At 39.4% G+C, this 138,361-nt stretch overlaps 4 protein-coding genes across 7 annotated transcripts; 3 read left to right on the forward strand and 1 right to left on the reverse strand.

Moving 5' to 3' along the window:
* Positions 1-14,010: 14,010 nt before the first annotated feature.
* STX7 (syntaxin 7) lies at positions 14,011-55,729 on the reverse strand. Its single transcript, XM_042939851.1, has 10 exons — positions 55,612-55,729; positions 48,576-48,710; positions 28,375-28,444; positions 26,120-26,213; positions 25,288-25,425; positions 24,456-24,508; positions 23,570-23,666; positions 22,335-22,407; positions 17,856-17,938; positions 14,011-15,392 (listed from the first exon to the last, which is right to left on the reverse strand). The coding sequence occupies exons 2-10, from the start codon at positions 48,658-48,660 to the stop codon at positions 15,300-15,302; spliced, it is 786 nt and encodes a 261-aa protein (XP_042795785.1). The 5' UTR covers positions 48,661-48,710; positions 55,612-55,729; the 3' UTR covers positions 14,011-15,299.
* A 1,292-nt stretch (positions 55,730-57,021) lies between these two features.
* On the forward strand, positions 57,022-109,160 carry LOC122220390 (trace amine-associated receptor 8-like). Of its 4 annotated transcripts, XM_042939854.1 has the most exons (3): positions 57,022-57,197; positions 107,149-107,503; positions 107,618-109,160. In XM_042939854.1, exons 1-3 carry the CDS (start codon positions 57,068-57,070, stop codon positions 108,264-108,266), a joined length of 1,134 nt encoding a protein of 377 aa, XP_042795788.1. In that variant the 5' UTR covers positions 57,022-57,067; the 3' UTR covers positions 108,267-109,160. The 4 variants fall into 4 exon arrangements, with proteins under 4 accessions (XP_042795788.1, XP_042795786.1, XP_042795787.1 ...); XM_042939852.1 differs by having other exon boundaries at positions 107,149-109,160; XM_042939853.1 differs by lacking the exons at positions 107,149-107,503; positions 107,618-109,160 and adding an exon at positions 96,953-98,052.
* TAAR9 (trace amine associated receptor 9) lies at positions 88,618-89,761 on the forward strand. Its single transcript, XM_042939857.1, has one exon. The coding sequence runs from the start codon at positions 88,618-88,620 to the stop codon at positions 89,662-89,664; it is 1,047 nt and encodes a 348-aa protein (XP_042795791.1). The 3' UTR covers positions 89,665-89,761.
* Positions 109,161-118,044: 8,884 nt separating the features above from the next.
* Positions 118,045-119,136, forward strand: LOC122219172 (trace amine-associated receptor 6). The gene has a single exon (XM_042937408.1). It carries the CDS (start codon positions 118,045-118,047, stop codon positions 119,080-119,082), a length of 1,038 nt encoding a protein of 345 aa, XP_042793342.1. The 3' UTR covers positions 119,083-119,136.
* The last annotated feature ends 19,225 nt before the right edge of the window (positions 119,137-138,361 follow it).

Raw genomic sequence — 138,361 nt, forward strand, 5'->3', positions numbered from 1 at the left:
TGCTTTTTTTCTTTTTTTCCATTATTGTAATGGCTAGAAACACCAGCATAATGTGAAATAGAAGTGGTGAGAATGGGCATCTTTGTCTTATCCTCATTCGTAGGCAAAGCATCTAGTCTTTCATCGTTGTGGGTGGTGTTAACGTTGAGTTTTTTAAAGATGCCTTTATCAGGTTGAAGAAGTATTATCATGAATGGGTGTTGGATGTTTTCAAGTGCATTTTATGAATCTATTAGACTGATCATGGGTTTCTTGCTTCGTTCTATTAATATGGTGTGTTACATCATTTGCCTTGTACCTCAAGGTTACATTTTTAATGCCCATCTCATGAACACCTAGTCTTTCCTCATCTTTGCCTATTCGGATTACTCTTTCTGAGCAAGTATAGAACTAGAACAACTGGGGTTCCTCCAAAGTTGAGACTAAGAAGCTGGTGATATAGCTTGTAGGCATACCTCACGGTCCAGATAGGTAAATATTGTGTTGCTATAGTGATACATGACAGTCATTCTTCCCAAGAAGACTTGACAATAGCAAATATTTTATAAGCAGCTCCTCTGGATGTATTTATCAAGGATCTTACAGCCCCCCCCAGCCTGAAAATTTAATAGCAACACAGACGAAGTGGGAATGGTCTAGTGATGCACGGTCTCTTGGAGGCAGGCTCCCTAGTTTCAAATTCTGGCCATAGCGCCTACTTGCTGTGTGACTATGGGTAAATTACTCAAAGAAATCTTAGATTCCTCATCTCTAAAAGTCTTCATCTGTAAAACAGGGCAGTGACACCACTTACTCCGAAGGGTTGTTGGGAAGATTAACAGTAAGTGTAAGTAAAACATGTAGCCCCATACCTGGCACACAGAAGGCAACAAATGGTAGCAATTATTGACTAAGGTGTTTTATAGTTTTCAGCCTTAGACAGGTATCTTCTTGACTGTGGGCCTCTGACCTTCCTTTTCATAGAGCATTTACTTTAGAAAAGTTGTAATTATGGAGCACCGAGTAATGTATGTGGAATCATTATACTGTCCACCTGAAACTGATATAACACTGTATATTAATACTTCAATCAAAAAATGATAAGAAATGAAGTTCATATTTGGAAAGCACAAAATAGGAAGAAGAGAAAGAAAGGAAAAGAAAGAAAGATTAAGAAAGAAAGCTTGCAATTCCGAATTCTTTCTCTGTCCCTTTGAGATGTACGTCTTTTACAGCCCAAGAATATCTTTCTCAAGGATCTGTGACTCACCTCTTTGAAATGTAATCATCAAGAAGGTTCTTTCGGTTGATGGAGGATTTAGTCTCTTTCCATAATTTAATCTCTGTGGGAAGAGAGGAGCCTAACTTCAATAAGTACAAGCAGCAAACACAGATGGCCTAACGATAGTGACCAACCTCTCCACTGATGCCCTCCAGTGCTTTTCCACTAGCTCACCTCAGTGCTTAAGAACTCTCCTGCCTTTTGTTTCAGCAGAGTTGAGTTCAATCTGTCTTACCTATTGCAATAGTCTTGAATAAAGTCCTCCTTGCCTGTTTAACCTGGCCAGTGCAATTTTTCTTACCTTATGATGGTTATTATAAGAAAGGAGCATGGGTTCTCCCTCTGATGGCTTCTGCTGTGGCACTGGAGTCAATACCACTGAAGGGAGTCATAGTCACAGGAAACAATGTCTTGACAGGTTAAGAGGAAGCAGTCTAGTGGACAGGTGATAGAACGTTGATAGAAACGAAGAATTGTGGCTCCATTATAGTGCTCTCATTCCTTTTGAGATCTTCCAGCTGCATATTGTAATTTAAGTGGAGACAACTTAGCTTTACCCCCTTAAAATATTGCTGTTGAAAGGCTATTTGTCCTCTCCCTGTTAAATGTTTTCCCAACAGCCCTCGATAGATTTAAAGGAATTACAAGGGCAAAGAAGGTGAAAGTCTGAGACAATATAATTGATGACCCCAAATAAAGTACCACATGCTCAACAGTGATTTAAATGCTATTTAACAGATAAAATTGTGCCACTGTAGTATGTTTGCCTGTGTGTGTCTCTCTTTGTGTATTTGTTTCTCTTCAATAATTAGTTAGGTTCTTTTCTTTTCTTCTTTTCTTTTCTTTTCTTTTCTTACCTTTTCTTTTCTTTTCTCTTTTCTTTTATTATTTTGAGAGAGAGAGAGAGAGCAGGGGAGGGGCAGAGAGAGGGAAAGAGAGAGAATCTTAAGCTGGCTCCGCACTCTCAGCATAGATCCCAACACGGGGCTGGAACCCACAAACCATGAGAAATCGAGCAGAAATCAAGAATTGAGGCTTAACCAACTGAGCCACTCAGGTGCCCCCAGTTAGGACTATTCCAATAAGAAATAATAGTGTCTTCTAAGTAGTATTGTCATTTTGGAAAAGACAATAACACCATCAAATTGATATAATTTGGAAACAGTCAATCAGAGAAATAGAAATTAAATAAAAGTATTGAAAGAAAAGGTGAGGCAGTAAATATTAGGTAAGTATTGAAAGAGTTCTTATTTCCTTCAGTAAGGGTAATATTTACTTTTGCCTTAAGATCTTGATATGACAAATATTTTCCAGTTAATGATTCGCCCAAAAAAAGGAGAGTCAATTTCTCTTTGCTCTGTTCCAGAGATTGAGGAGGTTCTTAGATTAAAAAAAAACAAAAAAAAAAACAAAAAAAAAACCGAATGTCATATTGGAACCATTAAGTGGGAGCTGTTGGCTTTTTAATTTGCCCTTAATACAATGATTAAGACAAAGGGTTAAATCATCCTACTTTACAAATCATCAGTAGCTTTGGAAATTAGGAAAGAGTAGACCTTTAAGCATCCTTCATTATTCAGTCAAAAATGAATGGCTAGACTTTATAGGTGTCTGAGGCACATTACTACCCAGTCTTAGAAAAGCAAGTCAGAAAACGCCTGACCCATGAATCTCAGTGACCCATATACATGTAACTGTCTTTCCTAATCATGTTTAATATAAGCCAAACGTTGTGTGGTACCAAGCTAAGATCTGCTTTGTTTTTCTGAAACCCACGTTACCTTGTCATTATGTAATATATAGTTGGGATTAAATGTTCCTTATTAGAACTATTCACGAAGAAAATATGTCTGAAGGATCCATATCAAAGAATACCCTTTGCTGTGAATGACCAAATCCCTCTCTGATATAACATTCCTCCCTTCCATCTATATTTTAGAAATGACAGAAAGATTAATAGAGTTGTAATGTAATCAATGCTGAATTATTGCCCAACAGGTTAAGGTAAGTGCTTAGGATACGAGCAAAGCAGACAGGTCAGAAATGCGTAAGAAAAGCTTAACTGTGATGAATTTATACAGCCCTTCAAAGTAAGAAAATCTAGAAGAAAATAACTTTAATTTCAGTATTTCTGTGAGTTTTTATGACCTTATGAAAAAATTAATTTTCTTTCCGATTACCTATGGGGTTGTCGTCACAAATTTTTCAGTGTTTGGACTTCTAAAATTCTCTATCCAGCTCTGGATACAAAAACTCTAAACACAGAGGGTTAAGGCATCAAAGATGAAAGCTAGCACACTTACAACTATTTATATTGCAAAAGCTTTGCCCTTCTTCAAGAACATGCAGTTTCCCAAACACTAACCTCTCTTTACAAGGTTATGCTTATTAGCTGGGATTTGTAGCTCAATGGCAACACTGTTCATCCTTGGTTCAATTCAGATTGTAATTTCTTTTTAAACTACCTGACCCTTATAATCATATGGTGAGTAGGTCTGATCATTCATCTTCCCGAGGCCAAGTTTTTGGTCTGAACACAGAGTCACTTGTGTTTCTGAAGCCTCTCAGCATTATGATGATTGGGGTAAAAACTGTCAATTGAGAAAAGTATGAAAGAAACCTTTCATACAATGTTTTCATTGTCTTGTTCTTTTTCTGGAACTAAAATTCCTGATCAAAAAAACAAAAGTCTTCCTAGATACAAGGATGAAGTTTTAAGAGACCATCTTTGTTTCTAATTAAGTGTGGAAGTTATCAACTATTTCATCATCCCCAGTGCCAGAATGTGCTGAATAAGATTTTGCTTTTTCTCAGGGCCCAGCATTTATTAAGCACTCAGCAAATTGTTATTGAATGAATGAATGTACTAAACGCATGTCTTTATCCCGACATCCCTCATAGTATTAAAGCTGAATCATCCCTCAAAGTATTAAAATATTGCATGAGTGTCTGGCTTCCCATCCAGAGTACCACATTCCTGGTGTTGCTTAAATTGGATTATAGGCTGAAGGAGATTTAGTCCTGAGCTAAGTGCTTAGACTGGGTTTTTGCCCATCCCTGAACCATTCACTGAAAACAAAAGGAATGGAATCAGGCTGACTGATTTATGTAAAGTAGAGCACACCATCTCTGGAGTCAGGATGGAGTCAATTCCACCCAAAGCACATGGCTGTTACCCAACAGAGGAGGAGAGAATATTCCAGAGTATGGGGCCATTAAGAACTGACAAGGGAAGCATGGATGCTGGAATGGTGACCAAGAAATACTGAACATGTCATTTGTATTTTTAATGTGACTCAATGAAAAACTGATGAGAATAACTTGTTAGAAATAATTGCTTATCTTTCAAGATTTAAAGAAAATCTCCTTTAAATTGGTTTAAAAAATGAAAAGATTTTTAGTTACTCTGCACACCATGCTCTTGTAGGAAGAGACTGCTTAGATAGGATGCCACCTATTGTGCCGTGGAGTCTGAGTCTGACTAGACATTGATTAGCTGATTGGCTTTGAGTGTTTCTTAAGTAGTTAATAATGCTATTTCCAGAGAGGTTTTAAATTAAAAGTGCTTGACTTTATGTAGATTATGGCTAATATCTCTTGCATATTTTCCAAGAAATATTTCACTAGAGGTCATACAAACATTCTTTTAACGTTTTTCCTCTAAATCTTGTATGCATGCTTGAGGAAAGTGTGCATTCTCTAGTTTTGGGGTGCATGATTTTTTATGTATTAATGAAACAATTTTGTTTAATGTGTTGTTCTAAACATTTATTTTTTTGCTGCTCAAACTAAAAAATTGAAAGAGGTATATTAAATATAATAGGTTTCTCTATTTTTTCTCTATAGTTCCATTAATTTTGGATTTTCCTACTTTGTTTAGAACTACCCCATTAATTAAAGCTTTTATTATTTTTAGAGACTTTTTATCCCTATTAGGGCTTTTCACCTTAGTATTTATAAGGGCTGATATTGATACAGCTACTCTAATGTGGTATATTTGCTTGTTATATAATTTTTCTTAATCCTACTTTTTGTCTTTATCTTGTGTTTTCTGTCTTTTGTAAACTGCATATATTGGGCAATGTAGCCTATTTTTATCTGACGGAGTAGGCCATTAATATTTATTGCGACTATTGAACTACTATGCTTTCCATTTCTTTGCTTTTTTGAATATTTATCCTTTCTTTAAAGTTTATTATTTATTTTGAGAGAGAGAGAAAGAGAGAAGGGGAGGCTCAGAGAGAGAGAGAGGGAGAGAGATAATCCCAAGCAGGGTCTGCACCATCCAAGCAGAGCCTGACACAGGCATCGAACCCACAAACCATGAGATTATGACCTAAGCTGAAATCAAGAGTCAGATGTTTAACGGACTGAGTCACCCAGGTGCCCTGTATATGTTATCCTATTCTCTCCTGGCCTGAAAAGTTTCTGTGGAGAAATCCACCAACAGTCTTATGGGAGTTCCCTTGTATGTGACTTCTTTCTTTTCTCTTGGTGCCCTTAAAATTATTTTTCTGTCTTTGAACTTTGACAACTTAATTATAAGGTGTAGCCGTACTCAGGCTCAAGCTGTTGGGGTTCTTTGGGCCTTATGGATCTAGATGTCCATTACTTTCCATAGGTTTGGGAAGTTTTCAGCCATATTGCTTTAAATATATTTTTTGTCCCTTTCTTTTTTTTTTCCTTCTGGAATTCCCATAATGAGAATATTTCTTTTTTTTTTTTTTATGTTTATTTTTGAGAAAGAGAGAGAGAGAGAGAGAGAGAGAGAGAGACCATGAGCAGGGGAGGGGCAGAGAGAGAGGGAGACGCAGAGTCTAAAGCAGGCTCCAGGATCTGGGCTGTCAGCACAGAGCCCAACGCGGGGCCCAAACTCAGGAACCGTGAGATCATGACCTGAGCCAAAGTCAGCTGCTTAACCTGAGCCACCCAAGAACCCCGAGAATATTATTTCTATTCATTATATTCCCTAATTCCCATAGGCTTTCTTCATGCTTTTTCACTGTTATTCTTTTTGCTCCTCTGGGTAATTTCCAATATCCTATCCTCCAGTGTGTTGATTCCTTCTCCTGCATAGTCGAGTCCACTTTGGAAACTCTCTATTGAATTCTTCAGTTCAGTTATTGTATTCTCAACTCTAGGATTTGTTTGGGTTTTTTTGCTCTTTGAGACTCCAGTTAGACATATGTCAGATATCTCAGTCTTTCAGTTTTCATAATCTATCGTTTTTATTTTGTCTCTCCTCATCTGTCTTTGGTACGATATGTGTTATTTCCTCAGTTAGTTAGTGATTCCTTTAGCTATAACTAATATGTTACTAAACTATTCATTGAGTTATGTATTTCAATAATGATATTTCATTATCTGTTTGGCTCTTTTTATTGTCTGCCTTTTCTTTTTACATATTTCTTATTACATATCACTTCAATTCACAGTTATTTAAGTATTTCATGGCATCCCATTCCTGCTAATTCTCATATCTAAATTGCTTTAGTATATAAATCTGTTTCTCAATCAAAATGGCTTATTTCCCTGTGTGCTTAATTAATCCAGAAGCATTAATTAGAAAGGCTTTTCTTCAGAGATGATTTTCATTCACTTCTTAGAGTAACCATCAGAATTTACTGACCTGGAACTACTTTCATACATTAAAAGATTTCTGGTTTTATGTAGGAGTCTTCAGCTTCTTTACTTTATTTACCTGTAATCCATAACTTAGTCTCAGAATCATAGTCTTTTCCTGTTTCCCAACCACTCTGGGTTTAACTCACTTTCATTTGTATTATGATTACCTTGCTTCCTAATGAGCCAAAAAATGAACTACCTAGTATGTGTTCTATTTTATCCAATAACTTATTTTAACAGAGGGATCATTGAGCGTATCTCACCAACCATACTGCCAGAAGCAGAAATCATCTACTTCTGTTAGAAGTAGTCAATTTTGGTAATTTGCATTTTTCATATAAATTATTCATTTTATCTTTTTTGTAGCATATTGGTATAAAGTTGTTTATGGTACCCTCTTATTTTTGAATCTCCTGTGTTTATTTCTTGATCTCTATTTTCATTCCTAACACATATATATTTTAAAGTTTATTTATTTTGAGAGAGTGCATGAGCAGAAGGACAGAGAGAGCGAAGGAGAGAGAATCCCAAGCAGGCTCCACACTGTCAGTGCAGAGCCTGATGTGAGGCTCAAACTCAGGAACTGTGAGATCATAACTTGAGCTAGAGTCGGACGCTTAACCAAGTAAGCCACCCAAGTGGCCCTCATTCCTAATATTTTTATGTCTCTGTTTTTTCTTCATCAGTTTCACCAGTTAATATATGTGTGTGTGTGTATATATATGCTGAAAACTACACAATACTGACTAAAGAAATCAAAGAAGATCTAAATAAATGAAGAGACATCTTGTGATCATGGACTGGAAGCCTCAGCATAGTAAAATGTCAAATTTCCCCAAATTGATATACAAATTTAACATAATTCTTATCAAAATCCCAGTAAGATATTGTGTGTGTATGTATTTTTAAGAAACTAACTTTTAGCTAAGTTTCACTGGACCCTCTCTATTATATCACAGTTTTATTTTCCAGAGGTCAGCATGCGTTTTTTCTGGCAAAGGCCAGAAATTCTAGAACCATGACCAAGTGGGGTTTACTTCAGGGATGCAAGGCTAGTTCAACATTCAAAACTCAATGTATCTACCATATTTACAGGCTAAAGGGAAAAAATCACTTTATCATATCAACTGATGCAGAAAAAAAAATCTGACAAAATTTAACACTAATTCATGAAAAGAAAAACTCTCAGAAAAACAGGAATAAAAGGGCACTTCCTCAACTTGATTAAGAGCACCTACAAGAAACGTACAGCTAACGTTATATTTAATAGTGAAACACTAAATCCTTTCCCGAGATTGGGAATAGGGCAACGATATCTCTCTTATTCAAAAATAGTGCTGGAAGTTCTAGGCACTGCATTAGGCAAAGAAAGGAAATAAAAGGCATACAGTTCAGAAAGAAGGAAATGAAACTATCGCTATTTGCAGATGACATGACTGTCTATGTAAAATATCCCAAAGAATCCACAAAATCCTCCTCAAACTAATAAGTGAATTCAGCACGGTCTCGGGATACAAGATAAACATACAAAAATCAATTGTATATATACTTGCAATAAACATGTTAATATGGGGATCAAAAACACAGTATCACTTACAATCTCTCAAACAAATAAAATGCTTAGGTATAAACCTAATAAAAGCATATATAGAATTGAATATGCTGAAAACTACACAATACTGACTAAAGAAACCAAAGAAGATCTAAATAAATGGAGAGACATCTTGCGATCATGGATTGGAAAACAGCATAGTGAAATGTCAAATTTCCTAAATTGATACACAGGTTTAACTTAATTCTTATCAAAATCCCAGTAAGATATTGTGGAGACATAGATAAGGTTATCCTACATTTTTATGGAAAGACAATAAAGTATCTAGACCAATTTTGAAAAAGAAAACTAAAGTAGAAGCAAGCTGTCTATTTGGTTTCAAGCCTTTTTAAGTAGAATAATCAATCCTGTCTGGCATTGGAGGTATAGACACATAGATTGATAGAATATAATAGACAACCCAGATATAGACCCACACAAAATATGCCCATCTGATTTCTGTCCAGTTTGGTTTTGATAGAGCAAAAGCCGTTCAGTGGAGGAAACACAGCCTTTACAACAAATATGGTGTTGGAATAACTGAATATCCAAAGGCAAAAAAAAAAAAAAAAAGTCCTAAATGTTTCACATTTCATGCAAAATTAATTCTACATGGATCATGGACTTAAAAGTAAAATGTAAGACTACAGAACTTTTAGAGAAGAACACAAAAGAGAAAATCTTTGGGATCTAGGGCTAGAGTTCGTGATAACAAAAACATGATCCATAAAGAAAAAACTGATAAACTAGACTTCATCAAAATTAAAAACCTTTGCTCTGTGAAAGACCCCATTAAGAGGAAGACAAGCTGTAGAGTGAGAGGAAATATTTGCAAACCAATTTAGGTATTGGACAAAGGACTAGTATCTAGAATATATCTAAAAAAATTTTTTTAATGTTTATTTATTTTTGAGACAGAGAGAGACAGAGCGTGAACGGGGGAAGGTCAACGAGAGAGGGAGACACAGAATCTGAAACAGGCTCTCAGCTGTCAGCACAGAGCCCGACGCGGGGCTCGAACTCACAGACCGCGAGATCATGACCTGAGCCGAAGTCGGACGTCCAACCGACTGAGCCACCCAGGCGCCCCTAGAATATATTTTTAAAGAAAAACAGGGGCCCAGGGTGGCTTAGCTGGTTGAGTGCCCAACTCTTGATTTCGGCTCAAGTCATGATCCCAGGGTTGTGGGATCCAGCCCTACGCTGGGCTCTGTGCTAAGCATGGAGCCTGCTTAAAATTCTCTCTCCCTCTCTCTCCGCCCCTCTCCGCTCACTCTCTCTCAAAATAAATAAATAAACTTAAAAAAAAAGTATTAAAAAAACACTCAAAACTCAACAGTAAAAACAAAAAAATAACCCAATTAGAAAAAGAGTGAAGAAACACATCACTAAAGAAGAAATATAGGCACCAAGAAGCACATGAAAAGATGTTCAATATGATCAGCCTTTGGTGAAGTATAAAATAAAACCACCAGATCACCACACACCTATCAGAATAGCTAAAATAAAAATTAGTGACATCACCAAATGCCCATGAGGAAGTGAGGAAACTGGGTCATTCAAACATTGCTGGTGGGAATGTAAACTGGTTACAGCCACTCTGGCAAACAGTTTGATAATTTCTTAAATACTAAACATTCAATTACCATATATGACTCAGCGATTTCACTGCTGGGCATTTATCCTAGGAAAATGAAGACTATGTTTATACAAAAACCTGTATACAAATGAACATAGCAACTTTATTTGTAACAGCTCAAACTGACCAGAGATCCTTCAGCTGGTAAACGGCTAAACACACCGTGATACATCCATACCATGGAACACTACTCAATACCAAAATAGGAAGGAACTATCAGATGCACTCGACCCACAAAATAAGCAGTGTGAATCTCCAAGAGAATTACGCTGAGTGAAAAAAGCTAATCCCAAAGTGTTACATACTGTAATATTCCAATTATATAATATTATTGAAATAACAGAATTATAAAGGTAGAGAACAGATTATGGTTGGAAGGAGCGGGTGGGGGCGGGAGCAAAGTAGGTGTGGCTGTAAAAGGGCAACAGGAGGCGTCTTTGTGTTTGAATGTTGTAAATGGAAATTTTCTACACATTGACTTTATCGATGCCATTATCCTGGGTGTGATAGTATAGTTTTGCACAGTTACCACGGGGTAAACTGGGTGGAGGGTACATGAGAGGGATCTCTGTACTGTTTTTTTTTCTTTTTTTTACAACTAGTTATCTCAAAACGAAAGCATGCTAATAAAATAGTAACATTAAACATGTTTTACATTGTATAGAATGGCCTCTTCATTTTCAACGTCCATGCCATTCCAAAGCAACGTATTGGTCAGTTGCCTCCATTCCAGGCTTGAGGAGTTTAATGGAACATAGAAAACTTCTCAATTACTAAGAGCTATATTTGATCATAGATCAGGAAAAGACACAACTGGGAAGTCCAAATTTAGAATAAATGCTATCTTACTGCATCCAAGATAGAACGAATTTAAATGATATATGATGGTTACCTTATTGAATTGTGGCATCCTTCCCACCACAAAGTAGTAATTAAATCTTAAAAGGTTATGGTAACCTTTGGGGAGCTTATAACATTAAGTCTGGCACTGAAAATAGGTCAGATGTGGTCTGGTACACTGAGAACGCCTTTAAATGAATTTAAAATGACCACAGCACCTGGGTTTGGAAGAATGAAATAAAATACAATATTCTCCACTACATTAGACTTTGGCTGTTTATTTCTGGAATCTGCTTTGATTCGAAAGCTTTTCATGATCAGTGGTCTTCGGCTATGCAAGTTACTAGAAGCTTGTATCTTGGTCTTGGGTTAAATCTCTCATTTCTAGAGATGTAAACTTGGTTCTCTTTACCTGCTCTGGCTTCGGTCTGTCAGACCTGCCATTACACAGTGGTATGCAACTTTCAGAAGGTGTCAGAAACTGAAGCTCGTACCAGTAAATCCTCACTGAGGATAACCAGCTGCATTTCTAAGTTTTCCACTGATGCTAACAGGTTTTGGAGTTAGCAACTACTGTTTAGCAGTACTTACCGTAAACACTTAAAAATCTGTACTTTGGGTTTGCCAGAGTGGGAATTAGTGCCCTTTCAAGTTTATTTAAAGACTCAGTTCAGTTCTAGCAGACTCCCTCTCAAACAAGTAGGGGTGTTATGCACGTAACGACTGCACAGGAAATCTGGTTTTGCCCTCCACCACTTACATTTGAAGGAGAAATGCCATCGCTACACAAAACCTACAGGAATCCCACTCTGAGTAATTAAGTGACCAACCTCTTAAAAATCTGCCAGAAGCAGCGGTGTCTATAAAAATCTATCTAGTGGGTCAGTTATTTAGTTCTATTTCTGCACTTAAAATGAGGATTATTTGGAGAAAAAGATATCATGTAATTTTCTGTTAACTAAGTAAGTGCCAAAACGTAGGATTAAAATGGCCATTTTGATGCATTTGAATTATGAGAAAATGGGTTAACAGGAGAAAATATCATTGCATTCTGTCAAAGAAGTGGTAGTGTAGCTCTTTTCGGGCTCCTGCTGGTGAAAATTTTGCTAAGTGTTTCCTTGCTTGAGACATCAGGCTGTTCAAACCTTATGGTGGACGGAAGAGGTCTGGGATCCACAGGGCAGGGTTTCATTTTCTTAAGTGAATCATGAAAATACACAAACGATCTTTTTTTTTTTTTCTGGGAAAGGAGGCTGCCTGATAATGTTCTTTACTGGTAATGAGAATTTTTCATTATCTTTAAACGAACCAAAAATGTCATTTAACTCATAACTTGCCCAAACAACTAAATCCCATTTTAATTTATTTTTTATTTTTTTGCAGCAACCTGGTAATGTATAAACAGTAGTCGTTTCTGACTTAAAAAAAAAAAAAAAGTAAATCCTGAATACATTGCCCTTGTAAATTGTTCTTTACTATTAAGGTGGACAAGAACTTTTTTCTTTATACAGGTTTTATCTTTTATTGTGTTCTTTTTTCTACATGAAGAAACAAAACATTACAGCAACTAGAAATATTATTCCACACTTTTCTTGCTAAACCACAGACTGATTTTGTGGAACAAAAGGTCTTCAAAAATCACGTTTCATTATAAATTTGTCCAAAAAGGTTGATATTCAAAATGCTGCTTTTGTGTGTACAAAATTCTACATTAAAAAAAAAAAAAAAAAGCAGCAAAGACCGTGAAGGATCCAGGGGCAGCCTTCTTCCAAGTGCAGCGTTCTGTCGACGACGCAGATGCCGTTGCTGGGCCCGCGGGGGGGCTCCGGGGGCCTGACTCCAGACGCTGCCTTCGTGGTTTGCTGTCTTCAGCCAAGCCCCATCTGTGCCCACATGTATACTTTTCTAGAGTTGATCCCATGCCTACTAAAGACAAGCTGCTTTACGCTGCGATGGCACCCGTTATTCCTTTGCCAGCAATCACTGTGTAAAACCCAAACACGTTCCTACTTAACGGCCGGTACAACAAACACTTTATGCCACACTGTCGCTCAATGTAAGCACAGAGGCTGGTTAATCTCAATCTGCGTTGCTCGACAAGGTCTTTGGAGGACGTTAAAATGAACAGTATGTGTCACCTGATGAGGAAGCTTCTTCAGTTTCAGACTCAGTTGGACTCAGATTCAAATAAGTAGACAGTCCTACCAACTACTCCCATTTTATTGTCCACAGTGTAAGCTTCACCTTCCAAAGCGATTCTAAAACTAACCTAAAGGAAACCTCAAGAACCTGAAAACCTTTGCTATTATTGTACTATGTTTTTCGTTTTATATTTTCAAATCGAGACTATTCTTTGTGTTACAAGCATTCCGGGGTAAAATTTTCCCTCAAAGTCAATATTTCTCAAAAGAATGCAAGCCACTACAGTTCCTGTTTTTAATCACTGATCTGTGTCCCAGTTAAAATAATTTATAAAATATTACTTTAAATGAAGGTGCTAAAACCAGTCAAAAAATATTAAGTACTTTTGCTATCACTGGGAACTCACCATGAAGTGAACAGAATAAGTGAATGTGCTTATATGAGAATAAACATTTTATCAAGTACAACCCTGGCAAAAAATTGAGCTGACTTATGGGAGCCATTGGGAGTTTTATGTAGCTGTAAGATACTGGCTTCTCACACGAAACAGCACACTTCTTTCATGTTCAAGCAGGTCTGGTGGGCTTGCACTGACCTCAGATCAGGTAGTATTTGTACAAATTCCCCTGCATAGCCCATCTTGTTCACTAAAGCAAGCTGATTTGGGAAACAGAGTCTCAAAGCTTCCAATCACTCACTCACAAGAACGTTTTCTACAGTCTCCTGTAGGAAAACAATGGGAGTTTTGCTGACATGCAAGGCAGCTCCTACTAGTAGCAAAACTTTTAAAGGTTGCCAAAATAAAACACTTTGAGTAAACTGGTACTCCAGAAAGACAGAAGGGCTGCTGTGTGGTTATGTCAAGTGCTGGTCCCACCAAAGCAGAGTCCTCACAAAGTAGAACTATCCAGACACTTTTAAAATCATCTTTATTCTGGTTGCAAAGACACGCTTTTTACTTAATTATTTTATTTGTTCCCATTTGGAGTCTCATAGCTTGCCATGTAAAACACTGACTTCACTATCAAACTGCTATATAAGAACATTGTTATAAAATACAAACTATAAACTAAGACAAACTTCTTTACAGTATTCAGATTAGTGCATCAAAACAACATTGATTTAAAAAGGCAAGTGGTTAATTGGTAAACATCCAAATTGTTTTCTAATGGAGGATGGTACAAAATGGTATGCAAGGTAAACATTAAATTTTAAGTGTTAGTGCTCAAAAACAACAATTCTGGGAAAGTTGCTCCCCCAAAGTAATTCTGACCCAAGGATATACATGTAGCCATAATTCTGAAGGATTTCAGGGAAGGTAATTAATTTTCCATCCTAATAGCTGTGGAAGTACACAGCAGAATAACAAGTTGTGTCTCCAGATTTCTAACATAGTATGAACTGATTTTTCATACTCTTCCTCCAAATTACATTTAACATTTATAGTGACTACACAGACCCCAGCAAACATCAGACTTAAACAGGTCCTATGCAAAAACAATTATCCTTAGTATTTTACTAGGCAATCTACAGCAAATGTTTAATATATACACATCAGGAGGATGAGATATTCTAGGAAATTAACTCACTGATTTCATTTAGAGTAAACGAAGGTCTTAAGAGAAAACCAACAATAAAAGTTAAATAGATAATTTGTGCTGTTATGAACCAGAAAACGAAAGAAAACAAACCACCACAAACAGGTGGGTTAATTTTCCCTACGTTACTGGGAATATTTCCTCTGCTGGCCCATATCAAAATTAAATTTGACATTTTTAATTGAAGTCACACAAATCTGGGCGCATGTCACTCTGTGACAGAGACAGATGCACACAGAACACGAACACGAACACACACACACACACACACACACACCTTTAAATTTACTGATTCCAAAAGCTAAGTCATCAGGGCAAATAAATTATAAATGAAAAGCATATACATCGTGGACAAAACCTCAGAGTTACTAGATTGAAAAGCACAGAAGTTACGCCAGCAGTGATACCAAGAAAACTTTCAGTATTAGAAAATATCAGAGTGAATCTAAAAGAAACTTCCCCCTGCCAAATAAAAATAACAAAGTATGGGAGCCATCCTTTATGCAGTAGCTTTAGAATAATAATAATAATAAAAAAAAATGATTACAGGAATCTTCGTACATAATTTAGAGAATGTAGTGCAACAGTGTGCTCCTTTATAATTCAGCCTTTCACTCTCCATATGATGAGACCGAGAATTACAAGTCCGATGACAATGATAAAAATGATGATGCACAGGGTTTTTCTGGATTTGCGCTACAGATGCAAAAACAAAAAAACATGTTTATATGTGTAGGGGAGCATCTCTATAGCAACTGAAAAATCATTTGGTTCATTTCTAGAGTAAAACCAATAGTAATTAACTGCCCTCAGATTTTTGGCTATACTTTTTTGCTTCTCCAAAATCTCTTCAAATACAAATGGCACTATTCTTTCAAAAAATAGTCTTCTTAAATTAGTGGTTTAATTCAGGGGCTAATCATTCAACCTTTATCGGTCATTTTTCTGGGCTTAAAAAAGAGACGCAAATAGGTTACTGACTTAAAAAGACTGAGGTTACCTATGCGTAAAAACTAAGAACAGCTTAAAAGCTTACACATTTTAAAATTTTTATCAAAGAGTTGCTCTTCAAAATGAGTTCTCTGAAAATATCAACAAACATGAATGTTTGGCAATTTTTCCTGAAGTATTAGTTTCCAAAATTCCCATTCTTCAATATCAACAGAAACTGCATGAAAAATCTCAACATACAAATAAAAACCAAACAGCTAAAAAGTTATAATACAGTCATTTAAAATACAAAGGTTAAAAGTTTTGTTCCGTTCTTCATTTCTGGCCCAGCTGTAGATTTCCAGATTTCTTTAATGGCTTGCGTATCTCACAGCAACATGCAGGAATCCTTTTTCTTACAAAGTAAAAAAATCTGTAAATTTTCTTTGTGTCGACTAGGAGTACCATAAAATTTCCAGAAAGATAGGTTTCTGTGAAATTCTCCTGAAAACTATAATGACTTTCTGTATACCACATAGTCAGCAACTTTTTCAACTGAATATTCCTCATAAATGAAGCACGATTTCTCTGAAGTTTCAGCAGCATCCTGCCTACGTATTTTCCCCAGACTCCATGTGAGTACCACAGACACAAGTATAATACACCTTTAAGAACAATCACAGGCTCCCCACTACAGGACATCTGCGCCCAGGGCACCCTCGCTAGCGTGGGGTGGGGGGTAGGGTACTGCAGCGATAAGAGCCTCTATCAGCTGCCCTTCCACTCAGGGTTCACCCACACTATTGAGAAGTGCCGTATTTTGCAGAGACATGACTTTAATACCAAGGCCTCCAAGGAGAACTGGAGGGAAGCTGCTTTTCTCCCCAGTGCTTGTGCTGTTTTGCTCCAAAAGCAAAACAACATGGCAGGTAAGCCTAGTTACTGATACATCCTGCTAACCGCTATGTTTTGAGCAGTTGTAACCTAGCATCTGTGGCTATGTGGGTGTGTTCAACTATTTATGAATGATACCTCCTGTCTGTGATATTAATTCTGCTGAGCCACACACCTGAATCACTGGCCCACAGAAGGTAAAGGTGAGTGACAGTTACTGCATCACTGAATACAACGGGCTGTAACTCAGCAATTTCTACAGAGCTTCATTGTTCTCAATGTATCACCAAGGATGCAGTGGTTTGTCTAGTGAAAAACGGCACTGCAACGAAAGGAAACTTCTGGGGTTAGTAACAAAAGTGAAAAGCAACTGAAAATACCTAAGATGGTAACAATATCTTAGATATTTTATAAGAAGGCAATAAGGTCTGAGAAAATAATTATAAACAATGACAAAAAGGGGAGTTTTAAAAGGGCCTTATCCTTATTGTCTTCATATCATAAGCTATATGAATAGCTCATGGTCCTAATGTTGGTGGAGTACTTTCACATACTTTCTGTTTGTCACATATAGAGGGACTCCCTGTATTAACCTGATTCACATAAGAGATCAATTCATTCCTGAAGGGTCTGCTGAATGTGGACAGAATACCTAGTGATCAGGGGCACTCCAAGTGAATATATTGCCATAGGAATTAAGAGAACTCTCTAGAACAAAGATCTTTGCCTCCTTGGTGCAGAAAGTCATGGACCAAAAAAAAAAAAAAAAAAAAAAAAAAAAAAGGCTGAAAGGAAAGAGTGAGAGAAACAAAGGGTGAGGGCTGGCATCAGAGATCACCAGCTGTGAGAAATGCCTAGAGGTATCTCCTGTTCCCCTCAGGACTCTAAACACTGAATTTCCTATCCCTGTGGGCCACAATTCTGGTTCAACCCTGGGAACAGACAGGCTATTTTTTTTTTTTTTTAATGTTTATTTTTTTTTGAGACAGAGAGAGACAGAGCATGAATGGGGGAGGGGCAGAGAGAGGGAGACACAGAATCTGAAACAGGCTCCAGGCTCTGAGCTGTCAGCACAGAGCCCGACGCGGGGCTCGAACTCATGGACCGTGAGATCATGACCTGAGCCGAAGTCGGCCGCTTAACCGACTGAGCCACCCAGGCGCCCCAAGACAGGCTATTTTTTATACTGACCAGGTATCTGACCTGTCTTCCATGGGATTTTAAACTTGAACATCTCCAGCTACTTTACACCCGACTGATCTCTCGATCTCTCTCTCTCTCACACACAGAGCTGAAACTCAAAGTTATGAGGTAATTTACTGCAGTAAATATTACCTGATATTCTGCTGCTCTTGACAGCTGCTGGTTTGCTTGCTGAACGTGCACCTCCGCGTTTTCCACGTTGGCTTCTATGCTATCTTTAAAAGAAAAGAGACATACAGACATGCAAAACTGCTAGACGGGTGCTGATGCCCCAGTAAGAGAGCTGCACACGTCACAAGATTTCATTCAACGTAAGATCAACCATGTTCACTATTCAAATGTTAACATTAGTAGTATGTGGGTGAAGTCAAAATTTTTGTTAAATTGGCTGTGACTCTTCCCTGCACTATTTCTCAAATGATCCAAATGACACACAAATATTTGAAAAGAAACTGGATCATCTTCACTACAACACAGCCCCAGGTCTACCTGGTTACCCCCGAAGTGTACTATTTAGTCTGCAGGCTCCAATGGCCAATGCGGTACTAAACATCTAACAACTGTTCCTGAGGGTAAACAGAGTATCGAAAACCAGCACTTGCTCTGTGGTCATCATCAAGCTACTTCTGTGCTGAAACCCAGCCCCCCTGGGGAACCCATGAGCCTTCGTAAGTTCTGCTTCCCTAGCTGCTCTGGCCTACAGGTGGAAATGGGGTCACCCTGCAGCACGAGATCACTGCCTCCCCCTCCTCCCTACCAACTCTCAAAAGGAGAGCTCATGCTTGCAAATGCATCCAACCCCCTTGTAGCAAACATGGTCTTTCCTTCATTCTTGGAATATTTTAGCTCTAGATTCACTTTGACGCTTCTCCTGTTATACAACTGGAGATTTCACCAGCCAATTGTTGACCTGCTAATACTCAGCCTTCTCAGTGCCCTGACCACACATTTTCAATGACTTTGCCTATTCTCCTTTTCCGGGCACCGACCTCCATGATTGTATCCCAAACCTTATCACGACCAATAACTGCAGTTTCTCTATAAACTCAGTTCCACACCTCAGTCTCTGAGCATCACGTGACCTTTACAGCACACTCTTTTGAAAACCATGACTTCACTGACCCTAGCACTATGTCACTGTCCCTCAACACACTGCCTGTCCTCACTTTCCTCCTTACCCAGCTGAGATCCCCAGGGCTACCACTTGCCCACACTTTCTTACATTCACCCTTGGCTCCCTTGCCACCTACTTTAGTCAGATTTATGTGACAAAACCCCAACCTGAACCCTTGCAGCTGACCATGGGTGCAAAAAACCGAACTGACATTAATTTATTTCACCTCAAATTCCTGCCTGCCAAGCAAACCTACCTCATTTCAACATATCCAAAAATTGTTGATTCCTAGCCCTCTATACTAGCTGGAGTTACAGATTCCTACATCTTAGAAAATGGCAACATCATTGTTTTCCTGGGCTTGGCTAAAACCTTAAAGAAAGAGTTGTCCTTGAATTAATTCTGCCTCATATCCACATCCAGCCAGTCAGTAAATCCTTTTGGTTTTACATTTTAAAACTATCCAGAATTCCACTACCTCTCACCACTTTGCTACTTCCATCTTTTTTATTTTATTTTATTTTATTTTATTTTATTTTATTTTATTTTATTTTATGAGGAGAACATTAGCAGGGGAGAGGGACAGAAGGAGAGAGAAAGAGGGAGAACGAGAGGGAGGGAAGGAGGGGGAAGGGGGGTGGAGAACCTTCAGACTCCATGCTCAGTGCGTGTATCATGCTCAATTTGTATCAAGTTGCTTGATTTGCGAATATTGAACCACCCTTGCAAACCGGGAATAAATCCCACTTAATCATGGTGAATGGCTTTTTTTTTTTTTTTTAAATTTACATCCAAATCAGTTAGCATATAGTGCAACGATTTCAGCAGTAGATTCCTTAGTGCCCCTTACCCATTTAGCCCATCCCCCTCCCACAATCCCTCCAGTAACCGTCAGTTTGTTCTCCATATTTATGAGTCTCTTCTGTTTCGTCCCTTCCTGTTTTTATATTGTTTTTGTTTCCCTTCCCTTGTGTTCATCTGTTTCATCTCTTAAAGTCCTCATATGAGTGAAGTCATTTGATTTTTGTCTTTCTCTGACTAATTTCACTTAGCATAATACCCTCCAGTTCCATCCACGTAGTTGCAAATGGCAAGATTTTATTCTTTTTGATTGCTGAGTAATACTCCAATGTATATATAAACCACATCTTCTTTATCCATCCATCCATCGATGGACATTTGGGCTCTTTACATACTTTGGCTATTGTCGATGGTGCTGCTATAAACATGGGGGTGCATGTGTCCCTTTGAAACAGCATGCCTGCATCCCTTGGATAAATGCCTAGTAGTGCAATTGCTGGGTTGTAGGGTAGTTCTATTTTTAGTTTTTGAGGAACCTCCATACTGTTTTCCAGACTGGCCGCACCAGCTTGCATTCCCATGCTGCTTCCATCTTGATCCAAGGCAACACACTGCCCACCCAGATTGCAGCGATCACCTTTTAAGTGGTCTCTTTGCTTTTAGTCTTGCCCTTTGATAGTCTGCTCTCAAACTAGTAGCCAGTGTGAGTGTTTTAAAACCTAAGTCAGGGCAGGTGCCTGGGTGGCTTGGTTGGTTGAGCATCCAATTCTTGATTTCAGCTCAGGTCACAATCCTAGGATTGTGGGATAGAGCCCCACATCGGGCTCCACACTGAGTATTGATCTGCTTAAGATTCTGCTTCTCCTTCTCTCTCCTTCTGCCCCTCTCCTCCATGTGCACTCACTCTTTCTCAAAATACAATACAATACAATAAAAAAAAAAAAAAAAAAGTCAGATGATAACACTCTGCTCAAATCCTCCTGTGGCTTTCCATCCATTAGTAATAATAAAAGTCCTCATAATGGCTCAGGATCTTATATGATGCTGAACTTTATGATTCCTGACATCATCTCCCACTCCCTCTTACTCATTTCACTCACCAAAAGCATCAGACATGCTTCTACCTGAAGGCCTTTGCAACTGTCCTTTGCTCTGCCTAGAAGATTTTCTTTCACTTACTCCCTTATTTTCATGAAGTCTTCACTAAAATGTCACTTACCAGTAAGGTCTTACCTGACTACCCTAGAAGAGCCGTAACATTCTCTACTGCAAGCAGCCCCATCCTCCTACTTTTGCTATTTTCCCCGATAGCACTAATCAGCATTTACTTACTTTTCTTTCCTTTTATAAAAATTCTCTCTCTCCTCCAATTAGATTATAAGATTCATGAAAGCAGGGTCTTATACCATTTGTCTAATTTTAGCTAAATCCCCAATGCCTAGATTTGTGCTTGCATATACTAGGCACTCAATAAATATTGACTGGATGAATGAAAGAACTGGTTTTTGAAATTTTATCCTGTGATCTACTGTAACTACAGAGAAGGGTAAGAATGGACACAAAACACTTATTTGTAGCAAAGTATAGGTCCAAGTATTTAAACTGAACCAAATTCAGAAAATATACTGAATGTATCTTTAGATACATCCACTGGTATCTTCATATTTCCAAATGATAAAAATGATCAGGATTTTGATCAGTCCAGATAGTTATACCTTAACTGAAAAGCTATCACATTTAAAACTTATAGGGAGTCTTAGTCACTGATTATTTTTTAAAAGAATCTATAAAAGAATGCTTACCATCTAATACAACTAAATTAATCTACCAAAAAGATAGCAGAATAAATGATTAGGCAAATAGCTACCTATTCCTTCCAATCTAAAAGATAAGATAGCATGCACAATTATAAATAGCACAAGTTTTGCAGAAAGTGCTTGGTGGGATGAGAATTAACGGGGGTTGAGATGGAAACCAGGGGTCCTGCAAATAAGTGGCAATGAGGCTATGTGGTGCCTTCCATGGTCTCTGCAGCAGCAGGTTCTTATTAGATTTAGAGACTCAAATAAATGAAGCTGGTTGATTTGATCAGTAGGAGCCAAAAAGAAGATCTGTTTTAGATAATGCCAAGGGTAATGCTTTGTCTGTTGCAGAGGCTGTGCTTTTAATACTAGGGGGTCTGAAAGAGAGAGGGGTTACTCTCGGTTGAGAAGTAACCACAGGTAGAGGCACCTGGGTGGCTCAGTCTGTTAAGCATCTGACTTTGGCTCAGCTCATGATTTTGGGGTTCACTGAGTTCGAGCCTGGTCGGACTCTGTGCTGACAGCTCAGAGCCTGGAGCCTGCTTCAGATTCCGTGCCTCCCTTTCCCTCTCGCCCCCCAGCTCATGCTCTGTCTCTTTCTTTCAAAAATAAATTTTTTTTTTAAAAAGGTGGGGGGGCACTTGGGTGGCTCTGTCGGTTAAGCATCCGACTTCAGCTCAGGTCATGATCTTGTGGTTTGTGAGTTCGAGCCCTGCATTGGGCTCTGTGCTGACAGCTCAGAACCTGGAGCCTGCTTTGGATTCTTTGTCTCCCTCTCTCTCGGGCCCTCCCCTGCTCACACACTTTCTCTCTCTCTCAAAAATAAAAACAAAACAAAAAAGAAGTTATCACAGGTAAATTGCTATAGACTGTTCCTACTTCAGCAGGGCTTACCTATTACATCTCCTTGCTCGTGAATCATCATTCCCAAATCTTTAAATATTTCATTAATATCCATAATATCAGCCTGAGAGAAAAAAGCACATATTATTACAATCAGAAATTCAGCCCCCAACCCACAAAAGGCAAAAATTAAGTGAGAATGCATGTAGACTTAAACCATAAATTTTGGAAATATCAGGAAACTACTTTACTATAATTAATCCTAAGTAACATGACCTTGAACAACTGTAACCAGTTCTTTAAAAGTAAGTTTGTGACGTTAAAAATACCAAACGAGGCAGCATAGAAACCAGGAATCTATGAGAGAAGGGCCCTGGGTTACTGAGTTTATGTTCATGTAATCTGATAGTTTTGTTATCACTAGCAGTATTTCCTCACAAGAGTAAAACAAATTATTGTTAGGCTATATTTCTAGTAAAAACTTACACATCAATTTGACACTGTAAAAGTACAAAACATTAGGTATAATTTTAAAGTCTCACATTAATAAATTTGATTATGCAATGGAACAGTGATGAAGAAGTTATAAATTTACTTTTCTTTAATATCCAATAACTTTTATTTTGCCCTATTAAAGAATAAAGTTAAAATATTTTATGGGGGGGGGGCAATTTACATATTCATTCTGTGCCTTATTTCCCTGCCTATAAAATGGTGATGATGACAACATAGTTAACTACTTCAAGTTTTTAGGGGAACTAAATGAGATCATGCAAAAAATTGATCACATGGGGCTTGAAAACCCTTAATAAACTGTAGCTACTGTTAGCTATTATCAGCCCACCTTCTAGAGAATAGGTGGGTTCCACAAGAACTGAGGCTTACTAATCCCTTTAGAGCTCTTTGAGGTCAAGAACATGTAACAGAGAAATAAGATACGTGTCAAGCCCCTGTCCAGTCTCACTCAGGCGGGTCTGAGGTGTACCATGTGCTACAGAAGCCATCCAGGCTCCCTGAACACACATCTCTGAACTGAGATTTCCTCCATGTGAAGGACCTGCGGTGGTGACCTGACAGGATAAAAAACAAATCTGGAGACGAGGGAGGTCGGGTCTCTCATTTTAGCACAAATTCTAAAGGGATTTATTTTTTAAAAGGGAATTATTCTCATTGGTAAGAAATACCCCCACACTGATACATTTAGTTTTCTTTCCCAGCCCCTCCCCCAGAATTGTCACAAACACACTGAGAACACAGCTGCCACCCAATGGCCACACAAAGCTCACCTCAAGTTGCCTAATAGAAGATTCTCTCTCATGAATAAGGCGGAGGTCATCTTCTGTAATTTCTTCATCCTGCACCTGCACCTGAGGTTGAGCTTGGCTAACAGGCAGAATATGGAAAAAAGCAAAAAAAAAGACTGGTATTAAAATAGTAGGAATTCTTTTCCTATTTCAGAAATACGAAATAGAGTATCTTTTCTTCAAAGTCAGAGAACTGCTTAAATTTCTTAAATTTTAAGACTATAACAGAAGTATTAATCACATTTTCTCATGTTTCATTTCATTTACATTACTTTTCAGAGTTAATATTTAATTACTGGAAGCTATATTTAGCAACTGGGTATTTCTTCTTGGTTGACTTCAACCTCACATGAGGAAATAATCTACATCAAATAATAAGTCAATAACATTTATTTGGATATATCATTATTTACAAATTATTACTGCTATATTGAAATATTATATACATTATACATATATATATATATATTTAATCTTTATTTTATTTATTTTGAGAGAGACAGAGCAAGTGAGCAGGGGAGGGGCAGAGAGAGAGGAGGAGAGAGAGGATGTGAAGCAGGCTCTTGCACTGTCAGTGCAGAGCCTGAGGTGGGACTCGAACTCACGAACCATGAGATCATGACCTGAGTTGAAATCAAGAGTCGGACACTTAACCGACTGAGCCACCAGGCACCCCAGCATATTTTATATATTTATATATTTTATAAATAACTATTTTGAAAAAAAGTTCAAATTTATTGCTATTTATAAATAACTGAGGATATTTAAGATATAAGAAACTGAAAGCTTTCATTCTGTTCTAGAGACCATAATATATAGAGTGAATTTGGAAAATTATCTTTTGATCAGTATGTTTTGTATTTCTTACCTTTCCCAGGATACAAGATTCCTTTCCTTTGAGGTGTCCTCAGGAAAACCACCCTGAATAATTTAGTAATAGGACAGATTGAGAAAGGGCAAAGAAAAAACACACAACACTCACACTTTCTCTTATAATAATCTAAACTGATTTATGTACGCATGTGCACACATGGGTAGAGAAAAGAGAAATGTTCTTGTTCTAATTTTTTAGGTCAAGTGCTTCAAGTAATATTAAAATTGTATCCTAAGCTGACAAGAAAGGAATTTATTAAATATTCCAAACGGCCAAATAATAAATATTATTTGATTAAAATATAATATAGTCCTGGAACCTCTACATTAAGGAACAAGGAAACATCTTGCAATAGTTTCTAAGGGAATATAAAATTAGATTAACTAAAAATTCCACTTTAACTTATCCTTACATTTATTTTCTCTTATATTTATTTTCAATATTCACACAATAATTCACTCTGTTCATTTTCATCATTTTCATATAACCCGGGAGTAAAGTGTTCCCTGCATTAGTCCAGACAGAAAATGACAACTTCTAGTACGAATCAATGTGGGACTGTCACTCAGGATCTGACCTCTCATCTTTTCTGACAAAATGTTCCCATATTCTTATACAGTCATCTGTAATTTTGGTTCTATATCATGGACAAAATAACTACAACATTACAGAACTACCATCCTTCTTAAAATTGAAAAACCTGAAAATAAATATTCAAATATTAATGTCCAGAATAGTCACAGATTGTTCTGACTTAAAAAAAATGCCAGTGTAGTCTTTCAAGGGAACGACATGGTCACTTTATAACGCCCCATTAAATACTTACAGATACTCTGGAACTGGCTCTTACTCGAGCAACAAACTCTTTCTCTTTCTCAGCAGCTTCCCTCTGGACCTTTTGAAAGTTTGTCAGTGATGTCGTGAATTGAGCCACTAAGCGATCCTTCTGTATTTTCCTCTGACGCTAGATGAAAGGGGAGAAACGTACTAGAATCAAACTGTGAAGTTCTAGAGAATTCGTAGAAGTTGTTTCACCACTACTTGGCTCTTTATTTTATTCTGAAATTTTCACTCACTCCCCAATTATGGGGCCTCACTGATTAACCTTCAATTACATTTCGACAGTGTGTCCAAATACTATGTATATTTACCACCTTGAGACAAAAGGTCCAAAATGCTGGATTTCTCACCTCATATTTCCATCCTAAAGACTGGGCCATGATTTTGAGATTATTTTGAAGTAGCTCCTTTTGTTTTTTTTTTAGGAAAATAAAACCTTGTACTCTTACCTAAGTAGTCACTTCCACTAAGTAATAAGCAAGGAACCAAATATGTGCCCCTAGGAAACCTCACATCTTGAATGAGTGTGCACGTCGCAAGGAGTCAGCCCTGGAAAGCCAGGAAACAATTACTCAGGAAGCATTTTCTGAGCACTTGCTTAATTATGGGTCAGGGCAACTTCATGGAAATAATTCTTGCTTTATTGAACCACAGGATACTACCTGGGCAATTAAATATAGTTTTGTGTTCTGTGAACTAATCTCAAATACAATTTTTCCCCCTTGATTTCCTTTCTAGCATAACAGTTCAAAGACTCTACAATGCATGTGATTTTTTTCACATTCAATACATCAACAATGTGTCTTAAGGCTTGATACCTGTTCGCTGGGGGTGGTGGGCAGGGATCCAAACTCTTTAATGTACTTATCTGTCTCTTTGGCAAGTTGGTTAGTATACTGCTGCTTCTGTTGCCTACAGTGAGAAAACACACATTATTGCCAAAGAGCGAAGAGATTTAAGTTACAATGCTGCCAGTTGAATCAATCCTGATGAATACTTTGATAAAAATCCCCCCCCCTTTTTTTTATAGGCTGGCTCTAAATCTTCTCTATGAAAACAAAAATGTCCAGGTTCTATTTTTTGATAGATATTGAGCAAATATTACATGGAAAGTTCTTTACTCACACATGGCAACCAAGCTTTGAGAAATCAGTAGTCATTTAGAAAGGAAGATGACTGGAGCCAAAGGCAGACTGTGGGATGTGTGATGTTGCAGATAATTTGGGGGGTGGGGGGGAGCCTTTTGTCTGCATCCTGCAACTGGGAGGTTAGCTGAATAAATGACGAAGGTCTGTCGCCTGAGACTCTGTCCAGTTCTCAGGGCTGGAGGTACCTGTATCCTCTCCTCTTTCTCTATCTGGACATTTGTATCCTTCTACAGACTTTTAAAAAATGAGGGGAGGAGGTAATAAATAATAATATACATTTACTATTTTTTAAGTTTGCTGTGGAAAAAATAATAGCATTTCTCTGTAAAGAGAAAGCACCGTAAGAAATAAGTTATATCAGTATCTGTAGGTATCTTGCTAGCTAGCTTATCAAGTAAAAAAGTCAGATTTTTTAACTAAAGAACTTGACTAAAAACAAAATAAGCTTATACTAATGTGATGCTTTACAAATTACAACATTAGTACTTCTCATTTACATTATCTCTCATTTTAAATACCTATATGAGTCATACTTAGGATCCCGTAAAATAATGATACTATATAAGAGTATTTTAGAGCACAGATAACTGTATTTGATTGATAAGGAAGAATTACAAACTACTGTTATCTATTTACCAAGTCCACTGCCTTTAACAAACCTTTCAAAATCTTTAGGAAATGAAATACAGCTACATTTCTGAAAAGAAGACCTTACTGATATCTACTTATTCACAGTCTCCACTACCAACCTTAGCAAATATTATAACTATTAAGAATTATGTGTTCCTATTCCCTTTTAGTTTAACAAATGATGGGTTATTATTTAAACTTGGGGCATTTTTACTACCCCAACATCTCTCCACTGCAGAAAACATCAGTATAAATTAGACCTAACTATAAATTCTTCAAATTGTACTTCATAAAAAACATGATTTCCTACCATCTATCTTTGAATTTCTTGCTCTTTGCAATTTTTTCTTTTTTTTTTTTTTAAGTTTATTTATTTTGAGAGAGAGAAGAAGCACAAGATGGGGAGGGCAGAGAGAGAGTGGTGACAGCGAGAATCCCAAGCAGGCTCTACACCACCAGTGCCGAGTCCGATATGGGGCCCAGACTCCCATGAGCCACCCAGGTGTCCCTGCAATTTTTTCCTTCTATAGCTAATGTTGTTTGGGTCTCATTTACTGCATATTTATCACTTGCAATTGGGCTGTAACAACACTGAATTAAGATTTAAGATTCACGTTCAGAATAATGTTAGGCAAATCATCAAACCCGCCGAGACATATTTTCCTTACAAGCGAAACGAAAATAATTATTTTGATCTATGTATTTCACTCTAATTTTGTAAGATTCAGGTGAGAAACTGTGTAAAAATACTATAAAATCTGTAACACCACAAAATATCATTGCTGTTCTTCTAGCAGCATATTAATTTACTGAAACATGTACTGCATAACTTCATCAGAACTTTTTATTTTTTTTAAACAGAGGCTAATGCTTTCTGAAATTCAAAGATGTAGGTATAAGTGTTTAGAGGGCTAACAATTCATATTGAGTAAGTACTGGATCTAAACCAAATAAAAATCTAATCACTGAAGGAACTGTCAGCTATGGGAAGAAAATCACATAGAGAAGCTTAGAGTATCATTTTCCAAAAGCCATCAGAACAACCTATTCAGGAAGTGTAAGAAAGGCAACTAAGGAAGTTCTGCTTTGCTGGAGTAAGCTAGCTCTTCAATGAAAAACATCTGCTTACCCGGAACAAGGAAAAACCAACACAAAAGCTTGGTTCAAATAAGGTAGCTGAAAAATTTTATTAATTTTCCATTATTTCTCTGGTGAACATAACATGACATACCATCAAAGCAACCTAACAGTGTTTTTTTTTTTTTCTTTCTTTCTTTTTTGTATTAAATACTTACAGTTGTTGCCTAAGTTCAGGTGAATCTTGAGGCGTTCCAAGTTGATTCAGGGTCCTCTGTATTTCCACAGCTATTATGATGGAAAATAAATGTACAATTGTTACAAATGTTAGGGCAATAGAAATTACATTAGAAATTAATACAGGCAACTGGGCACTTAGAAAAAGAAAAATAAAGAGATGAATATAGAAAACATTGAGAAAAAATTAAAAATGAGTGGTTTATTTAAATCTAATTAGAATAATGCATTAATTTTCAAGAGGAAATTGTGTGGGGCCATTAACATGTAAAACTGCACTTATGATCCAGAAGTATTTTCTTCCCTGCCCCTCAGAACATTTAGAACAATGGCACACTTAGCTCTAACAGGCATAAAAACTGTAAGGAAAATAATTGTCAAGTTAGTAGAATATAAAATGAATGAATTATTGTTAATAAACAAGGGAGGAATAATAGAATTGAAATAATTAATTTGGAATTTTCTATGTAATAATGGAGGCAGGCAAGCATCATAAAGAATGCTGAAACCACAAAATAGTCACAGAGTCTCAAATTATCCCCACACAGATGACATTAGTTATAAAAGAGTTAACTTCATCTTAGATAAATTTGTTGCTTAAAACAAAATGATCAAATTTAGCAGCACCAATGAGACAACCCGGCAGGATAAGCTTCCTGATGGGATGCAATGAGAAGGTCATAATATGATCCATGCAATGTTTAACCTGAAACTAATCATGAGGAGAAAAAAATCGGACCAATCTAGATTGCAAGATAATCTACAAAAAAACTGGTCTAGGCTTTTAAAAATGTCATTGTCACGAAAGGGAAAAAAAAAGACAAGGCAGATGGGCTTTCCAAATTAAAGAACTAAAGCACCCATAAGGCAATGTTGGATTTTGGAGTGGAATCTAAATCGGGATAAAAAACATGCTATAAAAAAAAAAAAAAATGTGGGGCAACTGAAGAATCTTGGGTTTCGATTTTGAAATTTGAATTTGGAGAGAGAGATACTAAACAAAAGTGTAAAAACGTCAACAACTGGTGAACCCAGGTAAAAGGTATAGTTCGCTGCCCTATACTTTTCTGTAGGTTTCAAACATTCAAAATTAGAAGTCAAGAGTTAAAATTCATGCTAAGCTCACAAAGTCTATAAACGCGCCAACTTTTTTTTTTTAAAGGTTATTTCTCACAAAAGGGGAGGTCCTATAGCTTTATGCATGTGTGCAGGCAAATAAAATGTCAAGTAGAAGCTGAAAATCCATCTGAAAGTAAAGAATTTACACATTTCCAAAAACAGAAAAGAAAAGAAAAGAAAAGAAAAGAAAAGAAAAGAAAGTATGTTCACCATAGCAAACAAAAGAGACGAGCTATAATGCATATTTATTTTTGGTCACCTAATACCTAGAATTCTTAATTATATCCAGATCTTCTTGGTTATAATATCATGATCACTGAGAAGTATATCATCGCAGATCCAGTCTTAGGGAGAAAAGAACCCTGATTGTTAAAGCAATAAAACTGTTCTCAGAGTCTCTGCATTTTGCTTACCTCCACCAAGAGTAATATGGGTAATTAATAATAAGAGACCTCGTAGCAGTCATAAAAAGAAAGGCAGACTCTTAAACGAGGTATTTGTAAACAAAAGCCAGATTTAGTCAGTGCTATTTAGATTTTATAGATACTGAAATTCCTTACAAGTCAAATGTTCTAGCTGATGACCTTCCTCTCACTCTGAAACAATTCTTTTAATAACACAGTATCTTATAAAATGAAGTTAATTAGGAATGCTACCATGATGTTACTGCCTAACAGAATGCATTGAATTGAGTGCTAGATGCTTTTCATGAATGCTTTTTCATGAAGATATAAGTAAAATAAGGCCTCCTACTCTCTTGTCCAAAAAAGGGAAAGAAAGCACATCACGTAAACCCTGAGGGGAAGCAGGAGAGTAAATGCTTCAAATAAAGAGCTACAAAATTGGTCTGCTATGGGAGGGTAATCAAAAAAGCCTAAATGGAGGTGGTACTGGTAACAGTTTCAAAGTGTAAGAAATGGGACACTTCAGTCCTGGAGACTGAAACCTCCGATGCCATACCTGCATATAAATTGAAATAATTACATTACTTACTGTCTCCCTGACTTGAAAGTAAACTAGTCTTATTAGTTTTTGTATATCTAACACCCACCACATTGTTGACACTCAAGGAATATTTTATTTATTCATTCATTTTTTAAAAAGTTTACTTATTTATTTTTGAAAGAGAAAAAGATCATGAGCAGGGGAGGGGCAGAGAGAGAGAGAGAGAGACAGAGAATCCCAAGCAGACTCCATGCTGTCAGTGCAGAGCCTGAAGTGGGGCTTGAACTCAAAAACCATGAGATGGTGGCCTGAGCCAAAATCAAGAGATGGACACTTAACCAACTGAGCCACAGAGGCACCCCAACACTCAATGAGTATTTTAAAAGCTGACCACAAAAGGGCATTAGAAAGAACAAATCTTATGTAAGAAAGGGGATGTATTTCTAACATAAAGCATCTGTAAGAAGGGAGTTAAGAAAAGGAAGGGTGCTCAACTAGTCATTTATTCAACATTTACTGAGTATTCACTATGTATCAGGCACAGTGGGAGGGGTTTAGTATGTCAACACTGATTCAAGGTGATCCTTTAATTTGTAGAGCTCTACACTTAAGGCTCAAAGGTATCATGTGATCTGACAAAAGGCCGATGGAAACATAGCTGAAATTACTGAATCAAGCTTACGAGAAGTATTATGTGGCATTAGTTTAATCCTATTTTATAAACAAAAATGCTGAGAATCAGACGGAATAACTGACCTGTCCAAGAAATCAGTTATTTAGAAGAGCTAAGATTAAAAATGTAGATTTGGGGGTTTTCAAAACAATATTTTCAGTGTGCTACAAGGGCTAGAAGTAAAAGACTTTTTAAAAAAGATTACTGCATAATCTAGGTGTATGTATGCCAAAGCCAACAAGCAAGCAAACACAAAAATAAGTGTATGCTAACTTGGAATAAAGAATTGAGCTGTAAGTTTCATGGCCCTTTGGTGGATCACAAAGGCCGGTCAGCCTGGCTACAACTGATCAGGAAATAAATGCCTGTCCTTTCTTCAGATCTTATGAACTGGCAAGATTCCAGAGACCTCATTTTCAATGACTGGTGTTACCCTTTTACATCAGTGTCAGCAAATTATGGCCTGTTTTGTACTGCCTTCCAGCTCGGACTAGTTGTTACATTTTTAAAGAATTAAAAAAAAAAAAGCAAAAACAAACAACAACAACAAAGAAGAATATGCAGGAGACCAGACATGGCCACAAAGCTGAAAATATTTACTCTCTGGCCCTTTAGAGAAAAGTTGGCCAATCCCTGTCCTAAATTAGTAAAAATTGCTAAAACTTTGTATTCACAAACTCTGAGTCAGTGTGTTACTTGAATGTACTAAGTACTCACTATGTTACTAAGCCTATGTGGTATAATATTTAACAATGTTGCAAATTTTTCACCAAGCAGGCATGTAAAGGCAGAGTTGAATTTCTGCAATTTTCAGAAAGAATAAGTAATCAGTACATCACAGGTGCTGGTTTGACAGATTATTTCAAGGGCTGCTCTTTTCTCATTAATTTAGAAAGAATTACAGTTACTTTGTTGCATACTGGAGGAAAATTTTTGCAGAGTACCCGCCAGAGTTTCATGAAACATGAAAATTAAGGAACAAATTCTTTACATAACCATAAACAGGGTCTCAAAGAAAAATTCACCTAATACACAGAGGTACGATTAAATCAAGATGCACCTCTATAAGAATGCAATGAACACATTATTTTTGCATTACCTGCACCATTACACTTCTAGAGAGGTGACTTTAAAGAATACTTCCCACTTTTCTATAACATAAAGAGAATACTACTACCTACACATCCAGAAAAGGTACATTATTATTTCCTCAAAAACAAAGCAGTCCCCTTTCTGGGTCTTACTTCAGTACAGAAGACCTATTCTATTCCACACGGGTCTGCTGCCATCTAGTGGAGTGCTTAAGAAAAATGCTCCATTGCAAAGAATAAAAATCTTTGCCATCGTAGGCAGCAGTTGGTATGAGGGGCTATGTAATGTCCCAACCTGTCAGAGGTCACTGGGGTGCGGGAGGATGCTGTCTGACCAGTGAGAGTGGCCGGCGTGAGGGAGCACCTAGGCCAGCCCTAACAGGCACATAGTGCATTCAAAGAACTATCTCCAAAAAACAGAATACGGCTATCTTCTCTTCTAAGAGTAAATATTCCCATTGCTCAACCCAAAAAACAACTCAGAATTGTAACAGCCAATCACAGAAAAAACAAAAACAAAAACAAAAAACCGTGGCTAGGAAAACCCTTGAGCAGGTGATGTTGAGACTGACTCAGTGTCAGCCACACCACACTCAGAAGTATAATGCTGACCAGCCAGCAGCCTCGGAGCCAGACAGCCTGATTTGGAAACCTGACCTCACTTCTTCCTAGCTGCTGACCTTCAGCCGTTTACCTAATCTCTCCAAGCTATCATTGCCTCAACGGTCAAACGGAGAGAAAATTACCTCTTTCTTAATTGCCATGAACTTCAACAGAAAACAATGCATGTAAGCACTTTGTACTGGATATTGTAAGAATGAACTCAATACATGGAGAACTAATGGTATGAAGGGGTTTATGTCTTTCTCCTGAAAGTCAGAAGTGAACAATAAGAAAATTCTCTTTTTTTAATGTTTATTTATTTATTCTGAGAGAGAGAGAGAGAGGAGAGAGAGAGAGAGAGAGAGAGAATATACAAGTGGGAGGGGGTGCAGGGTGGGGGGGGTGGGGGGGGAGAGAAAATCCCAAGCAGGCACCATGCTGATCAACTGAATCCATGATCAACGCAGGGCTTGATCTCACAACTGTGTGACCTTAGCCAAAATCAAGAGTCAGACACTCAGCCGCCCGAGCCACGCAGGCGCCCCAACAATAAGAATATTAACATATGTTAGCTAACTCATGTGAACCATGCCTTAGGAGGGTACTGAGACTTCATCATTTCTGATATAGTTACGAGAACTGCAGAGACGATGTATCAATGGACACAGAATAGTTATATCCTATAATTACAAGGGAAGAGTTGCCTGACAGTGAGAAGTACCTAGCAGTTATGTACAAATGATGTAATTGAAACTGAACTAGAAAACAACTAAATGTTGAAAGAAATAAACTGTTTTCCTCCTCCACTCTTTTCTCATCTATCAATCAATCCCTCTACCTGTTTCAAAGGGTACTTTCGAGTACTACAGAAGATGATACATATGAAAACATTTTGGAACGGCACAGACCTCTGTAAGAACGAAAGATGCTATCCTGGTAAATTTACTATAATTCAAGTTAGAACCATTAGGTTAGGTTCATTACAGAGTACAAGGTGCACAGGGTAATATATCATAAAAAATCTTATCGGCTAGTTGGAAGAAGTATCAACACAAAAAGGCTTTAAGAAATAAAAATGGAGTGACATGGGACTATTTCATATATCAAGAAAAACTAAGAAACGTGTACAGTATTATACTTCTAAAAAGTGTATCACAAGTGGGAAATCCCCCCCAGAGAATCTGAAAGACAGCTACTAAAATAATTATGGGCTTTTTTCCAATATCCTCTCTATCTCATGCTCTGTCTTGTGACCTGGATAGGCAGCTTATCTTCTTTGTCGGTGAAAGAATTGAAGCAAACTGTGGAGACAAAAAGGGGTAAGAGGAAGATAAGGATGAGTCTTGAGCTGAGAAGCCCGCTATGGAGTCTGCGCCTCCAGAGGCCAAGCCCACTGGTTTGCTGTGCTCTCCTTCCTGAAACTAACTAGCACACCTGCAAGCTATCTCAAATTCAGAACACTCCAAATACATTTAATTTTAAATCTCTCATTGGTTTTCTTCCCAGATATTTCAAACGTAGAAAGGCATGTAGATTGACAAAATGGAAATGTAGGGTATTTTAAAGCTACTATAGATTAATAAAGAGTTAAATCTGAGGGCACAGTGCCTGGTTTGTTTTTTTTTTATGTTTATTTTTTGAGAGAGAGAGAGTGCATGAGCGGGGGACAGAAGAGAGAGAGAGAGAGGGAGAGAAGAGAATCCTACGCATGTGGGGCTCTCTAACTCACCAACTGTGAGATCATGACCCGAGCGGAAATCAAGAGTCGAAAGCTCAACCAACTGAGCCACTCAGGTGCCCCTGAGGCATGGTTCTTAAAAATAAATTACAAAATCAAGCCACTTGAAAACTGTATGTAAACAAGACTCTGGATTTCTAAGATGGCTGGAACATTACAAACTCTTCTTAGCAAAGATATTCAGTGCTAACATTTTATCACATGGATCTGCTCAGCTTACCTACTCTGAGGGAGCCTAGAATCAGAAGGAAGGAAAGCCCGGAGGCGGGTGTGGTCCCTTGAGAAGGTGATTTGTGTAAGCAGCAAACCCAGGCAAGGACTCGCCAGTGGCCAAGCCCTACTCCTCCAGCTCTCCAGCCTTCCTGACCCTCCTTTTTGACAAGCTGCCTTTCTGTCATCCACCAAATGGCCCATTAATTCTCCTTCTGCTCCAAAAGCAGCCGAGTGTTGTTAGCCATGTCATGAATTCACCTCCAGTTTGTATGGCAGTGATTTCTGAACTGTTACCTCACTCCTAATTTCTGATCCATTTGCCAAGACATTGCTACTCAGATGTTGCTAAGATGGATTGAAAATGGGACATGGTATAAGTCTGTTCCTGAATCTTCCCTCTTCTTCCCTTCCGAAGCTACAGAGAACAAAAGTGGGGGGGGGGGGGGAGGAAACCCACAAAAGTTTTGTTTTCAGAGAAATGAGGACAACAAAAACTTCTCAAAAATATATCCATGTGGCCCAAAGCAACAGAAAAGAGCAGATCCTGAGTGGGAAGCCACATGAGTGGGATCCCTAAGGAATAAAGGAGGCAGAGCTCCAAGATGTCACCAACAAGTACCCACTTCCAGAAAAGTACGCTCACATTCTGAGTGGGACCAGGAACAGGGCTGAGAAGGAACCAGACACCCTCCTGGCGGAGGAGGAAGGAGGAGCCTGGGCCCTGCTAGAGGCTGCAGGCTGCTGACCTCTGAAAGTTCTTTCCCAAAGAGCAGGCAGATGCTTTACAAAAAGGTAGCTGTGTGTTGTGGGGCCACCATGGTGATGGGGGGGGGGGGGGGGGCATCAGAACTGGAGGGGGAGGACCTGTCACACAAGAGGAGGTTTCAAGAGGCAGAGGGGGAAAGAAACGGTGCCTCAGGGCATGGCAGACAGTAATGAGCCCTTGAGCAGAGGGTCTCAGGTCCCCTCTCCCTTCACAGGACCCCCCCTTGGAAAACCAAATTCATTCTGTTGAGTAGGAGGAAAAGAACAGATACAGCAATCACACAAAAAGACCATAACAACTGCGGAAAAGAACAGCAAAACTCCCTTTAAAGAAAACACAGCAGGAAAAAAGGCTGCCACAACCTAGCTGGGGTGAAAATTATAGCCCAAAATAACTCAATGAGGCCACTGCAATTTTAAAGTTAGATCCCAACTAGATGAAGTAGATGAAATGGCTAGGTACCAGGCACTGGTAAAACAGAAACTTGAGGAACTCAAAGAGAAAGGCAAGTTCAGAAGGCAAGACTAAATGAGAAGGAGCCTGAGACAGAATGGACACACAGACCCTGTCCCCACTCCCCATTACAGCTGTAATAACTGTTCTTCGGCCGTGCCACCTCACTGGCCCATGGTTTTAGCTCCTGGCTCATGGTCACTCTAGACTCCTGCCTCAGTTCTCCATGATTTCAGCATACACGTTGATGATCCTTCCGCCACCCTGGCTCAGTGCTTTGCATGCCCCATCCCAAGACCTTGTCCCCCATTCTACCTTAGGCACACACTCCAAGATCACATGGAATGCTGGCTCACTACCAGTAACTGTAACGCTTCTGTAATCCTACTGTCATGCACACTATTTACAAACCACCACCTCCTGTACATCCTGCTCACTCCCACTGGTACCCTGGCTCTAACAACAAGCCTCTGCCCCACCAGGACCTTCCATCCTTTGGTCCTACCACTTTGCCAGTGTCCTCCCCATCCTCCCACGTCTTCACTCGCCTCCTGGCCCAACTTCAACCCCATGGTCAGTCATCTTATTCACTCTCTTGCATATATCCTCCTCCAGCCCCTCTCTCCATCTATCTTAACCGCTTGACAAATCCAGAACTCTAGTAGAGCCCGAAACCGTGTCTCCCCTATTATACAAATGTGTCGTGCAGCATTAAAGCAAACCTCTGTTAACAGACATTTTATCCTAAGACTGTGTGTTTAAATGTTGGGGAACTTGGGGTGCCTGGGTGGCTCAGCTGGTTAAGCACCAGACTTTGGCTCAGGTCATGACCTTATGGTTCGTGGGTTTGAGCCCCACATCAGTCTCTGCGCTGGTGCTGTGGAGCCTGCTAGGGATTCTCTCTCTCCCTCTCTCTGCTAATTCCCCACTTGAGTTCTCTCTCAAAATAAATAAACTTAAAAAAAAAAAAAAAGGTGGGGAACTTAAAATTTAGGCTGCATGAATCCTTTTGAGTTTTATCTAGATCAAATAAAGTGTGATGCTGACTATATGATAAAATTCTCCTATCTATGTTTCCGCATTCCATTCATTCAAATGCTAAAAATGTTGTTCTACCTGAAATAAAAGCCTGAGTCTTTACAATGGCCTGCAAGGCCTCACCCAACCCCACCCCAGCTCCTATTCTTCCCTCTGAGCTCTGTGCACACTGGCCTCCTTTCCACTCCCCTAACACCCCAGTTCTGCTCCCACCTCAGGGCCCTTGTACTTGTTATCCCCTACAACAACATCCTTTCTCCAGATCCAGATCTACCTAAGATAGTTAATGAAGGTGGCTAAACTAAACAACAGATTTTTCATGTAAGATGAAACAGTCTTATATTGGAAGAAGATGCCATCTAGGACTTTCAGAGCTAGAGAGAAGTCCCTGCCTGGCTTCAAAGCTCCAAAGGACAGGCTGCCTCTCTTGTTAGAGGCTAAGGTAGCTGGTGACTTTCAGTTGAAGCCAGTGCTCATTCACCATTCCAAGAATCCTAGTGCCCTTAAGAATTATGCTAAATCTACTCTTCCTGTGTTCTATAGATGAACAACAAAACCTAGATGACAGCACATTTGTTTACAACAAGGTTTACTGAATATTTTAAGCCCACTGTTGAGACCTACTGTTCAGAAAAAAGATTCCTTCCAAAATATTACTGCTCATTGACAAATGTGCCTGGTCACCCAAGAGCTCTGATGGAGATTACAATGAGATTACTGTTGTTTTCGTTGCTGCTAACACAACATCCATTCTGTAGCCCATGGATCAAGGAGTCATGTCAACTTTCAAGTCTTATTATTTAAGAAACACATTTCATAAGGCTATGGCTGCCACAGATAGCGATTTCTCTGATGGATATGGGCAAAGTAAATTGAAAACCTCTGGAAAGGATTCACCATTCTAGATGCCATGAAGAATATTTTTGATTCATGGGAAGAGGTCAAAACATCAGTATTCACAGGGGTTTGGAAGAAGTCAATTCCAACCCTTGTGGGTGACTGTGAAAGATTCAAGACCAGTGGAGGAAGTAACTGAAGGTGTGGCAAGAGAACTAGAATTAGAAGTGGAGCCTGAAGATGGGACCGAGTTGCTGCAATCTTATGGTCAAACTTGAATATAAAAGGAGTTGCTTCTTATGGATGAGCAAAGAAGGTGGTTTCTTGAGATGGAATCTACTCCTGGTGAAGATGCTGTGAAGACGGTTGAAATGACAGCAGAGGATCTAGAATATTACATACACTTAGTTGATAAAGTAGCAGCAGGGTTGGAGAGTGCTGACTCCCAATTTTAAAGAAGGTCTACTATAGGTAAATGCCACGAAACAGCATTGCACGCTACAGACAAACCGTTCGTGAAGGGGAGGGTCGAGTGACGCACTAAACTTCACTGTCATCTTATTTTAAGAAATTGCCACTGGCACCCCAACCTCCAGCAACCACCACTGCTCAGTCAGCAGCCATCAACTTTGAGGCAAGTCCCTCTTCCAGCAAAAAGATTCTGACTCCCTGAAAGCTCAGGTGATGGTCAGTATGGTTAACAATAAAGCATTTTTTTAGTCAAAGCATGTACATCGTTTCTTTAGATATTGTACATTTAATAGGCTATAGGATAGTATAAATATAACTTGATATGCACTGGGATATGGAAATTTAACTTACTTTATTGGTCTGCAACCAAATCCCCAGTATCTCCACAGGTATGCCCGTGGTTAAAAGATATTAACCTACATACCTTCTAGAGATTTTTGAACAAAGCAGGGTGTACAGGCAATAGCATACAACTAAAATCACTTGGGCCATCCTGCCCAGCTCTCCTCCCAAGCTTCAACAGCACAACAGCTCTGTGTATTCACAAATAAGCAGGGCTCAGTTGGATTTTTTAGCTAAAAGCTTTCACAGTCCTCAATGAGAAAATAATAGTCCACAGGCTAGGAGGGAATCTTATTGTCTGTGGGCATTCTCTTGGACTTTAAATGGGATAAAGACCAAACTACCCCAGAGAAGTAGATGGCCATACTCGGTATCAGTAACACGCTCCTGCAACAATGGTTTCTTCAAATAATGACTAAGATAATGAATGACACTCCCACAAGAAGAAAGACTGGGAAAAATAAATGTACCAAGACTTACAGAACACTGTTTTGTAAGACTTTTAGGTTCTTCCAAATAAATGAATAGGCAAATCGATTAATAACAGCTTTGGAAAAAAGTCTAGAAGAGTATAAAAGGCAATTACTCTTTAATGGAAAATACTGCTCAGTAATTGGTAGAGAAATGACAAAAAAGAGTCCAAGAGATGAGGACAAGAAGTGTCAAAGCTATTGCAGGAAACCAAAACTAAACCACCTGGCCTACATCTGCTATCCAGCTCCCACACCAACACTGAGCTAACTAAATGCACAGACGGCTGTACCACAAGGCAGTTGAGAGGTTGCTACACAACCCATCACAAACTTGAATTTTAATAAAACAGAGGCTACTCTGTAATAAACAATTACTAGGCATATTGACTATATTTAGAGTTAAAAAAAAAGAATATTATAATGTTTTTAATAAGATGGGTGTGGAAAGATACATGAGAATTTAATCAGCATCACACTTTATCTATATAGACCTCAGAAGGATTCACGTGTGGAAGAAGCATATATGGTTAAGTTCTCCAATATTTAAATATGTAATCTTAGGATAAAATGTCCATTAACACAGGTTTGGTTAAATGATGCGTGGCACACTCATATAATGGAAAATTATTTGGCCATAATAGACAAAAACGTAAGCAGCAAATAAAATAAGCATACAGTGACCTCATTTTCATTAAAAAAAAAAAAAAAAGAAAAGAAAGAATCTATGTGTAAATACTTCTGTAGCCATTAGATTCACATTCAGTCATAAACAGCACTCATGTTCAGTCATGTAGGAAAAGCCACCAGAGAAAAGAAAAGTTGTCACTCTCTGAAAGTTCTCTTGGATAAGACATTAATTTCCACACCTAGTTCTCTATTCTGTGTCAACACCTTAGGCATGAAGAAAATTACAACAATGAAATCAAAGCTACTAAAGTTTTTCTCCTCAAGGGGAAAAAAAAAAATCCAACCAAACATTTTCAGATGTATGATGTTAAAAGTAGATATGTCAAGTAGCAAGTTAGGAGAGGGTCGGAGGGAGGGAAAAGGGAGGAGAGAGAGGGAGAGAGAGTGAGGTTTCAACTCCTCCTCTATAAACTACCTTCCCATCCACCAATAGCCACCAACAGACCACCCCAGAAAAAAAAAAGAAAAAAAAAAGGAACATCCCCAATTCCTGGGTAAATCCACAGTTCCAGTAAATTTGTTAACTCCTCAGGACTGAGGTCTTTTGTAAAGACAAGTGTGCCCAGGCACCAAAAAAGAGAAGTTGATGATACTAGTTTTCCTTCTGTGCAGTCATGTGTTAGATGCAAAAACAAGTGCCTCTTTCACTAGACTCGAATCAAAATAGCTGTGTTCGCTCTCAAAAGTAACCAAAGGACTCACGCATTTATACAGACTTTATATGTCATCTCAAATCCTAAGAACCTTATGAGGACAAGAGCCAAGCACTGATTCTTTTTAATAAATAAGCAAAGTACCCACAGAGAATGAGAGCTAAGTACAACACAAAGAAAACCAATAATATTTTTGCAACTCTACACAGTCTGTGTAGAACTAATCAATAGGAGATAAATGATAAAAAATGAAACAATGAAGATTCAACATAAACATTTCCAGTCATCTTCCCTTAACCTTCACGACATGGGTTTAAGGTCACACATTTTACACCTCCCTAGAAGTTTCTGCTTTCCCAAATCTTCTGGAATGAACACACATGTACATATGACATATTATGCATATTTTAGCAGAAAACTCCTGTACTCATAAAATTCGACTCGGTATATTTTATGTTACCAATAGATCCAATTTGTTCATTTTCCACAGGCTTAACTTTTAGACTCTCTTTCAGATTATTCTTTTTTAAAAATACTCAAATGTCAGAATTCTCATTACCGCTGGTGAAAATTTTATTTCAATGGCTATGTTTCATGGTCAGCTGCCGATATATTCTATTTATCAATTTCTTTGAATTCATACCTTAATTAATATAGACACGATTCATACCAGAATCCCTTGTGACTACAACTCTCCCATCTTCTAATTCTTACAAGTAATATGTAAGTCTTAGTGGAACTCTAGCTAGTCTTGGCAAGGCTATTTCAATTATGGAATTTTATTTATTTTTTTTTAAATTTTTTAATGTTTATTAATTTTTGACACACACAGAGAGAGAGAGAGAGAGATAGAGACAGAGCATGAGTGGGGGAGGGTCAGAGAGAGAGGGAGACACAGAATCCGAAGCAGGCTCCAGGCTCTGAGCTGTCAGCACAGAGCCCGACGCGGGACTTGAACTCACAGACCGCGAGATCATGACCTGAGCTGAAGACGGACGCTCAACCGACTGAGCCACCCAGGTGCCCCTATGGAATTTTAAAAGTATGTGTTATGGATCCAGATATGGCAATGTGTCTCTTAATAACAAAGAGAATAATCCTGCATATGTTAGAAGAGCTTTCAAGATTCTTTAAAGCGTTGGTTAGAGTTGTAGCCTATTAAATGTCAAGAGAGGCCATAAGCCAGCCCACAGAAAATATATATAAGAAAATCATGTCCTGGAAAGTGAAAGAGCTTACTCAAGGTCACACTGGCATTGGGATCCAATTTCAGGAAATGTGCATGCACTCACATAGAGCTTACTCAATTAGAAACCTTTCCTACTGTCGCCTTCATTTTCCTAACTCAGTGACATTCTGAAAAGTCTGATTCTTATCAGGGAATTGCAATATAAATCACAATGAGACAGAACTACGGCTAGAATGGGTAAAAGTTAAGACTGTAAATGTCAAATGTTGGCAAGGATTTGGAGCAAAATGAACTCTGATACACTACCTGGTGGGAGTATTACCTGGTACAACTACTTTACGTAACTACCATAGGTAAACACATACATACCCTATAACTCAGCAACCCAACTCTTAGGTACACACATGAGACAAAAGAACACGTAAGAATGTTCAGCATTGTTCATAATAGCAAAAAATAAAGACAAATAAAAAATCCAGACACTCCAAATGTCCATGAACAGTAGAAAGAATAGACTATGGTCTGTTTGGATATGGAATGCTATATAACAATGAAAACAAATGACCTATAGCTACATGTAATACCATGGATGAACTGCTTAAACAGAATGGGAGAAAGAAGTCCAACATAAGACATAACACTTGACTCCATTAAAGTGAAGAAACTGGCAATATTAATCAGTGATGTTAGAAGTTATCTTCTTAGAGTATGGAGTGGGTGACACGTGAGAAGGGCTTCAGGGGGCTGGTAATGTTGTACTTGCATGTGTGGTATTGTAACAGATGATTCATGGAGCTATACCCTAATAGTTGGTGCACTACTCTATGCATTATAGTTCTATTTTTTAAAGATAAAAAAAAGTAATTATGTGAAGGTTTTCAATATATTTATTCTGCTTCTTTCAAAAACATGAGTTATTTCTGTGTGTTCTGAATACACTTGTCTATATTGTTTGTTTGTGCAAGGATTAATGGCCCCAGGGAAACTATCCTACTCTGGTTTACCTTATATAAGAGACTCAGCCATTGCAACCCACAAAGGCTTGCTTATCCTTGTACTATGCATCGCTGGTAGGAGTTTGCTTCAAAAAAAAAAAAAAAAATACACAGGTGATAAAGGGTACATGGGTGTATACCTCATTTCCAGATACTACTAATAAAAATGTTACTTGTCAACGTCTCAATCCAAAGCTGAGAGTTTAATCTAAGCATTTCTTTGAGGCACGATGATCTTCTAGACCTGGGATAACAAACTGTTTATTTACATGCCAACTCCAGTCTACTGGGAATGGTTGCCTGGAGCGCTGGGTTGAGAAAGACTGGATGTCATGGTAGGGCCATCGAAGGAGCATTGTCTATGCCACAGGCAAAGGATGGAGCAGCTGGGGCACAAATACCTAGCTGACTCTGTGACAGAGTCAACAGAACACCTTCTCTCATAGGATAAAAATATTTTCTTAATCAAGATCACATTGGGATCCAAATAACTTTCCTCACTGCTTCTACCTTCCCCCCAAACCCGTTGTCTTACATATGATCTATCAATAAAATTCCATATTCAGGAAGATTTTCAAATAGTTTCATTAAGACAAAAAGAATTTTTTTTTCTTATTTTAAACACTCCACAGACAAATCCCTAATAAAATTCTAGTTTGTTATACCTATTACTCATTCTCAAAAAATTGTTATTTTAATGTAATCTATTTCTAATATATTTTATATTTAAGTATTTACAATATTTATATATGTTGTTTAATATAAATTAAATTATGGTAATACGGTTTAAATACTTTACTAGCCAAGCAAATTGATAAGACTACAGATTATTTTGAACAAAAACTACCTTAAGGCAAAAAAAAAAAAAAAAAAAAAAGCTTAAAAACATCGTATTTCATCTATTCTACTCTTTGCAAAAGAGACCTGTCAGAATACACTAGTTAAAAAAAATTCTAATCTTAATATATGTTATTCTTAGATCCCTCCAAGAATCAAAAATTTTTGACTGCTGTTTTTTATGTTATAAACTCAACTATACAAGTTCATATTTTATAATTTTTCACTGATCTTAATCAAAATTAATATGAAAATAAACTTTCCCCACTGAAGTGTTTATGAAGACTTTAGCTCTGGTTGAACAGATGCACATATTCCAACGACAAGGGTATTACCCTTCTTACAGTATATTCTCCAGAGATTTCTTTTTTACAAGTAGATAATTTGTACTGACACAAATTTACAAGACACAGATGTAAAGAGAAACACCTAAATGTGGTGCAAAGTACCATCTTATTCGATCACGGTATTATTAGCATTGCCAGATGGGAAAAAAATGAACTGAAATTTCACACTTCTGCCTTTCACTTCCACGTGATTTCTTCATAGTCCTTATCGGTGATGTGCACTGGCTGGTAGGTTAGATCTTTACCAATAACTAACTCTACCTAATCTAAATTTCCCTTCATTCAGACAGTGAATCTCAGAATTAGAAACAATACATAGTGATGATTGTTTTCGCTAAATTCAAGACCCCAAGTCTCAAATGAGTACTCAACCTGCCCAACAACCCTTCGTTACCTCTGTGGTATGTCAATCCTCTCAACTGTCAAAACTACAACTCATCACTTTCTCTTCTTTCCATAAAGGTCCAACAGCCTTCCATCCCACCCCCTGTCTGATACCTCTGCCTCCTATTTCATTTAAGAACAGCTCACTCAGACAGGAACTCTCCCTTCTTTGCCCACCACACTTACCGTCCACCCCACACTCTGCCTGGACTTGTACAGTGGACGACAGGCAAACTGAACACTGGCGATCTGTTTCCCTCTCCCTCTCGCCTTCAGAGACCTTTCTTTTGCAATTATACTCTCACTGGATTCTCTCTTTCGTGGTGGAAAAATGCAACCACTTCTTTGGCCCTCTTTCTACTTCCATGGTGGAATCTGCCAGTTGCCCACTAAATACTGGTTTTTCCCTTCTTAAATGGAACAAGACCTAATTTTAGTGAGCACACTGTAATCCAGCTTCCTAGCAGCTAGGTGTAGCTATGTGACTGTATCTAAACTCTGATCAATAACACAAGCTGAGGTGAGTAGGATTCTAGGAAGTCTCTTTAATTGAAAAAGGGTCAGTCCTTCTCCCTCTTTTTTTTTTTTCATTTACATTCAGAACACGAACAGAGGACCATTCTGTTCAAAGTCACCAGTTTGCCTCATCAAATTCAGTGCTAAAATTTTTAGTCTCTTGGCAGCATTAGACACAGATGATGCCTCTCTCAGTCTTGAAACTTTTTTTTTTTTTTTTTTTTTTTTTGATTTCTGGAAATCCACCATATCCTGATTTTCTTCTTACCTCACTGGTCACTCTGATTCTTCACACTTTCTCCCTGCCTTCCAGGCTTCTACATTTTTTAATGCTCCAGCTCTCTTCTCTTACTCCTTTGTGATTATTTTAGACCTACAGTTTCAAATACCATTTGTACTCCGATATCATTCTGATCTCCAAATTCATGTATCTAAACTAGATGTCTGGCATCTCCCCTTAGATGTTTAAAAGACATCTCGAACTTCACTTAGCTAAAACAAAATTCTCCCCATTTCCGAACTATAGTCCTTCTCACCTCAGTATATACTCACCACTATCCACTTGGTTGCTTAACACAAAAGCCATGCAGTCACCCTGGACTACCCTCTTTTACTCTTATCCACCCACACTCAGCAGCAAATCTTGCTGGCTCTGCCTCCAAAGAATATCCATCAGTTCTCTGTCCCCACTGCCACCACCCTGGTACAAGCCAACACCTCCCTCATCAGACCCAGAGATGGCCATCGTGTCCCCACCCCCAATTCTCCAAAGTCTATTTTCTAAGAGGCAGCAGCCAAAGCAATATGACTGTGTGTCTTCCTTCTTAGAATGAAAGCTAAACTCCCCAGACGGCCTCTGAGGCTCTGGGTGGCCTGCTCAGTCTCCTCTCTGATCTCCTCTCTAGCCACTCCTGCCTCAGGTGCTGTGTTCCAGCCACACTGGACTTCTCTTTCCTATTTTCTGAACAGCCCAAGCTGTGGACTGCTTCAGGAGTTTACTGCCAGCTCCCTGGCTCCATCTAAATGCTCTTGTCCTGTATCTTCTCACTACCAGCGCCTTCTCATTCTCACTCCCTCAGAGGACAAGCTCAGCTATGGCAGCTTCCCCACAGTCACCTGCTCTCACAGCATGCTCATTTTCATCACAGGAAACCATATTGTTCATTAATGTTTTTTTTAACCCTCTGCTTTTTCTTACACTATGACCCATATGAGAAAAGGGCCTTGTGGACTTTGCTTACTGCTGGATTCCCAAGGGTCTGGTACAATGACTGGCCAGTAGTAGGTGCTCAATAAATTATTTGCTGAATGAAGGCAGAATATCATAATTACAAGTCACTCAGTTGGAACCATTACTCCAGTGTTTAAACCTCTCAACACCAGACCTGAGAAATAGTATCTGACCACTATGTGCTGGTCGCTCCTCCTGAGGGTAGCCATTCCATCCCTGAATAACCAGGATTATTCAAAAGCCCTATTCCTCCTAGAGCTGACGTCTGGCTACTGTTGCTTTGTTCCTTTGCAAAGGCCTTCATGATCACGCAGCATGCATTTCTTGTATTTTACACAAGACCGTGCCTCAGTAGCTGAAGGTGGGGACTGTGGCTTCTCACGGCCAAACGGTCCCAGGCTTCTTGGCCCCTCTCCACAAGGCAGAGTTGTGGGTCTCACCACCACCCTCCCCCACACTCCAAAGCTGCCCTGAATCACAGTGCAGTCACATACTTAGCTATCAATTATGCCAAGAGTATGCAACTCTTGTTCAATTTATCACTTCCCATCTAGCACATCAATCGATCTCTTTCTCGGGAACATGACTTAAATGAACTCTTACCTCCTACCAGTTCAAGCTCACAAATAATCTCCAATCCGTGTATCTTTCATACCACTAGGTGCTTACTGCCTCTATAATCTCAGAGCCTACAGTCACTCTTCCTCCTCTTCCTAGAATTCCTAATGCATTTATCTTTCCCAGCACAGAAGACCTGCACTGTCCTCTGGAGTAAGGCCTCCTGGCCTCCTTTCTTGCATAAAGGTCCTGACTTTTCCACACATGTAAATTAAAATGACAATCTCTCTTAATTTTCACACATTAGCCTGAGGCAAACCAGCAATATATATTTTTTTCTAACGTCATTTATTTATTTTGAGCGAGAGAGAAAGAAAGGAGGGGAGGGGCACAGAGAGAGAGAGACAGAGACAGAGAGAGAATCCCAAGCAGGCTCCATGCTTAGCTTAGAGCCCGACATGGGGCTTGATCTCACAGCCACGAGATCATGACCTGAGCCACAATCAAAAGTCGGACGCTTAACTGAATGAGCCACCCAGGTGCTGCAGACCAGCACTATTTCTAACAAAGAGAAAAATTCTTATTTTCTTTGGCTTTTATATCATATCGCTGTGCACAACAGCACTTTTCTAGTGCCATAATCTAATCCTTTTAATCCTTTGGCCTCCAAAACATGCTGACATTTCACTGAAATCACTTGGGTAGAGTAGTAACTTCTGGGAAGTTAATGATTAGATAAGAACACATGGTTTGGTCATCTGAAAACATTCTGTATTTTCACAGTGTGTTAACACATTCTGGTAAAGAGAGCAGTAAACTTTAAGCTAAAGAATAACACTGTATTAACACACTCCAAAAGAGAGTTCAGTTAATGCCCAAAGGGCCAGAATACTGACCACTACAAGGTGACTAGAATAGTCCTCATGTGATTAGCTATGATTCAGAAACAAATGTGAAACAACAAAAAAAAAAAACCTATAGGCTCAAATCTGCTACAGTGATCTTTCAAGGAGTAATAATTTCCAATAAAATGCTACATGGGCTTAGTCTGGTAGCATTGTGTTTGGTAGGTGTAGCACAGTTGTTTATGGGAACCCTGAGTTATCTTCTAGATCTGCCTCAATGGATTAAAACGTCCCCTCATCAGTTAATCCCTGCTCCTTAAGGGCACGGTCCTTTAGACTATGTATATTCCCTTTCCCTTTCCCTGTTTTAAGTAAACGTAAACTCTTTGTAGGGCTCCCCAGTTCCAAACCTAGGGAATTTAGTCAACAAGTGTCTTTAGTCTCATCTAGAACCAGATGGTTTTAAAGCAAATGTAAGTCTCTATCCTTTTTTTTTTTTTAAGTTTATTTTTATTTATTTTGAGAGGGAGAGAGAGACAGAGAATTCCAAGCAGGCTCCGCACTGTCAGCACAGAGCCCAACAAGGGGCTTGATCCCACAAACCATGAGATTATGATCTAAGCTGCAATCAAGAGTAGGACGGGGGTACCTGGATGGCTCGATCAGTTGGGCATCCAACTTCAGCTCAGGTCACGATCTCATGGCTTGTGGGTTCGAGCCCTGTGTCAGGCTCTGTGCTGACAGCTCAGAGCCTGGAGTCTGCTTTGGATTCTGTCTTTGTTTCTCTCTGCCCCTCCCCCATTCATTCATTCATTCTCTCTCTCTCTCTCTCTCTCTCTCTCTTTTCAAAAATAAACATAAAAAAAAAAGGAGACTTAACCAACTGAGCCATCCAGGTCCCCCAAATATCTATCCTTTTAAAGTTTTATTTCATTAATGAAATAGTGTATTATGTGCCTGGCACTCTACAGAAAAATGCAATTAAGTGTTATCTCTTCTAATATAATTGTCTTTTGTATTCACTCTAAAGAGTTCTGGCCTTTTTCTTTTTTCTTTTTTTCATTTTAAGAGTTCTAACCTTCTAAAATCTGTTCCTGCTCTCAGTCACTGGAGTTGTCCTGTTATGAACCCAATTTTAAGAATTAAAAACAGTGACGTCAACTTAAATTTCTACTTACAACATTGTGTGATCTTCTGGATGTTGGAAGAGATACGCTGGGCCAGTAGGGCAGGGTCACCACCAACACCCGGAGTGTAAGACATAGCTGATTTACTTATTCACTAATTTCATCAGATGTCACCTAAGCAGTCACCTAAAAAACAGAAATCACATAATTGTATTTTTAAAGCATTGGCCTAAGTTTCAAAATTATCAATCTGGGAGGTTGATTAACCTAACAGGGTTGAAATATAGCAAAGGGACACATCAAATAGAAAAATTCTCATGGCTTTCAAAAATACTGGCTTTCAAAGGACACAGTCATGTTAAACAATTAAAATAAGGTTCAAACTGTACATTCCCTTTGAAAACTTTTAAGTAAAAGTAACCAAATCCCTTTTACGTGTATATTCTTAATTGTTTATATATTTTCTCCTTAACTGAACTGCAAGCAACTATAAAGCGGGGCCCACATGCTATTTATCTTTCTTTCTCCAACATTTAAAACAACTCCCGGCACAGAACAGCTATTTACATATCTATTAAATGGTACACAAACTGCAGGGTGTCCCCAGAAATGTCACCATATCTAATTTAACACACACAGGAAGAGCTTAGGAATATATGACTAGCGGGTGTCCAATTTTAATAGGAAAGGTCCACTTTGAGAGAGGCACAGCTGACAAGTGAGGAGAAAAAAAAAAAAAAAAAAAAGGAATGTTCCATAAAATGCTCATCACACCTTCCAACAGAGCAAAGAGAACAGCTCTCCTCTTCCCGAGGCTGGCGTCAGGACAGGAAGCAAAGCTGGGGCACCGCGACAGGAAGGAGGCAAGAAGGAATTTTCTTCTTCAGTCCACACACCACACACCTCTTGGGGTTTGGAAAAAAAGGATGGAAAGGGTGTCCCTGCATACAGGACTGTGTCCAGCACAGACTCAACGCCACGCCCATCTTTCCACCGAGCACGCTGCAGGCTGCAAAGTTGCAGGCAGGCAATTTGTCCGGCAGCTCTCTGCTGAGAGTCAGCTACATGCCTGGCATCAAACAGGCACTAGGGAGTCGCAAGCGAACAAAACAACAAACATAAAGAATCTGCCTAATTCAAGTGTGTCATTTAGAAGACTGGATAAAGTAAAACAGCAAAAGCAACGTAAATCAGCAAAAGGTCATGTGCAGGCAAAAGTGAGAGGCTGGGAAAAGGAAATTTCACTATGGCTCCTATCTAGAAAGAATTAACAAAACACAAGCAGAAGATCTGGATACTGGGCATCCAGAGAGTGACTAAGGCAAAGACATGAAGCCTGGGATGGGTAGACAGAACATACGCAAAGGGCAAACTCAGTGTGTCATTTCTCAAAGAAAGGGGTGGGTGCCAGTCAACCCTGGATCAGATGATTCATGGTGGGGACAAGTGGGAGACAGCATAGAAAGAGAGGAATGACCCAACGTGTATTGCATATCTGTGAAATGAAAAGCATTTCACGTGGATTGTCTAATTTAATTTTCAAAATCTCCTCTTTAAAGTAGATAGTAGCAAATAAACCTTGTTTTAACAATGAGCAAACTGAGGTTAACAAAGATTAAGTAACGATAAAGGTAATTGAACCCACCTACCAGCTGGACGTGGGGTTCAGCCCCAGGGTTTTGGTTCCAAAGCTACCCATGACAGCTACCACACAAAACTAAAGTCACGAAAGAGGGCGCTGGAAACTAGGGTTAGATTGAATATATCGCAATAAGAAAGCACTGGAGATTTCTGGCAGGGGAGAAGAGGGCACAAGGAAATGTGTGTCTTGTTCTTAGGGTCGGTGCCGGCAGGAAGTGCAAGGGTAGAACTTTTGGGATAAGTAGATCAGTACTGGCTCCATGTCAGAAAGTGGTGCATCGTGGAACGTGCCTGGCCACCCTGGAATTCCTGGAGCTTTTAGGTACTCTTCATTCTCCTTCATTGATCCACAGGTCCTATTTATCTATTCCGGCCCTTCGGATCTCACCAAGTCATCCAGAGAGACCCAAATCTCAACTCAGGTGGTAGAACTGCTTCGGCAGGTGGCAGATAGCTTGGCACTTAGGCCTGCAGCCACCTAAAGAGCTGGGGCCGAGAGAGGAGAAGACTGGACCTGGGGATTCAATGAAACTAACACTATCACAAGCATCCCACAAACCACCAATTAGATCTCTAAATTCTGCATGGTTTTTTTTGTTTTTTTTTTTTTTTTTTTTTTCAGTAAGAGCCTGAGATAGAATTCAAAACCACAGGATTCACCCATTTAAAGTGTACAATCCCATACACCTGAATCTAATATAACACTGTATGTTAACTACACTGGAATTAAAATTTAAAAAAAAAAAGCAATTCTATTGGTGTTTTATTTTATGAAAAAAAAATTTTAATGCTTATTTTTGAGAGAGAGAGAGAGAGAGAGAGAGAGAGCGAGCACAGGCAGGGGAGGGCAGAGAGACAGGGAGACACAGAATCTGAAGTAGAATCCAGACTCTGTGCTGTCAGCACAGAGCCCAACGCTGGGCTCAAACTCACAAACTGTGAGATCATGACCTGAGCCAAAGTTGGATGCTCAACTGACTGAGCCACCCAGGCGTCCCAAGCCTACTGGTGTTTTTAGAACATGCATAAACTTGTGTAGCCATCACATCACTTTTAGAACATTTCATTACCCTCAAACAAAGCCCACACCTACTAGCAGTCACTTTTCATTTCTCTGCAACCTCTCCAGCTGTAGGCAACCACTAATCTATGTTTTCATAGGTTTGTCTATTCTGTACATTTCCTATGAATAGAATCATATAATGAGCTCTCTCGTGACTGGCTTCATTCTCTTAGCATGTTGCCAAGGTCCATCCATATTTTGGCATGGATCAATACATCATTCCTTTTCACTGCCAAATAATACTTCACTGCATAGATAGGAGCAATTCTCTCCTGGCTCAATGACATCTTTCTTTTTCCTTTTCCTCTATCAACTAGATCTCTAGAAAAACTGTCTCACAGCCAACACAGACATAATGAATGAGGAAATGTTTCTCATTGACTCTCTTCAGGAGGCTCCTTCCTAAACATACATAGATTTATAGCATTCCCCTTAAGCCTCAAAACTCATGCAAGCCTAACCTAAGCCTTCTCTGTGTTTTTTTCAAGGCCCCTCTTTTTCCTCTTCAGAGAATTAACCAATTATTTACAAACACTACCAGTTTTCCTCATCTCTTTACTCAAGCAACTAAATTAGTGAAAGTTCCTACAGGTGAGATAACTGGGCTCCATTCATCCAAAGAGCTGTTGCTGTTGCTGGATTGGCTGGAATTTCTTTAAAGAAAGGGCACAGTGACTGTTAACTCAGCTCTGTGTTGAGTGAAGAATGAAAAGAAATTTGCAAATGATGGAAGAGAAAGATACACAAAAAGTCAACAAGATTAACCATGGCTAACTGGTATTTCCAAAGCATTGTTTTACATTTATTTTCTCAGTTGATTCTTACAACAAATCTCTGAGGTAGGTTCACTTGTAATTCTGATATTTCACATGAAAAAATTGAGGCATAACAAGAATAAGTAACCTGCTTAATCTAAGAGCTAAAATTTGAAACTACATCTTACAGCCCATATTTTTAAAACACTAAACCATATTGCTTCATTGTGTAACAAAAACTCAGGGCAGGTGAGCCCAATCCATTAACCTTTTTGCAGACTCTACTCTTAGGATGAAGAAACAGACCTGGGATGACTATATGAGTAGATCAAGGTAACACAGATGAATAGCTCAGTCCTTTTCTCTCTTATTCTGCCAATAGTGATATCTAAGAGACAACAATGGTTGGTCTTTCTGATGACAAAACATGAGAAATAAAGGAGCCAAATGACTTTACTGCAAAAACATATATACAGATAGATGGACTATAATTATAGCTAACTATAAATTGACATCAAAAGCTTATGATCATTGCATTTTGGCCTGGAATCAACCACGTTATTCTGATAGCTGGTGTCTACTTCAGTCTCCAGCACCTGGCTGGAGTTAACAAGCACTAAAGCACTGTTGATGAATATTTTTGAAAGAACAATCAGAATTCCCAGTTTTATTGCTCAGAATAACAATAACTCATTATCTATACCGGCTCTATCAAGTCCTCAAGTATAACATGTGAGGCTAGTAGTTTATAACAGCCACTATAGAAATATAGAACATTCTACCACAGCATAAAGTTCTATTGAATAGTGATCATGTAGACATCTCAGCAATTACTTTTCTATGAAAACATATAAACACTATAAAGGGAAAGAAGGAAAGAGAGGATCAAAGTGCAATACTCATAATGAGGATATTCTCAAGACTTTCTGGAGAGCACAAATTAAAGAACAAAGGGAATTGTGAAATTGTAATTGTCAAACACTTCCCCCAGGTAATACCGGACACGTTGCAGAATCCTAGATTCCCATTAAGCATACATCTCATGCTCTGTAAATTGAACACAAACGGAGCTATAGAAATAGTTTCACTTTTTGAAGTGGGAGTACGAGCATAAAACACTGGACTTCCCTCCACCCCTTGCGCCCAAAATATACGTTCCCAGAGGGGCAAGGCTGTGTATTTTTTGTGAGCTACTCTAGTCTCGCTACCTGGTTATGTAAGAGGTGCTTAATAAATATCTGTAGACTGAATGAATAAATGTACCTATTTCCTAAAAGAACACATACCTAGTCTGAGGATAAATAATACCAATTCTAAGATGTTAAATTCCAGTGTCTTCTTTTAGATCCTAAATGTACAGGCTTACTACTGCCTTAGGGCCTTTGAGGAGTGCCGTTTTCTATCCCTAGAAGGCTCTTCCCGTGATCTCCACATGACTGGCTCCTTTACTCCAGCAAGGTCTCATCGCATGCTAGAGAAGTCTTTGCTGACTATTCGGATCTGAAGTGAGAAGTCACCACTCTTGCCACTTTCTGTTTATCTAATTTCCTTTATTATGGTGCTAATCGTCATTTAAAACGATCTAGTTAGGGGCGCCTGGGTGGCTCAGTCGGTTAAGCGTCCGACTTTGGCTCAGGTCATCAGGTCATGAACTCGCTGTCCGTGGGTTCGCCACCCGCCCCCGCCCCCCCCGTCGGGCTCTGTGCTGACAGCTCAGAACCTGGCGCCTGCTTCGGATTCTGTGTCTCCCTCTCTCTCTGACCCTCCCCCATTCATGCTCTGTCTCTGTCTCAAAAATAAATAAACATTAGGGGCGCCTGGGTGGCTCAGTCGGTTAAGCGTCGGACTTCAGCTCGGGTCACGATCTCACAGTCCGTGAGTTCGAGCCCCGCGTCGGGCTCTGGGCTGATGGCTCAGAGCCTGGAGCCTGCTTCCGATTCTGTGTCTCCCTCTCTGTCTGCCCCTCCCCCGTTCATGCTCTGTCTCTCTCTGTCTCTCTCAAAAATAAACGTTAAAAAAAAACATTAAAAAAAAAAAAACATTAAAAAAAATTTTTAAAAACCTTTAAAAAAAAAAAAAGATCTAGTTAGTGTGTTGTTTATTATCTGTCCCTACCTTGGGGATATAAGCACAAGACAACCTTGTCACCTTGTGGAATTTGCAGTATCAGGTGCATAGATGTTCCACCAACATGAAGGTGATCACTCTATGGCCGTGAGCATTCTCTATCTAAACCAAATTAACCCAATACTTTAGCTCAGCATCTCTGTCCGTTGCACTATTATACTATTCGGTTTCATTCACAATACCAAGGATTACTTTTCACCCTTCTCATACACTAAACTTTCAAATTAAATGGATTCATGGCAAACTTTACTCAGACTTCCTGCAGATGTTTCATATAATTTATTTTTCCACCCCCAGCACTGAACTAAAGTTTGGTATCCTAACCAAAACTATATATAACTGTTTTATCGGGAGCAGCACAAACCAAAAGTAGATACAACTGCGTTATCGGAAGTAGCACAAGTAAAAAGCTTAAGAAAAATGATGCAATCATTAATGGGTTACAATGGTATTATATTAACTTCTACAGAAAGTTTGAAACTAGAGCATAATTCTTAATTAGTCACAGTCTGAGACGAACTTCTCAAGGCGGCCTGAAAAGCAGAGGGCGTCCACATCACAAGACACTGCTGAACACCTGCTAGAAGTCTCTGCCCGTGTGAGGCTGAGGCTGCCCCCAGAAGAAACGTCCACCTGCAACATTACTCAACAGCACAGCACTTCATAATCATTTTCTTCCAGATTCTGTTCGAGTTTTAAATTATATACAGTTACAGCTAAAATACAATTATCTGAATTAAACAAAATATGTATACAAGAGCCAAACAAATACAAGAAACTTGAGAGGAAAAACAAATAAAGCATTTGACCAGAAAGATAATGTTATTTTTTCCTCTGTGTCTGAATTTTTACAAAGTAACGACCTAAAAAACAAGAAGCCGGGGTTCCGGGGAGGACCTTGAAATATTTTACGTGTTTTTAAAGGTCTTCACGTAAACCAATTAATGACGCGTACTGAGAAGATCAAAGAAAGTTAGCTCGTCTTCAGGCCAAACAAAACCAACTACAAGCTGCCCCCGAATAAATGCATATGGTTCCTTTACTGCAGCATCTATTTTCAGTTCCTCTGTATTCGGGAAGAGAACTTTAAACTGTGTCTTCTAACTCTGTAAGTTGCAAAGAGGAAGAGGTCACTCGAAGTCCTGCTCGCTCCAGGCAGAAGCAGGATTCTGGAGCTCCGCCCCAGCGGGCCCCGGCGCCGGCCCCGCCCGAGGGTGCGCGGGAGCCAGCGCGGCCGGGGAGGCGGCGGGGATGCGGCGCTGCGGGCGCAGGGCTCGCGGAGCCGGCAAGGCCGGCGGGACCCGCTTGACCGGGGGCGTGAGCAGCGGTGGCGCTCCGGGGCTGGGGCAGCGCCCGCCTTCCGCCTCCCGACCACAGCCGCAAAGCGCAGGGCGGCGGCCACCTGACCACGCTCACAAACAAGGAGGCGCGGCAGCCGCCGGGAGTTCGCGCCTCTGGGGCTCCGGGCCAGGGACCACCCCCCTCCCCAGGTTCCTCTTACCCCAACCTCCTCGGCTTTCTCCTCCTCCTCCGCCGGCCCCAGGCACCCACCGGCCCCAGAGCCCCCAGCTAGATTCTCAGCTGATGGGCGGTGGCGCTGGGACGCCCAGTGCGCATGCCCACAGTACAGCGCTAGGAAGGAGGAGGGCCTCGCTCCCTTCCCGTTGGCCAGCGGGATTGAGTGACAGTTGTTCTGCTACGCCCCCTGGGTCTCTAAGCTGGGAATGGGGGTACTAAGAAAATTGAAAGGGAGGTTGTTTTTTGTGTTTTTTTGTGGGTTTTTTTTTTTTTTTTTGAGGCCTTGAATTATGGAAGGCTAACGCCTTAGCCAACCTGCAATAAACAAGGTGAGGGAATGAAGCAGCCGTCTTTATCGGGTGATGGCGGCCTCCCTACACTCGGGTCTTGAGCCCGCCCCATCAGGTCCTGCCCATCTTGTCCTTAGTCTGCAAGTAGAACGTTTTCACAGATCCATTAAAAAATGCTAACGCAAATATGCAATCCTGGCAGGAACAATGACAGAATAAGTGAAGAGTCACCTCCGTGTGCCCACTTAGTAGACAAGTTTTCATAGCATGTACAGGCCATTCTAAGAATTTCTGAAGGATAGAGAGTAGTTTTAACGGGGTTTGAAAAGAGCAGAGAATGTTCTGATGATAAATATTCAAACGTAATGTAATTGTTAGGTAAAAGCATCGATTGCTTTTGGTGAAAGACATATTCGGCAAATTAATTAGAAGATGAAAAGACTTGGCCTTTGCCTGTATTAAGGCCTCACTATTTTCTGAAAAGATCTTAAGGACATGAAAGGTCTAGATGCACTAACGCGATAAAAACCACAACCAGGATATTTTGAATTGGTACCCCCTGAGAAAATTCTAGGTTGTTTAGCATTATACATATATATATATATATATATATATATATATATATATATATGTAAGGGAGTGAGGTCAGACAGCAATAAGAAACACAAGGGTCTCTCGGGTTATTTTTAATTGTTCTACGTTTAACAGAAAAATGGGAACAAGAAATATTTCCTATTTCACATCTTTCCTGAAGAAAACTACAGTGCAAGTGTTTTAATAAACGACAACTTATATTCTGCCTCTGAAAAGGGGACAATAGAGTGAGAATACTGCCCAAACAGAAGGCATTCATCCCATCTAAAGACAGCACGATTCAGCTAGCACCAAGTGTAGACTTCTAGGAAATTCAGATTTTTATGTGAAATGCCCTTTTTCAATATTTTAAAAATTTTATAAAACATTCTGAAATCAGATGAAGTAGGTATTTCAACTTCTATAATAGGCAATAGTTTCAACCATAGAGTATTAAAAAAAAAAAAAAAAAAAAAGCCGGAGGGGGCCTTATAGAAAATCTAGCTCTACTTCCTCATTTAGGAAGATTATAGAAACTGAAAGCCAAAGAAACTTCATCAAAACACACAAATAATTATGAGCAGCACAGGTCCAGATGACTTCATTCAGAATCCCCAATTCTTCCCACCATTATCTTCCACTCAACAAATATTCATTGAGAACCTGTCGTGTGCCAGGTACTGTTCCCAGAGCAGCACATATCCAGGTGAGTAAGGTGTATAGTATTTTCCCTCAAGGAACTTAAGGAGTGAGATTCTTCCCAGGATAGTGGAAGAGGTGCTGTGATAAAGATTTAGTAGGCAAGTGCAAACTTTTAGGGATCTCTGTATAATTTTCTTTAGATGAAGCATAGGGGATGGGCTGGAGGGACATAAGATTGGAAAGGCAAGTGGAGTTTATATAATGAAAAGCCTCTACATTGTGTTAGATGAGTATTTATAAGGAGTTAAACTATTACAGGATTTTAAGCCAAAAGCGTGATGTGCTCATAATTCTATTTTATGAAGAAAACTCTGGAGAGATGGGGGAAATTTAAAGGAAATAACATTGAGAATGGAGAGGAAGGGAGAGAGAGAGAGAGAGAGAGAGAGAGAGAGACTGCAGCCTTTTAGAAGGCTACTGGAATAGTAGCACATCCCCAATTTAGAATGTCCCCAATAGCAGAGATGTTGAAGGACTTCCTAAGGCAAATGCATTGGGAAAGAAACAGTAAGGCCTGCTTTGCGAAATATTTAGGGAGACTTGGAAATTAATTAGATATGAAAAATGGAAGAGAGGGCTACTATTTTCAGGACTTGCAAAACTGAGTTGAATATGATGTAGTTATCTGAGATCTAACATTGCTAATAAAGTAGTTGCAGTTTGAGGACGAAGGTGGTGGAATGGGGGAGCAAAGCTACCTACGTTTAGCTTTGGACGGGTTGTAGTTAAGATCCTGGGGAAGTGATATCCAGTTTTGAGATGTGCCTCCCTTCAAGCACCCTCCGGGTACTTGAAAACGTGAACTGGAGTTCAAAGTAGAGTTCTGGCTGGAGCTGTGGGAGGAGATGAGGTCACTAACTTTAAGTATGGACTGTTATGGACTCCTGGGTTTAAGGGGAGCTGAGAAAGAAAAACTCTGAAAAGGAGTGATCAGAGAGTTAGGAAGTAAACCCGGAAAAGGTGAAGTAGAGAATGAAGGAAAACATTTCAAAAAGAGGAAATGCTCTATGATATCACATGTTACAGAAAGTTCAAGTAAATTAAGAGCCAAAAGTTGTGCATTGGACTTGAGAATTAGGAAATGGTTGGTGAACAGGAAAAGGAATTTCAATCATTCAAGGAACTATCATGAAAAGAACTCATAAGGCCTGATGCATATTTCAAACTTCCTGTTTCCTTTGAGAGAACCCAGGGCTTTGGGAAGGAAGAAATGCAACAGAAAACCTGAGGCTAGGTGGCCTCCTTAGGTTATGCTTCTGCTTACTGATTGAACCAGGACAGAGGGTCAGCTGTCTGAATCCTCCTCCTGGGCTCTTTCCAATTCCTCATGTTTTAAAATATGTTATGAATGGACTCCTTTCGGGTCTTTTGAAAACCTACGAGACGTCACCCCTTTGTATTCAAATGAAAAAAATACGTAGGGTGTGGGTAACCCTGCGAAATTTAGAGGCACAGAGGGAAAATGAATTCCCAAAGCGTTCCTGACATTTGGAGTGTCCCATCTGAACATCTACCTGCTACTGAGACAAATTCAGCCAGCGTCCTTGAACCCAGTAGGGCTCAAAAATTCTGCCTATTTAATTGGCAGTCATTTCACTTCTCAAGCGAATCTTTTACGCTTGCAGGAGTTACTTACATGTGAAGCCTTGTAATTGGATTTTTGAGAGCTAGTAATTTTGGGAATTTGGGTCTTATTGGAAAGATTTTAAAGGGCATTAGAAGTCCTTGAGTGGGAATTGTATCAGTGTATTTGTTGTGTCCTTATTAATATAAATACCCCCTCTGCTAGGTAGGATAGGGAACTCTCCCCTGTTCTATCTCTAGCCTTTGGAAGAAAAATTGTAGTGAATGGAAGGGAATAATTACCTGTTCATTCAATAGACCATGAACTAAAAATAATTTTTAAAAAACCACCATGTGATCTTGGGGGAGAGCCAGAGAAGTAAAAGATACAAAAAGAAAAATCTAGCAAGACGAGGAATTTATTGGCAAATGAGAGGTACAAGTTGAGTTGTAAAAGTGTGTTTTTGATTGATAATAAAATGGAAAAACCACAGCTGTTCTAAGAAATCTATGCTAGATTAAAAGGCAGTTTGGGGCGCCTGAGTGGCTCAGTCAGTTAGAGTCTGACTCTTGATTTCAGCTCAGGTCATGATCTCACAGTTCATGAGATTGAGCCCCACATTGGGCTCTGAGCTGATAGCAAGGAGCCTGTTTGGGATTTTCTCTCTCTCCCTCTTTCTCTCCCCCCACCCCCCAAAAAATAAATAAACGTAAAAAAAAAAGCAGCTCAAATTAATATCTAATAAATAAGAGTTTGTTTCATTATTCCTTATTTTTAAGCACCTCCATCCATATTCCTCTGCTGTTTGCTAAAACCATCCATGTTCCTCTGCTGTTTTCTAAAACCACACAAGTGCCTAGTGATATGCCAAGTACAGAACAGATTTCTCTGACTTTTAAACACAGATGTAATAGACATCCCATAGAAATCTTAAGTGAACAATTATAATATGATGATCTGTATGTTCAATCCTAATTTTGCCTCTAAATTTTGTTGATATGTTCCTCTGTCTGTGTCTCAGTCTACTGCAGCAGCCTCCTCATTGGTGTCTCTATATATGGTTTTACTCAACCTTATTATCCTCAAGGCCACCACTGACCATTGGAAGGAGGGATCTCCATCACTCAGGCTTCATGCTTTCCCCATGCCCCCAAATGTACCCTTAAAAATAAAAGTGGTTGAACTGAGCAGAGGTGGGATGTTGTATAGGTTGGAGGAAGGAATCAGAGAGGGGCATCTATGGAGAACCATCTGGGAAGCCATATTGTGATACATTCTTTATTTCAAAAAAAAATTTTTAATGTTTATTTATTTTTGAGAGAGAGAGAGAGACAGAGCCTGAGCAAGAGAGGGGCAGAGAGAGAAGGAGACACAGAATCTGAAGCAGGCTCCAGGCTCTGAGCTGTCAGCACAGAGCCCAATGCGGGGCTGGAACTCAAGAACTGGGAGATCATGACCTGAGCTGAATGAAGTCAGATACTTAACAGACTGAGCCCAGCCACCCAGGCGCCCCATATTGTGATACATTCTTGAAGATTCACACAACACATTTGTAAATTAAAGGCTCTGAGATGTGGTTCAGCAAAGTAACAAGGATAACTTTCTTTCTTTGTTTTTTAATCTTATTTATTTGTTTTTAGAGAGAGAGAGCATGGGCAGAGATAGAGGGAGGGAGAGAGTCCCAGGCAGGCCCCATACCATCAGCGCAGAGTTGGATGTGGGGCTTCAATTCACCAACTGTGAGACCATGACTTGAGGTGAAATCAAGAGTCGGATGCTTAACTAACTGAGCTACCCACGCGCCCCAAGGGTAACTTTCTTTAACTTAGTTTTTTCTGAATTTTTATTTAATGGCTGTAAGGACCTTCAAAATACGCGTTACAGAAAACATTGCTCTCGGGGCGCCTGGGTGGCTCAGTCGGTTAAGCGTCTGGCTTCGGCTCAGGTCACGATCTTGCGGTTCGTGAGTTCAAGCCCCACGTCGGGCTCTGTGCTGACAGCTCAGAGCCCGGAGCCTGTTTCAGATTGTGTGTCTCCCTCTCTCTCTGACCCTCCCCCATTCATGCTCTGTCTCTCTCTGTCTCAAAAATAAATAAACATTAAGAAAACATTGCTCTCAAAATCAGGTCCAAACCCCTTCTCATGGTGCATTAATAGGGTGACTGGTCATATGTCCTAGTTTGCCTAGGACAGTCCCAGTTTATGCTTGTTGTCCCAGTCTCTTGTCTGCTGAGCACCCCATTTCATTCTCAAAAGTGTCCCCGTTAGATAATAAATTACATGGGTCACTTTATATATAAGGACCTACCTGATTTGGACCCTGCCCTTCCCTGCATTGAAATTTATGCTTTGGAATATGCCAGCTTAAAGAACTCCGTATTTTTCTGCTCCCACCGCCCTCCTACCAGCGCTAACCACATACCAGGGTTTTTCTTATTTTTGTGCTTTGCTCAGGCAGTTCCCTTGTAAAAGAATTTTTTAAGTTTATTTTGTTTACTTTGAGAGAGAAAGAGAGAACATAAGTGAGGGAGGCCCAGAGAGAGAGGGAGAGAGAATCTTGGGGCTCTATCTCATGAACCTTGAGATCAGGACCTGAGCCAAAATGAACAGTTGGATGCTTAACCGACTGAACCATCTAGGTGCTCTTTAGGCAGCTCCCTTTAACCAGAATATGCTCTCTCCTCCTCCTCATTTTTTAAGTAAATTCTTTAGAATAATTGCAGACTTGCAGAAGACTGGCAAAGACAGTAGAGTTCCCTCATATACCCCACCCAGATTCTCCTAATGTGAACTTAATGATGGTGCATTTGTCAAAACTAAGAAATTAACACTGGTATAGTAGTAGCAACTAAACTATTGATTTATCTCATTAATGTCCATTTTCTGTTCCAGGATCCAATCCAGGATAGCACGTTTTACTTACACAGTATGTTTCCTTTGTCTTCTCCGATTTGTGACAGTTTTCTGTCTTTCCTTTTTTGTTGTGACGTTGTCAAATTTTTTTAGAATGCGCCTCAGTTTAGGTTTGTCTGATGATTAGACTGGACTGTAGATTTTTGGAAGGAATACCATGGAGGTGGAGTGTTCTTTTCATATCTTGTCATGGGATACGTGGTATCAGCAGGATCTATTACTGGTGATGTTAATCTCGATCACTTGGTTAAGGTGATGTTTGTGAGGTTTCTCCAAAGTGAAGTTGGTATTTTTTCCATTTCCATATTATATACTCAGTAGAAGAGAATCACCAAGTCCAGTTCACAAGTAAGAGGAGGAGGATTGAATTTCACCTCCAGAGGGGAGAAATGTTAAAAATTTATGCACATATGTTGAAACTATGACAGTACTTAATAAATATTTGGAGAGAGTTTCTTTGAGGCTGTGCATATATCTAGCTTTCCCTTAAAGTTTTGCCTACTGGTTTTCGCATTCATCAGTATATTTTGCCTACAACAGCTTTTACTGTTGTGTTCTAAAGGTGATTCTCTATTTCTTCTGTAAGGAATATTTGTCACTTCTCCCAAATTTATTTTTTTTCAAGAATTTATTTATATTGGGGAACCTGGGTGGCTCAGTTGGTTGAGCTTTGGACTTTGGCTCGGCTCATGATCTTACAGTTCATGGGCTCAAGCCCTGCGTCAGGCTCTAAGCTGACAGCTTAGAGCCTGGAGCCTGCTTCAGATTCTGTGTCTCCCTCTCTCTGCCCCTCCCTTGCTCGTGCTCTCTGTCTCTGCCTCTCTCTCTCAAAAATAAACATGAAAAATAATTTTTGTATCAATATGGATTTATATATATTTATTTTACTTTTTATGTTATAATTAAGTTACTTTCACCATTGGGGATATTTTTAGGTTAGTTCCTATGTCATTTTTTTTTTTTTTCCCTAGCACTTCTTTACTTGTTACAACAAGTTGCTCCAAGCTCAGTCATTTTACTATGGAGCTATTGTCCCTTTCATCAGAAAATTATATTTAGAGACCAAGGTCTGGATGCTCGCCTTCTCATTGTACTGGGGTGTCATTACTTTTATGCCCTCTCAATGGACAGAGCTAGGAAATCTATGCATATTAACTCATGCATACACATGTATCCATAATTTTATCTGGTTCTATCTATCTATCTATCTATCTATCTATCTATCTATCTATCATCTATCTATCTATCAAAATAAGTTCACATAGGTATTTCCAATTCTAATCTGACATCACAGCGTTATTTTTACCTTTCCCTGCTTCCCTAATTGTTAGCATATTTCTCTAACAGTGAGGAATCTGGCTCTCCTTATCTATAACTCAAGTACTTACTTGTGCAATGTAGCTTCAGAATTCTTGTTGTTTTAATTTATTTTAATGTTTAATTTTGAAGCAGAGAGAGAGAGACAGAGCGTGAGCGGGGGGACTGGCAGAGAGAGAGGGAGACACAGAATCTGAAGCAGGCTCCAGGCTCTGAGCTGCTCTGAGCTGTCAGCACAGAGCCTGAAGCAGGGCTCAAATTCACAAACTGTGAGATCATGACCTGAGCCGAAGTCAGATGTTTAACCAACAGAGCTACCCAGGTGCCCCATTTCAGAATTCCTAATTCACAGTTCTGTGAATTAAAAACTGGAGGACAGTGTTTATGGGCAATTCTTTTTGTCGTTAGCCTTACAGTATGGAGTCAAAACAGTGTTTTCCCAAAATTACCAAGATCAGTTCTTTTTCCTCACTCCCTTCATTGAAGTTGTTATATTTGTGTTGCAGTTAGATTCATTTGTCACACATCTGCATTCCACCTGGGAGTCATCAAATTTTATTTATTTATTTATTTATTTATTTATTTATTTATTTATTTATATTTTTTAGAGAGAGAGCATGAGCGGGGAAGAAGAGCAGAAGGAGGAGAAGGAGGGAGGGAGGGAGGGAGAGAGAGAGAGAGAGAGAGAGAATACTGATCCCATGAGCTTGATCCCATGACCCTGGGGTCATTACCTGAGCTGAAATCTAGTTGGACATTCAACCAACTGAGCCAACAAGGCACCCCAATTTTTTTTATTTTAAATTTGAGTGAAGTGTACACTTTGTGGTACATAGTTCTATGGATTTTTGAAAAAAAAATTTTAATGTTTATTTTTGAGAGACAGAGACAGAATGCGAGTGGGTTAGGGGCAGAGAGAGAGGGAGACACAGAATCCGAAGCAGGCTCCAGGCTCTGGACTCTCAGCACAGAGCCTGATGCGGAGCTCAAACTCACAAGCCATGAGATTGTGACCTGAGCCGAAGTCGGGAGCTCAACCGACTGAGCCACCCAGGTGCCCCAGTTCTATGGATTTTTGACAAATGCATGGAGTGACCCCAGGACCATGCAGAACAGTTTTATCTCCCTAAAAATTCCCTTTTGCTGTAACTTTTAGTCAGTTTCTCCCCAGCCTTTGTCAACCACTTATGTTTTCTGTCCCTATAGTTTTGCCTTTTCCAAAACAGAAATTGATACAATATGAGGTCTTTTGGACCTGACTTATTTCATTTAGCAGCTTTTTTTTTTTTTTTTTTCCCCAGAAAGGCAGACTGCTGCAGGTAGCACTTCATTTGCATGTGTCTGGAGTCTTGGAACCTAGACTACCCTGCTTTCTCCCTACAAAAGGACCCTGAGAGCTTATTTGGAGACTCTAGCAGGGGAGCTCAGCTACCTGTACCTTGACCAAGACCGGCCTCGCTCTATTCAGGAGGATCTGACTCTTCAACTGAGTCCGCTGCTTCCAAAGGGACCCACATGCAGCGGTGAGGGAGGAAGGGAACATGCACCAATCCAGGCAGATCAGCCGAACCAATGCTGGTGATCAACGGGGTGACAGATGTCGCACAACCTACCAGCATTCTTTCAAATACATCCACGTTGTTATAAAAATCAATAGTTTGTTCTTTTCTAAGGCTGAGCGGTATTCCATTGTTTGCATGTAACGCTGTTTATTCATTCACTTCCTGGTTGTTTCTAAGTTAGCAATTATTATTTATTTATTTAAAAAAAATTTTTTTTTAATGTTTATTTATATTTGAGACAGACAGAGACAGAGCATGAACAGGGGAGGGGCAGAGAGAGGGGGAGACACAGAATCTGAAACAGGCTCCGGGCTCTGAGCCATCAGCACAGAGCCCGACGCAGGGCTCGAACTCACAGACCGTGAGATCATGACCTGAGCCGAAGTCGGACGCTCAACCGACTGAGCCACCCAGGCGCCCCTAAGTTAGCAATTATTAATAAAGCTTCTATAAATATCAGCAGACAGGTAAATTCAATTTACCCAAGTGAATTTACCCAATTCACTTGGGTAAATATCTGGAAGTAGGATTGTTGGGTTGTATATGTTTAATTTTGTAAGAAACTGCCAAATTGTTTTCCAAAGTTGTTTTGCCATTTCCAAATTGTTTTCTATTCCCACCAGCAACGAATGAGGATTTTTGTAGCTCTAAATCCTTGTCACCATTTGATATTGTTACATTTTCCTTTTATTTCTTTTTAAGTTTCAAATTTAATTTTAATTTGCATTCTATTAGGTATGTAGTGGCATCTTGTGGTTTTATTTTTGTTACTTTTTTTTTTTTTTTTGTGTGTGTGTGTGTAGAATTTTATTTTATTTTATTTTTTTTTATTTATTTATTTATTTATTTTTTTATTTTTTAATATATGAAATTTACTGTCAAATTGGTTTCCATACAACACCCAGTGCTCATCCCAAAAGGTGCCCTCCTCAATACCCATCACCCACCCTGTCCTCCCTCCCACCCTGCCCTCCCTCCCACCCCCCATCAACCCTCAGTTTGTTCTCAGTTTTTTAACAGTCTCTAATGCTTTGGCTCTCTCCCACTCTAACCTCTTTTTTTTTTTTTTTTTTTTTTCCTTCCCCTCCCCCATGGGTTTCTGTTATGTTTCTCAGGATCCACATAAGAGTGAAACCATATGGTATCTGTCTTTCTCTGTATGGCTTATTTCACTTAGCATCACACTCTCCAGTTCCATCCATGTTGCTACAAAAGGCCATATTTCATTTTTTCTCATTGCCACGTAGTATTCCATTGTGTATATAAACCACAGTTTCTTCATCCATTCATCAGTTGATGGACATTTAGGCTCTTTCCATAATTTGGCTATTGTTGAGAGTGCCGCTATAAACATTGGGGTACAGGTGCCCCTATGCATCAGTACTCCTGTATCCCTTGGATAAATTCCTAGCAGTGCTATTGCTGGGTCATAGGGTAAGTCTATTTTTAATTTTCTGAGGAACCTCCACACTGCTTTCCAGAGCGGCTGCACCAATTTGCATTCCCACCAACAGTGCAAGAGGGTTCCCGTTTCTCCACATCCTCGCCAGCATCTATAGTCTCCTGATTTCTTCATTTTGGCCACTCTGACTGGCGTGAGGTGATATCTGAGTGTGGTTTTGATTTGTATTTCCCTGATAAGGAGCGACGTTGAACATCTTTTCATGTGCCTGTTGGCCATCCGGATGTCTTCTTTAGAGAAGTGTCTATTCATGTTTTCTGCCCATTTCTTCACTGGGTTATTTGTTTTTTGGGTGTGGAGTTTGATGAGCTCTTTATAGATTTTGGATACTAGCCCTTTGTCCGATGTGTCATTTGCAAATATCTTTTCCCATTCCGTTGGTTGCCTTTTAGTTTTGTTGGTTGTTTCCTTTGCTGTGCAGAAGCTTTTTATCTTCATAAGGTCCCAGTAATTCACTTTTGCTTTTAATTCCCTTGCCTTTGGGGATGTGCCGAGTAAGAGATTGCTACGGCTGAGGTCAGAGAGGTCTTTTCCTGCTTTCTCCTCTAAGGTTTTGATGGTTTCCTGTCTCACATTCAGGTCCTTTATCCATTTTGAGTTTATTTTTGTGAATGGTGTGAGAAAGTGGTCTAGTTTCAACCTTCTGCATGTTGCTGTCCAGTTCTCCCAGCACCATTTGTGAAAGAGACTGTCTTTTTTCCATTGGATGTTCTTTCCTGCTTTGTCAAAGATGAGTTGGCCATACGTTTGTGGGTCTAGTTCTGGGGTTTCTATTCTATTCCATTGGTCTATGTGTCTGTTTTTATGCCAATACCATGCTGTCTTGATGATGACAGCTTTGTAGTAGAGGCTAAAGTCTGGGATTGTGATGCCTCCTGCTTTGGTCTTCTTCTTCAAAATGACTTTGGCTATTCGGGGCCTTTTGTGGTTCCATATGAATTTTAGGATTGCTTGTTCTAGTTTCGAGAAGAATGCTGGTGCAATTTTGATTGGGATTGCATTGAATGTGTAGATAGCTTTGGGTAGTATTGACATTTTGACAATATTTATTCTTCCAATCCATGAGCAGGGAATGTCTTTCCATTTCTTTATATCTTCTTCAATTACCTGCATAAGCTTTCTATAGTTTTCAGCATACAGATCTTTTACATCTTTGGTTAGATTTATTCCTAGGTATTTTATGCTTCTTGGTGCAATTGTGAATGGGATCAGTTTCTTCATTTGTCTTTCTGTTGCTTCATTGTTAGTGTATAAGAATGCAACTGATTTCTGCACATTGATTTTGTATCCTGCAACTTTGCTGAATTCATGTATCAGTTCTAGCAGACTTTTGGTGGAGTCTATCGGATTTTCCATGTATAATATCATGTCATCTGCAAAAAGCGAAAGCTTGACTTCATCTTTGCCAATTTTGATGCCTTTGATTTCCTTTTGTTGTCTGATTGCTGATGCTAGAACTTCCAGCACTATATTAAAGAGCAGCGGTGACAGTGGGCATCCCTGTCGTGTTCCTGATCTCAGGGAAAAAGCTCTCAGTTTTTCCCCGTTGAGGATGATGTTAGCTGTGGGCTTTTCATAAATGGCCTTTATGATCTTTAAGTATGTTCCTTCTATCCCGACTTTCTCAAGGGTTTTTATTAAGAAAGGGTGCTGGATTTTGTCAAAGGCCTTTTCTGCATCGATTGACAGGATCATATGGTTCTTCTCTTTTTTTTTTGTTAATGTGATGTATCACGTTGATCGATTTGCGAATGTTGAACCAGCCCTGCATCCCAGGAATGAATCCCACTTGATCATGGTGAATAATTCTTTTTATATGCTGTTGAATTCGATTTGCTAGTATCTTATTAAGAATTTTTGCATCCATATTCATCAGGGATATTGGCCTGTAGTTCTCTTTTTTTACTGGGTCTCTGTCTGGTTTAGGAATCAAAGTAATACTGGCTTCATAGAATGAGTCTGGAAGTTTTCCTTCCCTTTCTATTTCTTGGAATAGCTTGAGAAGGATAGGTATTATCTCTGCTTTAAATGTCTGGTAGAACTCCCCTGGGAAGCCATCTGGTCCTGGACTCTTATTTGTTGGGAGATTTTTGATAACCGATTCAATTTCTTCGCTGGTTATGGGTCTGTTCAAGCTTTCTATTTCCTCCTGATTGAGTTTTGGAAGAGTGTGGGTATTTAGAAATTTGTCCATTTCTTCCAGGTTGTCCAATTTGCTGGCATATAATTTTTCATAGTATTCCCTGATAATTGTTTGTATCTCTGAGGGATTGGTTGTAATCATTCCATTTTCATTCATGATTTTATCTATTTGGGTCATCTCCCTTTTCTTTTTGAGAAGCCTGGCTAGAGGTTTGTCAATTTTGTTTATTTTTTCAAAAAACCAACTCTTGGTTTCGTTGATCTGCTCTACAGTTTTTTTAGATTCTATATTGTTTATTTCTGCTCTGATCTTTATGATTTCTCTTCTTCTGCTGGGTTTAGGCTGCCTTTGCTGTTCTGCTTCTATTTCCTTTAGGTGTGCTGTTAGATTTTGTATTTGGGATTTTTCTTGTTTCTTGAGATAGGCCTGGATTGCAATGTATTTTCCTCTCAGTACTGCCTTCGCTGCATCCCAAAGCGTTTGGATTGTTGTATTTTCATTTTCGTTTGTTTCCATATATGTTTTAATTTCTTCTCTAATTGCCTGGTTGACCCACTCATTCGTTAGTAGGGTGTTCTTTAACCTCCATGCTTTTGGAGGTTTTCCAGACTTTTTCCTGTGGTTGATTTCAAGCTTCATAGCATTGTGGTCTGAAAGTATGCATGGTATAATTTCAATTCTTGTAAACTTATGAAGGGCTGTTTTGTGACCCAGTATATGATCTATCTTGGAGAATGTTCCATGTGCACTCGAGAAGAAAGTATATTCTGTTGCTTTGGGATACAGAGTTCTAAATATATCTGTCAAGTCCATCTGATCCAATGTATCATTCAGGGCCCTTGTTTCTTTATTGACCGTGTGTCTAGATGATCTATCCATTTCTGTAAGTGGGGTGTTAAAGTCCCCTGCAATGACCACATTCTTATCAATAAGGTTGCTTATGTTTATGAGTAATTGTTTTATATATCTGGGGGCTCGGGTATTTGGTGCATAGACATTTATAATAGTTAGCTCTTCCTGGTGGATAGACCCTGTGATTATTATATAATGCCCTTCTTCATCTCTTGTTACAGCCTTTAATTTAAAGTCTAGTTTGTCTGATATAAGTATGGCTACTCCAGCTTTCTTTTGGCTTCCAGGAGCATGATAAATAGTTCTCCATCCCCTCACTCTCAATCTAAAGGTGTCCTCAGATCTAAAATGAGTCTCTTGTAGACAGCAAATAGATGGGTCTTGTTTTTTTATCCATTCTGATACCCTATGTCTTTTAGTTGGCGCATTTAATCCATTTACATTCAGTGTTATTATAGAAAGATAAGGGTTTAGAGTCATTGTGATGTCTGTATGTTTTATGCTTGTAGTGATGTCTCTGGTACTTTGTCTCACAGGATCCCCCTTAGGATCTCTTGTAGGGCTGGTTTCGTGGTGACAAATTCCTTCAGTTTTTGTTTGTTTGGGAAGACCTTTATCTCTCCTTCTATTCTAAATGACAGACTTGCTGGATAAAGGATTCTCGGCTGCATATTTTTGCTGTTTAGCACACTGTAGATATCGTGCCAAGCCTTTCTGGCCTGCCAAGTTTCAAAGGAGAGATCAGTCACGAGTCTTATAGGTCTCCCTTTATATGTGAGGGCACGTTTATCCCTTGCTGCTTTCAGAATTTTCTCTTTATCCTTGTATTTTGCCAGTTTCACTATGATATGTCGTGCAGAAGGTCGATTCAAGTTACGTCTGAAGGGAGTTCTCTGTGCCTCTTGGATTTCAATGCCTTTTTCCTTCCCCAGTTCAGGGAAGTTCTCAGCTATAATTTGTTCAAGTACCCCTTCAGCACCCTTCCCTCTCTCTTCCTCCTCTGGGATACCAATTATGCGTATATTATTTTTTTTTAGTGTATCACTTAGTTCTCTAATTTTCCCCTCATACTCCTGAATTTTTTTATCTCTCTTTCTCTCAGCTTCCTCTTTTTCCATAACTTTATCTTCTAGTTCACCTATTCTCTCCTCTGCCTCTTCAAGCCGAGCCATCGTGGATTCCATTTTGTTTTGCAATTCGTTTAAAGCGTTTTTCAACTCCTCGTGACTGTTCCTTAGTCCCTCGATCTTTGTGGCAAGAGATTCTCTGCTGTCCTGTATACTGTTTTCAAGCCCAGCGATTAATTTTATGACTATTATTCTAAATTCACTTTCTGTTATATTATTTAAATCCTTTTTGATCAGTTCATTAGCTGTTGTTATTTCCTGGAGATTCTTCTGAGGGGAATTCTTCCGTTTGGTCATTTTGGAGAGTCCCTGGCGTGGTGAGGACCTGCAGTGCACTTCCCCTGTGCTGTGGTGTATAACTGGAGTTAGTGGGCGGGGCCGCAGTCCGACCCGATGTCTGCCCCCAGCCCACTGCTGGGGCCACAGTCAGACTGGTGTGTGCCTTCTCTTCCCCTCTCCTAGGGGCGGGATTCACTGTGGGGTGGCGTGTCCCATCTGGGCTACTTGCACACTGCCAGGCTTGTGTTGCTGGGGATCTGGCGTATTAGCTGGGGTGGGTAGGCAAGGTGCACGGGGGCTGGAGGGGCAGGCTTAGCTCACTTCTCCTTAGGTGATCCGCTTCAGGAGGAGCCCTGTGGCAGCGGGAGGGAGTCAGATCCGCTGCCGGAGGTTTGGCTCCGCAGAAGCACAGAGTTGGGTGTTTGCGCGGAGCGAGCAAGTTCCCTGGCAGGAACTGGTTCCCTTTGGGATTTTGGCTGGGGGATGGGCGGGGGAGATGGCGCTGGCGCCTTTGTTCCCCGCCAAGCTGAGCTCTGCCGTCCGGGGGCTCAGCAGCTCTCCCTCCCTTTGTCCTCCAGCCTTCCCGCTTTCCGAGCAGAGCTGTTAACTTATGACCTCCCAGACGCTAAGTCGTGCTTGCTGTCGGAACACAGTCTGTCCGGCCCCTCCGCTTTTGCCAGCCAGACTCGGGGGCTCTGCTTGGCCGGCGAGCCGCCCCTCCGCCCCGGCTCCCTCCCGCCAGTCCGTGGAGCGCGCACCGCCTCGCCGCCCTTCCTACCCTCTTCCGTGGGCCTCTAGTCTGCGCTTGGCTCCGGAGACTCCGTTCTGCTAATCCTCTGGCGGTTTTCTGGGTTCTTTAGGCAGGTGTAGGTGGAATCTAAGTGATCGGCAGGACGCGCTGTGAGCCCCGCGTCCTCCTACGCCGCCATCTTCCGGAACCCCCTGTTACTTTTTTTTTAATGTTTAATTATTTTTCGAGAGAGAATGAGAGACAGAATGCAAGTGGGGGAGGGGCAGAGAGAGAGGGAGACACAGTATCCGAAACAGGTTCCAGGCTCTGAGCTGTCATAACAGAGTCCGATGCGGGGATCAAACCCACGAACCACAAGATCACGACCTGAGCAGAAGTCAGATGCTTAACTGACTGAGCCACCCAGGCACCCCTTGTTTTAATTTCGTGTCCATAATGATATTGAATGTTCTTTTTAGAAGCATATTTGAAATCCGTATTTATTTTTTAGTGAGGTGTCTGTTCAGATCTTTTGCCTATTATTTTTATTGTTGAGTTGTCTTCCTATCATTGAGTTTGAAAAGTTCTTCATATATTTTGGTGCTTTATCAAATATGGCATTTGCAAATATTTCCTCCCATTTTACAGATTGTCTTTTTGTTTTCCTTACAGTGTCGTTCACAGAGCAAAACTTTTTAATTTTGATAAAGTCCGATTTGCCTCATTTTTCTTTTATGGATCAGGCTTTTAGTGTTGAATCTTTCATCACCAAACCCAGAATTACGTAGATTTTTCTCTTATATTTTTTTCTCTTTTTAAAAAAAATATTTATTTATTTTTGGGAGATTGCAAGCAGGGGAGGGGCAGAGAGAGGAGTACAGAGGATCCCAAGTGGGCTTTGCACTGACAGGCTCACAGCAGCGAGCTGGACATAAGGTTGGAACTCACCAACTGGGAGATCATGACCCGCATCGGACACTTAACTGAGCCACCCAGGTGCCTCTCTTATATTTTCTTCTTAAAGTTGTATGGTTTTACATTTTACTATAACCCATATTGAATTAACTTTTGTATAATATATGAGGGACATATCAAGTTTCTTTTTTGTTTACTTTTTTTTTTTTTTTGCCTATGGATATGTAATTATTCTAGAACCATTTGTACAGAAGACTATCCTTTCTCCATTGAATTGCCTTTGCACTTTTGTCAAAAATCAGTTGCCTGCATTTATATGGATCTATTTCTGTTCCGTTCTGTTTCATTGATCGATGTGTCTACTGTCTCACCAACATCATGCTGTTTTAGTCACTGAAGCTCTGGAATAAGTTTTGAAATTGGGTAACATGGAGCTCTGGTTTATTATTTTTTTTACCCAGTGTTGTTTGGCCATTTCAGTTCCTTGGACTTTCTGCACAAATTTTAGAAGCACCTCATCAATATTTACAAAATCTTGCTGGAATTTTGGTGGGGATTGCTTTGAATTGACAGAATGCATTTAGAAGAATTGACAATATTGAGACTTTCAACTCATGAACATAGTATATCTCTTCACTTATTTGTATTTTATTTTATTTTGTATCAGTGTTTTATAATTTTCAGTATAAAGATCCTACACATGTTTTGCGAGTCAAACATTCATTTATTTTGGTGCTATAATGAACATATTTTTTTAAATTTCAAATTCCACCTGATCTTAACTGATATGTAGAGGTTATTCACATTTAAAGTTATTATTTGAGCTGAAATCCACCAGCTTTCCAATCATTGTCTGTTCCATTTGTTGTTTCTTCTCCTTTTTCTCTCTTCCCTCGGTTTAATTAAGAATTTTTAAATACTTCTATTTAATCTCCTCTATTGACATTTTTCTAAAAGAAGTATACATACTTCTTTTAGAATTGATTTATACCTCTTTTAAAAATTAATCTGAATTTACCTTCAAGTAATGTATTTCTGAAGACATTGTAGCAGTGCATTACCAGGTCTTTTTTCTTTTTTCTTTTTTTTTTTCCATTTCTTTTGCTGTTGTTGCCATGCATTTCACTTTTACGTAGTCTATAAAAACATAATATATTTTTCTACTTTTGATATAGTCATCCATCTTTTAGAGCAATTTAACACGAGAGAAAAAAATGACTTCATTTTGGTAAATTATATTTCTGCATCTCTTTATTTCTTTGCATAGATCCCAGTTTATAGCCTATATTATATTCTTTTTACCTGAATGATTTTTGTTTTCATCTTGGAGTGAAAAAGACAAGGAAAGCAGAAAACTTAAACAATGATTTATATTTATGACACATGTAGAGGAGGGGGAAAAAGCTTTTCCTCTACTCTCTTAAATTCAATAACTGGGGCTTGTGGATTAAGCCAATAAAAGATTCACAGGGCAAAAAGGTTGATTTTGCATGCATATAAGAGCCCACAAAGGAAGTGGCTAGCTTGTCAAATGGATAGAGCTGAAGGCTTATATACCTGACTCGGCCGGGGAAAGGTAGGGAAGAGAAAAGACTTATGAGGAAAAAAAAATAGGTTTAGTTAGGAAAAACAAATAGATTTTTAGGACAATAGACTGGAGATGAGAAAGCTTGTGGTGATGGTTATCTATACAGTTCTGAGCAGGTGTAAAACTCCCTTAGAGAAAGGATTTGGAGTAGGTTATATTCATGTTCTCCTGTCTGAGAGTATAACTGCTCTGAAGGGAAATTTTATAGCAGCCTAATTTCTTAGAATGTGTTGCTTTTAGTCAGATAAGAGAAGCTTTGGAAAGGCCACCTCCCTCCCTTTTTTTTTTTTTTTTTTTTCATTTGTTGAATCTCAAATACCTTCAGCTGAAAATCCCCTTCATGTCAAAGTGGTATATTTTGTAGTGGGCATATTCTGATCCCCTTGACACAAAAATTCATAATTTCTTCATTAGAATCATCAACAAAGTGAAAGAATGACAAATGAAGAGAAAGTATTTACAGGTTCTAATACAAATGGTTTACATCCTGTTATCATTTGTAAGAAAGACAAATCTCATGTGGTAGAGGCTACTGATACCCCAACTAGATTCCTCTTCAAGGCCACTGTAGGCTACTGATACCCCAACTAGATTCCTCTTCAAGGCCACTGTCACCAAACCACAGCTGCCATATGGGCTAAGAACAAATCACACCGGCCTTCTCTGCAGAATTGCCTGTGGCTCAAGGGTGTTGCAGGATTTTTGTTTACCACAATACCTGGGATTTGTTGTCTCGCCTCTTTGAAGAATGGAGAGGTGGCCACAAAATGAGCATAGGCAAAAGTTTATTAGAGTATAAGATCAGAAAGGAAAAATAGTAGGAAAGCTCTCTTTACAGAGAAGGGACATTTGAAAGTGAATGGCCGAAGGCTATACGCAAGGGTCTTTGTTTTATAAGGTTCTGGCGAGCCCTCCCCCATCCCTTCCCCCAGTTTCTTCTCAGGTTCTGCCCTTATTGGCTTGATAGCTCTGGGTGCTGGGTTGTCCATTCCTGATGGGCTCTTTTCCATTGCACGAGGGGGGTCTATGGCTGTACTTAGGTCTTTTGTCAAATTCCTGAAGAGAAACCTGAGGGGGCAAAGGTGGGGTCTGTTACATTCTTAAGAGGAACCTCATGCCTGAGGGGCATTGCTGTGGTCAGACACTCCCAGCATTGTTCCCAAATAGGTGTTTTTCCCCACCCAGGGACCTCAGGCCCTAATCTTTCTCTGTCTGCTGAATCGTATTTTCTCCTATCATAAGGGAGCTGTCCCACTCAGGAGCAACATTCCCTGACTCAAGGACTCTGTCGGTGACTGATTGACATCAACTCCTGGGCTTGTGGTGGAACCAATTCTGTGGTTCTGTGGTGTGGTGTGGCTTGTGTTCCCGATCTTCCATTTGGGATGGACTGAAGCTCTCTGCAGAAGAGACCACATTCCCAGCTTGCCCTTTGCTCATCCAACTTTCCTAAGTCCCTCTCTCCTGTGAGTATTCTCCCTAACTTGTCTTGTTCCTCACTTCAGTTTCTACACTGAGAGAAACAGCCTAAGACATCGCACTAGAAAAATTAACAAAAGTTCAGAACGGACAATTCACAGAAGTGTCTTAATCCGTTTCCTAAAAAATAGAGCCTAAGGCCAAATTTTACATACTAAAGCTTTTTTTTTTTTTAATTGAAATATATTTGACATGTAACAGAGTAAGTTTAAGATGTACAACCTGTTGTTTTGATACATTTATATATTGCCATATATTGCCATTGTATTGTTAGCCAACACCTAGATTATGTCACATAATTGCCATTTCATTTTGTGGTGCCAATAATTAAGATCTTGTGTCTTAGCAATATTGAAATAAATTTCTAAGCCCAACATTAAGCCATTCCTACCCGGGATGCATGTGAGCAAACCAAAGCTTAGATTAACTTTTGTGTCCTTGTATATGCTCTGCTTGACCAGAGAAGCAGCATTTCCAGTCAGCCAATCCCCAAATGCCCATCCAACTGTGGGCCTCTTCACTCCAAACAAGGTTGGCTATGTGGCCCCAGTCAATCGGATATTTTTTTTTCTCTTCATTGTTCTTTACTCTTCATCCTATAAAAGTTTTCTGCCTTCCACCCCATTTTGCAGCTCTCTGAAAGGAGACTGTCCACTACATGAAGTGTTTCTTTTTAATTTTTATTTTTTATTTGAGAGTGTGTGAGAAGGGAAGGGGCAGAGAAAGAGAGGTGGGGGGGGAGAGGGAGAATCTTAAGCAGGCTCCATGCTTAACACGGAGCCCGATGCAGGGCTCAATCCCATGACCCTGGGATCATGACCTGAGCCGGGATCAAGAGTCAGACGTTCACCTGACTTGAGCCACCCAGGTGCCCCATGAAGTATTAAATAGCTTTTGTTTCTATCACTTAAACTGTCTTCTTTAATCATTTCTTAATAGCAAGTTTGATGTTTATAATGCAATATTGTTGTCTCTAATCACTACACTGTGCTCCAGGTTATTTGTCTACTGGTTTGCAAGTTTGTATCTTTATGCAACATCTCCTTTCCTTCCCCATCCCCATAGTAAAGCTTTACAGTAATCCTAGGGCAGCAGGAGCAAGGGGAAAGGGGAAGCCAGGCAGGAGAGAGAGAGAGAAATATAAAGTGGCACATCACCAAGAAAGCATGGCTTAGGCAGTTGGGACCAGTGGCGTGGGACATCTTCCAGATCGGCCTTTCAGATACCCACAGTGATTTGGAACCAAATCTGGAGAAGCTTGAGGGAAAGGGGAGGAGGGAGGAGTATTTAAGTTTGCTTCCCTTTCGTCTTTTGATTTTCATGGACCAAAGGTCACCCCATGGGCATTTAAGTCCCTCTGCACTTTCGGGTTGTGTTACCTAAGTTCTAGAAAGTCAGACCCCAAACAGAACTGTACATTGTTTCAAGGAAAAAGTGAAACAGAGGCTGTGGCCTCGGTGGCTTGGCTTGGCTTGTGGCTGTGTCCTGTTGTTGCTGTGGCTCACTCAGGGCCCACAATGAAGGCTTTGCAGAAACCCACGTTCATGGTAGGCATGTTGAGAGACCCAGCACTGTTGAACCAGTGTTGACCCGGTGGCTGGATCTTCTGGGAACAAATGGCTGGAATCCGCTGGGAGTGAGCGAATCTGGGAAGGTTTGTAAACTGAATGAGAGACACCAAAATAGCCAATAACCACACCTGGAAAGCAAACAAAATTACGCAAAGGAAAGTGAACCAAAACAAGCTGTTTTGCCGTCAACGTTTTGACGTGTCAAGTAAAAAACAAATCTGGACTTAGTAAGGAGAGACTTAACTTAAACGTTATTGCAATGGGGGGAAGAGGCTGTTGTGATGGGGAGAACCCTCTGACCATAAGATCTGCAAATGTCTCAGGAGTCAGGCCATATGACTTTTCTTTTATAGACAGGAGTAAACAGAACTAGAAAGAACTGGGTGTGAGCATTTGGAGTGGGTAGGAAAACAAGATTGGAAAATGTTTTACCCTGAGACGGGTCTATTCAGCTGGAGAGGCCAGCTGTGTGCTGGCTCAGGCTGAGGGTGGTGGACCAAAGTTCAGGCACCTGGGGAAGGAGCAAGTGTTAAGCAAAGTTTGGTTAACAAGCATTTTGTTCCAGCTGATCTGTAGAGACCAGAAGTTCAGCTAATCATTTATGAAGCAAAGAATGGGAACCTTTTCTTTCTGGCCTTGTCATAGGTAAATGTGGGGGGTGTGGGGGTGGGGGTGGGGAGACATCTGTGAGTCTTATCTGTGTCATATAAGGAAGGGTGGTTATTTCAATAAGTCATTTCCCAGAACACCAAAGGTGCGAGGACCTTAACCATAGCTGTTTTCCAAGATCACAGAGCTCAGGTAAAATCCACCGTTGTTAGACCTAACAGACTGACAATACGAGAAAGAATAATAATAACACAGTACTGACAGGTGTAGGTGTATGGGGGGAATGGACACGCTTACACAGTTGTAGCTCTACAGATTGACACAGACCCTGCAAACTTTTAAATGTGATGTACTAGCTCTTCAACCCATCCTTCTCACCTTTAGAAATCTATACTGAGGAAATGGTTGGGCAACTATAATGAAATGACCTATATTACAGTATTATTATATATGCAATAATATTATACACATATGCACAATATACATACATATATAAACAATAATATGTATAATAATATTATAAAATATTCCATTATATATATCCTTTGGTCTTTATAGTTGAAGAGAGAATGTTTTCCATAAATTCTATTTGTGGTGAGATTATTCTGGAACGCAGTCTTTGAAAGTTTAAATATCAAAGTATATTAGAAACCATAGTAATCAAAACAGTATGGCATTGTCATAAAAAGAGATACATAGATCAATGGAACAGAATACAGAGCCCAGGGATAAACCTATGCATATCTGATTGGTTAATTTATGACAAAGGAGCCAAGAACATACAATAGGAAAAAATAATTTCTTTAACAAATTGTGTTAAGTAAACTGAAGAACCACATGCAAAATATTGAACATAAGACCTGAAACCATAGAACTTCTAGAAGAAAACATTGGGAGTAAGCTCTTAGGCATCAGTCTTGGATTTGACACCAAAGGCAACAAAAGCAAAAATAAACAAGTGGGACCACATCAAACTAAAAAGCTCCTGGACAGCAGGGGACATCATTGATAAAACAAAAGGCAAACTATGGAATGGAAGAAGATATTTGCAAATCATGTATTTGACAAATGGTTTAATATCCAAAAATTACAAAGAACTCATATGACGATAGCAAAAAGATAATCCAACTTAAAAATTGGCAGAAGACCTGAATACACAGTTTTCCAAAGAAGACACATATATAAGTATATGAAGTGCAGATATTTTTAATCATCAGGGAAATGCAAATCAAACCCACAATGACCTATCTTCTTACTCCCGTTGGAATGGCTATTATCAAAAATCAAGAAATAGCAAATATTAGTGAGGATATAGAGAAAGACAACCTGCATGCACTGTTGGTGGGAATGTAAATTGATGCAGCTACTGTGGAAAATAGCATGGAGGGTCCTCAAAAAATTAAACAAAACTACCATATGATCCACTGATGCTACTTCTTGGTATTTATCTGAAAGAAACAAAGTCACTGGTTTGAAAAGATATCTACATCCTCACGTTCACTGCAGCATTATTTACAATAGCGAAGACAGAGAAATGACCTAATTGTTCACTGATAGATGAATGCATAAAAAAACTGGAATACACACACACACACACACACACACACACACACACATGCCCGCAGGCACACACACATGCACAGTGAAATATTATTTAACCATAAAAAGGAAGGAAATTCTGCCATTTGCAACATGGATGGAACTTGAGGGCACTATGACTATGCTAAATGAAATAGATCATATAGAGAAAGACAAAACCTGTATGTCACATACATAGAATTGAAAACAAACAAACAAACAAACTTGAAGGTACAAACAATAGGTTGGTAGTTGCCAGAGAACAGATTGGTGGTGGCCAGAGGGAGGGGAGGGGGTAGGGGGTGGGCAAAATGAGTAAAGGTGGTCGAAAGTTATAAACTTCTAGTTATAAAATGAATAAATCCAGGGAAGAGTGGTTACTATGATTAATAATACTGTATTGTATATTTGAAAGTTGCTAAGAGAGTCCATGTTAAAAGTCCTCATCACCATTATGTTGTATACCTAGAATTAACACCATCTTAATGTCAATTATATCTCAATTTAAAAAGCAATATGGTGTTAAAGATTGGAGTAAAGATTATTGGAGATTGTAAAAAAAGTGTAAATATTAAAAATAGTGAAGGACTTCCTACAATAGTCAGCTCATCTATAGTTTAGGAGATAATCAGCTGAGTCTTGGCTTTGAATTCTCCCGGTTATGAGTTCCAATGTCTCTTCTCAAAACTTGCTAAACCACTCTTTCTCCAACTTCCTTTTTCCTTCCTGAAGTCATCAGTATGATTTTCAGTGCCTCCCTTTTCACAAGCCACTGAAATGAGGAAGACGGAGATAAAAGGCCACTACCAAGTCCTTGTCCTCAGATAGCTTACGGAAAGAGTGGAAATCTAGGACAGGTTCATACAAATCCTACTTCTGCACCTTACTCTCTGTGAATCCTGGGAAGTGAGTCAAAGCCCCTACCTCCATTTTCATGCGTCAGGTAGAAATGATAACATTGCCTCATAGAATTGTGATGATTAAACGAGTTAACAATGAAAAGATGCTTTTGTGAGAGTGCCTAGCACAGGGTAAGTGTTAATTTTCACTATTGCAGGAATTGTGGGCCAGAAAAAACACTGTGCACGGCTGGTGACCTTGCTTTAGGAGGGACCTCATGAAGAGGTGTTTGTGGTGCTGGGCTGCGAAGGAGGGAGAATTACCATCCTTTCCTCTGTCTTCTTCTCATTACCCCTTCCCTCCATCTCTGGTCCTTCCCATTTCCTCTCATCTTACATGGTCTCAGCCTGTTTTCCATTTAAACATTTCTTGGGTTTCACTGAAGTTCCACGATCAATGACAAGGCTACATATAAATGCATTACAGCTTTCCGTTTGGTTGATTATCGTGAAATTATTAAGGAGATTCAGTGAGCAGTTAGGATCTTACCTGTTTTAGTTGGAAGAGTAGCAGCTGTCCTTCATAAGGCATCTGCACCCTATGTGTAAATGGGACCATAAAACATTAGGGGGGTGGATCTATCTGGAGTCAGTGAACGACATCTTGGGGTGCTTTATTTCACCTGTCACAAACACTGCAATGACAGTAAACCCTAAGACACACTGTCAAGTAAAAGCAAAAAGCACCAGAAACAGCCACACAATTACAAATCCACAGGCATATAACCTGTCCTTTAGTTATGCAAGTGACCAGGTGAAGCTCAGAGAGTTTGGCGATGTGTGCAGGGTCACAGAAACGGGAAGCTTAAGTGCCACTCATCCATCCTTCCTAATTCAATTCAGAGTCTCTACCTGGAGAACTTTCTGAGGTAAATGCCATCAAACTGGCTCTCCCCAAGGCCCTCCCCTACCCCCCTCTACATCTCTGGGAGTGCTCGTCTGAGTCTCTCTTTCCAGAGTTCTTATCTCAGAGCACTGTAATTGTTTACTTGGCCTCTCCCAAACTCAACTATGAACTTATTCAAGTTAGGGATTGTGGCTTTTATCTGCGTTCTTAGCACCTCGCACTTAGATGCCTGGCACTAGAAGGTGCTCAGCAAGTCTGAGTGGAATGAATGGACGTGATTTTTCTGACCTAAATTTAGAGTTCTGTCCTTGACCACTGTGCTGATTCCCCTGGAACAGTGTTTCTCAAAAAAGGGGTCTGTAGAAGAATGACAGAATTGTGTGGGATGCTTGGTTGAAGAAGCATATTTTGGGTTTTACTTCAGTGCTAGAGAGAGGTTGGAACTTTGGGGTGTAGCAACTGGAGAGCTTAAGAACCTCACATGATTCTAATGAGGACCAAAGTTTGAAAAATTGTCCGTTTCTATGGAGGGCTGGCTTGGAAGAGAGAGTGGAGATAGCCACCTACCTGACAAGCTTTCAAAGTGTTTGGTGTGGGGCTTATTTTGCAGGGATGGGGGGAAGGGGCTAATTTTGTTGGCAAAGGGGCTCATTTTTAAAGAGATACTTCCTTCTGGGCATTTACCGACTCAGCTTTTGTTTGGGCTGCCCAGTACTGTTCAGAGTGACCGCTAAGGGGCAGCAGAGTATGGGGGGAAAAAATGAGAGCGTCGTAAAAGAGAATGGAGACCTTACTTTTGAAATAGTTCCGTAAGAAAGACAGGGCATTCAGCCATCAGAAAGAATGAAATCTTGCCATTTGCAACAACATGTATGGAGCTAGGGTGTATGATGCTAAGCAAAATAAGTCAGTCAGAGAAAGACAAATACCGTATGATTTCACTCATATGTTGAATTTAAGAAATAAAACAGATGAACACATGGGAAGAAAAAAAAGAGAGACAGAGAGGGGAACAAACCACAAGAGACTCTTAATGATAGAGATTGGATTGAGAGTTGATAGAAGAGGTAGGTGGGGGGTGGGCTAAATAGGTGATAGGTGCTAAGAAGGGCACTTGTTATGATGAGCCTGGATATTATATGTAAGCGATGAATTGCTAAATTCTAGTCCTGATACCAATATTACACTATATGTTAAATAACTAGAATTTAAGTAAAAATTTGAAAAAAAAAAAAAAACATGCCAAGAGGTAATGAGTTAATATGCCCCATTCCCCTTCACATTTTTACCTATCATTTTGGGGATCCAATTTTCAAGCGTAATAATTTATATTACTATTAAGTATATGATTTCTAGATTATAAATTAAATCCTCTCAAAACCAAGAATATAGTGTTTAGAAACACAGTTTTGTCTTAAAATCAAAGAAACTGTCTCAACTGACAATATGTTTGACACCGATAAGTCAAGAAACGGAAATTTTTTTAATGGCTGAAAAAAACCCTATAATATCATTTGAACTATGTGACGGAAAATATTGCATCAATAAGATTTTGGTCCAGAGAGAATCTAATAATGGAAATTTCGTCATTATACCTAATTTGTTCCATGCTCTACAAAATAAATCTAGCATCTTGGAAAATTTTATTCAGGCCATAATGTAGAATTGTAAAGTCATTCACTGACTTGTAATTTTATGGTGTTATAGTGACTCTCAGTAGATGTCTGACACATAGTATATTCATAATAAGTAATCTATCCCTTAGCATCGTCAGTTTCCTCAGTGATTGATGATGACATATGATGGTCCCCAATAACACTTGCTAGCCTTTTGCTTCTACAAAAATCTATCCATTTGTCCAGTGGACAAGTCCCAGGTTGTTTGTCCATAGGCATCTCAGCTTCAACAAACCCCACCTGAAAATCCCCTCCCCTCCCCAGCTCCTACCCCAACTTTCTCCTCTGTGGGTAATCTAAGCCCCAAAGCAAGCAATCACCCTGGAATTCTCATTTTTTCTCATTCTTATTTCTCATTTTAAGTGGTTTTATGGAGAAATTCAACTAATTAGAAAGGTTTAGGGTAGGCAGGAGATCTCTAGGAAGATTCTTGAGCTCCAAAAACTACCAGGCATAAAAGGAGATGGGGGCGGGGGGCGGCGCCTGGGTGGCTCAGCTGGTTATGCATCTGACTCTTGATTTCAGTTGAGGTCATGATCTCAGGGTCATGAGATCAAGCCCCCAAATCTCTAGGAAGGCTGGAGAACCAGATTCAGAGAGGAACCAGAGGAAGATTCCTCTGCAGGAATTTTCTTTCTCAGCTGGCCTCTGCCACCCTATTAATGGAACAACATTATTGCCTGCTCTTTGGACTCTACTGCAGCTGCTGTGAAGAACCTCTTATCCGAGTTCTGAATGGTTATGTGCATTCACCCTTTGGGCATTGGTGTAGGGAGAGGGTCATAACACAGGTGTTGATTTCCCCTAGCTTGGTATCGTCACAATAGGAAGAATATTTGAATACTGGGCATTCAAATTAATACATGTCGCCTACAGTCAACATTCTCTTTTCCCCATACTTACATTTTCAAGTGCTTCTTTTTCTCTTCACATAGTATTCCTTATATAACCCCACACACATTCACTTCTTACCCAAGTGGCAACTCGGTCCTCTTAATTATTGCTTCCAGCTCCAAGTTTATGATTTCTGGATGGCATACAATCCTCTCTCAATGTCCAATAGCTTACAGAGTAAATTATAAAGTTAAACACCACTAATACACCCTATGTAAAGTAGTGAGATAGAGGGAGATAAAAGAAATGAAAAAGGGAATTATACTATACATGTTTTAAAATTAAGATACTGGGAAAATTACGTTAAGTGAAACAATCCCCTTTTCTACAATTGATCATGGGGTTGTAGTTGACCTATGTTTTTTTTTTTTTTTTTTTTCCCACCACTGATTTCGTCCTCCTTTGCCTTTGGCCAGTACCTTCGCTGTTAGGTTTATTTACTCAGTGGGGGTGCTTCATTTCTGAGAAAATCGAGCCTTTAGAAATCCTACCTTTATTTGACTAAGTTATTTCTTTAACCTTTGCCACTGGTCAAGAGTTCCAGCCATATCATTTACTGTGCTCACTGCACGGGACAGCCCAGGGTTACTGCTGCAGGAGCAAATATCCTAACCTCCTTTTTTTTTTTTTTTTTTTTTAGGTTTATTTATTTATTTTTGAGAGAGAGAGAGAGAGCACAAGCAGGGGAGGGGCAGAGAGAGAGGTAGAGAGAGAATCCCAAGCAGGCTCCATCCACACTGTCAGCATGGAGTCTGACGTGGGGCTCAATCTCATGACCATGAGATCATGACCTGAGCCAAAATCAAGAGTCAGATGCTTAACCAGCTGAGCCACCCAGGCTCCCCCCTAATCTCCTTTTATGCCTGGTAGCTTTCAGAGCCCAAAATGACCAGATAACAATCTCAGCTTTGAATTAAATGATTACTCACATTTGTTGAAATTAATATGGAAGGATTCTTCTATTGAATGATACATCTCCAAGCTCTCAAGGGCCACAGTGATTATTATGGGAAGAAGCAATTTTCAAGTGGATGGTCACGGAAGTACCTCTCACATCAGGTGCTTGATAACAAGATGGACACTTAGGCTCAAGTTTACCTAGTTTCTTAGGTAAAAACTAAGAAACCGTGGTGATTTTTCTCTGCTTCACAGTTACATAACTAACTTTGCTTTTGTAATTTTATATTCTTTTTCTAAAGGAAGATCCTGTCCATGAATGTTCCATCTACCTCTTAACATCTTTGCACCTCATTTCTGCCTTATTCATGCATTCTTTCCTAATACTGTCTCAATTTTTAGATATTAAAATGACATTTGGTTGAATTCTGGCAATTGCAAATGGCTTTCTCTATATGGTCACTGAATATACCTACAATGCCTAGGTTCCTTACATGAAATTCTGGTTCTGTTGGTGTAGGATTATATTCTGGGCACCCGAAAAACCACTTCGAAGTCAATTTTGGGTAGAAGCACAATTACCCTTTCCCTTTCTCTGGTTTCCTAAGTTCCTCCATGATTCACAGCCCTGCCTCTTGGATGGGGCAAACTATTCCTTCCTATTCTACAACCGTAGCCACTCAGATAGACTCATTTTACGTTCTCTGTTGTTCACAGAGAAATCATGAAGTTGCAGAAATACGAGTGAAGATGTGAAGCGTTGTGCTTCGGGGGTGTAAAAGGTAGCATTATGTTAAAATGAGATGCATCTCAAGGCTTTCTGCACTTACAGCAGCGGTGTGAACAGGAGAGGTTGGTTCACTCAGGCAGGACACCAGAACCACTGCTGGTATAGAGGTTTTCTAGGGGCAAGGTGGTGGGGGGTTGAGAGTGGCTTGCGCATGATGATGAATAAAAAGGAAGCTACTAAAGGTCCAAGTTTTCAAAATTGTGTTTTGCAAAAGAAAGTTTTTATTTGGAAATAATTTTAAACCCGCAGAGAAGCTGTGCAAAGTTGTACAAAGCACACTTATGTACTCTTTATCTGGGTTCACCTAGGAAAATTTTGCCCTGTTTGCTTTGACATTTGCTCTCTCTCTCTCCATCTTTATCGATATGAGAATATAATTTTCTTCCTGAACCATCTCAGAGTAAGTTGTATACATCATGGCCCATTAGCCCTAAACATCTCAGTAATTCAATACCGACACAATACTTTTACCATCTACCACTCATACTTCCATTTTGTCAATTGGCCCAGTAATACATTCCATTCTAAAACCACACATTTCCTTTAGTTGTCTTGCCCTTCAGTCTTCTTTATTCTGGAAAGGTTCTTCAGTCTTCTATCACACAAACATTTTTGAAGACTATAACCTTCCCTCCTCCTGCCTTTCAAAAATAGAATGTTTCTCAACTTGGTATTATCTGAAATTTCTTCATGATTAGATTCTGGTTATGCATTCCTGACTGGAATACCATATACGTCTTATCGTGTGCCTCTCAGAATATCTCTCCAGAGGTATATGTGGCCATGTCCTCCTCAATCAACATCATTAGTGATGTTGATTTGATTACCCAGTCAAGGTTTTATTTGGTTTCTTCACTGGATAGCTACTATTTTTATTTCTCTTGCAACTAATAAGGAGTCAGTAGGAGATGACATTTTATACCATATAAATACCAGATTCTCATCAAAATTCTTCTCCCCTATTCTAAGATTTAGCATCAATAGATGATTCTTGCTTTAGTCAATATTAATGTGATGCTTCCAAAATTATGATGTTCCAGCTCTAGCACTTTCTCTCTCTATGTCAGTTGTGCTTGGTATTCTACTGTAAGGAAGAGCCCTTCTTTATCTATCTATCTATCTATCTATCTATCTATCTATGTATCTATCTATCTATCTAATCTATCTATCATTAGCATGGCTTTATAGATTCCCTTTCCCCACACAACACACCCATTTACAACCTTTTATTCTCCCTCATTATTTTGGCACACAAATTATCCAAATTTGACTAGTGGGAGTCTATTCAAGTTAGCAACAGTGTCTTTGTAAAATGCCAACATTAAAAAAAAATCTCTGTCTTAGTTTCTGATATAAAAATATATTCCAGTTTATTCCTATACTTTCCCTGTCCCATCACTTGGATGAAGCATGTTTTTTTGAAGCTCTATTTCATTTTACTGGCGAAAAGTATTAAGCACAAAGATGTGGGTCTTAGGAGTACTCGTTACTTCTCAAGGGTCTTTGCTTCTATGGAAGGACACATTTTACGACCTTCTATAGGACTGAAATCTGTTATTCTAAGGTCCGAGTATGAAGGCCTGAAGAAGGGCTCAGGGTTTTTTTTTTTTTTTTTTTTCACAGTAGAAGCATTACTTGGACACCAATGAAATGGCGGGCGGGGGGGGTGGTTAAAGGTTGGGGAGGATATTATCTTTTACATAGACACTCAGACTTTCAGGTAGGGCATCATCTATGGTGGCAATGGTAAAATTCCTTTAGTCAGATTGAGAATAAAATAAGAGATCTGGTAGACTTTATCAGGATAGCTGAGGAAGAAGAAGAAAATACAGAGCATGTCAAATGGAGATTTTATTGGGTAGACTAACTTGTGAGTACATGGATGCACTCAAGTGGGGAATCCCAGGAGTAAAGATGGGACATAGATTTACGCCATCAAACCAGTGAGGGCCTAAATAAAGCATTAAACTGAGAAATAAAAGGAAAAATGAATTGACTTAAAACACCCAGAATGGCAAAGCCTGAAAACACCATGGGTGTATACCCCCGCCTCCCACACCCCCCACACCGACATACCCCTGTACACAAACACTTAAAATTTACAGACTAGTGATTTCTACTACCTGGAGAGTATAGATAAATAGATAAAAGGTAAACACACCTATATGTATGCATATAGCTTTTTCTTTTCTTTTTTTTTTAAATTTTTTAACCTTTATTGATTTTTGAGACAGAGAGAGAGATCATGAATGGGGGAGGTTCAGAGAGAGATGGAGACACAGAATCTGAAACAGGCTCCAGGCTCTGAGCTGTCAGCACAGAGCCCGATGTGGGGCTCAAACTCACGGACTGTGAGATCATGACCTGAGCCGAAGTCGGCCGCTCAACCGACTGGGCCACCCAGGCGCCCCATGCATATAGCTTTTTCTAGGATCCTTTACTTTCAACAGAGGTCAGACCTATGATATGGGATACATGGCAATACAAATACTCCACTCTCTAGTTCAAACATTAAGATTTAGATGCAAGATTATACCTTTTCATGATTAAATAAAGTAAAAATTAATTATTCACTGTTACTTGGTGAGATCTGCAAACTGTTTTAAGACTGTGTGTCTCAGGATTAAAAGAAAAACTCTCAGATACCTAAAGAAAGAAACTTATTCTCTATGTGAACTTTGGGTAACTTTGCTTGAATCCATTCCTGCCAGAGACGTGACTAATCTACAAATTAGATCCAGTGTACTGCAGGGAGTGCCTACTTCTCTGTGCTAGTTTTACAACTATACTATTTTTTTTTTAAGAATGGGGAGGTGAAGGTCTAGAGGAATTATTGTTTACTTTAATCAATCTTATCATCTAGGGGAATTATTGTTTATTTCAAACAATCTTATCGAATTTAGACATCTGAAACTAGCTATTAGCCTGGAAAATACTTACACACAAATTATATTAGTATCACTTTCTAAGAATAGTTCTGCAAATCATCTCAAGCTGTCCAAACCATGAGTAAATAAAAAAAAAACAAAAAAAAAAAACACCCAAACTCTGAAAATATAACCCATAGAAGAAGTGTGTTACCTAAGTAAGTTTAGCAAGCTATTATGAACAAATGTTTCCTCAGTCTTCACATGCTATACTATAGGGATTTGGAGGTCATAATTTGAAGACGTAATTTATTTTTCCCTTCTTGAAAAAATGGAGTATAGCTTGTCATTTCTGCTGAAGTAGCTACTCAGGGGAGATAACTTAGTGAATATAACTCAACCTTTGGTAGCCTAATTATTTCTCAACTCAGGTGGTTACAGGTGAAATTTCCAAAGGTAAAGTCACACAAAAAAGGGGATTTTTCTAATGATGAGCCAATTACATTTTAATATATATTAATCTATTATTATCTGATATCAATCTAATACCTAAGATGTACATATATATCGTTGGACTAAATGTATTGCCAATTATTTATTTTGTACTATACTTGACTATACTTTAATGGCTTTCTGAAACAAGTTCCCACTCTAAGTATATTAAAAACATGGGGATACTTTTTAGAAAGATCAAGGGGTGGTAGTTAACATGCCAAAAAAAGAAAAAAAAAGGTAGAAAATTACTAGCCTCCATTTTAACCGGATATTTTCCCCCTCCTAGACACTCTTGAAATTAACCTCTTCTTGTTTTAAATCGCTTAAATAGGGAATTTGACAACTTTAAAGTAATTCAAACCACAGGGCAATGGTGAACAATTCCGCCCAAGCTGCAGCTGTGGAACTTTGCTATGAGAATGTGAATGGATCCTGCATTAAAACCTCGTACTCACCGGGTCCTCGAGCAATTCTGTACACAGTCCTTGGTTTTGGGGCTGTGCTGGCCATGTTTGGAAACTTACTGGTTATTATTGCTATCCTTCACTTCAAACAGCTGCACACACCTACAAACTTTCTGATCGTGTCCCTGGCCTGCGCTGACTTCTTGGTGGGGGTGACTGTCATGCCCTTCAGCACAGTGAGGTCTGTGGAGAGCTGCTGGTACTTCGGGGAGAGTTACTGTAAATTTCATACATGTTTTGATACTTCCTTCTGTTTTGCTTCTTTATTTCATTTATGCTGTATCTCCGTTGATAGATATATTGCTGTAACCGATCCTCTGACTTATCCAACCAAGTTTACTGTCTTGGTATCAGGCATATGCATTGTTCTCTCTTGGTTCTTTTCCATCACCTATAGCTTTTCCATCTTCTACACTGGGGCAAATGAGGAAGGAATCGAGGACTTGGTTGTTGCTCTCACCTGTGTAGGAGGGTGTCAGGCGCCACTGAATCAAAATTGGGTTCTACTTTGTTTCCTTCTATTCTTTATACCCACTGTCGCCATGGTGTTTATATATGGTAAGATCTTTTTGGTGGCCAAACATCAGGCTAGGAAGATAGAAAGTTCAGCCAGCCATGCTCAGTCTTCCTCAGAGAGTTACAAAGAACGGGTAGCAAAGAGAGAGAGAAAAGCTGCTAAAACATTGGGTATTGCTATGACAGCATTTCTTGTCTCTTGGCTGCCATACATTATTGATGCCGTGATTGATGCTTACATGAATTTTATAACTCCTCCTTATGTTTATGAGATTTTAGTGTGGTGTGTTTATTACAACTCAGCTATGAATCCCTTGATATATGCTTTCTTTTACCCGTGGTTTCGGAAGGCAATAAAACTTATCATAAGTGGTAAAGTCTTAAGGAGAGATTCGTCAACGATCAATTTGTTTTCTGAAGAAGCAGATATAGAGTGACAAGATGGCTGCAGGGATTTGGAAACTAACATGGAATTAAGGTCAAGTGTGAAATTAAGCACTTCAATCAAGAGAGGCAAGTGTAATCATCTGCCAAGTGGGAGGATGTTATATTCAACATTTAGTTGTTCTAAAGCATTTGTTGTCCTTATGTACTTCAGCATTTTTTTTTTAATTTAGTTATAGACCAAAAAAAAAAAAAAATCCTGATTACTTCCTATTTAGTATTCTTAGTTTTCCTCTATGGGTTTCTAATTTCTATGGTGATTTCTAACATCTTCTCTGAATTTCCTACTTGTTTCTTCAAACAATTTGAAGCTTTGTAGTTTCTCCCACATTCTTTACCAATGTTCAGTTGTTCAAAAAACAGAGAAACAAAAGAAGAGTTTCTGCCTAACTTGTAAGTTAGATGTTTTAGGGACAAAAATCTTTTTTTTTTCTTTTAAAGTTTATTTATTATTTACTTAGAGAGAGAGAGAGAGAGAGAGAGAGAGAGAGAGAGAGAGAGCTGGGAAGGGGCAGAGATAAAAAGGAGAGAGAATCTCAATCAGGCTCCACGCTGTGAGAGGGGAGCCCCATGCAAGACTGATGACCTGAGCTGAAACCAAGAGTCGGATGCTTAACCCACTGAGCCACCCAGGCACCCTGGGGCCAAAATCCTCTTTAAAGTATACTTTGTTTGAAAAGTAAATACAAGATTAAAATTCTTGGAACTTTTTTTAGTCTAAAAGGACTTTGTAGAGAGTTGAAATATGGAATTTCCTAGTCACTGAACATTGTGCAAAAAACCCTGGAACTCCTGTGTTTTCTGAACCCTGACAGTGCTTTGTCTCCATTTCACAGAGGCTGCCTTCACAAAAAGCGTGTGTGATGATTATGTGATTACACACTACATCTTACTTTTGGGTAACATAATTTATTACAATCAAAAAGCAGGTGAACAAAAAAATGGTTTCTGGACTTCTTGTTTAGAAATTTGGAGTAAAATATGTATAATTTTCACATTCACAAATGTGTGACTTTTGAGTCCTTTCTTTGCACCAGACACTGTATTTGACATTGGAAATATAAAGCTGAGTGACCCAAATATAACCAAGTATTATTTTGGAATAGCTAACACCCAAACTGGCATTATACATTTTAGGAATAGCTCCAGTTTTCTCATACGATAGCTTGTCTTAGCCACATGAATTTTTAAAAATATATGTTTATTTATTTTTGAGAAAGAGAGAGACAGAGAGAGACAGAGACAGAGTGCGAGTGGGGGAGGGGCAGAGAGAGAGGGAGACACAGAATCCGAAGCAGGCTCCAGGCTCCGAGCTGTCAGCCCAGAGGCTGACAGGGGGCTCGGACCCACGAACGGTGAGATCACGACCTGAGCTGAAGTCGGACGCTTAACTGACTGAGCCACCTGGATGCCCCTTAGCCACATGAATTTTAATTCATTTTAACTAAAAGAATATATGTTGACTATTTTAAGGTAGAGTTAAAATTTGAAAGAAACTAATAATAGGGTGATTCGCCTTCTCAAATCTTTGATTCACAGCCTTAAATCTTTGCTTATTTTCACAGACTGTTCTGTACAAATCTGTTTTATGAAATGAAAAGAAGAGATAGCTAAGTAAATAGAGGTACATAAACTTTACATGTTACAGATTTTGTAAATAAATTTGTTTGGAAATATTTTATGTGAAATTAAGCTGTTTCATATTGGCATGTTAATATCTTTCAGACAGAGCTCAGAGAATTTGGGGGGAAGTTAAAGATAACTTAAAGAGGATGAAAGGAATACGAATGAATGCCTTTGTAGCATAGTACCTGTTTGTGATTGAGACGGTAAAGTCAAGGAACAGGTGTATTGACCACCTTTCAAAGGCTCACAGCTCAGGTGCCCCGCCCACATTCCTTCCCTTTGATGGTGAGTCAGGAATGTTGTCTTCATAGAAACGTGTCCTTCTCTCAAGTGCAAGTGTAAACTTACACTGACACTCATAAACAATAAGAAAAATCAATCAGGGAGGCTTAAAAATATATACTAGACTTCTGGTCACTCGCACTATGTAGAGTGTAATCTTTAGATAAAATTACAGAAATTCTGTCCAGTGATGTTTTGAAGCTGTTGTACATATCGGTAAATGGAGAATAATACTTCAAATGTGCTCTCTCTTGTTTATTTTTCTATTCTTCTTGTAGGAAGCTTTTTATAAAAAAATAATACTGACTTATTTTCCCCCAAATGAACTAGACCATTGCTATAGCATTACTCCCCTCCTCTACACCTCAATTATTTATACAAGTAAGCTATTAATTTCTTGGCTAGCTGCATACCAAACGGCATCAGGGCCATCGATCCATTCGAAACAAGACACATTGGCGATGGGAAACAGGCTTCATTCTGCAAGACTGTCCTCAGAGTAAAACCTGACCTTGACACTTGTTCCTGAGCTGCGTCTCTTAATCCTAAGGAGCTCTGGTTCCCAAGTTGTCTGCTTCAGCCAACGGGAGGCAGCAGAACTCTTGCAAAGAACTAATTAGACCACTTATGCCCCATGTTGTAGGGCACATAAATACAATGTATGTACCACTATTTAAAATACGTGTTTATTTTTAATTCATAAACTAAAAATTCACATAAAAGCCTTACTGAATCCATAATAGCTTTTGTCCACATGTATTTTTCTCAATTTAGTAAATCCTGAAAGTACGGCTGCTACATTGTATAAGGTTTTGTATAATTAAAAAAAGAAAAAAGTTGAAATGGAGAGCTCAGACATTGAAAGTCACAGAACAATAGCTGTGGTTCAGGTGATCATCAATTAGGACATCAGGAATAAATGAGGAAATGCCGTGACAGCAGTGCCCAGTTGCACTGCTGGCTCTCTGAAAGCACCTAGTCCTGGTCTACGCTGTCTTTGTAATGTGTTATTGACGGATTATTCACAGCCCTGCCACTTACTGATAAAGTTGCCCTAAACCCACCCAACATAATATTTTCTGATTAGAAATCAGAGCTCATGCAGGAATAACTGCAGGGTTCTGTGGAATGAACCACTTAGCTGGTTTAGAAAATGACGTAAGGTCAAAATAAACCCTTCATGGAGAATAACTTCTCTAAGTGTGTTCATAAGAGTCAAGGAAGGCAGAAATTTAAAAATCTGAATCAAAAACTACATATAGCTACATAAATAAAAGGACATGTGTATAAACTGCTTACCTTGCTTTCCTATTATGTGGATTATGAGGAGTATTTTGTTTTTCTTGCTACTATTAGTCATAGGAATAATTAATGAGGAAACCAGCTCTGCAGAAATTATATGCACTAAGTGCTGGAGCTACGTATTTAGACCTCTGTCTGTCAGCCTTCAAAGTCAATGCTTTCCTACCATTGTGACCCAGCCAGAAAAACCAACAATATTTCTCAGAAATGAAAATGCATGAACTATCTTCCCAAGCATTGCTTGGGTGCTGACATATTTATTGTGTTCAAACACACACACACACACACACACACACACACACACACAGCCCAAGTGTAAAGATAAGCCCTCAACTATGTCTCATGTCAAAGGACAAATTTCATTAGCTTCTGAGGTTTGTACTAAGCTAAGGAGTATAGACGATTTCAAAGGTAAGAACGGATAAGATCCTTGTTATGACTCATCCTGGTTGCATTTACGGGACAGACAAATTCCACTTGAGTCCCCAGCCTGCCCTGCCTCTACTTTCTACCATCTCCTAGGAGCTCCCTTTCACTGCTGGCTGGGAACAACTATTTGTGCTGTGTCCTTTCCCACCAGTAATTTGAGCTCCTAAGCAATAACCATCGGCTAAGTTAATTTAATTGTTCATATTCGAGCATTTACAATAAAACATACTATTCTCAGAGTTTCCCTTTGGAGTGGATGAAGGCCCAAGAGACACTTTAGGGGACATTCAGAAAGAAGTACTTTAGAAAAAGAATAAAATGCTAATGAAGAGTGAAGTTCAGGTAGAATAACTTTCTGGTGTCCTTCAATTAATATAATTAGTCAAAACAAAAGTCTTCCTATTGAGAAGATTTTCATCCCTGGGCCAACGCAAGTCTGTAAGGCCACTGCCGTCTATTTTTGGTTTGCACCCACAGACTGAGACAGCTTATCCATAAACCATGCTAGATCTTTTCATCCTCTTCAGTTTGCTGAAATGTGAGACGGAAGGGACACTGGTGCAACTGTGGTGGGTGACATGGGCTCCAGGCTCATGCTGTCCGGCTTTGCTCAGTCTTGGTTCCGGGTGTATAGTTTCCATTTCACCAAGAATTTGCCAGACCCACCCAACTTTATGACTTTGAAGATTCAAGAAGACCTACATAATCATGGCTAGTAAGACACAGATGATCACTTGGTATCACAATGTCAAGTGTCCCATCACTATTTGGCTTCTATAGCACCCAAAGAGCCATCTTTCAAAAGGTGTTTTATCCTTCGCTGTAAATAGCATAGCCTTGCTCAGAACCCCAGAGGAATGCATTATAGTTCTCCCACTGAAAACTTCCATAAAATCTAAACTGCATTTTTTTTTTTTTTTACCATTATGAACACCTCTAGCACCACTAGGCCACTAAATTGCATGGCAATTAACTGTAGCCCAGACCCAGACTCCAATCCCTATACAAATCTGGCAGACTTTTTTGTTACTCAGTATATGGACCCGAACAGTATTCCTAAGGGTGAAATAAGTTGTTTTGGATCCCGAAGAGGTCCACCAGGTAATGTGCTTCCTTCTTTGCCATAGAAAACACAAGATTGTGCGCCGTCCAATCCGAACCTAACCCATCATCTTTCCTCACCAAATGTCGTCTTTCTTCTACACACTGTATGTTTCCTGTTGGCAAGTTAAAAATCTGGGGGTCATCCGTGTTTCCTGCCTCCATCATACATCCCTGGAGCCCTACATTCTTTCAGCCTTTCAATTGTGTGTTTCACATTTTCGGAAAGCAGGGAGGCAAAGTTACTGAATTAGAGTGGGATGGAATCGAGTCAGGTTTGAGAATATAAAGAGAAGATAAGATAGTATCACCGAGAGGAATTTGGTGGATGATCAGTTGAATAATTGTTTTCATGTCACACCTTTAATATCTGTTCTGTTCTTATTCCAATATATTTTATTTATTTATTTATTTATTTATTTATCTATTTATTTATTTACTTTTGAGACAGAGAGAGCAAGTGGGGGAGGGACAGAGAGAGAAGGAGAGAGAGAATCCCACAGAGGCTCTGTGCTGTCGGTGTGGAACCTGGGCTCCATCCCAACCAAGTGTGAGATCGTGACCTAGACCAAAACCATGAGTCAAACTCTCAACAAACTGAGCCACGCAGGAGTCCCCCAATATACTATATCCTAAGTGACAGATCATATTTGTGTTTTCCAAGTCTTAAATATATTGTTGTGGAGGACAGAAGTGTTTAGCACTTCTTACTTGCCTTATAAGATCAAAGGTAGCTTATTTCCTCAGACCCGAAATCTTTTTATGTAGCTTTCAGTATCTTCAATTTCCTACTTGAGCTCCCTAAATTCCTGTTAATATTGCAAGGGCAACGTCTGTGTCAGGAAAGGCTGCTACTATTGGAACTCCCTGGCTCTCAGCTCCTGAGCCTTCCCATCTGGCAGTTTCATTGTCACCCCCGTTGGATTTTCTTTGCTTCATCATTTAATTGCTATTGCAGAGCTCATTTAATCTCTGAAATGAAATAGGCAGGGCCCTTCTTTGGGCTCATGAACAGCCCAGTGGCACAGAACTCTGCTATTGGGGTTTGATGTCTGTTTTTGTCATCTTGAAATGTTCAAAAATTTTATCTTTGACTTGGAGTTTGTATGTAAAGTCCTAAGACACAACAGAGCATGCATGGGGGGCTTGGAACCCTCAAAACACATTACATGCGATTATCCTGCATTATACAACTTCCCCTGCTCCCTTGGACTAGTTCTTGGCCACCTGTCCCCCAGCCCCTCCACCACCGGCACCTTCAACTTGGTCCAGCCTTCCCTTCCTCACCCTGACCTACTAAGACTGCCCTCTTGGAGGACCGGATACAGGGCAGGGAGGGTTGAAGCAAGATGGCGCTCCATGGTCTTAGGGTAAGTCACGGCAGTTGTTATCCCATCCAGGCTGGTAGGTCCACAGCACATTAGAAGGGTGCCCCAGCAAGTGCAATCCTTTTACCCACCCTCAGCCCACGTTTTGAGTGGGGCCCAATGTGGAGGTTACAATCCCGAGGGTGTCAGCAATCTGCCTTTGGTTGAGGTGGCAGGCCCGGGGGAAGGGCAGATGCCTTCCTCGGCTTCCTAGACCCCCAGTCTGGGCACGCACATTGTTTCAGCAGTTGGTGGGAGGGGAAAACTGGCAATGGGTGGGCCAGGTGTACGGAGTCCTAGGGCAGGGTCTCCAGGCATCTGTGGGGGTCTGCACTTGCCCTGCAAATACCTCCATATCTGAGGAAGTGGGACATCATAAATAAAAATCAAACATAGCAGCTCAAGAAAGACTGCAGAAAAAAGGAAAAAAGCTTTATACTCAAGGGCACTTTTGTCCATATTGTTGAGAAAAGATCTCCATGTTTTTATTTTGTCCTGGTCTCTACAAATTATGCAGCCAGTCTTGTAAACAGGTAATATACTGCCAAGTACTGGATGAGGCTATTTTGGGACAGTTGAACTTAAGGAAATCTCTTGGTTATGAAAATCACGTCTTTCTGCGACATAATAGAACACCAAGTAATACATTCTGCAGAAAGACTTAACTAATTATAATTAGCAAAAGTTTCCTTTCTGGATTCACACCTTACACTGTAGGGATTCCTAGTGAGGATTTATAATGGGTGAAGTTTATTGGCTGGCTTCCTAAAACATTCTAGGTGTTAACTTCTCAGACAATGTGAAGGTGGAAGTCTATTAAAAGGTGACTTTTCAAATATGTAATTATATTATATGTGATTATTCGTTGCAAGGAAGGACCTCACAGGTATAAAGAATCAGGTATTTAAATTGCATTTCTTTAATTTTTCAGATACTATGGATTCGGGCTTGATGAAAATTCATAATAGATTAGCTTGGAATTCAGTATCTATGAGCTTTAGATGTAATTACAGAAATAATTGCATGCATTAAAGTCAGAAAGGATGCATTTCTGAGTTTTGAAATTCTTTTAACTTCTCTTTATACTTAAAATGGGGAAAGGATAGAATAGGAGGCAATACTTAAAAGCAATTGCTCAAATATGCGATTTGATTTTTTTGTTTTTAATTCTCAGAACTGAAAAACTTTATTTCCTACTGCAAGGAAGGGCAGAAAGACAGCAGGCATCAAACTGCAGAATCCATGCCCGGCCATCTTTCCCCACCTCCTGTTGGGCAGCTTTGCTATGAGAATGTGAACGGATCGTGTGTGAAAACTCCCTACTCACTTGGATCCAGGGTGATTCTGTACGCAGTGTTTGGTTTCGCGTCTTTTCTGGCTGTGTTTGGAAACCTGCTGGTGATGACTTCCGTTCTGCATTTCAAGCAGCTGCACTCCCCTGCCAATTTCTTGATTGCGTCTCTGGCTTTTGCTGACTTTCTGGTGGGGGTGACCGTCATGCCCTTCAGCATGGTCAGGACTGTGGAGAGCTGCTGGTACTTTGGGGCCAGATTTTGTAGCCTGCACAGTTGCTTCGATGTGGCGTTTTGTTACTCTTCTCTCTTCCATCTGTGCTTCATCTCCATCGACAGGTACATCGCTGTTACTGAGCCTCTGGTCTATCCTACCAAGTTCACAGTGTCCGTGTCGGGGACATGCATCGGCATCTCCTGGATCCTGCCCCTTGTATACAGTGGTGCCGTGTTCTATACAGGTGTCAATGACGATGGCATGAAGGACTTAGTAAGTGCCCTCAACTGTATAGGTGGTTGTCAAATTGTTGTAAATCAAGACTGGATCTTGATAAATTTTCTGTTATTCTTCATACCCACCCTTGTTATGATAATTCTTTACAGTAAGATTTTTCTAGTAGCTAAACAACAAGCTATAAAAATTGAAAATACTGGTAGCAAAGCAGAATCATCCTCAGACAGTTACAGATCCCGAGTGGCCAAGAGAGAGAGAAAAGCGGCTAAAACCCTGGGTATCACAGTGGTAGCATTTATGATCTCTTGGCTACCATATACAATTGACACAGTAATTGATGCCTATATGGGCTTCATAACCCCTGCCTATATTTATGAGATTTGCTGTTGGGGTGCTTATTATAACTCAGCCATTAACCCTTTGATTTATGCTTTATTTTATCCTTGGTTTAGGAAAGCCATCAAAGTTATTTTAAGTGGAGAATTTTTAAAGGAGAGCTCATCAACCATCAGTTTATTTGTTGAATAAGTATGAACACTAAGTCGAGAAATTTAAAAATATTTTAAAAATGATACATTTATGATGAAATTAGATATAAGAAATGAATAAAGCCTTTCAAAATTGGGGAAATAGCTATATATTTTTCAAATTAGCTAGGAACAACATCACAAGAAGATAACTGCATTAGATCATTGCAGAAATATTACTGAACCAAACAGTAAATAATGAAGTGGTTTACGTACGTAATCTGCCTGGGTGCTCTGTACACGTCCTTGTTATACGTACTTGTCTCTTCCAATTTCATTGAATTCTGAATCTCATTTCAGTTGCGATCTCTCTAATCATTTTCTCTTTTATGGTCACCTCTCACCTCTCATGTATCTTCAAATGGTCTTTTACAACACTGTATTAATCTCTAGGGCTGTCATAACAAAGTACCACAGACTAGGTGGCTTAAACCAGAGCAATTTATTCTGTTCCTAATGATTTCAAAGCTAAAATTCCAAAGTCAAGGTGTCAACAGGTCTGGTTTCATTTGAGGGCCCACTTCTTTTGCTTATAGGTGGCTAGCTTCTCTCTGTGTCCTCATATGGTTTATGCCATATTTATGTCCTTGTCCTAATCTCCTTTATTAATACACATTTTAAATGTTTATTTATTTTGAGAGAGAGAGAGAGAGCATTGCACCCACACATACAAGCATGAGCAAGAAAAGGGGAAAGAGAGAGAGAAAGAGAGGGAGAGAATCCTAAGCAGGCTCATGCTGTCAGTGCAGAGCCCGACACAGGGCTCAATGACACAAAGCGTGAGATCATGAGCTGAGCCGAAATCAAGAGTCGGAGGCTTAACTGACTGAGCCACCCAGGATCCCTTTATCTCCTCTTCTTGTAAGAAGCCCAGGAATATTGGGCTGGGGATCACCCTTTAAAACTCTCTTTGATTACCTTTTAAAAGGTCTTATCTCAGCACATGGTTCCATTCTAAAGTACTAGAGGTTAGGACTTTGATATATGAATTTTGGAAGGATACCATGCAGCCCATAACAGGCACAAGCCCAGAGTTGGTGACACTACCCAAGGGTCTGTTCAGCAAATGATTTGTGATACTGTCTGTACCTTCCAGGAGCTTTTGGGGCAGGAAGTAAGCCTTTCTTGCTTAATGGCTGGGCAGAATCTTGGAATATTCACCTGTAATATCCTGGGGTCAGTAATTTGGCCTTGGAATCAGGTATTAACTACGGACATTGCACAGAAGTGAAAAACCGCTAATGGAAACGTGCCACAAGAAAGGTGGCCCAGCGATCATTAGCAATTGGAAATTCTGCAAGGGAAAGAATGATCAATTATTGCTATCAGTGACACTAACTTTTCTCACCTGAATATACTGCATGCTTCCCTTTCCCAGAATGTTGTGGGGTGAAAAAGTCTTTGCTGGTGCTGCAAAAACTTCTAATAAAAAGGATATAAAAAACGATGCTCTAATTTTACATTTTGCTCTCTGGAATATTTTACATTGTTGGTGTAACAAAAGTATTCTGGAATGCATATGTACAGTATTTTGTATAGTGAATCTAAATTGTAATAGAGTACTGGTTTCAAAACCATTTTTTTTTTCTCTTTTTGGTTTATCTTTGGGTCACTCAATTAAGATGATTGAAATCTTTTTTTTTCCCATTGGCGTTCACTGAGATTTTTCATTTTTTTCAAGCAAATATTGAGCATAAATTACAGGCAAGTACCTGAGTTAGGAACAGCTAACAATAAAAAGTATGTTTTATATAGTATTTTCCTCAAGGAACATGATTTTGTAGGTAATAGGGGCTACACATTTTATTTATTTATTTTTATTTATTTATTTATTTATTTTTGAAGATCTGATATGAGACTTTATTATAATGTAGCTTACAAGGATTATTTCTGTGACACATGACACTTCAGTAATCAGAATATCAAATGATGACCTTATACTAGAACATAATGTACCAAATAGGGGCTACACATTTTAAATTACATTATTGAGAGTGAAAAAAGTGTCAGAGATGCTAAGTCTTGTGAACAGAGGACTCATTGTCACTATTTGTTGTAAGGATGGTGTTTGTTGTTGGGCATTTCTAGGACATTGTCTTCTCACTCACATGTGGTCTCATGAACTGAGGGCTTAAAAATTGTCAAAGACTCTACTTCCTTAGTAGGAGGGCCTTTCGATGAGTCTTCAAGCATTGGACTTTCATAGGCAGACGGGAGTGTGGACATTTTTTGACAGGAGGGTTAATTTCCACAAATAGAGGATTGGCTTGGCCAACCGTATGACAATGAATACATTATAGCACAATGACCAATTCATGCTGCCACTTACTATATACTCAATAGATCAGATTGGCTGTCACAGCTTTTAAAAAGGACTTCATGTTCCTTATTTTTAGAGTATAGAGGACAAACATAGAAAAAAGTAACTGAGAGAGTAGAAGGGTCCCATTTTATAAATGTCTCATAGCATTACATTGTTGCTAAATTACAATGAATATGACAGAAGTTCAAAGGCAAATTAAGGATTTTTGAAATTTATCTTATGGGCAAGCAAAATATATTGTGGCAAATGCTACCAAGACTTCCAATACAATTCTAAATATGAAATCTGCTGGGTATGTGAGTGAAACGTCACAAAGGAGAGAAAAGAAAGAAATTAGATTCTTCCATATATTTCATGATAGTCTTTCCTAGGAATGACTACCCGAGATATGGATTCAAAAATTCAGGATTAAATTCTTTGTTGTATTTTATCCTTAGTTTAGGAGAGAATTAAAACTTAATATAACTGGTCAAGAAGTAAAGAAATGTAAAGTAAAAAAATCAACATAAATATGTTTTCAGGATAAAACTAAGTTAAGATCAAGGAAATTGTGGGATGTTGGGAATTTCCGATGTATTATGATGTAGAATACAGTGTTGATTATGATATCAAATTTGAAAAAAGGTGTTCTTCAAGTTCAATTAAATATTGTTTAGAGTGAGCTTCTCCAAGCATCTACAAACAGATTGACTGACGTGGTGAACGAGGTCCTATTTCCTACCGCTGATTCTGCCCATTTCTCTGCTCTGTCACTTTTCTGCTTCCCTGTCTTTGGTGGTGGTGGTGGTGGTGGGGTTCGGGAGGGTGGTGAATTTCTTGGTATTTTCACTTTTTATGCTTACCTCCCTGTTAGCTTCAATGCTCATTTTCTTCTTCCTCTTCTCTATTAATGTCATGTGCTCTTGGCCCTAGACTCTTGTTTTTTTCAGCCAACTTTCATTCCAACATTTTCTTTTGCTGGAGTTCTTTTCTTAAATGTCCTCAGCTCCCTCTGCTTCATGCTCTAGCGAGGAGTTGAGTTCCTCTTACTTCTCCTCTTCCAACAGTAAGGGAATCGGATGTCACATTCAGATCTGGCTCAAGCCTGACATTTAATGTTTAGAGGACATTGGACAATTAACCACGACAAAATGATACATTCACCACAATAAATAGTTCTTCAATATAATTACTTTCATGTGGTATGTCACTTCATTTCTTCCTCATGACATGGGAATAATTGCCCTATACTGGCATATTATAAACATCATCTACCGCTGTCATAATTGATCATAATGCAAACTTATGATGTCACATAGTCATGAGGAAAGATGAGCCAGTCAAGAAGTTGTGTTTGAATATTTTGATATCTATTTGGGAAAAAAAAAAAGTTCTGATTCTCACTCTTCCCTTACTCCCACATGTGCCCTTACATACATATTGTTCAGGACAGATCTTAGTGTAAAATATAAAGCCAGGAAAATTTAGAAGATAATGCTGGAGATTATTTTCATAGTTTCTCATGGAAAAGATTGCCAGGTTAACTATAGATTTAATATTTCCACATGATAAATCAAAATGTCAAAAAGATAAACTTAAAAAAACTCCTTAGAATATTTATTTTATTCTAATGGTTTTCATTGAAAATGGAGGAAAAAAAGATGTTTGGGGCACCTGGGTGGCTCAGTCAGTTGAGCATCCGACTTCAGCTCAGGTAGTGATCTCACAGCTCGTGAGTTCGAGCTCCATGTCGGGCTCTGTGCTGACAGCTCGGGGCCTGGAGTCTGCTTCGGATTCTGTGTCTCCCTCTCTCTCTGCCCTTAACCCACTTGCATTCTGTCTCTGTCTCTCTTAAAAATAAATAAAAATCAAAAAACAATTTAAAAAGAAAAAAGAAAAAGATGTTTGTTTTCTTGGCCTTGAGTCTCAAAAGTCTAGGCCCTGGGAGAAAGGAAAAAGAGCCTACCTTGAACAGATTTGGGGAAGTAAGGGCTATAGAAAAGCTTGCCTACATCCCCGAGCAAGAGTAGAAAGATAATTGGAGTACAAAAATAAGTGAGAAAATAGTGAAGGTCTCTGAGGGAGGAGCACCCGATTTCTCCTGGATACGGTCTGGTTTGAGAAAAGGGGTGATATGCAACTGATATGCAATTGTGGTGGGTTGAATAAGAACCCCACAAAGAGATCCATATCTAGACCCTGGAACCTATACATATTAAAGATTATTTGGAGAAAAAAAATAAAGGTCGCTGAAGGTGTGATTGAGTTAAGCATCTTGAGATGGGGAAGTTAGCCTGGATTGTCCAGGTGGGTCCAAAAGGCCATCACGAGAGTCTTTACAGGAAAGAGGCTGAGAGAGATGACACACACGGAAGAGAAGGCAGTGTGATCACACAGGTAGAGACTGGAGCGACGAGACCACAGCATGTCAGCAGCCAGCAGAAGCAGGGAGAAGGATGGATTGTCCCCAAGCCCCCGCAGAGGGCGCGCCGCCTTGCTTTGATGTTGGATTTCATGCTTTCAGCCTCCAAGACTCTACAGGAATAAAATTTCTGTCGTTATAAGCCCCCAAGTGTGTGATGAGTTGTTACAGCAGTGACAGGAAACTAATATATCAAGTCTGTTTGCAGGGACAAGCTCCAAATGCAAGGGGAAACTCGTTCTCCTTTCCCTGGACAGAACTCAGTGTGTATAAAGACCACCGGGCAGAAATGGCTGCATAGGCTGAGCACGTAGCCTGAGACAGCACCACAGAGCACCTCATTGCTCTGCGTGGTACAGGGACAGTAAAAGATTCTTGAGCCCCTGATCATGCCTTGGAGTCATGACAGGTCCTAGAAACCCCTCCAAATGTTCCACCGCCCGTGATGCCACAAGTATAGCTGAATTTTTCTGAAAAGGGAAAGGAATTGGCCAATAAATGTAAGAGCTAAAGAAGCCTTACTACCAGGTAGGAACGATGACTGCTCTGTGGCAGGACTGGGCCCACATCCAGAAACCAGGCAGGACATCTCATTGAATATCAGGGAGAGTGGATGGTCACCCAGACCAGATCTCTAATCTACAGAGTCTTGGTGATGTGTGGTTGACTCAGAGAAGAAGGTAGGGAAAGCCCAGATAGACGGAGAGGAAGTTTTTATCACTTGGAAGTTAGGGGCATGGCACAGACCTTAGGTTCATTTATAGTTGTACAACATAGAGGAGCAGAACACAAAACCTGGGGCTAAACTGCTTGGATACAAATCCCCAGTTACCATTTACTAGAAGTTCACGCTGGATAAGTGATCAACTTGCAGGGTTTCAGTCCTTCATCTGCAGAATAGGGTTAGCAGCTATGCTGACCTCATTGGGTTTTGTGTGTGTGTCAGTTTAATAACTGAATACATGTAAACTCCCAAGATATAGCAGGTGTTCAAAAGTTGTCTGCTACTGTGAAAATGATAGTTGCCTAAACAATAAAGTAACACGTTTTGCACACCTGTGCCCTGTGTTCACAGAAAATACTTGTGGGTCTTTCTAGATTTACTACCATGTTTTAGGAAGCATTTCTGTAAAACTGACAATTAAAAGCCGTAAAATAAGAGCTATTACCCAATTATAAGAAAAAAACTTTAAGTTTATTTATTTATTTTGAGAGAGAGAGGGAGAGAGAGAGAGCTTGAGCAGGGGAGGGGCAGAGAGAGGGGCGGGGGTAGAGGGAGTCTCAAACAGGCTCTTCACCATCAGTGAAGAGTCTGACCTGGGCCTTGAACCCACGATCCGTGAGTTCACGACCTGAGCCGAAATCTAGAGTCAGACACTCAACCGACTGAGCCACCCAGATGCCCCTCTGAGAAAACTTGTATAAAGATGTTAGGTAGGTGCTCCGCAGTTACATGTTGAGAAATACCTGGTTACTATGATGAGACAGAGTTGAAAGAGAACTTCAGAATGTTTTCAATTTCATGGACGGACATGAGGTATTAGCAGAGGCTGAGCGGAGGCAAGGGAGGGAAGGAGGGAAGGAAAGCTAGAGAGAAAATGACAGACTACTCTGATGTAACTCAAATCTCTGAGTCAAGGACACCGAAAAGGAAGGGGCTTGAGACTCAGGTTTCAGACCCTCAATTAATCACATACTCTCAAACAAAAGAGTGGAACTCTTTCCTGGAGATAGAGGAAAGACTGATGAGGCTGTGAATTCTGAAAAAGCCAAAACAGCATGCCATTCACTGAGCCACACCTGGATGGACTGGAGCAGTGTAAGAGGTTGCCAGATTCATAGTCTAGACGGGGGCTATTGATAAGCACATTATTCAGAGTTTAGGGTCCTGTGAACATCTGTGTTTTCATTATGAGATAGACGGCCATTTCATCCTAGAGGACACCTACAAAGACAATCCCAGTCTATGCATGCAGCATCGAGGCAGACTGCATAGGACCCTGGAATTTAGAGGAAAGCTTGGAAGAAGACAGTGGGATCCCATGACATAGGGGCTTACAAGAGAGTTAAAGACATGTTACCAAAAAATCAAGAAGACTGCCTTCTGTGGTAGGTGAGATCTTCACCTGCTAATATGTATGTTTTCTCTACCTCCACGCACTAGTCATCGGATAAAATCTGAAATGATCATTGGGATGTACAAAGCTGTGCACAACATCTGAATCTTTCCCTGTTCTTTACATTAGTACCTTCCTTTCCTCCTCATCCTTCTATCCGGGCCCTAAATTTATACCCTCAGTGAATTCTATTTATTCACCCCAGTTCTATTAGTTGTTGACGTCATTTCTCACTTTACACTTTTTAAATGTGTTTATTTTATTTTATTTTTTATTGAAATCCAAGTTAGTTAACATATAGTGTAATAATGATTTCAGGATAGAATTCAGTGATTCATCACTTACATGTAACACCCAGGGCTCATCCCAGCAAGTGCCCTCCTTAATGCCCATCTCCCATTTAGCCCTCCAGCAACCCTCAGTTTGTTCTCTGTATTTAAGAGTCTCTTATGGTTTGTCTCCCTCCCTGTTTTTATATTGTTTTTGCTTCCCTTCCCCTTTTGTTTTTTGAATGCCACATATGAGTGAAATCATACGACATTATCTTTCTCTGACTGACTTATTTCGCTTAGCATAATACACTCTCATTCCACCCACGTTGATGCAAATGTCAAGATTTCATTCTTTATGATTGCTGAGTAATATTCCATTGTATATATATACCACATCTTTATCCGTTCAGCAGTTGATGGACATTTGGGCTCTTTCCGTAATGTAATTTGGCCATTGTCGATAGGGCTGCTATAAACATTGGGGTGCATGTGCCCCTTCGAATCAGCATTTTTGTATCCTTTGGATAGATACCTAGTAGTACAATTGCTGGGTCGTAGGGTAGTTCTGTTTTTAATTTTTTGAGGAGCCTCCATACTGTTTTTCCAGAGTTACTGCACCAGTTGGCATTCCCACCAGCAGTGCAAAAGAAAGTTCCTCTTTCTCTGCTTCCTCCCCAACATCTGTTGTTGCCTCCTGAGTTGTTAATGTTAGCCATTCTGGCAGGTGTGAAACGGTATCTCATTGTGATTTTACATGTGTTAATTTTAGCTGGAAGCACAGTGAATTGTTATGTTATGTCTGTCTCTCACGTTAACATGGAAACTCCCGCTAAGGGAAGAAGATATTTTGTGTTTATTCCTGTATGTTGAAGACCTTGCACAAATAGATGCTTCATAAATAACCAAATATAAATATTGCACTACACAAATGATTGAACTGCAGGCAGATTTATGGGCGTCTTGGGAGAACTTCTGTTCCCTGAATCTTTTACTAAAGCATCTAAACCTTTTTACTCATCTTGAAGAGAATATTGTCACATTTCAGTATTGAGTGTATCATATGCGATAGGTCCTTTTTGTACAGACCTCTATAGGTACAAAAGACCTCTAGTTTTTTACAGTAAGCTAAGAATTTTTCTTGTTAGTGATGAATACAGTTTGAAATTTATCAAATACATTTTCTCACTTCATCAGATGATTGTTAGATTTTAATCTGTTACAATGCTGATTTGTATTAATAGATCGTCTAATTTCAAAGCAAACTTTCATTCTTGGCATCAACTCGAATCATGATGTATGATCTTTTTTATATATTTCTGGATTGAGTTTGTAACAGTTTGTGTAGGATTTTTTGCATCGTTGCTTATGAGTGAGAGTTTTCTCTCATTTTCCTTTTTCAAGTTGTCTCTGGGAGTTTTAGCATTGAGGCTACAGCCAAACAAACTTTAGTGGAGATAATTAAATATAAGTTTCTTGTCCCTGTTCACACCTTACGCTACAGGGATTCCACCTTAGCTTTTGGGTGTGGATTTGGGGTGTGGGATTCAGCAGTGCTTCTGGGGATTTTGTCATTACTCTTCAGACAGTCTTGGGGTGGGTGTAATAAAAGGTAACCGATAGATAACAAATCACACATATCTCACTAACGTTGACAAAGAGAAATATCCCTGTATCACGACCAGGTAAATAAAAGATTATTGACAAATTGTAAGGCAAGAAGAAATCTTTGGGATTAGCAAATTGGTAAAAGATGTACTTGAAATTAAACAATTGCACTTAGAAAATGGATTCCAAGTATATTCTAAGGTAAGCAAAATAATGGTAACAATGAATTAAGCTAAGATTTGTTGAACATTTGAATTGAATATATTACTTCAAGTGTTCAGACATTAAAATTAATAGGAGTACCTGACAGGCCATGGAGATGTTGTCTGATAACTGTAACAAAGGTAGGCAGTTGCAAAGGACCTTTTCTCCGCCTTAGGAAATAAGAAACCGCTCTGCTTGGTGCGACTGGCCAAGGGCAGAACTTCTCCACGTTTACAAGCTGTTTGCAGCAGCACCATGAGCACCAACCCGTCCCCCGCTGCATCCGAGCAGCTCTGCTACCAGAACGTGACCGGATCCTGCGCGAAAGCCCTCTACTCGCCCGGACCCCGGCTCATTCTCTACACACTGTTCAGCTTGGGGGCTGTGCTGGCCGTTTTTGGAAACCTCCTGGTGGTGATTTCAATCCTGCATTTCAAGCAGCTGCACTCGCCAACCAATTTTCTCATCGCCTCTCTGGCCTGTGCTGACTTTCTGGTGGGGGTGACCGTCATGCCCTTCAGCATGGTCAGGTCTGTGGAGGGCTGCTGGTACTTTGGGGCCAGCTTTTGTAGCCTGCACAGTTGCTTCGATGTGGCGTTTTGTTACTCTTCTCTCTTCCATCTGTGTTTCATCTCCATCGACAGGTACATCGCTGTTACTGAGCCTCTGGTCTATCCTACCAAGTTCACGGTGTCCGTGTCGGGGACATGCATCGGCATCTCCTGGATCCTGCCCCTTGTATACAGCGGTGCCGTGTTCTTCACAGGTGTTCATGATGACGGGCTGGAGGAATTAGTAAGTGCCCTCAGCTGCATAGGCGGTTGTCGGCCACTTATAAATCAGTTTTGGATTTTGATAGATTTGCTATTATTTTTCACACCTACTTTTGTAATGATGATGCTGTACAGTAACATTTTTCTTGTGGCTAGAAAACAGGCTATAAAGATTGAAAACATTAGTAGCAAAACAGAAGCATCAGGGACATACAAAACCAGGGTGAGTAAGAGAGAGAGAAAAGCAGCTAAAACCCTGGGTATCACGGTGGTAGCATTTTTGATCTCCTGGTTACCGTACATGATTGATTCATTCATTGATTCTTTTGGGGGGTTTATAACACCTTCTTATGTTTATGAGATATTTTGCTGGCTTGGTTATTACAACTCTGCTGTAAACCCTTTGATTTATGCTTTATTTTACCCTTGGTTTAGGAGAGCAATAAAACTCATTATAAGTGGTCAAGCATTAAGAGTAGACAGTTCATCAACGATGAATTTGTTTTCTAAAAAACCCTAAATTTCAAATTGAGGAATTTATTGATATATTGGGAATTTAATGACCCAGTAAATTGAGGAGGAAAAATGGTACCTCAATTTCAGGCGCATAACTTTTCTGCTTCGTTTTCGTGGTGAACTAAATAAACATCTTCAAGTATTTGACAGAAATGTGCTTACTAAACAATGGTTGACACAGAGTTTATATTTCCCAGTTTCCCCAAATCTGTGCACTTGCCTGCTTTGTCGGTTCTTACTTATTTTTCATGTCCAGGCCTCCCTTTCAACCTTGTCTTTAAGCCGCTTTCAAAGGTTTCCAGTGAAATCTCGCCCATCCCTGTCTTCTCTGGACTCGGTGTGCTTGACTTCCATTTTAAGCTGCTTGTTTCTTGGGGGCCCATCTTTCTGTAGCTCCTGGAGATCTCCGAGCCATACACATCGGTCACTCCAGACTCAGAGCCAGACTCAGAGCCAGACTCATATTTTATATCGTTGGAGATATTTTGTGGAATAATTATGAGCAGACCTTGTAAAATGCATGCCAGAGATTGTCCTTTATGTGATTGTTTCTTATCCTATGAGGTATGTTGTTTTTCCTTCCAGCCACTGTGGAGGGCCGTTTTCTGTCATTTCTTTTTTCTTTATTACACTATCCAGAGTGGTACATTTTTGGTGAACTAAATAACAATATATTATAAGTTATGGTAGAAGGATGAACTGTTCAAGAAGGGATGATATGGTTTAAAGCTCTTTGGAGAATATCGTTAAACACCTGATGTCATGCCATTCACAAAAGCAAAACAAATTTCTTTCAGATGTTAGAAGAGTCAAAGAAAATATTTTATAATTTTTCACTGGAGGGACCCTGACTGAAACCGCCTGTAGCTTTCTGCACATAATTTAAATTTTAAAACTTCAAGGGCGCCTGGGTGACTCAGTCAGTTGAGCGTCCGACTTCGGCTCGGGTCATGATCTCATGGTTTGTGTGTTTGAGTCCTGGGTCAGACTCTGTACTGACAGCTCAGAGCCTGGAACCTGCTTCCGATCCTGTGTCTCCCCTTTCTCTGCCCCTCCCCTGCTTGCGCTCTGTATGTCTCTCTCTCTCTCTCTTTCTCTCTCAAAAATAAATAAAAAAAAATTTAATGTTAAAACTTCAAAAGAAAACAAAGCCAAATTTGGGGGGAGGGAGGCAAACTTGGGGGAAATTACTGGCAGCGAACATGGTGAAGGGAAGGTTAATAGATTTAAAAACATAGAGGCCTTTTCCAAAACAGGCATAGCTTAACACCTCCCATACAAATAAATAGGCAATTTTACGGAGGAAAAAAATATGATTAATAAATACATTAAAATGCCAAATGTACACATAATTTCAAAATGTTAAAATGTGGCACTGGTTCATATATCAAGTGGGCAAATATTAGAAGAATAAGAAATACCTGATAACAATTAGGGTATGGAAAATTGGGCACTCTTGAGAAAATAGAACTTGCTCACATACATCTCTCAAGAATACAACTTAGTATCAGTTTTCGGAGGGGAATTAAAATTTTTTTATAAATTTTAATACACACATGTCATTTCTAGTAAGGAATCCAAAAAAAAAAAAAAAAAAGTCAGTCAAGGAAGCAAACATCACAAGGACATTTGCTGTATAATTCTTAATTATTACTTGGAATAATCTAGGAGCAGTGTGGACTGAATTAAATAAACTATGCTCTAACCACATAATGGGATGTTTTGATGCCATTAAAAAGCACTAACAAGGGGTGCCTGGGTGGCTCAGTTGATTAAGCATCCAACTCTTGATTTCAGCTCAAGTCATGATCGAGAGATCATGGACATGGAACCTCCTTAAGATTCTCTCTCTCCCTCTCCCTCTGCCTCTCCCCTGCTCAAGCTCTCTATCTCGCAAGAAAAAAAAAAAAAACCACTAATGAGTTCTGTATAAGTTGATATATGCCCACATATATGGATACACTTCCTACATGCTTTCACAAAGTGTAACTTTATGTGTAATAGACAGCATGTATCTGGTGGGGGTGGGGTGGGGTGGAGAATTTGCTTTGTAATTTATCTTTATCATTTTAATGTATGAAAATGAGATGAAAATATTGAAATAGATATTGCAATAAATAAATAAATAAATAAACAAACAAAAGAGATACTACCCATACATGTCTCTACTTTTACCTGAGCATTGAAGTTAGGTTTGTCGATGTATTTGCTTGTTTTATTTCAGGGGAAGATCTTTTGAGTATATATCTCTGCTACATTTTTCTTCCTAAAGAAATGAAATTGTAGCTGCGTTGGCATATTTCAGGGACTACATCTTAAAGTGATTAAATTATCTTAGGAATTACATCTTAATGTTAAGCATTTGGGGTTTTTTTGTTTGTTTGTTTGTTTGTTTGTTTGTTTTGCAGCAGATCTCTAAGTTTCTCGAACTCTTCCCCTCTAATATTAATAATGTGCTATATTCAGGAGCTATGGGAGCTAGCAACAGTCACTTCTCAATCTGTCATTTGTATTTTATTTCTACGCTTTAGGTCCCCTCTTGAAAAGCGAAAACAGCAACAGGGCAGATGTTCAGTCCATCACCTGCTTTGAGAGACTCAGCTTCCCAGCAGGCTGGAAGGAGCACTTCTCTTCCTGAAGGGGATGCCCCTGGGTCTGCTCCTTAGAGGCAGGGAGACGGATTCCTTAATAGACCTCACAGAACACCCATAGATGCTACTGTGGAGGCCAAGGCCCCTGGAGCTTGGATGTCACCCCGGGGGTGGGAGGGGGGGGAAGGAGCAGAATCCCTAAATTTACTGGGATCTGTTTCTTGTTCCTGGTGGGCTATGAGCCTCTAAGCAAGATTTAAGAGTATTGTAAAACAAGGGGCAGCTGGGTGGCTCGACTTGTTAAGCCTCTGACTCTTGGTTTCGGCTCAGATCATGATCTCACAGTTTCATGAGTTCTGCCCCTCCCCCACTCACACTGTCTTTCTCAAAATAAATAAATAAACTTTTTAAAAAAGAGCATTACACAAAAATAAATTGCACTGTAGCACAGCTGAGTAAATGGTAGCCAAGAACTGTACCTGTCACCGTGTATATTGTATGTCCTCTCCCCTCTCCACACCTTAGTGCACATTGTCCTCTCTGACGATATCCTCCTGGTTTTTTTTATGTTTATTTATTTTTGTGTGTGAGAGACAGCACACATGTGAGTGGGGGAGAGGCAGAGAGAGGTGGAGACACAGAAGCAGAAGCAGGCTCCAGGCTCTGAGTTGTCAGCACAGAGCCCCATGCAGGGCTCCATCCCATGAACCACGAGATCATGACCTGAGCCGAAGTCGGTCACTTACCCAACTGAGCTACCCAGGAGCCTCTGGATGTTCTGTTTTTACCATAAATCTCTCTTCTTAACCTACTAGACACATTTTAAGTTCATCTCCTTGGTAAATTTGCTCCCAACACACTTGGATAAAACTCAGTATTATTATTAAAGCCTTTATTTATTTGTTTGTTTCTTTAATTTTACTTTTAAACTTTATTTATTTTGAGAGAGAGAGTGTGTGCATGTGAGCAAGGACAAGCGGGTAAGGGGCAGAGAGAGGGACAGAGAGAATCCCAAGCAGGCTCCGTGTTTTCAGCACAGAGCTGGAAGTGGGCGGGATCTCACCACTGTGAGATAGATCATGACCTGAACCGAAATCAGGAGTTGGGCGCTTAACTGACTTACACACCCAGGTGCCCTGATCATTAAAGCCTTTATAACAAATAACTGACAACCTTAATTTTGAAGGTAGCATAAATACCTTTCAAAATTGAATGCAAAGTAAAAATATTTTTAGATGAATAAAACCCGAGAATCTTCATTGCCAGCATACCCACGCAAAGAGAAAACTAAAGGGAGTTTTTTTTTTAATTTTTTAAAAAGTTTTATTTATTTTTGAGACAGAGAGAGACAGAGCATGAGCAGGGGAGGGGCAGAGAGAGAGAGGGAGACACAGAACCCGAAGCAGGCTCCAGGCTCTGAGCTGTCGGCACAGAGCCCGATGTGGGGCTAGAACTCACCAACCATGAGATCATGACCTAAGCCGAAGTCCGACGCTTAACCGACTGACCCACCCAGGCGTCTCTAAAAGGAGTTTTCAACCTAGAAGGAAAATAATCCCAGAGGAAACACTGTAGTGTGGGAAGTAACGAAGTGTGCCACAGAGTGTCAATACCAGAAAAATAAAATGAATGCTAAAAGTAAAAATAAATGTCTTTTTGACTTAAATTATACGCAGAATTAAAATAAATGACCGCGGTAGCAATAAAATGGCCAAGACAAATGGAGTTAAAGTATATATTGAAATGCCTGGCAAGCTTTTGCATTGCCCTGAATTGGCAAAATTATTAACACTGGAGAATTTAATTAATCAGGGATACATATTAAAACTCTAGGATTCCAACAGAACAGTATAAGTAAGTCCAATTTATAATTTCATGGGAGAAAAAGGGTGAATAATAAAAAATAATAATTTAAAATGAGTCCAGAGTAATAAAAGAACAAAGAAAAAATGTGAAGAAAAAATATATTTAGTTGGTTTAAACCCAAATACAGCAACAATTATATTAAATATGAGAATACACATTCAGATTTTAATCCAATTAAAAGATGACCAGAAGACATGAACAGACATTTCTCCAAAGAAGACACCCAGATGGCCAACAGACACATGAAAAGATACTTAACATCACTCATCAGTAGGGAAATACAAATCAAAACTACATGAGATATCACCTCACACCTATCAGAATGACTAAAATAAAAAATAAAAGAAACAACAAGTGTTAACAAGGATGTGTACATAAAGGAACTTGCACCGTTGGTGGAAATGCAAACTGGTGCAGCCACTGCAGAACACGGTATGGAGTTTCCTCAAAAAGTTAAGAACAGAACAACCCTACAATCCAGTAATCGCACTTCTGGGTACTTACCCCCAAAATACAAAAACACTAATTAACAGGGATACATTCACCCCTATGTTTATTGCAACATTATTTACAATAGGCAAACTATGGAAGCAGCCCAAGTGTCCATCAACAAATGAATGAATAAAGCAAATATGGTACACACACACACACCACATGCAAATACAATGTAATATCACTCAGCTCTAATAAGATAGAAATCTTGCCATTTGCAACACCATGGATAGAACTAGAGAGTGTAATATTAAGCAAAATAAGCCAATCAGAGAAAGGCAAATACCATATGATTTCACTCATCTGTGAAATTTAAAGCACAAAAAAAAAAATTAGCAAAGAAAAAAAAGGAGAGAAAGAAAGTCATGAAATAGACTCTTAATTGTAGAGAACAAACTGATGTTCTCTATAAATAACAGAAGGGAGGTGGGAGACAGATGAAGGGTGAAATAGGTGATGGGGATTAAGGAGTACCCTTGTGATGAGTTCCTCCATGATGTATGGAATTGTTGAATCACTATATTGTACACACGAAACTAATATAACACCATATGTCAACTATATTGGAAGAAAATCGAATAAAATAAAGTAAAATGAAATAAAATAAAATTTAATCCAAAAAATGTGTCAAATAAAACTGAAATGAAGGGCATAACATGATAATAAGACAGAACCTAGTAAGTGTATTTCATTATGACCCATAGATTTGGTTTTGGTAGAAAAGGGAAACTGATTAGCTATGCAATTAACAGTGGATGGAATAGTTATTTCGGAGATGAAGACTTATTCTTGGTAGTAAGACTGGAAGGTGCTCTACATCTCATGCACAATGCAATTAAACTACTTGATTCTGTTCTAGCTTTAGTTTTGGGGCAATCAGACACCAAGATTTCAAAACCGGGGCATCATATCTTTGGGGTAGGAATGAATACATAAAAATAATACTTGCTATTTTTCTCTAATTTCTAGAATAATGTAAATCAACATTATCTACCAGCACATCATTTCTATTATTATACAAATGCTATGAAGTGGCAAAATTTCCTGAAATAGTGTATTATTTCTGACTATACTGTGTTTGTAAGAAACTCTTATCTTTATTGGATTTTACAGATGATTAAAGGCACCCTAGAATGTTTAGTATCATTATACCCACAGTTCTTCAGTTCCAACACTGAATATCATCAATTTCTTTTGATTCTAGTGGTTTCAGTAGAGTAACTTTTTCTCATCCTGTTCTGCAAGCTAGAGAATCATCCTGCTGCCTCATTTTAAGAACAAGGAAGCTAAAACCAAAGTGTTCTAGAAATCTGGAGAATATCATAAAGCTTCTGGATTCAAATAAACACTTTCAACATCTAGTTTAATACATTTACACTTGTCTTTTTTTAGTGCCTTTCAAAATTAGACAAATCATCTAATTTTGCCACTTCCTTTCCTAGATCAACATACTGTTCTATTTTTGTAAGTTTCTAAAAACTTTCATTATAAAGAAACGAACTACTTCCCTCATTATTCTCTTCTGTGAACTTATTCTGGTTGTGTGCTGCCTTTGCTGTTGGCCTTTGCATCAGTGAACATTTATTAAGTGCTTCTGTCTGGTGGCAACACGTGGGCTCTGGAACTGGAAAGATATAAAAATAAAGCCAATTTCAACCTAATAATGATTCATCCATGTCACGGAGCCCTCACTGTGTGCATGGGATCCCTTACCTGCACTCTCAGTCTTCTCAACAACCCTGCAAGAGGGCCAATGTTATTACTTCTGTTTCCTAAGTGAGGAGCCTGAGGCTTAAAGAAGTGAGTAGAAGGCCAAGGTAGCATATTTGTTCAACAACAGAATCTTATTCATAGCCAGGCAGACAGAGAGTAAGTGCAGCAAACACCAACTATTCTTCCTTACAGAGGAGATTGTGGCCCCACCTCTGTATTCAGGTCATTAGGAGACATTTGGAACATGGGACTTTCCTTCTACCAAGGGCAGTATGAGCATCGTAAAGAAAAGTGCAAAGTTCTTTGGGGAGACGGGGACATCAGAAGGAGTAATTGATTTGCTCTGGTGTAACATTTTAATCTACAGTTTTTCACTCATCCATACTTCTTCATTCTGGAAATAGCATTTTACCATACAAGGTATTGCCCCCTCTCTCTGGTCTCTCGATTATATTTTAGAAATTGTTGGGTCCATTCAAGGGAGCTGAAGGGGTGGGGTTGGGCACCTACTTTAAGATCTTCCTCTGTTACGCCTCGGCTCAAAAAATGTAACACTCTGAATTTGTTTTGATCCTGTTGATTGTGGTAGCATTTTCTAAACCTGTCCTAAATTGGACCCTGAAAGTTGTGGGGGACAGGTGAAAAGGGGAAGAATATAAATACTAACTGAATATCCTAAGAATTAGCTAAGAGGGAATAATTAGAAATTAGACCCGGTAGAAAACTGGAAGATGTCTAGCTCTTTGTTTTATAAACTAAGGTACGGAGATCTGGGCTTCTGTCCAGGTTCTTTCTGGAACAAGCATCAGGTCTTCCCCTCATTCCTGCTTCTACACCACAGCAAGACTTTCATCCCTGTCTCTCTGCCTCTGTCTCTGTCTCTCGTCTCTCTGCCTTTTTCTTTTTTGGGCATAATATTCCTTTCTTATTAAGCTACCCTCTGCTAGAAAACATCAGAAAACCCCAGCTATTGTTCTACTCTGTTCTCATTTCCTTTCCCCCACATATATTATATTAAAATTCTGTAAATATTGAAGTAGCTTGTTTGCCTTACCCTGTTTGAAGAAACCTCTTTATCCACACCTGCCTAAGTGCTTCCTGCATCATGAGCTACTGTCTTTTACCTTTTTACTACTTTTCACAATTTGTATTCATATATCCATTTGTTTGTTTACTTGCTTAAGGTTTGTTTCCGGCTCAAGATTGCAAACTTCATGAGACAGGGATCATGTGTACCCAGATTTTTTGTTCATTCCTTTGTTCATTGCTTTTCACCCAACTCCTGGCACTCAACAAATATATATTGAATTGATTAATGAATGAATGAATATATCTCAGAGTATGAAGGGAGATATAAAGTTATTTCTCTGTCCTAAATGTGTGCATCATGTATCATTATTTTTTGCCTAGAATAATGTTTCTCAATAGGCAGGTCATTGAGACATTTATCTTCCAGAGGACACTTGTCAATGTCTGAAGACATTTTTGATTTACACTCCTGGGGAAATTTTACTGAAATCTACCAGCATTTAGTAGCAGGGACGCTGCTAAATCCTGTTCAATGTACAGGACAGATCCTTACATCAGAGTTATCTGATCTCAAATGTCAACAGTGCTGAAATTGAGAAAGCCTGGCCTAGACCTTTGCCTATGGAAACAATTACTATTATTTTACAAAACCAGGTTCTCAGGAAATATTAGAAATAATATTAGAAAGAATCTAATTTTCTAGATTATGAAGCAGATGGACAGATGGATTAATAATAATACCTGTGGCACTTTATAATTTGAAAAGCAAGTTCACACATGTGTAGGTCACAGCCCTGCAGTGGCAAGAGTCTTGACCCTTTCTTCGAGAAGTCTGAGTAGTGCTCTGTGGAGTTCAACATTGCAGGGCTAGGAAATTACCAAGGAATTGTGTTCCCATTTTCCAACTTTCTGGTCATTATTCCTTATTTGAATTCATTCAGCATCGGAACAGAAGTTCTATCAGTTAGAACCACAAATGTGTGTAGTCAGAGGGCTCACTGCCCATTTATCACGTGGACAGAGACATCACAGATATGCTTCCAGTGACAATGTCTGAGCACAGAACCGATCTCCTTTCTACCAGCACTGATAGTCATAATACCTCAGAAGTGCTGGTGTGTCTAAATACCATGCTGTTCTTTAAAGCTTGTGTGTGATGTATTTCACCAATCTCAAACCGTCCTTAATGTATGTTACCTTTTTTGTTTCTTGGTAGCCAGTGCAGATACAAGAATGGCTCCTGCCAAGAGAGAAAAACCCAAGTATTAACTCTCACTATTTACACCATATTGTGTCTCTGTACAAAAACCCAAAGAGGTACCTCATCAGGACTGACAATAGGGGAAAGATTCAAGTCTAAGAAAAAAGAAATCTTTGGCCCAAGAAGCGTGATGGCTAAGCTAATTTAATGTTAAGAGTTGTTTTATAGAATACCTTTCCTAATCATCACTGTTGAAAATAATCTTCCAAGTTCACACCTTATACTATAGGGATTCCATGCAGGGATTTCCCCTTTGATAGCATTTATTTATGTGGGAGGACTGCATGTCTTAGTAACACAGGTCCGACAACACAGAGATAAAGAGGAGGTGATCCTTCAACTCCACAGTTACATCCCATATCAGCAGCTGTTGCAAAGAAGAACACTAGAGGTAAAAAGAAAACCATATTTTTTTGTGAATAAAAGGGAATTTTATCAAGTTAAAGAAACCAGGCATTATTTAGTTGAAATTAACACCACTAACCTTATACAATATAATTTTTAAATGTCTATTTATTTTGAGAGAAAGAGCATGAGCAAGCCTGAGTGGGGAAGTAGCAGAGAGAGGGGGACCGAGAGAGAACCCCAAGTAGAGGACGCAGGGCTCAAACTTAGGAAATGCCAGAGAACGACTCGACAAAATCAAGAGGTGGACGCTCAACCGACTGAGCCACCCAGGTGCCCCTACAATATAATTTTGTTCAATTTTAGTTGGTTATATAGAAAGCATTTAAGATTTATAAGTGGAAAGCGGAAAGTGGAAAAACATTAGTAATAGTATCTGATAATTTCTTTAGACAACCTGGCGTATTCACGTCTCCACGTGCACCATGAGCACCAACTCGTCCCCCTCTGCATCCGAGCAGCTCTGCTACCAGGACGTGACCGGATCCTGCGTGAAAGCCCCTTACTCGCCCGGACCCCGGCTCATTCTCTACGCACTGTTCAGCTTGGGGGCAGTGCTGGCCGTTTTTGGAAACCTCCTGGTGGTGATTTCAATCCTGCATTTCAAGCAGCTGCACTCGCCAACCAATTTTCTCATCGCCTCCCTGGCCTGTGCTGACTTTCTGGTGGGGGTGACCGTCATGCCCTTCAGCATGGTCAGGTCTGTGGAGGGCTGCTGGTACTTTGGGCCGAGTTTCTGTACCTTCCACACGTGCTGTGATGTGGCATTTTGTTACTCTTCCCTCTTCCACCTGTGCTTCATCTCCATCGACAGGTACATCGCTGTTACTGAGCCTCTGGTCTATCCTACCAAGTTCACGGTGTCCGTGTCGGGGACATGCATCGGCATCTCCTGGATCCTGCCCCTTGTATACAGTGGTGCCGTGTTCTACACAGGTGCTTATGATGACGGGCTGGAGGAATTATCTCGTGCCGTCAACTGCGTAGGAGGTTGTCAGACCGTTGTAAATCAAAACTGGGTGTTGATAGATTTTCTATCCTTCTTTATACCTACCCTCGTTATGATACTTCTCTATAGCAATATTTTTCTTGTGGCTAGACAACAGGCTAAAAAGATTGAAGACACTGGGGGCAAAATAGAATTGTCATCAGCTAGTTATAAATCCAGAGTGGCCAAGAGAGAGCGAAAAGCAGCAAAAACCCTGGGTATCACTGTGGTAGCATTTATGATTTCATGGTTACCGTATAGTATTGACTCATTAATTGATGCTTATATGGGCTTCATAACCCCTGCCTACATTTATGAGATTTGCTGTTGGTGTGCTTATTACAATTCAGCCATGAACCCTTTGATTTATGCTTTATTTTACCCGTGGTTCAGGAAGGCCTTAAAAATTATCATGAGTGGTTGGGTTTTCGAGGACAGTTCAGCCACCATGAATTTGTTCTCTGAACAAATGTAAGCATTTGGACTGACAAAGTTCAATCTTTACAATTTCCATATGACATGAGTTGGTAAAAATCAAGTAAGACTATTAATGAAAAGAAAACCATTTACTCTTCAAATTTAACAGGATAAATCAATGCTTTCCAGTATTAACGGTGCACTTCCTTGTCATTTCTCAAAAAACAATTTGCATGACTGGTAAATGTCAAATCCCTATTTGTTAACGGCTACAGAGCTCACCATACCTCCTTTTCTGCACATACTTCCCTCCCTCCCTTTTGCTCTTTTATTTCATTGATTCTTCCCTTCGTAGCCTGAAAACACCTTTAAAAAAAAAAAAAATTCTTTCCTCTTTTCCTTAGAAAGTTTTCTGCTCACTCCCAACTTGTCAAAAATTTCTCTGTGGTTAGTTTTCACATGGTTGTTGCCTTGTTTGTTTTTGTTTTTGCTTTTGTTTTGTTTGTTTTTGGCTTTGTTTTGCTGCTTTTCCCAAAGGAAAACTTGGGGCAGCAGTGAAATCTATTATGCTGGATGTCTGCATGGTGTCTGTGTCAGAAATTTGCTTCAGCAGCTCCTGGATCCTGCCTCTTGTATACAGCGTATACACTGGGTGCCTATGAGGATGGGATGAAGGAATTGGTAAGTGCCCTCTGTTCCATACGTGGTTGCTAGCTTGTTATAAATCAATTCTGGATAGTGATAGAATTTCTATTATTTTTCACATTTAGCTTTCTTAATATTACATCTAGTAATATTTTTCTTGTGGCTAGAAAACATACTAAAGAGATTGAAAATATTAGTTAGTACAAAACAAAATCATTATCAGGAACTTGCGAGGCTAGGATGGCTAAAAGAGAGAAAAACAGCTGATACCCTGGCACAGTGTAGCATTTTTGGTCTCATGATTACCACATGCAATTGATTCATTCACTGATTCTTTTTAGGGGTTTATAACACCTTCATGTGTTATGAGATATTTTATTGGGTTGGTTATTGTTAACTCTGCTCTAAATTCTTTGATATATGCTTTACCCTTGGTTTGGGAGAGCAGGAAAAACTTATTATAAGTAAAAGAGCATTCATCGACCACAAATTTAATTTCTAAATTAACCTAAATTGTTAATTTGAGAAAAAAAGACATCAATCTGGTGATGTGTTGCAAATTTCCTAATAATTATAAATGTGAATTATAGCACATTAAAATGACATTTTAAATGATGGCGGAGAAATGGTACCTCAATTTTAGTAGCATACCCTATAGGCTTTTACTTCCTTGGTGAAATGAACATCTTTAAACATTTGATAGAAATGTATTTTCTCAATAATGGTTGGCACAAAGGTCCTTAAATCTGTGCAGTTCCCTGCTTTGTCAGTTGCTGTTTTTGTCTTTCAGGACTCACTTTCCTTTCTTACCTTTCTTTCACTGTGAAAGATTTCCTGATCCCATGTTCCCTGTTAGTGTCTTGTATTTCCTGCCTTTTATTGAACTGGGTTAACTTGTTTTCATTTGAACAGCTTGTTTCTTGGAGTGGGGCGGGGAGGGGCAGTTTTCTGAAGCTTCTAAAATGTCTCTCAACCATAAAGGTGAGCTATTTCAAACTCAGGACAAGACTCATATTTTATATGTTGGGGGCATATAATGTAAATGTGGGAATAATCATGAGCAGATGGCACAATTTCTTCAACAGTGATTATCTATTCATATGATAGTTTTCTTATCAGGAGGTTTATTTTTTTATCTTCAATCACCATGGAAGAAAATTTATGTCATTTTTTTTTCTATTAAACAGTATCCAAAGTTTATATGTTTTCCATGATAAAAAGAAATAACACTGTGTTTATGGGAAAAGGATTCAAGAAATGTTGATGTGCCTGGGTGACTCAGTCGGTTAAGCGACCGACTTCAGCTCAGGTCATGATCTCATGGTTCGTGGGTTCGAGCCCTGCATTGGGCTCTGTGCTGACAGCTCAGAGCATGGAGCCTGCTTCGTATTCTGTCTCCCTCTCTCTCTGCCCTTCCTCTGCTTGCACTCTGTCTCTCTCTCTCTCTCAAAAATAAATAAACACTAAAAATTATATTAAAAGAAAGAAATGTTCATGTGGTATTTAACTTTCTGATAAAAATATTGTTCAGCATCCTGCTTCATGTATTTCACAAAATCAAAATGGATTTCTATCAGATTTATAAAAATTAAAGAAAATAAAGCTTTTATAATTTTTCATTGGTGAAATAATAACAGAAAACCCACAGGGATTCATGCACTACTTTAAGATTTTTTAAACTTTAAAAGAAAACAAAGTCACGTTAAGGAAAAAAAGACAACGCTGAAAAAACTATTGGCAGTTTACATGATGAAGAAGGGTTAATAGCTTTCAAAACATAAAAGCCTTTTACAAAACAGTAAGACATAGACAAATACTACACTAAACATGTCAATAGACAGTTTTATAGAGGGAAAATACAAATGACTAACGAACACATTAAAATACCAAATATACAAATAATTAAAATACTAATAAAAATGTATTAGAGTTTCATATATCAAATTGGCAAATATTAGAAGGATCCATAAAACCCAATGTTAATTAGAGTGTGGGAAATTATGCACCCTCATAAGAGTTGAACATGCTCCTATACATTTGGGAAAAATATAATTTAATTCCTCCTTTCTGAAGTGAACTAAAATATTTATATTAAATTTAAATCATACATGTCACTTAACTCTGTAGTTCCATTTCTAGAAAGTAACCCTAAGAAAAGAGCCAGGCAAGGAAATAAGCATGACCAGGGCATTCTTTGTATAACTCTTGACAGGGAAAGACAAGCACAATATATTTTTTTATTAAAATCAAAACAAAAGCAAAACACTCTGACTCAGATTATAAAACAGTAGATGTAACACGGCTCCCATATATGTATATTTCTATATATACATATATATAAAGCACATATTTCTATATGCTTTTACAAAGTCCAGCTTTATATATAATGGGCAGTTTGTGAGGGGGGTTTCTTTGCATTTATCGTTATCATTTTAGTGTTTGTGATGAAATAAACATACTAAAATTGATATTCTAACATATATCTCTATTCTTACCTGAACATTGAAATTAGATTTGTCTGTTTGCTTCCTTGCTTTATTTTAGGAGAATATCTTTTGAAAATATATATTTGCTATATTTTTTCTTAACCTAATGAAACTAAATTGCAGCTGCCTTGGTATCTTTTAGGGACTACTTTTTTTTTTTATTGCTGCAGGTTCTTTAAACATCTATTTCATATACAACAATGTATTAGCAGTTACTTTTGGTCCACATTACAAAAAAAAATTTTTTTTAACTTCTATAAACATGCCAGTAGACATTTAAATTTTCTTCTTGGATGATTTCCATGCTGAGCAAGTGTGGCTATTATAGTTGATTCCTGATGAATTTTATAACAGTGAAGATACTAGATCATTGGATCCCTCATTATCTGTTAACCATAACATTGCCATGCTGTTGAAGTTTTTTAGGGTTTTAACCAGGGGGAAAGAATGTTTGTAAATCAGATTAGCCTATTTTTTGCAGAGGGGAAGATAAAGGTTCGGGAGAACTCGGGAGTTGAGGGGATCCATGGATAGACGCTGGAAATGCCAGCTGTTCTGGCTTGGGCACACACCTCAATCTTTGCACCTAAAAGTGGGAAGGAAGAAAGTTCTGGGAACTCAAATGGCATGGCATCCCTTGGACGTCAAAAAGATTTTTCCTTTTCCCTTCAAAGTCCCAGCTGGTGACACTGATCCAAAAAGATGTTGTTTAAATAAGTAACTCCTAAACCTTCATGGTTAAGCAACGTATTTCCCTTCAAACTGTAACTAATGAGGTGGAACACGCCCTAGGAGGCATCAGTAGCAGTCCCCAGGCAAGCGGCTGCTGTGGGGTCTCTCCTGGGTAATTCTACTTCCTCCCAGCACGAAAGTCCTGCCCTCAGTAGAGGGGGCCTTCCCACCCATACTGCCTGGTTTTGTTTTTGTTTTTAGTAAATTTATTTTGGAGTAATTTTAGGTTTACAGAAAAGTTACAAAACTAGTACAGAATTTCTGAATACCGTGCACTCTGTCTCCCCCATTGTTAACATATTGCCATAGGACCTCTGTCACGGTTGCGAAACTGCCATCGGTAGAATACAGTTAACCGAACCCCAGCCTTTATCTGGATGCCACCAGCGTCTCCATTAATGACTTCCTGTTCCAGGATCCCATCCAGGATCGCACTTCGTTGTCGCATCTCCCCAGCCACCTCTGGTCTGGGCCTCGTTTCTCACGGCTTCGACAGTCTTGAGGAGCACGGGCCACCCAACCGATGGGTTAGGTCTCCTTTTCCTTGTTGGGCTACGGAGTAGAGAGAATTACTCCGCAAGGATCTGCTGGGCTGGGAGAGCACAGAGGGGCCTTGGGGGCTGAATGTGTGGCATTTCTGCTTGAAGACACGCAGGGAGATCCCAAAGGCTGGGCCATTTCCGCACACATATGTGCATACGCATGTGCGTGCACTTCTGTGCATACGTGTCCATTCATGCACGCACCCTTAGGGGCTGCATCAGAAGGAGAAGCTACTGCCACGGCCACGGTACTTTCCGCCCACGAAATTAGGGAACATATGAGCACGTGCTTCTCCTGGTCTCTGAACAGTGGGTGATGTGGGCAGATCAGACTACACAGAAAAGAACTGCTTGTTTTAAGATGGCCTGAACCTGTGCCTCTGTTAACCGAGAATGTCATTTGGGTTTTGTTTGTTTTTTTTTTTTTTTTTTTTATATACGTTTTAAAATGTTTCTTTATTTATTCTGAGAGAGAGAGAGACAGAGCATGAGAGCGTGAGCAGAGGAGGGGCAGAGGGAGACAGGGAGAGAGAGAATCCCAAGCAGGCTCTGTGCTCAGTGCAGAGCCCCACATGGAGCTCGATCCCACAAACCATGAGATCATGACCTGAGCCTAAATCAAGAGTCAGACACTTAAGCCACCCAGGCGCCCCTGTCATTAAGTTTGGTACTCAGGCAAAGCGGAGTGAGTCTACACTGGTTGCTTATTAGTGTGTACCCTGCCTCACTGGCAAGAAAGGCTTTGGAATGGAAGGGGACTCTTATGGCATGCTTTGGCTCCCTTCAGGCCCTGTGGGGAAATTTGAATGGCAAAGTTAGTGTTTCTGTGAATGCGTTTTCTAGCCTGAGAGCCAGACAGTATCCTGCGGCTTAAAGAGAAAAAAAAAAAAAATCACCCCTTTTCATGATGCCCTAATTTGGAAACGACTATGACGGTGTGAGTGAGAGACTGAGGTGGGATGGAGAGGATTTCCAGGACCCCGGAGGCAGCTTAGCACATGGACCGGAACATGGACCCTGGGTCCAGTCGGTCTAGGCTAGAATCCAGTTCTCCCCAACTTCTCAGCCTTCCTGGGCCTCAGTATTCTCTGCTGTGAAGGGGGGATACCAATACTACCTTCTTCGTGGAGTTATTTTGATGATTATAGGAATTAATATTTCTTTTTTTTTTTCTTTGAGATCCTGCTTTTAATTCTTTTGGGTATATATCCAGGGGAATTGCTAAATCATACGACAGTTCTATTTTTTTTGTTTTTATGTTATTTACGAATTACTATTTCTCAAGCACTAATACAGCAAGGTATTTATGTTTTACATGTTGTACGTATTGAGAGCAGTGCTGGAGAGACTGAGAGAGGGCAGGGTATTAAACATTCACGTGAAATAAGGAAAGAGCACCCTGGGGTCCATGCCGGACAATACTGAGGAGAGCATAGGAGATGGGTATTCAGGGAGGGTGAAGAAAGAATGCTCTAGGACCACGAGGACAAACAAAGGAGGATACCCACCTCATCACCTGCCTGCTGGGAAGCACAGTCATCAGGTGAGGGCTAGGTTTCTGGAAGGTGCAGGGACTCCACACAGAAGGAAACGTGTCTCTAATGTTATTTCTCAACAGTTATGCATTTTGGTGTTGTCTTATCCGGAGATGCCAGTCTGGGAACAGCACTGGACTTTGGCAAACCTCTCACTGCGGGGAGGAAGATGAGAAAAATAACAATGGGACATGTGTCGCATGATGGAAATTTTATTCAATTTACAGGACTGTCCTTTATTCTCAGGTTATATTCTTCTTCAACTTTTGATATTAAAACATTATTCACATGAAATTATGGCAAAGTACCTGGAAGTTGTCCCTGGTGCTATTGCTGCTTTTTTTTTTTTTACCATGACCTTAGTTGGCAAAGTTAAAATTTGGTAATTAATCTGTTTAGTTCTCCAAATTTTTTAACCAGTTTTATTTTTTCTGATCAAATTTCTAGAAACCACTATCTTGACCCATTACTATTTAAAAAAAATTTAAGTTTATTTATTTTTGAGAGAGAGTGAGGGGGTAGGGGTAGACCGAGTGGGAGAGAAAGAATCCCAAGCAGGTTTCACACTGTCGGCACAGAGCCTGATGCAGGACTTGAACTCACGAACCACAAGATCATGACCTGAACCAAAATCGAGAGTCGCTTGACCAACTTAGCCACTCAGGGGCTCCCCACTGATATTTTTAATAGCAAACATAGTATTTTCAGCAGGTAAGCCTTTTATTACTCCCTCAAATAAACCTGGGCAGCATTTGGTCAACTTTAAGCTAAATAAAGACAATGAAGTAATAAGGACTGTTAATAAATCTGACATGATCCAATGGAAGCAGATGTCCAAGAAATCAACCTTCTAGAGAAAGAAATATGAGGTTTCTACTAAGAAAAAGAATTCTTATGCAGATTTCCTTTTTCTTTTTCTCCCTTCCTTCCTTCTTCCCTCCCTCCCTCCCTCCTTCCCTCCCTCCCTCCCACCCTCCCTTCTTCCTTTTCTTTCTTTCTTTCTTTCTTTCTTTCTTTCTTTCTTTCTTTCTTTCTTTCTTCTGTATCATTGAAAGTTATTAGCAGAATCTAGGTTATTTTATACACTCATATCTGGGGTTAGTCTATAAACAGCAACTAGCCCAGAGCTGAGATGCCATGTAAATTAGAGGCATTTCCTAAATCTACAATTCTTGCACATGTATGAGTCTTCCTATCTTGCTCATTAGACCATCTTGAGGGAATGCATCAGATAACGATCAAGGGTAAGTGGCAATCATGCTTTTCAAGGATTATATTTTCTAACATCAAGGGCAGGACTTGGAGGCAAACTTTTGATTATCTTGCATCATACAAAGTTTTCAGTCTCTTTCTGCACTCGACAATCGCTTTGAAAGTTTTGAACTTCTCAGACATTCCTAACATAAAAAGTCATTAAATAAACATCTCCCCAGTGACTGAAAGTGTGAGACAATTCTCATTATCAGGAAGAAAGATGCATTAATGAGCTCTGTGTTCTTTCCAGTGCTCACACTCATACATTTGTTAATGAGAGGAAGGGGAGAGAAATGTTTTGTACTCTTGTCTCTTTGGACTAGAGGCGAGAGGTAACCAAACACTAATCAGAGTCAGAGGATTAAACTGTAAATGAACATTGGTTGGCATTGGTTACAAAATCCATATGTTCAATTGCCAGTCTAAGCAATCCTTCAAGTTAATGAATAACTGAATCAGTTCTCATTTTGATTCATCACATAATTAATTTGTGTTTAACAAGTATTTCTTAGAGATGTGTCTTAATTGCTTATGGAAATCTTTGGGATGAGAAGCAGCATGAAATTAATTTTTCCCCAAATCACAGTCTCTAAAATGGGCTCTAGCAAATCTTCCCTGTTTATTCTTTCATTAAATCTCAGGCATATCTCTACAGTCACTCGTGAGTGTTAAAAATTCAATTTTATTGAATTCAATTTCTAAAAATTAAATGACTCCAATTTTAAACTCAAGTTTAAAACTATCCTCTGTATCTAATTGAATATCCCTGTCCTTGCTATTTCCAATGCTAGCCAAGTCTGAACTTAAAAAGCCTGGTTTTAGGGATGGGACGCATCTGATTTTTCATTCCTTACCGCATCCTCCTTTTCTGCTCCTCTCCATAGGGAACAGGTAGAGTAGAAGAAGAGGAGAACAATAATTTTACACCGAATTTGGTTTCCTCATCACATTTGCTTCATGCTCATGACCCTGGTGTTGTGAACCTTCCAGTAACATCCCTCTTGTGCAGTGCGTATGCGGGTTCTTCAGGCAGCCCTGCAGGACGCAGTCCATCCTTCTGCTCCCTGGCATGCATCAGTGCCACCTGAGTAGGTGACAAGACAGGCCTCTTTTCCTGCTGGCCTGTCTGCCTCACAGCCATCTTCCTCCAACTCTACTTTCCCCTACTTGACATGAAGACAGGGCAGGTCAGCAGGGCTACTGAATAAGCAGATCTAAACAGGGAATCAGTTTGAATCATCTTGCCAGTACCTTCTTCAATGGAGTGGTTCCCTGGTTGGAGAGACCCTAGAAAGAAAGGTCTATAAGGTTTCCCTTCATGGACAGACTCTAAGGAGGAGTTGGAAGTTCAACGGGAGTGGCTCACTGATACCAGGGGACCAGATGGCGGGCAGGCTCCCTGGCCCCCCAAAAGAAGTCATGTATACACCTCATCACAGAGCCTCCACTTAGGTACCTGGCACATTCAGGGCATTGTCCACCAAGACAGTGACCCTACCAGGCTTGAGGACAGCTTTTGTCCCATTAGTAATATTCTCCTTATTCCATTGCTGCCCCACTCTGGAGGGCGGGTGGAAGCAGAAGCAGAAAAGGAGAGAGGAAGAAAGAGTGAAAAGTAGATATACACTTCTCCGTACTCTAGGGCCCAAGGGCCTGGGCCTCGACACTACTGAAAGAATATGGAACTGGGTGTGATTTTAAAATTTTAATCTGAATTAGCTAGAATTTATTATGGACTTATAAGTAGTGGAAGTTGAGTGGAAAGCAATAAGATTTGCTTAGAGTGTTATTAAAAATGAGTAAGGGAGAGTCAAAGGGTGTTTACCTGCTCTAGTAGATAGAATGGTGAAGCCATTTGATGTTTGTGATGTAACCAAGCTCAGACTGTCTCAAATCTAGTAACATATTCAATGAGTCAGACTTCCAATTAAACTAGCAAGCAGGAAGGATGAATCTGATGACCAAAGACTCATTCCTTCATGCTTTTCCTGACTAATTTGAAGAATACGTCCCACCACCCTACCACACATTTTGAGAGATCGCATTCATTTCTTAGAAACAAATGATAATTAATTAAACGATCATTCCATAATTCTGAATTCATTCTTAAATTTTCCCTATTTAAGCATTCATGACCTAAAATAAATTTATCATTGATGAAGTGCTCTTCAGCATGTGACCACTTGATTTCCAGCTCAATAGTCAGGGTTGATATTTCAACACGGTAAAAAAAACTGTAAAGCAGATGGAGGAGGCAATGACGGTCAGAATGCAAGCTGTGCTGACAGGCAGAGCCAGCCCTGGAGACGTCCTCCTTAGCCTTGCATTGATCTTTCTTTCTTTCTTTTTTTTTTTTTACGTTTATTTATTTTTGAGACAGAGAGAGACAGAGCATGAACGGAGGACAGTCAGAGAGAGGGAGACACAGAATCTGAAACAGGCTCCAGGCTCTGAGCTGTTAGCACAGAGCCCGACGCGGGGCTCGAACTCACGGACCGTGAGATCATGACCTGAGCCGAAGTCGGCCTCTTAACCGACCAAGCCACCCAGGTGCCCCAGCCTTGCATTGATCTTTCAAGAGCTGGATCAGGAGGAGCCTTTGCAGTCTGGGGAGGACTTTCTAGGGAAAATAAACAGGTGGTTCATGGCGGCTCAGGGAAATAGATATTTACCAACCAGTAGTGAGCATTTCAGTGTTTTCACAACTGGAATAGTTGAATTGGTGCCTACCGTCAGAAAATCAGCCCTACGAAGATAATTAAGCACTGTACCTTACTCCTGAAATCCCAATGAAATGTCCCCAAAAGTATTTCTGAAATATAAAAACCAGATGAGATCAAATTGATTGAAAAACCAGAGTAAAGCACAACCCAAGATACACATAGTATAAGGTTACCAGAGAGGTAAGAGCTGTTCTTTCCAACAGAGCCTGGGAAAAATCCTAAGCTCCAGAAAGAGCAATCACAAAGAGTAAACGGAAGAAAATGTTGAAAGCAATTGTAGGGAAGCTTTTTCTGGGTAAAAGAAAGGTCCGAGGCTTCAGACTGAAAATGCGAAGAGGACAGACAAAAAAGATCACACAGGCAACAATGCAACAAATACAAAAAGAAAATCTTAAAAGCTTCTAAACAGGGACCACCAAGAAACAGCTTAAAATTAAGGGATGGCCATGATGCCGGCATCACGCTTCTCCTCAGAGTACTTGTCCTCGAAGGCCATGGAGAAATTCTTTTCCAGTTCTCAGGGACTTTCTTTTCTGAACCAGGATTCTAATTCTGGTTCAAATTGTCATTGTAACTGAAGTCCTGTAAAATTCTTCAAAGCTAACTGAGAACCAACCCCATGTGTCTGTGTATATATTTGAGCAGACCATGGATCTATAGAACCAGGTGAGCCAGATCGAATGGAGGAGAGTTGAGGCAACCTTCAGGAAGGGGCGGTTGTACTGTGAGCCCGTGTTGGAGGACAAGAGGGCGCATCGACTCGGGCCCTGTGCACACCCGGATGCTGCTGGAGTGTGGCCGACACTCTACACGAATTCACGAGATGCCCGCAATCAGACCTTGTGGGGGTTACATAAGCCGCAGCCTGCATCCAACAGAGGATGGTTTAATTTAGATTATTTTAAAGATAACTTTCAGTTTCAAGCCATGAGGAGTCTACCTTCACAGTCTAATGTCTAGGTGGTAACGGGAGTGTAGAAAAATACATGTTTGGATTTGGAATTGTTGTGTCCCTTGAATTCAACTACCAATGCCCTATAGTTAGGGAATGAGACTCTTGTCAGAGGGTAATTCAAATAAAATTCATAACCATGAATGGTCACACCCGTATACTACAAATAAACGCGTATGTTTCTGCAGCATTGATAATGATAAGCACTGTGAGGCATAAAGAATGATGCATACAGAATCTGAAAGGTCAGATAGGATCAAACAATTGAAAAATCAGAGCCGAGAGAAAGACAACCCCAAATATGCTTAGTATAAGGTTTTTAAAGAGGTAAGAGCCATTCCTATCAATAGAGCTTGAAGGAAATTCTATTATTTTCTCAATGTGACCAGGCACACTCTATATAAACTTATTAAAAATGTTCTATATTTAAATGAATACACATCTATTTATTCAGTAAACATTTATTGATTATCCATTATTTCCAAGTACAGTGTAAGGTCCAGCTGGGGGTATAAAGAAGAACAAGAGGGACATTCTCCTAAGTCATGAAGTTTTTTGGGATAAACAACTATGAACAACAGATCACTAGAAAGCAGAGAGTAATGTCATGGACACAATGGGCGTGGCGGTTCCTGAGAAAGGAGGACATACAGAAATGTTTCTACAAGCTCTATTGTTTTCATCTTTGTACATGGAAAAACAAAGAGAGACTTTGCAAGGGACTGTTAAATACATGAGCAAACATAATCATACTGTTACTCATAATAACGTACTAACAACTGATCCGTGGAAAAAAGAAAATGAAACTTCTAATCTCAACAACGATTAGATGAGATGGGGGGATTTGTGTGGAGAAAAGGTGCAAAGGAGCCAAAGAATGACTAGTATAAAACAACAAGATCATGGTTGTGCATGATGTGCGGGCCAACCCTGACTTAGCAGTTAAGATACAGTTTATCTGAATGGCCCTCCCTTCAGTCTCAGGGGGAAAAGCGTTGTACAGGAAATACTATTTCCAAGGGGCCCCTGGGTGGCTCAGTTGGTTGAGCATCCGACTTTGGCTCAGGGCATGATCTCACAGTTCGTGAGTTTGGGCCCCACATCTGGCTCTGGGCTGACAGCTCAGAGCCTGGAGCCTGCTTCAGATTCTGTGTACCCACCCACCCCTGCCGCACCCCTGCTTGTGCTCTGTCTCTCTCTGTCTTTGAAAAATGAATAAACATAAAAAAATATACTATTTCCAGAATGAAGGAGTATAGATGAGTGGGAAACTATGGATTAAAATGTTACACCATAGGGGTGCCTGGCTCAGTCGGTAAAGCGTCCGACTTCAGCTCAGGTCATGATGTCGCGGTCTGTGAGTTCAAGCCCTGTGTCGGGCTCTGTGCTGACAGCTCACAGCCTGGAGCCTGCTTCAGATTCTGTGTGTCCCCATCTCTCTGCCCATCCCATGCTCATGTTCCATCTGTCTCTGTCTCTCAGTAATAAATAAATGTTAAAAAAAAATTGTGTTACACCGTAGCAAATCAATTACTCCTTCCGATGTCCCCAGCTCCCCAAAGAACTTTGCACTTTTCTTTATGATGCTCATACTTGCCCTTGGTAGAAGGAAAGTCCCATGTTCCAAATGGCTCCCAATGACCTGAATACAGAGGTGGGGCCACAGTCTCCTCTGTAAGGAAGAATAGTTGGTGTTTGCTGCACTTACTCTCTGTCTGCCTGGCTATGAATAAGATTCTGTTGTTGAACAAATATGCTACCTTGGCCTTCTACTCACTTCTTTAAGCCTCAGTCTCCTCACTTAGGAAATAGAATAACATTGGCCCTCTTGCAGGGTTGTTGAGAAGACTGAGAGTGCAGTTAAGGGATCCCATGCACCCAGTGAGAGGGCTCCGTGACATGGATAAATCATTATTAGGTTGAAATTGGCTTTATTGTTATATCTTTCCAGTTCCAGAGCCCATGTGTTGCCACCAGACAGAAGCACTTAATAAATGTTCACTGATGCAAAGGCCAACAGCAAAGGCAGCACACAACCAGAATAAGTTCACAGAAGAGAACGATGAGGGAAGTAGCTGGTGTCTTCCAAGCGAAAGTTTCAAACACTTATAAAAGTACCATAGTATGTTGGTCTAGGAAGAAAGTGGTAAAAATGGAATGGTTTGTCGAATCTATTTGAGAGGCTACCCCCCAAAAAGAGAGAGAGAGAGAGAGAGAAAAGACAAGTGTAAACGTATTAAACTAGATGTTGAAAGTGCTTGCTTGAATCCAGAAGCTTTACGATATTCACCAGAGTTCTTAAACACTTTTGTTTTAGCTTCTTTATCTTTAAAATGAGTCCGGAGGAGGATTCTCTAGCTGTGGAACAGAATGAGAAAACGTCGTTACGCTAAAACCACTGGAATCGTAAGACATTGACGATATTCAGTGTTGGAACTGAAGAGTTGTGGGTAAAATGATACTAAACTTTCTAGGGTGCCTTTAATCATATACAAAATCCAATAAAGACAAGACAGAGATAAGACAGTTTCTCATAAGCACAGTAGAATTGGAAATGATACACTATTTCAGGAAAGGTTTACCACTTCACAGCATTTGTGTAAGAACAGAAATGTTGTGTAGTAGATACTGTTGATGTAAATTATTCTAGAAATTTGAAAAATACAGCAAGAATATTCTGATATATATTCACTCCTGCTCCCAAGATCTGATACTCAGTCTGAGTTCGAGCCCCACGTCTTCCTCTGTGCGGACAGCTCAGAGCCTGGAGCCTGCTTCAGGTTCAGTGTCTCCCTCTCTCTCTGCTCCTCCCCCGCTCATGCTCTGTCTCTCTCTGTCTCTCAAAAATAGATAAATAAACGTTAAAAACATATAAAAAAAAAACCCCTCCGTGTCTGATGGCAATAAAAGTAGAGCTGAACAACATCAAGTGACGTATCACATTGTTCATGGGGCATAAAGCACCCTTCAGTCTTAGTACCACAAAAAGTCTCTGAAATAACTGGCTTGGTTTATCCATGGTGAATTGCATGACTAGTTCAGCTTTGCTTTTTAACCAAGGAACCAAGTTTGTGGGTCATATGAAATGTATTTTGCAGATTCTTTCTTGGCTTCTTTTTATGCCCTATATTTCAGTTTTCTTTCTCCTTTTGAACATACTTTTAATTTACATTTTCACATATGTCCTTGAAGGCTTCTGTAAGTAGTTTTTGGAACAAAGTTCAATTACATGAATAAAACATAAATTAATTTGAATATTAATCTTAACATGATGAATGACAAGCTTAAAACCCTTCTTTAAACATATGTTAACTGGCAAAATTTCTGAAGCCTACCGTAATTCTATGCGGAGACTTACCAGGAGGAAGCTTACTGAATAAATGTTTTTTATGATGCCATTTATCTTTCCCACTGTAAATGCCTGCATTGATATTACAGTTAAGAGATATGTCTCTTGACTGATTTTTTTCTGGCTCTGAAATCACACGTTTGGACCCATCAATCTGAACACCAGGCAGCGCAGACCCATTCCTTTACCCTGTCAGAGCAAAGAGCCACTGCCTCCTTAAGTGTCTCTTAGTTGTATTTACAGTTTATTAAAAAAATATTACAAGGAAACAAAGAGAAGATATAGCTTGAGCAGAACTAATATAAAGTAACCAAAGGCAGGGTTAGAATAACAAAAATATACTAGGTCCTTTATATTATTGTCTTAATCTTTCTGAAAAATCCTACCAGGGAGTGATTAGTAAGCAGAGAAGTACAGTTAAGCTCAGAGGAAATGAAGCAGCCCAAGGTCATGGTGCTAAATGGCAAAGTTGGCATTGCAGTCCAGGCATTTCTGGCTCCAAGGCCATGCCATTTCCTTCCACAAATGGGTTTTGATGTTGCATTTACCAAAGAACTATGAACTTGAACTGTGAGCCTGAATTTAAGTGTTTGGGTCAAAACTGAAGCATACTGCGATTATGTCACATGAGAAGATCTTGCACAGTTATGATTCATTTTTCTTCTTCCCAATGCCATGTTCATTGTGAATCTATTCTCAATCTATCACTTACAGTTACTCAGAAAATAAACTTATTGTTGAGGAATTCTCTCTCAAGATCTTCTCTGCCAAGTGACCATCAGTTTGATGGCTTTTTGAAACCAAGGATAAAAGAAAGCATAAATTAAGGGGTCCATTGCTGAATTATAGTATGCAATCCAAACCAATATTTCATAAATATATGTGGGTATGATGAAACCCAAGAAGGCATCGATTATTGGATCAATGAAGCATGGCACCCATGAAATCAGGAAAGCTATCACTGGTAGCCTATCAGTGATAGTGAAAGCTATCACAGGAAGGTGATTCCCAGGGTAGACCAGAGGGTCAGTGACAGCCATGTATCTATCAAGAGAAATAAAACCCAAATGGTAGATAGAAGCATAGCAGAAAGACCCTTCGAAACAAGGGTGAAATTTACAGTAACTCTCCCCAAAGTACCAGCAGCTCTCCACGGACCTCACTGTGCTTAAAGGCATGACAGTCACCCCCACCAAGAAGTCGGTGCGTGCAGGCCAGGGGCACGATCAGAAAGTTTGTAGGTGTGTGCAACTGCTTGAAATGAAGAATCGAAATCATCACCAAGAGGTTTCCAAATATGGAAAGCGTGACCCCAAAGTCAAACACTGCATAGAGAATCATGGGGGAGCCTAGTGAGTAGGCAGTTTTGACACAGGATCTATGCAGGCTCTCAAAGCACTTTTGCCCAGCTGCAGGGGGGAGCAAATCACTGCTCATGATTCTTCGTTTCGATACCCGGGAAACTGTCTTCTACGGCTAAGAGTGGCATTCCAGTTTTCAAAAATCGTTAGGGAAAAAAAAAGATATATACAACATACCAGTAATTGCCAGTACATTCTTTCCCTATTTTTTTGTGAGTAAAATTCCCTATTTTCATGTTTAAAAAGTGATTGATTCATATCCTCACCTTATAAAATATTTCACTTTGTAATGAATAAGCAGTTAGTTTTCATCTTTACATAAGATGCTGTTTATTTTAATTAAAAAACATTTTCCCCGTATCGCCCACTAGTTCATATCTGAGAAGCATTGGTCATCAAAGAGCTGTTATGTGATGCATGCATAATGCCACTTTTTATTAGCATTTCCCCCCTAATTTATCAGAGCTTTATCAATGCCCAAATCACTCTGTCCCCTCAGGAAAGTAGCCAAATAATTCCAAATACCCAGAGCCCTGAAGATTGAATCCCCATAGTGCAAGGTGTGGAAAGAAAAAAAAAATCTAAATAATGATTATCTTTAGGCTAAAAATAAGTTTATACTCTTCTAATTTCCAGATGACATCTGACTTTTTCATGAAATAGAAATAAAAATAGTGCCTCTCCTTAAAAACCTTTGTATAGAACTTGAAAGCCATATTGTTCATTCCTACCAATTACTGGAGACCGCATTACCATTTTTGTTAAGAACCATTTATTTACGATTCCTGTTTGTCAGTAAAACCTTCAAATAAACTCTTTCTCCTTTTCATTGTTGGTTTGTGTTAAAGAAATTAAATGCATAATCATTTATTAAAATCTGGAATGTCTAAGATTGAGTTTTAATAATTCTGATTTGGAAAAATGGGGGTATAGAAATATAGTGTTTCCTTCATGGAAATACATAAAGGAAGTATATGTCCACCTAAAAAGCAGGTTTCTGCTAAGGCTTTTTGTTTTTGTTTATTTGGTAGTTTGTTTCTAAATGGGAACTGTTGGGAAGATATTAAAGAAGAAAAATCTTTGGAATGTGGATATTCCTACATTATACTTTAGATTTTACCATTGACAAAGTTCTTTTTCCTCTTAGCTTTCTAGAACAGAGCTCAGCTTTAGGCTTTGAAAAAGATTTTTGTTTTTAAATAAATGAGTTCTGGTCATTTTTAAAAACAGTTTTTTCATTATGAGGGATAATTTGTGCGTGGAAAATTTACACTTTTACAGTGTTCAGGCTGATGACTTACAATAAATAGATCCATCTTTGCCATCAAAATATAGAACATTTTCAATGCCGCAGCAACTTCCTGAGCCTTTTGTAGTAGATCTTACCCATTTCTCTTCTCCTGCCCTAGGCAACCAGTGATCTTCATTCTACTACTACAGATTAGTTTGTGAGGTCTAAAAAATCACTCGGGGAATGAATCACACGATATGTACTCTTCCGTGACCTTCTTTCTCTCAGCTTAATGTCTGGGAGATTCATCCATTTATTGGCGATATTTAGTGGTTCGTTGTTATTGCTAAATAGCAATCAATTATATGAATAAATCACAATTACTTTATCCATGTACCTGTTGATACACATTTATTGTGTTTACTTTGGGGTTATTAGTAACAGACTCGCTATAAACATTCATGTGCAATTCTTTGCGTAGACATACGTTTTCATGTGTTTCTGGGAAATACCTAGGAGTAGAATTGCTAGATCATATCGGAACCTTATGTTTAACTGTACAAGAAACTACAAACTGTTTTGGAAAGTAATTGCACCATTTTACGGGCCCCAAAACAATCTGTGAGCATCCCACCTGCTCCAAGTTGTCTTCAATATCAGTATTCCCATTTCTTTTTGTTTTAAACAGTCCAGGCGATGTTAGCAGTATCTCGCGATGCTTTTAGTGAAATGAATGGTGATATTAAGAATCTGTTCATGTTATTATTGGCCATTGATGTATCCACTTTGGTGAACTATTCATTAACATTTTTTTCCCACTTGTAATTGGGTTTTAAGAGTTCTTATTACTACTGAGTGGACTGGGTACAGTCCTTTCTAAATATATGTTACGAATGTTGGACTTTGCGATTTCTTGAGAGTGTTTTTCTGATGAGTAAAGGTTTTAATTTTAATGAAGTTCAACTTTTTTTTTTGGTTAGCGACTTTGTTTCTTACCTGAGAAGGCTTTGCCTAACTCATTGTCACAACTATATGCTTCTATGGTCTTTCTGAAATTCTTGTAATTCTACTCCTAATGTTTACTTTTGTAATTCATGTCATATTAATTTTAAATATATTGTGAGGAATTTTATTATTATTAGTATTATTATTATTTGAGGTTTAGTAGCATTAGCAGTAGTAAGATATGGGTATTTAGCACTTCCAGCAGCATTTCTTGAAATGACTATTTTTTTTCCAGTGAATGATGTTTGTTCTTTTGTCAAAAACCGATCAACCGTGTACATGTGAACCTGCTTCTGGACTCGCTATTCTAGTCTGTTGATCTTGTTTCTGTGTTTAGGTTCATACCTGAGTGTCTTAACCGAAACATGATAGTAAGTATTAAAGTCAAGTTATGTAAGCTTTCCACTCTGCTGTTCTTTCTAAAATTGTTTTGGCTATTCTGTTGTCTTTATGTTTCACACAACTTTTAGAATCACCTTGTCAATTTTTAGGAAAAAACCAAAACCTGTGGTTTTGTTATTGGTGTAAAATTTCATCTGTAAAAGTTATAGAAGGACATACTGAAATATTTGATCAGGACAGTGAATTTGCTCATTTCTCCTTCTAGTTTTGCCATTTATGGTTTATGAGTGTAGATACTCTACCACTAACTGTATACATATTTAAGATTGTTATATTTTCCTGGTAACATTTAAGGATTGGACATCCTAATAATATTGAATCTACTAAGTCTACATATTATATTTCTCCATGTATAAGAAGCCCAAAGAAGAAAATAACGGTAACTAAAAGTGTTTTTTTTTAACAAAAACTAAGGCAAGAAAGGAGCAACAGGGAAACAAAATACAAAAGTAACAAATGAGAAACAAATATCAGATAATAGAATTAACTTAAATATGTAAAATTTATATCAGATGTAAGTGGATTAAACTCTCCAATTAATAGACAAAAATTGTCAGGCTGCATAAAAACAGTAAATCTCCACTATTGCTGTCTAGAAGAGACACACTGTTTAAAGGAAAAAAGAATTTAAAAAAATATATGCTATTCACATAATGAGCATAAGAATGCTGTTATGGCTATATAAATACTGGACAATATAAAAATCCTGACAGATCATACCTTCAGAAATAAAGACCGATTCCATAAAATGATAAAAGAATTATATTCCAGAGGAATTGAATCTTAAGATGAGTTCTCTGAATAGGTTCGGGGTTTCCTGGAATTGGTTCTTTGATGCATTCATGACCCCATTTCCAGAGGTAGAAAGAGAATTTTTAGCCCGTAGCCTACAGTGGCAAAACATTTACTCAAATTATTATTGTAGATACCTGTAATCAAGTGCCTACAGAAGATGAGACTCTGGTGACCAAGGATTTGCTGCCATACCACATTTTAGTTAAAATAGAAGTGTAATACATTGGCTAGTTTCTTTTAACTGCTCTGGAGAACCTGGGGAAAGAAAATGATGAGCTTGAGAGTCTTTGAATTCTTTGCTCAAGGCCCATATGAAGGATTGGAA

Source organism: Panthera leo, chromosome B2 (assembly GCF_018350215.1).
Source record: "Panthera leo isolate Ple1 chromosome B2, P.leo_Ple1_pat1.1, whole genome shotgun sequence".
Lineage (NCBI taxonomy): Eukaryota > Metazoa > Chordata > Mammalia > Carnivora > Felidae > Panthera > Panthera leo.

Bases quoted from the DNA above. Each gene is read 5' to 3' on its own strand.
- TAAR9 (XM_042939857.1), top strand. From the start codon at position 88,618: ATGGTGAACAATTCCGCCCAAGCTGCAGCTGTGGAACTTTGCTATGAG.
- STX7 (XM_042939851.1), bottom strand. From the start codon at position 48,660: ATGTCTTACACTCCGGGTGTTGGTGGTGACCCTGCCCTACTGGCCCAG. The intron at 28,445-48,575 runs GTAAGTAGAAAT...CCATCATAATAG, and splicing joins CCAGAAGATCACACAATGTT to CTGTGGAAATACAGAGGACC. The intron at 23,667-24,455 runs GTAAGAAATACA...TCTGCCTGTTAG, and splicing joins AATCTTGTATCCTGGGAAAG to CCAAGCTCAACCTCAGGTGC.
- LOC122220390 (XM_042939852.1), top strand. From the start codon at position 57,068: ATGAGCAGCACAGGTCCAGATGACTTCATTCAGAATCCCCAATTCTTC. The intron at 57,198-107,148 runs GTGAGTAAGGTG...TCTCCGCCTTAG, and splicing joins CCAGAGCAGCACATATCCAG to GAAATAAGAAACCGCTCTGC.
- LOC122219172 (XM_042937408.1), top strand. From the start codon at position 118,045: ATGAGCACCAACTCGTCCCCCTCTGCATCCGAGCAGCTCTGCTACCAG.